This window comes from Pipistrellus kuhlii, unplaced genomic scaffold (genome assembly GCF_014108245.1).
Source record: "Pipistrellus kuhlii isolate mPipKuh1 unplaced genomic scaffold, mPipKuh1.p scaffold_m20_p_1, whole genome shotgun sequence".
Classification (NCBI taxonomy): domain Eukaryota; kingdom Metazoa; phylum Chordata; class Mammalia; order Chiroptera; family Vespertilionidae; genus Pipistrellus; species Pipistrellus kuhlii.
The window spans coordinates 186,487,900-186,632,078 of record NW_023425404.1 but is presented as its reverse complement, the minus strand read 5'-3'; the positions used below and the strand labels follow the sequence as shown (position 1 = coordinate 186,632,078).

Here is a 144,179-nt window from a genome sequence, read left to right as displayed (position 1 = left end):
CCTTCATACCTCTATCGCCAATTTTTATTTTTATCTTTTTACATCTTGGGGAGAGCCTCACTGATTATGCCAAATAGGAAAATGGGGGAGACTCTAAGAGAGCAATGCTGGGCAAGCTGTTTAAGTAACAGGAAAGTGAGAGAAATGTTCAACCCAGAGGGAACCATCTCCCATGTCCCAGTACCTCCCCGTCGGAATGATACGATCCTCGGGGAGGCACGCCATAAAAAGCATAATTTGAGTATCATCTCTCATCATTCAATATAGTTTTTCAACCCTTTCAAAATTACATTGGAAAATCTATATAATGTGTGCTTAGATTAATGAACTGTTTGAATCCGGATCGATAAGCACTCGAGCTCCTGTGCTGTGGACACCTGCTGGGAGCATCCCGAAGAACCCGCGTGGAGGGCAGAGCCAGCCGACGCGCTGTGACTACAGGGGTTCCACTTAATAAACAAGCAATCTAATACATGACCTCTGCAGATTAATTTCCTGAGAGCCAGTAAATAATCTGGATTCAAAATGTCCCTGATTATGCATATAATTACAGTATCACTTACCAATTAACACATTGATTTAAACCTTCTCGGGATTATGTATTGAAGAGCATAAAAGAGATTGTTCTGTCATCTTCCAAACACTCAAAAAACGTTCTAGTTAGACAAAGAATCGCAGCGAGAGGAACTTTCCACCCATCTGACTGTTGTTTATCGGAGGAAAAATGAGGAGGGTAAATACGGTAAAGGGTACTTTATAATATCACCGGCCACCATTATTTTCTCAATAACGGCACCACAATGACACCCATTAGCAAAGGTTTGTACGTGACATAATAACAAAGTCTTGGAGGAACTTCATCATGGCCTGAAATATTTCTGTAGAGCCGGAGATTTATAAAACTGCTTCTCTCTAGCTTGGATTATTATTTTTTTTAATTTACTGCAGCAGCAACCAGGGAATAATTTATCCACCATTAGACAGTTACATAAATAGACAAAGATATACGGTGGAGATTCTTCTCTACTTTAGACAAGTATAATAATTAATGTTTGTTTGCTGTTTCTTATTCCTACATAAAATTTCCCATTAAAAAGTGTTAATCTATCCCTTCATAAGGCCATACAGCGGTGGAGGGGGGAAGGGAGCAGGGAGGGGGGAGAGACACAGTTGAGATTGCTGCGTCGCATGCATGCATACATATGTAAAAGAAGTTAACAATAATAAATCAACACTGCAAATAAAATGAAGCCTGCTGTCCGAGGGCCAAAGCTGTCAAAATGAGGTTTGCTTATTAAGACCTCCGTAGCCAGCTGCTGGGTTAAATAAAATCTTTCCTATCATGTGGGTGCTTAAGGGGAGACAATCCGCAACTGGGATCAAACTGTCAGGGTGCCACGTTCCTGATTCCTTCCCCTTTCTTCCTCTCCAAATAACTGTGTGACCCTCCACAGAAAATGAGAGCTGACTGAAGCCAAACACGACCTAACGAGCTTGTACACGCAGCAAACCTCTCCGGCATTTTCTCGAACAGTAAAAATTGCCAGAGAAGGAATGCTTATGCCTCGGAAAAATAAAGATCTCACTGGTTGGCACTCCAGCACTACTGCTTTCCCGGTCAGATCGGTACCACAAACAATCATCAATGTGATTGAAAATGACAAGTCTTGGGAAACAGACTCAGCCCACGTTGGACCCCATTCTTATTCCTTCTAAGAGACAGGTGACGCCGCTGATGGATGCTCTCCCAATCACAAGGCGGAAGTGATTATTCCTGAGACGCAGCAGCTGGAATGTTCCTAACCGGCAAGAAAATAAACAAATCTGCCCGAGCTGGTTTGGCACAGTAGATAAAGCGTGGGCCTGCAGACCAAAGCTCCCGGGTTCCACTCTGGTCAAGGGAGCGCTCCTACCTTGGTTGCATGCTCCTCCCAGGCCTGGGCCCTGATCGGCGCACCTGTAGGAGGCAACCAATCAATGTGTCTCTCTCACATCGGTGTTTCTCTCTGTCTCTCCCTCTACCTTCCACTCTCCCTAAAAAAAACCAATGGAAAAATATCCTTGGGTGAGGATTAACAAAGAAAACAACAACAGCAAAAAAAGAAAGAAAGGAAGGAAGAGAGGAAGGGAGGGAGGGAGGGAGGGAGGGAGGGAGGGAAGGAGGGAGGGAGGGAGGAAGGAAGGAAGGAAGGAAGGAAGGAAGGAAGGAAGGAAGGAAGGAAGGAAGGAAGGAAGGAAGGAAGGAAGGAAGAAAATAAGCAAAGCCAACTCCTCCTCCAATGTACATCAATCCCTAATTTAAAAGGAAGAAAATATGGCCCGGGAGGGTAGGAAGTCCCAAGTGCCGTTTCCAAATAAAAGGAACATTTCAAATAAACTTCAAGTCCCTTGACGACATCCGGACAAAAACAGCAGTTTATGTACCAGCCTCTCCCCCAAGCCCCGGTAGAATTACCGAGAGTTTCAGCCACTATAATCCAACTCTAAAGCTCTGGGGGTGTCCGCACCACTCAATAGAAAGGAAAACTGAAAATAGTACAAAAATGACTCTTAGTAGCCATAATGTACACTTCTGTGGTCATTACCGGTCAGATAATAACCGGCAGCGACCTTAAACCCATACATTATGGTTTAAGTATGGGCCAGTGCTCATCGCAGATGTGGGGCTTAGAAATAAGCAATACAATCTCGCTATAAAGGCTCCAACTGCTCCAGGCCCCCTCACAGGCAGGATCTCTCCCTCGCCAGCGTTCTCACACCAGGAACCTTTTGGAATGACCTGGAAAATGCGTACTTCAGGGTAATCCTGTTGCACTGCAGAGACAAATACCCAGACCCATGTCATGGAAACCATGCACAGAAGGCAGGTCCCTGCACTGGTTTTATACCTTGAAGACTCCGGAAGAATCTTTTGACCTTTTGAAGGCCCAGCTCTCAGGAAAGCTGCAAGGATCTTAGTTAATACATTTGTCATGTCTGTGAAGGGGAATGATACCAATATTCCCCTTTCGCAGTCAAAACAGTGAGGTACAGGTGAGCCACATGACCTGTTGGGCAGAGGACACCGAAATGACACAGAATGAACTGTTTTGCTGGGCAGACCTGGGTTCTCGCAAGAAAATACATTTTCACAATGTTTAAATGCCTTCATCATAGATCTAATTGTATGTCTTTCCTGCCTCATGCAAATGAGGGGGAGTTTGCACATTTTTAATTTTTTTTTTAAATGTACAAGGAATGTTGCATCTGTTCTCTTCTTTGTAAACTCTCTGCTCAACTAATTTTTTTACATGAAATAATCCTTGTAAATGAGTCCCTGGCCAAGCTGGAAGACTGCATAGTCTGGGAGAAGCTAGAGCTAAAGCCTTGTTGCATGCTCTGCTCCAATACTTGAACAAAGAGTCCCACCACCTTATCAAGAATTACCAGCTTGCCCTAGCCAGCTTGGCTCAGTGGATAGAGCATCAGCCTGTGGACTGAAGGGTCCCAGGTTTGATTCCAGCCAAGGGCTCATGTCTGAGTTGCGGGCTCAGTCCCCAGTAGGGGGCATAGAGCCAATGATTCTCTCTCATCACTGATGTTTCTCTCTCTCTCCTTTTCCCTTCCTCTCTAAAATCAATAAATAAATATATTTTTTAAAGAATTACCGGCTTTCTGAAGATGTCCACTGGTTATTTCTTGGCAAAGCCATAGTGGATAGAATACAGAAAATTGGGCATTTCCTCAAAAACATGAAATAAACCCAGTTATAGCAAAAATATTGTTTTCAGTTGTTTGAAACACAAAAGCAGGGACATGTTGACACCAGCTTCCATCCTCTTCTTCTGCTCCAATGAGCCAGTTCATCCACACACGCATCTGCCCTGGCTCCTTGGGGTCACAGTTGAACCCAAGTTCTCAACCCTTGACCACAAGTTCGCAATCTAAGGCTGTGAATAGCTCACAAAATCAACATAGGGCTTTTTTTGTTCCTAATTTTCTTACTACTTACTAGCTTTCTCATTCTCTCCCTGCCTATCTGGAAAGCAATTCCACTTAACTGATTGTTGGCAGGGTCTTTCCTGAAGAAGCTAAAAGTCAACTTTGCTTCAAAGCTTTAGCCACCTAGTCTTTCAGGTACAGAGCTCAGGGTTTACAATGCCAGTGGCGATCTACCCAGCACCATCAGACTGCCTCACAGCTAAAGAGGCCATTGGCAGATGGGTGAATACCTGTCTAGGGCAGTGGCTCTCAATGGGTGTAATTTTGTCCCTGGGAATCACTGGTCAATGTCCTGAGACATCTTGGATTGTCATCTGTGGGAGTGGAGATGGGGTTATTGGCATCTAGTGGATAAAGATAAGGAACACACAGGGAAGTACCCCCCCCCCAAAAAAAAAGAAAGAAAGAAAAGTTTAAGCCCCAAATGTCAATAGTGGGGAGGTTAAGAAACTGGGCTGGATTCCTTGCTTTCTAGGACAGGTTCATGCATGCATCCCCAACACCTCCCTGGTATCTAGCTGATGCTGGTGGAGAACCAGCAAAGCAAACTATGACAAGAGCGTCAGGAGACAGCCCAGGCTTTTCCTTCCTGCTTTATGTCCCATTTTCTTCCATTTGTTGTTTCCAGCTCTCTCCCATTCACCACGCCCCATTCCCTCCCTCTTGTTTTACTCTCTGTTCTTTCTCTTTGCCTTCAAACTGCTTCTTTTGGAGAGCATTCCAGTTCCCAAAGCAGTTAAGTCTAAATGATCTTCAAAACAACCCTACAAGGGAAGTAGAATATCCATAACTCTACAGAGTGAAACTGAAGCTCACAAAACGTAATTTGTCAAAGGTCATCAAAGTCACTAAGTCAGTAAAGTGAAACCGGTGTGTGTCAAGCTCCAGGGCCAGGTGTTCTTCCAGTGAAAGACACCCTGGGACATTATTTGGTCATGCTGAAAGGAGAGAGGGAGAAACATCAAACATTCCCTGTTCTAAAACAAATTCCAGAATACTCATAAGTAGTTGAGGAATAAGGATCATGTACTAGGAAGTTCCCTTCAGGAAAACGCTTTCTCCCTCTTTTCTGTAGTGATTGTGAGCCAAATTCATTCAGGGGCTGAAAAATGGAATTGTATCTTTCATATCTATCTATCTATGCAAATGCCTTATTTTAAGAGCCTCAGGTCATGGAATAATCTTGGACTTTCTGGAACAGAGCATCCTTGACATTGGATGCAATACCATAAGCCATTGGCCTTAGTAAGTGACAGGAGACCCAACACAAGGGCGGAGACCAGTGTCATAGTGCTGCTAGCATCTGACAAAATGCACGTGGAATTTCATCGCAAATCCCCATCTATCTCACCTGCCACAGTGGCATTGTACACTCTGGTGATCAGTGCGTGGTCTCAAGGGCACTGGGCCGAGGTGGTAAATATATAAAAGTAAACAAAGACCTCAGAAGTGAGCTGTGTGTGCATACACAACCACATTTTTAATGCCATAAAACTAACATGCATCTTCCCGTTTGCATGCATGTTCTCCTACATTCCTAAGTTCTTTTGTGTACCAGATCCTGTGTTAGGTGCCAAAGATATAAACCTGAATTGGCCTCACAGTCATCCATTATATGGCCTACAAGGGGCCCAAGACATATCAACAGGTAAATCACCTTCCAAAGAAATCAATGCCCCACTGGAAGTTCGTGGTTGCCTCCCAGAGGAGGAAGATGAAGAGTTCTGCCCAGGGAGAGTATCTATCAAAGCTGAGACGTGAAAAACAAGGAGAAGTTTTCAGCAGAAGAGAAGGACAGCACAGAGAGCAACATAGCCAAAAGCATAAAAGAGACAAAGACCCAGATTTGCTCAGAGATAGAGAGACTTGGGGAGCATTTGCTTGTTCTGGGCCCAATGTAAAAACCAGCTGAGGAAGACTAAGGCATAGATGAGAAGGGACTTATATGCTAAGAAATTTAGATTACATTCTAGAAGCCAGCACTTTTTTTTTAGTTTTCTGGTGCTGCCCAGATAAGACATACGTTTTCCATCACAACTTGGTGCACACACATATGTATTTATAACTGAAAGAAACATTTACAAAACAACACTCACACTTTCTGCATGAAATTCATTCTATTTTCCATTTCATATTTTTGAATGTTTGATGCAAACCCCATACACATCAGTTGTATCCTATAGTTGTTAAGCCCTGCTACAGGCCACAAAGAATGCAAGAGAGTTTTTTAATTAGGAATTGACAAAAATCAGGTAAATTTAGGATGATCATTTTGGCAGCAAAGTAAGAGGTGGGTTGGAGTTTAAACTCTGGAATTAAAGAAGCCTGCTAGAAGCAACAGACCATAAAAAATAAGATAGCCCAGTTAGTATGGCTCAATGGTTGAGCGTCAACCTATGAACCAGGAGGTCATGGTTCCATTCCTGGTCAGGCTTGAATCCCAGTAGGGGATATGCAGAAGCAGCCAATCAATACTTCTATCTCATCATTGATGTCTCTCTCTCTCTCTCTCTCTCTCTCTCTCTCTCTCTCTCTCTCTCTTTCTCTCTGTCTCTCTCCTTCCTCTCTGAAATCAATAAAAATATATTTAAGGAGGAGAAAAACATGATATAAACCTGAACTGAGGCAATGACTCCAAAAATGGAAAGCAGGCCCAAGTTCTAGATCCTTCAAGCCACAGAATCAACTAACTTGGGTGACTTATTACAATGGACATGAGGATAAAGTTTTTAGAGAGAGACTGATGGGATGATGCCAATACTAACTGGGATAGAGAACACAGAAAGCACAACAGGTTTGAGTGATAGAAAGCTGTCTGTCTGGACTAGGAAAATGTGAGTTGACTATAGGACATTTCCAATGAAATGTCCAGTAAATGGATGGATGGGTGCTTCCAAGTTTCAGAAGGTATGTCTGATATGGAAATGTGGATGTAGCTATAATTGGTATAAATAAGATCATTAAGGCCTTGAGGGCAGATGAGATCTAATCTAGAGGGTCATATAAAAAAGCAGGGAGGAGCCGAAACCGGTTTGGCTCAGTGGATAGAGCATAGGCCTGCGGACTGAAAGGTCTCAGGTTCGATTCCAGTCAAGGGCATGTACTTTGGTTGCGGGCACATCCCCCAATAGGGAGTGTGCAAGAGGCAGCTGATTGATGATTCTCTCTCATTGATGTTTCTGACTATCCTTCTCTCTTCCTCTCTGTGAAAAATCAATAAAATATATTAAATTAAAAAAAAAAAAAAAAAGCAGGGAGGAGAACAAACATGTCACCCTGGGAACATCAAACTGAAAAATGAGGAAGAAGAACCAAAGGCATTGGAAAAGAGAGCATCATCATGGCCTCATCATTATCCAAAATGATACTACATATTCATTTCTACCTTTACGTATTGCTTGCCTCTGCCACTAGACTATGATGCACTTCTGTACCTCCAGAACCTAGAATAGTGCCCCTAGCACATAGTAGGACTCAATAAACATTTGTTGAGTGAGTGAATGAATACAGAAAAGAATGTGAGCCATGGAAAAAGAGTATTTCACATTATGGGAGTTGTCAACACAGGCAATTGCTTAAAAGAATCAAGAAGGAAGAAGACTGAAATAGGTCATTAGTTTTGAAAATTAGGTCGTTGGTAACATTAGCAAGAGTCATTTCAATAAGTGTTCAGATAAAAGCTAAATTGTTATGGTTTCTAAGAAAATGGGGTGAGGGCCCCAGTTGCAAGGGAATAGAAGGAAATGTCAGGAGAAGGTTAATTTGCAAGAGAAGAGATAGAAGCAATCTCAGGTCATGTATACATTTCCATGACTAAGAAATTGAAGATAAAAAAGGAAGAAAGCAATGGAATAAGATGGTGAAAAGGGTGGAAAGAGCTAGGAAGTCTATAAGTGAAAATGAGTATACAATTAAAAGGTTGTTTTGTCCTGTCAGGCTGCTATAATAAAATACCATACACTGGGTGGCTTATACTAGTAAACAATAGAAATTTATTTCTCACAGTTCTGAAGTTAGGAAAGTATAAGATCAAGGCACCAGCAGTTTCATTATCTGGTGAGGACCCACTTTCTGGTTCAGAAACATCTTCTAACTGTGTCCTCACTTAGTGGAAAGAGCAAGGAAATCTCTCTTGGGTCTCCCTTACAAGGGCACTAATCCCATTAACAAGGGCCCCACCCCCATGACCTAATTACCTCCCAAAGGCTCTACCTCCTAATGCCATCACAGTGAAGGTTAAAATTTCAACATATGAATTTGGGATTGGAGAAACTCAAACATTCAGACCATAGCAGAAGTTGACTTTCATAAGCTTTTTGTGTTATAGAAGAGGAGGGAAGAACATGTGGTTTACCGTGAGTAAATAAGCAGGGATATGAAATAAAAATGAGGAAATCCCCAAATAGACACACTTTTATTCTATGAAGGATGAGGCAAGATTACCTGCAGAATCTGCAGAAGTTGAGGAATCATTCATTTTGGATGGAAAAGGTGGCTAAGTAGGAGAGAGCAAAGAGATTTCAAGAAGCACCAAAGATCTAACCAAAACTAGAAACCATAATTCAAGGTGTGGTCCATCAGATGGTCATGGAACTTCTTTAGCAAACCTTGGAGCCCAGAGGAGAAGCAAAGGGGAAAAATGGACTCACCATGTCGCCACAGTGTTGTGACGAAAATTATCCTGGGAGAAAGCCTACCCACCTTCTTCTCTACGAATAAGAGCAGTTAGTCCCAGTTTTAGCCCCTCTATGTGGCCGGGTCCTGAGAAAGTCATCATATCTCCATGAGCTCCTTCTCAATAACTGTGTTGTTCTAGTCTCAGTAGCTTGTGGTGGTGCTCAAATAGGACAATGTCTTTGAATGACTTTTGCCAACTCCTACGTATTCCTTAGGTCACTGGCCTTGTTGCTCCCCTAAACCAGTCTTTTGCCATGTTTTTAGTACCGGTCAACAAGGATACACCTAACATCTACTAGACATCTGCCTGTCTCCTTCTCTCTGACTAATCTTCTTGCTCCACAGGAGTCACATTTTTTACCCAGAGCATAGAACAGTTTGCAGAGGAGACCCTTGCCTCCTTCAGCATCTATTTAAATTACTTCCCCATGAAAAGAACTTCTGCCAACCCCAATGCCTTAGAGATGGAACCAAGGTGAGAGAAATCTGCTTGTGTTAGCAAACTCCATAATTACATGGAGATATGTCCACCTGGGTAATAGCTAATAGGATATTTTTTTAAAACTTTTTATAAAAATATTTCCATTTCTTACCTTGCTAGATTGACTTTGTCTCAATATTAATTGCCTCCATAGTCTTAATCTAGAGCAGCATTTCTAACCAGTGTCCCTGTACGTTTTTCTCTCTTTCCGGGAAACTGCTATGGGATGACTTCATTTAAATATTTTAATACCATGAATAAATATTATTTTCCTTTGCTCTAGGGGGGGACAAGCAAGTCTCTGGAGGGTGACTGTCAACTCTCCGACAGTTTACTTCATGAAATAGGTCACCAGGTTTCAGTTTGGCCTACAAGTTTCATCAACTAAAGATATGCCCATCTCCTTTCACCTATGCTAATTACCATGATCTGCAAAAGGAACATACAAACCCTCCCCTGAAACACTCCTTTCTAGGGCATTGAGTTTATGAATGAGGTCTCTTGGCCTAAAGGATTCTTGGACAGCCTTTTACATAACAAGTCTCCTCCTGCTGCGGATGCGCGGATCCCAGACAATGGTGTCACCTGGAATGCTAAGTTGCAGCCATAAATTATTCTTTTTTGCATCATTAGAGCAGCTGCTCTGGCCTCGCATTCCATCTCTGTCCGTGCCAACGCAAAGGGTTAGCTGAGGCCCCCTCACTTGTTAAGTAAGCTCTGACTCCTCACCAGTCCTGAGCACATGCTCCGGTCCCTGGGTAGCCCAATTTTTACTGCTGAAACTCAAGAAGCTATTAAAGTCTCCTCAACCTGGCAGAGCCCCAGGACCAGATGGTGTTCTCCTGGTTCTTACAAAGCCTTTATTAACAAAATGACACCAAGCCTCGCTGGCCTCCATAATGGCTGCCTTTTCCCACCCACAGAAGACCCTAGACGGGGAAGACAACCTGTTGACTGCTATTCTCGTCATCGCTGTCAAAATATCCTGTGGCCTCCCAGATGCCCTGAATCTTCCCCTGACCTCTTGCTGGGCACCCATTAATATGGCCTCCTCTCCCCAAAAAAGGAAAGAAAGCAAAAGACAGCACTTAAGCTAATGAGAGGCATAAACAACAGACTACAGAGGGTGTTTGCTAGGATCTCTCCACCCCTCTTTGGGAATTTTGAACAGTTTGGCAATGAGTAAGCTCCAGGCAGGCCCTCTCAGGAAAGTCAGAGCTGTTCATTGCTAGGCTGGCATCTCAGGATTTGCATTTGGTCTGGAGTGGCTTTCCAACCTGAACCCATGCAGCTGGCCACACATGATTCTGAGCATCACGGCTGCATCAGAGGGGCCTGGGAGAGCATGGGCGTCAGGAATGGAGCGAGAATGTCTCACCTCAGGGTCACTAGTTCAGATGCAAAAGGCCATGGAAAGCCGTTATCTTCGGGTGGACTCTGGGACAGTTTCCAGACCCCATCAGCTGCCACAGATGGCACTTGTGTGACAAATCCTAACTGCACAGTGTCTCAAGAAAAAACTTGGAAACTCACGCTCTCTGAGGTCACTCTAGGCTTGGGAAAGCATGAGGCGGAGGGACGGAATTAGCGGCCCTTTCCACCTGTTCTGTGACCTCTGGCTTTGTGAAGCATGAAGCCATTCAGAAACGCAAATGCCCCCTCCATGAGTTTTTCAAATGGCTTTTCAAGTTCAACAGTTTGACTCACCCTCTCACCTAGTCTTTGTCCACTCGTGACAGGCCCTGGAAACACAAGAGCAGTTGAAACATTTAAAATTCCCCCCAACCTCAACTGTGTCAGGGGAAAGTAGGCAGAGCCCATAAGAGCTGTTTGGACATTTGGCTCAGAACTGTTAACAAATGATAAATCCCTTGGTGCAGTCACACAGCTAATAAGTTGGCAAAAGTGAGACTTGAACCCAAGGCCGTGAGTCCCAAGCACTGCACTCCTGGCCATTTTGCATAACCCTGCCCCCAGACCTCCATCAATGCTGGGCGGTTAATGAGTAACCCTGTGAACTATCCTAGTCCCCGATGTATACTGTTCTCATCTGTCGGTTTAAAACAGAGTGGGCAATCCAACGCCATGCACACCACAGCCCATGTTACTGATCAACCACGCTCTCACGGAGGCAAAATGAGGCCTTTGATTTCTCACACGCTCCTCATAAAGTCTTTCTTTTTTAATATATTTTATTGATTTTTTTACAGAGAATAAGGGAGAAGGATGGAGAGTTAGAAACATCAATGAGAGAGAAATATCGATTAGCTGCCTCCTGCACATCTGCCTCTGGGGACATGCCCACAACCAAGGTGCATGCCCTTGATCGGAATCAAACCCAGAACCCCCCAGTCCACAGGCTGACGCTCTATCTACTGAACTAAACAAGTCTTGATCCATATAAAGTTTCTAGCCGGGGCCAAGAAGAGGGTGTGGTTGATCAGGTACTTGCCTTGGGTGCAAAACTTAAGTCGGCACCAAAATCTCAATAATCAAGATAATATTTTATTGCAATAGGTTAAAAACTGGCAGGAAAAAAACAATGAGCTAAGACAGACGTCAACAGGCTTTCATTTCTCACAATTCTGGAGGCTGAGAAGTGCCAAGTTGAGGTGGTTGATTTGGTTCCTGGGAAGGGTGCTCTCCCTGGCTTTCAAAAGGCCATCTTAAGCTGTACCCTCACGTGGCAGAGAGGGAAGCAAGCTCTTTGGAGTCTCTTTTTATAAGGACACTGATTCCAGCCTGGGGACCCTACCTTGATGACCTCATCTACATGTAATGATCTCCCGAAGGCCCCATCTCCGAACACCACCACACCAAAGGCAGGGTGAGGGGGTTTTGAGAGCTTCAACATGTGAAGAGGGGAGTGGGGAGCATGATTCAGTCCTTAGCAGCATCCAAGGGGCTAGAAGGGCTCTGTGAGTAGCTAGACACGGAGGTCCAGGGAAAGAACTGCAGGAGAGGAGGCTGGCCACCCTGCAGCTTTAAAGACCATGATAAGAAGTTTGGGTTGGAATCTGTAAACAAGGGGAAGCCACGTGAGCTGAAAGGTGGTTGATCCAATGACCAAATGGCAAAGAACCAGTGAAGACCTGGTTAGAAGGGAGCAGCAGTACAGGGAGTGAGCAGATACAAGGAGGTTACTGTGTGGTCCAGGACTGGACCTGGAGGTAGCAGAGGAGATGGAGAGGAACAAGCTGACTCAAGCTGGAACTGATAACCCTTGGTGATGAGTTTGATGTGGAGGGACAGGGAAAGAGAAAACAAATGCTTGATTTTGGCTTAAGCAACAGGATAGCATTACTAAGGTAATGAGAGGCTGAGTAAGAAACAGATGTGAGTTGGGGTTGGAGTGAAGAGTATTATCCCATTCCCTGTGGGGGAGGGATTTTCCCACCTAAGGTGGGGATAGGATGCTGGAGGGAAAAAAAATCATACTTTCCCACTGATAATACCTGCTGGCTGAAAACAATCACCACAAATTTTAGTCTCCATCAATCCTCCCACTTGTGTCTTACTCACGGCAATAAAGTTTATTCCCAATAATACTGCTGCAATTTTTTATTCATCATCCTTGTGTCTTAGAATTACCATAGCAGTGAAATTTATATTCAATGGCATTATTACAATTTCCAACTACTCATGAAATTATTGTTTCTATTTGTGATGTGTTTTGGAGCTATAATGATAAAAATTTCCTCTCAAAAATACCACTGCAATGTTGATGTCCTCAAAACCTGCCATAAATGACAAATTACAGAATGCCTGTGAGCAGCTAAATGCACTTCCTGGACAACAGAGCTTCTTGTTTCTATGACGGAGAAATCAGGGCCCTTTAGTAAAAGAACTGAAATACTAAAGGCTGAAAGTCACAGGTTAGGACAACTCCGATTGTTGACCCTGTACCTATTAGTAAAACAAAGCATAAAATTGAGCACATGCCCCCTAAATGTGCTTTTTAATTTATAAAATATTATAACCTAATTATAAATTAGATTATAATTTATGACTACTTCTACAGCACCCATCCTATATAATAAAAGGCTAATATGCAAATTGTCCCCTCCACCAGGAATTTGACCAAGGGGTGGGGCCAGCTAGTCAACCTCTTTCATCCTCTCCCCCATCCAGCCCCACCTGATCGGTCCCAATCAATCGGAGCCAGCCTGCTAGACCCCACCTGTGCACAAATTCATGCACACAGGCCCTTAACAGATAAACCAAGAAAGAACTTGAAGAGGATGGAATACAAAAGAAAAAGACACAGAAATCCTAATATATTTTTCCCCCCTCTTCATTGCTCTTCTACATTCCCCACCTCATTAAAGCCCCATAGTTTGGAAAGAACTGGACTAAAACTTACACCCCTCCCTCATCTCATAGTCTATCTGTCCTTCTGATTCTTGGAGAGAACTGATTGGATCATGTGTTCCCAACCCCTGGGGCTAAATGCAGAACCCTAAGGGTCAGGAGGGTCGTTTCATCTATTTAAATTTGGGGGATTTTTGAGTGAGAAGTTCAAGTGAACAGAAGGCTTTGTAATGAACGCAAGCAAGTTTGGAAATTGCTACTCTAAAAAGCATCCCAAGACTCCAGAGGCTACCTGTATGCTCCCTTCACTCTCTGTGCTGCTGTTTCCTGTCATCTTCTTCCAGGTCCCAGCTAGAAGGCATTAAAGCAGCCTCAGTGACTATTTATGTGTTCAACTGCTATTGGGCAGACTTGGTTCCTGGTACTGCATGGCCACTATCAGGATGCTGCCACAAGAGTTACACACACACACACACACACACACACACACACACACACAGATTTTCAGGAGGAATAGGAAAAATTCCAAGACAGCATTAGACAGCATCTAAGCATCTGGCACAGGGAGTCACTCTGTCAAGACTCCTGTTATAACTGTTCTGATCTTTCCCATCAAAGATCCAAGACAGATTCCAATAAAATGGCCCATTTACACAAACAGCACCTGGACTTCTAGGTACAGATTTATCGTGAATTTACTGTATAGTCAAAGAGAAGTGACCCAACCCTCTGGGTCAAATCCCATATGAACTTTCTATCCCCAGAAGAAGTTCTTCCAAAATAGAAGCTGCCCCAGTCTCTCACGCTGACTTTCTGTCCTCCTTATCCAACCTGTTCTTTGAACAATACTCTTAATCTTTTTATCCTGGTTCAAATTCCTTGCCCAAACGGAGGTCTCCCTTCCTCTTGGGAGTTCCTATAGCAATGGTTGTCTGTGCAATTCATTTGACAGTTAATTGTGGGAGACCCTGTATTGTTGCTTATTTGAAGGTTATGATGGCAATTAACTCTTCATACATCCTTCCAGAATCCCAAGGTAGATCAGAAGTATCTGTAGGGCAGGAAGTCTCTTATCTCTTCACATAGGGAATAACATGGCAGTTGGGACATAGTAGGTGCCCCGGAGAGATTTGCTGAATTCAATTTTTTTCAAGCACATTGTCAGCTTCCTTTAATTTCTGTGAAAGGGCATAGCAATACCCATCCCATGAGGCTGGGCTGAGGAGGAAACCGGCTAGTTCATGCACAACACAGCCATAAACCATCAACCCCAGGGACACATATATCTGATAGTGTTGGTTAATTTTCTAAATGCTCACTTCATTGTCAACATTTGAAAATCGGGGGATTTCACACAATACACGCTAACAAACCTGCAACACTGGCTTCTGTTGAAAACCAGAGCTCGTCGCTCTACGTGCGTTCCTACCTGGTAACAACTGGCGGGAGCTGAGAAGCATAGATTTTTCTGATCACAGTGTCCTCCTCATTCCCTAGCAATCGCATGCAATGTTAAGTCAAGATCCAAGAGGACCTAAAAGTTCTTGTCCCTTAAAGAGTCATGATTTGTGTGCTAGAGAGACACTATGGAATGGTGGGGACTGTGACAAAATGACAAGGCTACCTCCCAGTCACCACCCACCCATCCCACTTCAGCCACGTGTCCCTGCCGAGTAGCTCCCACAGTCATGTGAGTGCCCTGCCTGTGGTAAGTGCTTAGGAAACCATAGTATCCTGACCCACTTCCCCTGTCCTTACATTCTTCTCCTACCTCATTTATTTTGTCTCAAAATAGCCTAATTGTTTCTGTGCCCTTGGATTTCCCTTTCAGATTTGTATTCCCCTGCCCTTTTCTGTGCGTGGGATCCTGCTGGTAGGACGTTTGAATCAGACCTTACCTCATTCTTGGAGACTAAGTGACCGCAGCCTGACTGCGGGAGAGCAAGTCAATGAGCAACTGGGGTGGAGAGAGGGGCACCACCACAACCTAAGTAACCGGGGGGGTGGGGGGGTGGGGGGGCTTCCTGCACCTGATGGGACTCAGGCGCAGGCCTGGGGGGGGGGCACAGAAAGCTGGAGGGTCAGCTGCCCTGGATGTGGGCCCTGCTGCCTCAGCCCAAGGCTGGCCTCACACCTGTCATGCCCACAGCCCTGGCCGTTTGCCAAAGAAAAGGAGGAAGGGGGGAAGGAGTGAGGCGAGGCGGGAGGAAGGGGAGAGAGGAGATGAGGACAGGGTTGGGAGGAACTCTGAGATCTCAGCTTGTGCATCGCTGAGATAGTGCTTAGCCCAAGAGAATGGGCGCTGCCTGGCTTTAGCAAAGCGACAAATGCAAATGTGGCTTGTCCTTAAAATTCAGTGGCACTGGGATGAAAAAGAAGTGCTACCTCGAGTTGTGACATTTAAGTGGTCATGCATTTTTCAACGTATCAGTTATACCAAGATGTTTATATTCCCTCCCTCCTCAGTCATGTTTCATTTAAATGGGGAAGGGGGGAGTCTTCGGAAACTTTAATTAAATACAATAGAATCGTGGAGATCCAAGTGAACCAAAACAGACTTTAGAGGTTAGAGAAACCAGAAACCCAAATGATATAAATAATGAGGGGGAAATAAAAGTGGAAGAGTAAACGAAATAAATATTCTTGTTATCTCTGCCTCTGGCTGTTTCCCCTCCAAGTGCATTTTTATCTTGTATTATAGTTCTGAAAAATCCAGAAAGAAAAATGTCTGTAGATGACAGCATGAAAAGTTTCGTGGGATGCCGAGTTCATCTAAAACCTTTAGCAGTAAAGGGAAAAGATTTCATTTTTTTAAAATGTGTGGCTGCATGGGTAGTTTAATTCATAATCTTACACGCATGCAAAATGAAGTTCAAAAGGTCTAATAGAAACCCCAGATAAATTCGAGTCCATCCATTCCGTTCCTGTGTCCGTACATTACCACTTTAATATATAAGACAATGACAGCGATGATAATGACCTTAACTTGGGGGATCCATTTGTTGACAGCAGGTGATAATTCGGCCTTCCTGATAGTAATCTGTTTTTTTGGCAAACGGGAGAGAGAGGGCTACTTGCCACCTACATTTATTTTTATGGGGAGGACATGTTTTATAAATCTGGATCCGGGGCAGGGCAGGTGTGGAATTAATTGCCCAAGTTGCAAAATATGTTAGAGATGGCGTGTTAAATCTATGGCACACGGCGGCCCTGACATGATTAAATGTTCGCTTCTATTAAGTAACCACAAGCCCGTATTTCCAATTACGGTGGTGAGCGGCTCTCTGCTGAGTGGATTAGCTCAGTACTTCATTCTGCCAGTAGCTTTATGATCAGAGATCTTTAATTTTCCCAAATTCAGCTCGTAGGGCCTCAAAGACGAGCTGCCCGACTTTCACATAATATACTTCCCTTTTTTAAACTTCCGCCTCCTACCCTTCCCTAGAAGCGCCATTTCCTGTCACTGTAATTATAATAATTTGGATGTAGTTCCTGGGATCACATTCCTAACTGAGCCCTAAATTGGTTAACCTCATGAAGTGATTAATATGCTTTTTTAACCTGCACAAATTATGTTTGTCTGGTTGGCCAAATAAGGTACCTGATTGCATACATCTCTACCTCTTTCCCTTCAGTTTTTTAATGTCACTATTTTAGTCCAGAAAACGTGCACTTTTTTAATAATGGGCTAGAAATTACAGAACTGTAAGAGCTGAAAAGGAAGACCTGGGGAAGGAGCTGGTCGGATAAAGGCTCCATGGAATGAGATCACATTGGTCTTAGACACCCCAAACTGGCTGGGGCCTGGGAAGCGAGTGAGCAGAAGCACTAGCCTCAGGCCTGGGAGGGCTGGACCAGGGGTGTGACATTAAACCCAACTCAATGAGGGTTTTTAAATGAGGCATGACCACAGCCAGATTGGTGTTTTAGAAACTTTGTTTTTAGGTGGATCCGTAAAGAATCTACTGCTCACCGAAACCGGTTTGGCTCAGTAGATAGAGCGTCGGCCTGCAGACTGAAGGGTCCCAGGTTCGATCCGGGTCAAGAGCATGTACCTTGGTTGAGGGCACATCCCCAAGAGGGGGTGTGCAGGAGGCAGTTGATAGATGTTTCTCTCTCATCAATGTTTCTAACTCTCTATCTCTTTCCCTTCATCTCTGTAAAAAAATCAATAAAATATATTTAATAAAAAGAAAGAATCTACTGCTCTCGTCCAGCAAAACAGGTTGATGCAAGTGTGAACAGTGCAAAAGGATGGGCTGGTTTTGAGAGCCATTTCTACCTCAAGTTGCCTACTGTCCAGGTTGTAAGATAAAACTCATGTGTGAAAACAGAGCAGCTCAAGGTCATTCACAATCCATTTACTAACTGTGTGGACCTTAGGGAAGATGGGAATTAGAAAGTCAGGATTGGCCTCCTAGAGAAGACCAACTTCAAGTCGGGAAGTGATTCAGGAGACAGTGGCCTGCCTGAGGATTTGGTGAGCTGCTGAGTGTGTTAGCTCAAGAGAAAGGAAGGAGACAGCTATTGGGCAGCCTCACACCAGCCAACAGAGCAGAGTTTCCCCCCAAAGCAGTCAGCTCAGCAAATCTAATATCCTCTCTAGAGAATGTGCAGAAGGAACACCCCGGGAAGGAATGACCCGCCCTACAGAAGACACCCATTAATGGAAAGACATTCACCCCAACCGTCTAGGACCCTGTGCAGTCAATGGCAGTCACCTGTGAACATTAAATCAGATCTCGAGACTGATCGCCTCCCTGTCCTGAAGGCTCATCTAATCCCCTTTCTCTGACTGGCCCTTTATTTAAATGTTTCCTAAATCATGTGTCAGGAGGCCTGTGTTGATATAAAATCAATATCTTCACAATTCCTTTTTGTCTATTCTGACGATGTAGCCAGATTGTCAGAACTAGCGCAGAGTGCTTTACAGAGGGGAGGGGGAGGGGGGCTGTTTAGAAAAGCAGCTGTAGGCTTTAGGATTACAAAATAATAACAAATTTGCATCCACAGGATTTGGTTCTTCCAGACCTCTCAAGAAATGTGTTGGCACCTGCTAAGCTTTGAATTGAACGCATTTCAGAAGTTAAGAACACATCTGTAACTGGTCTCAACCTGGGAGGGGGACACAAAACCCAACAGAAAACCCCAACATCAAGAACTTCTGGATTTCTGTTGAGCAGGAAGGACTTTCCCACCTTTGCCAAATAATATTCTGAGACTCTGGAGAACATTTTTGGTTAAAAGATAATCATTCAAGATCGTTGAAATGACTCACTCCATATTGTTATAGTCTGAATATTTGTGTGCCACCCCCCCCCCCCAAGCCTCATTCATACCTTGAGATTCTGAGCTCCAAGATTATGGTATTTGGAGGTGAGAGTTTGGGAGGTGACTAGTCGTGATGGTGAAGCTCTCAACAATGAGATTAATGCCCTTATAAGAAACCCCAGACAGTTCTGGCAACTTTTTTTTTCCACATGAGGACCCATGGGGTGGAAGGCCATCTATGAAGCAAAAAGTGGTTCTCACCAGACACCAGATCTGCCAGCACCTTGAGTTTGGACATCCAGCCTCCAGAACTATGAGACATAAATGGCTCTCATTTAAGTCACCATGTCTGTGGTATCTGGGTTAGAGCCACCTGAACGGAGACAGCGGTGAAGCCGTTTCTTTTCATCACACCTGCTGTCACCCACCAGCACCTTGTCCTGGAACCTGGCACACATCAAAGCCAGATGAAAAAGGGGACACACATTTCCCCACACCCTCGACAGCACATGCTGTCCTTCTGTTTTTGTGATGACAGCCATCCTGACAGGTGCGAGGTGACATCTAATTGTGGTTTTGATTTGCATTTCCCTGATGATTAGTCAAGTTGAGCATCATTTCATTTACTTGTGGACCATCTGTGTGTCTTCTTTGGAGAAATGTCTACTCGAGCCTTTAGCTCATTTTTTAAAATCCGGTTATTGGTTTTTTTCCTATTTAGGTATAGGAGTTCCTTATATATTTTAACTCCCTCGAGGGGAGGAAGGAGGGAAAAAATAAAAACACTTCTGACATGATAATCACACAGAAGATGCTAAGGAGCTCCTATGGCCAGAAGGAAGAGGTGAGGCTCTGTCAGCAGAGATAAGGGGAGGGTGTTAGGGTTGAATCACTGTGCCCCCTCCAAATCCACTGGCTGTTATCATGACAGCAAAATTCATTACATCATTCTCAATGTAATGGTTTTAGGAGGTGGGGCCTTTGGGGGGTAGCTAGGTCACAAGGGTGCAGCCCCATGGTGGATGGGACCAGAAGTCTCACTTTTTCGGGCACCTGAGAACACAGTAAGAAGTTGGCTGTGCGACCCAGAAGGGGGCTCTCACTGGAACCCGACTCTGCCTGCCTTCTGATCCCAGACTTCCAGCCTCCAGACCTGGGAGAAATAAATGTCTGTCCTTCATAAGCCACCCCATGCGTCACAGCTCAGCCTGACGATGGTGGATGGGAAACATAGAATTTCCTGGAGAATTATCCCATGTCTCCGTCTTATTTTACGAGTGAACATCTGACCACTGCATCTAGAGCATCCCTTGGAGAGCAGATGCCTCAGCCAGGGGCAGCATTTCTCACCTGACTGCTCACACCACCACACCCTTCTCCACCCCTGCTCCAACAGGCCCAGCCTGCACCAGCTGGGCCTTCTCCCCCTTCTCGGCATGACCCAAAACCCTCCTCCTCCTCCTGTGACCCAGGCTGTGGGAAAGCCCAGATGCTCTACTTCACAACCAGCTACATGGGGTCTGTCTGTCATGAATCTCACTGGTCTGCCCAGTACCTTGGGTGCACAGACAGGGGCCAGTCCAGGCCACCACCATGAACCAGGACCAGGCAGGTGAGTGCAGGAGCTGAGCCAAACAGACTGCCCTCTGAGAAACCGATCAAAATAAGGCAAAGAAGGCACATCAGTTGGGATAGGGACCAGGGATCAGCAGCCATTGGGGCTGGCATTTGGGCCCCAGGAGTCAGGGGAGTAAGAGGCTCCTAAGGTGGTGAGGGAAATGGCCGTTATTCTGACTCTGCTGCCTGGTCCTGTTTCACAGGACACATGGCTTCACTTTCTGACCCTGAATCTTATTATGTGTCTGAATCCCCAACATACATCCAATACCCACCACAGATGTGTGAGTGGGCCTGGCCGGCGTGGCTCGGTAGTTGAGTGAACCAGGAGGTTACAGTTCAATTCCCGGTCAGGGCACATGCCTGGGTTGTGGACTCAATCCCCAGGAGGCAGCCAATCAATGATTTTCTCTCATTGATGCTTCTATCTCTCTCTCCCTCTCCCTTCCTCTCTCTGAAGTCAATAAATAGTATATAATATTTTTTTAAATGTGTGTGTGTGTGTGTGTGTGTGTGTGAGAGAGAGAGAGAGAGAGAGAGAGAGAGAGAGAGAGAGAGAGAGAGAGAGAAGAGAAACCCTTAGCATGAAACAGCGCCAGTAGATTTCCCTTCCCACAGAACAATGGAGACAGTGACCAGGAGATTCTAAAGACATCAGCACCAAACCTTTCCAACTGGGTGATCATTCTTCACAGTAAGGACAGCACAGAGGCCCGCCCATTTAATCAGGTAACGCACTTATTGCTGAAAACAGCACACAGTTCATGAGAATATCCTTACACATCCACTCCTGGCACTCAACTCCCTGCCAGGAACCATGGGCACCTGTCTTGTGCATGCCACTTCACTTCTGTTGCCCTAAGTTTTCTCCAACCTCTCCTTTCCCCCAACAAACACCATTTTCTTATAGAATTGAATGTAACATTGCTCCACACTTTATGGCAGTCTCATGCATGAGACTGTAGCTGGCCTGGGCCTGGGGAGTCTGTCCACAGTTTGTCTGAGTTGCCCACTTCAAGTCAGTAATATGCAATCTTTTTTTTTCTTTTTTTTTTTTTTTTTTTTAGAGAGAGAGATAGAAACATCAGAGATGAGAGAGAATCACTGATCAGCTGCCTCCTGCATGCCCCACACTGGGGATCGAGCCACAACCCAGGCATATACCTTGACCAGGAATCCAACCATGACCTCTTGGTTCAATGTTCTCCCACTGAGCCAGTGCTGGCAGGGCTCATTGGCGTGCTTACCACTCAGAAGACCTTATGATGCTGACTGCCCGCACTCTTCTTTGTTTAGGCTAAAGACTCTCCATCTTTGGTCTCTGCCTCCACTGGCTCTCTCACAGGTTACACAAGAGCCTCCCAGGGGTCAGTCCTGCCCCTACCTCACCCCTGCCTTGCTGTCACCCACCCTCCTCAAGCAGCTGAGAGATCTTCAGAAAACATAAGCCAGGCCACATCCCTCCCCTGCTTCAAAACCTCCAACGGATACCCCTATCACTGAGAACAAATTCTAAATGCCTCACATTACATCTGCAGTCTCTTGGGATATGGACTCCACTGACCTCTATCCTTCCCTCTGGCCACATCCCCACACTCACCCAGCAGCAGCCACGTGGGCGGGGCTTCTCACCTCTGCCCAGCACCAAACACCAACTCTGCAGAGCTCCGAGGAGACCTCCACCAGAGACTTCCCCTGACCACCCTCCGCCCCTGTCGGGACCCCCCTCCATCCCACACACCCCAACCCCATCACACCCTTTTCTTTATCATCTTCATAGCATGTATCACTTTTAGAAATTATCTTGTCCCTGCATTTAATTTTTTTTTATTTTTATTGATTTCAGAGAAGGGAGAGAGAGATAGAAACAATGATGAGAGAATCATTGATCAGCTGCTTCCTGCACAACCCTCCCCTCCCCCACATCTAGCCCACAACCCGGACATGTGCCCTGACTGGGAATCAAACCATGACCTCCTGGCTCATGGGTCAATGCTTAACTCCACAGCCATGCAGGCTGAGCTAATTTTATTATTTTTATTCTGGCTCCATCTGCCAGATTATAAATCTCACCAGAGCCAAGGCCTTTTTCCTTGCTCTCTGCTGTTTATCCAGGTTCTTACAGCACCTGGAGCACAACAGAGCCTCCAAAAATACTTGTTGAAACAGTGACTGAGATGCAGTTACAATTTTTCAGGTGGTTATACTCGAAAGAATTTTTTGCCATTTATAAGTCCAAAGTGCTAATTTCCACCTTAACATTTCTTTTCCACTGATAATAGAAAGAATAGTCACCATTTGGGGTTGAAATACCTCTCTATGTTAAATACCTAAGCAATCTACATTTATTATAGATCAACCAAAAAAAAAACTGGATATTACCTTTCTCCCATAATTGGATTTTTTTTTTTTTGAAGAATCATGTTATTCTGGAGTTTTACTTTCTAATTTTCTTTGGTCTTACATGTTTTTATTCCCTACAAATAAAAGGGCAATTTTTCCCATTTTGTTTGTGAATCAGGAAAAAAGTATTAAAATCTGAAGCAGACAACAAACCTTCTAGAAATGACCTATATTAGGGCAGAAGTCTTCTCAATAAAAAAATAAATGTGCTTTTTTTCCAGAAAATATTTTATCGAAATTTACCTCATCACCGTGGTCTGTGGGGGGAAATCCAGAAGATGAAAGAGAAAATGGGGTCACATGGATATTATAGTTTCCCCCAAATTATCTTGTTAACCTGGCTAGCATCTGTTCACAAGACACATATGTCCCTCTTTCTCCTTTTATACTAACACTAGAGGCCTGGTGCACAAAATTCATGCACAGGGGAGGGTGTCCCTCAGCCTGGTCTGCACTCTCTCCAATCTGGGACCTCTCAGGGGATGTCATCCTAAACTGGCAGTCAGCCATCCTCTAACTGCTCTCCCCTGCCAGCCTGATCACCCCTAACTTCCTCTGCATTGGCGCTGCCACCATGGCTTTGTCCAGAAGGACATCTGATCTAATTAGCATATTACCCTTTTATTAGATAGGATAGAGGCCTGGTGCATGGGTTAGGGCCAGCTGTTCTGCCCTGAAGAGGGTCCCAGATCAGGGAGGAAGTCCCCTTGGGGGAGGGGAAGGAGGCTGGCCTGGGTGAGAAGCCTAGGGCAGTTTGCAGTCTGGCTACACCCCCAAGGGTTGGGGGTCGCCTAGGCGAAGAGCTGGGGTGGTTTGCAGGCTGACCACGCCCCCATGGGGTGGGGGTCTCTGCTGGCGGGGGGGGGCATGGCCAGCCTGAGTGAGGGGCTGAGGGCCATTTGCAGGCCATCCACGTTCCCATTGAGGTGGGGGTCCCCACTGGGGAGCAGGCAGCCTGGGAGAGGGGCCTGGGGTGGTTTGCAGGTCGGCCAACCTCTTGATGGGGTGGGGGTCCCTACTTGGGGTGGGGTGGCTTGGGTAAGGGATTGGGGTGGTTTGCAGGCCTACCAAGACCCCAGCTTTGTTCAGAAGGACGTCCAGAAGGTATCCAGAAGGTCTCCAGAAGGTCTCCCGGTCTAATTAGCATATTACTCTTTTATTAGTATAGATCATTATTATAACTTTTGTTGCTTCCCAAGTGACAAGCACCACCTTAAGCTTTTCACACGTATTATCTCATTTAACTCCTGGAATAACCTCAGAAGGTAGATTTTACAATGTCCATTTTACAGATCACAACACTGACACTTAATAACTTGCAGAGCTGGCTGTAAAGTAGCAGACCTCCACCATTAGACTGTACTTGAATTTTCTTCTAGAACTTGTAGGTGGATAGATTTCCATTTGGAGTGGTCAAAACTTTAGAGCAATGTAGAAGTCGTATACAAACCTGCCTGGGAAGACATAAATGTTTCAAAGATTCTCTGCTTCTGAGTAAAAATGGAGGAGTCTAAAGCCAGAATGGTCATCACTAGTAAACACTACGACAGTATTAATAATAATGTTAAATTCATCATTAAAAGTAACCTTTCTCTCTTCCCTTGACTTCATAAACACTGCATATTAAGTCTGGGCCAGATGCCTAGAGACATCTTTAAAACAGTATTTCACCATCTGAATATTCAGCTTTGAAGACCAAAAAAATAGCTTTCTTCAAATTCCTCACCCTAATAAGTGTTCTTAAGGCTTCAAGGAAATGTAGCTCCCTGCCTGTAATTGCCCCTCAAATGGCCACCCACAAGGCCTCTTCTGTTATGAAAGACTTCCTCAGAATCCAAACATTGTCTAAGAAAACAATTATTTCCTTTCACAACTCCTCTGAGACTGCTCAAAGTCAAGAAACTGCAGGGAATTTGATTAGAATCACAACTAGATCTAAGAGTACTAGTAAAGGGAAATTACTAAGCTGTCATAATCAGCACTTCAGCCTGGGTCTCTAATCAAATAATTCTTTGATCTTCACTTTTTGTTTAAACTGCTATACCCCTTCCCAGGACACACCAGAAACTTTGATTTCACTTTTGCATAAAAATGAATATTGTATCTATATTTGTGTTGTGTCTTACCAACTGGAATTAAGTTTGCCACAAAATAAGAATTTGAAAGCTTTCTTTAAACACTGAGAACATCTCCTGGCTGTTCCTTTTTAGACTACTAGTTATCTTTTCCAAATGCCGACTGACATACACATCAGGCAAGACCTTAATGATACTTTCAACAGGAGTCTCTTTTACATATAGTATATAGGTCAGTTGCTTATTTATTTTAATCCAATCCTTCTACATACATCCCACTCATTACATTCTATATTATGAACCACTTTATGGGACCAGGAGGGTTGGATTATGTGATAACTATATGTGTCAACTTGGCTGGGCCTTGGTGCCCAGATATTTGATCAAACATTCTTTTGAATGTTTCTGTAAAGGTGTTTTTTAGATGAGATTAACATTTAAATTGGTGGACTTTGAGTAAAGAAGATTGCCCTCCATAATGTGTGTGGGCCTCTGCCAATCCAGAAGTAGGCCTGAATAGAACAAAAGACTGACTTCCCCTGAGCAAGAATTCTGCCAGCAGATGGCCTTTTGACCTGAAGGGCAAGTCTTACTGGGATCTCCCGCATGCTGACCTACTCTGCAGATTTTGGACTTACCAGGCCTCTACAATTGCACGAACCAATTTTTTAAAACATCTCTCTCTTTCCCTGTGCACACACACATGCCCTCTTTCTTCTAGAAAATCCCAATACAGACTGTTTCTGAAAAGTCTAACATTCCTGTCATTTGCAATGTGGTGTCAGCTTCTTTCTTAAGTTAACAGACCATGTTCTGATTGCAGAGGTTGGTCTAAGGAGTTCTAGTCTCTCAACCTCCCGTCATTCTGCACTGGTTGTAACATGATCTGAATGGGTGATGGCTAGAATCATCTCACTTCCTTGTTCATGATCAGTCAAAAGGCCACAAAAACAATATCCTTTTCTAAATCACAAATCTTGACATCACTGTGTTTCTGGAAGATGATTTCCCAGAGTTAGTTTTACTTATTTTTTAACAAGCAGAAAGTCTTTCATTTAAATGAACCACTGTGCAGGTCTACTGTTCCATGTGCTGGAGACACAAAGACCAAGAGTGCTACCCTCAGGGAGCTTATAGTCTAGTAGGGAGACATAAAGAATTATGGCAAAATCAGGGAAGTGAAATGCAGCTTGGAGAATTGCCAGGGCCTGCTTGGCAGGTTGAACTGGGCTGAGGTAGGGAGGTGGGAATTGAGAAAAGAAAGAGAGACAGGAAAGCAGGATTGGGAGGACTACAGGTCACCAAGGAACTGTAGCAAGTTTATTCACTGCTCAATGCTTTTTATGCACAAAACACTGAATAGGAGGTCTGTCAAGAGGAATGTATTCTTTGTTCCTCTTAATCTCTAAAGGACAGAGCAGAAGGACAAATTTTTGGTATAGCAAATCTCAGTAAATAGTTAGACTTCTTGGTGAGCTGTGCAAGGTTGCTCTCATTCTACTGATAGTAGTCATCCAAACAAGTCTGGGAAAACTGGGTAGGGTGTCAGCCCTGCTAGCCCCCTCAGATGCAAGGACCTTGTCAGCTTACATTCTGTCACCAACAGAGAATATAGTCAATAATATTGAGATAATGAGGTATGGGGTCAGACGGGGGCTTGGGGCATTCTGTAGAGTGCATGGTATTCTGGGCACTTTGCTGTACATCTGAAACTGGTGTGGTATGTAAATTGTGGCTGGAAAAAATAATAATGGCTTAACAAGTTATATAAGGCCTAATCTCAGGGTTATATACTTAACACATAATATTGTATGTCAATTGTAGTTGAAAAATAAAATTATTTTAAAATTAAAAATAAAGCCCAAGTGACACATATGCAATACCTTAATCCAGTGGTTCTCAACCTTTCTAATGTCAAAACCCTTTAATACAATTCCTCATGTTATGGTGACCCCCAACCATAAAATTATTTTCGTTGCTACTTCATAACTGTAATTTTGCTACTGTTATGAATCATATCGTAAATATCTGTGTTTTCTGATGGTCTTAGGCAATGCTGCTAGCGGTTCTCAACCTGTGGGTCGAGACAGGGGAGGTCCAGGTTAGAACCTCAGGAACAACACATTTAAGGTCAGGTAGAGCCAGAAAGTCAATGAGAGAGAGGAGCAGACATGATGAAAGACAGGAAGATGTCACCAAAGACAAAGAAATATCTTGACTGGGTCAAGTCACAGAAATGTAAAAAAAAAAAAAAAGTGGGACTAATACGGGTCCCCAGCATCCGGGAATTCTGAAGTCATTGTCAGAAGACATTCACTACAGCACATCATCACCTGGGAAGGGGGCCAGTGGTAGGCAAGGGAGTTGAGGACAGTGGGCAGTGTCTGCAATTATGGATGTGGACAGTGAATGAGCTTGATGGCCCACACAAGGCTTACTGCATGGCACTGATTTGGAGACAATAAAATTAAAGTGGCATTTCTTGGCACGACTGGGATTTTCCAACAACAGGCAACCGCTTACATGCAGAAAAGCAAGCAAGGCTGGACTAACTCAAGACTGGAATTTTGTGGACAGATATAGAAGGCCAAGAGATTAAGGGCTTTGAGGCTTTGGCAAGAGATTGGTTAAAGTGACAAATCATGGACTCTGGGCTGACTAAACAAAGAGTAAGGGGAAGGGTACTGTTCATGAAGGAAGAAAAAGAGAGAGTAGCACAGAGACCAAAGATATTGGAAATGAATGAGTGACAGAACTGAAAGGCGATGAAGCTATAATCATACAGTTACACTGGAGTTTAATTTAAGAATACCATACGGAGGCCTAGAACAAAGGCTAGAAGGATATATATTAAAATACTATCTGTGATCATCTTTAGGTGCTTGCATTATATATATGGTTTTAATTTTCCTCTTTTTTTAGAATTTGTCTAAGAAAATTTTCCAAAATAAAAATGCATCACATCTGCAATAAGAACATGTAATGATATGCTTTTATCAGTTTCCTAGTCTATAATATTCAAAAAATAGTACCCTATTAAATCAAGTTTAAATGTATTTTTAAAAATTAAATAGTAAAATATAAAGGAAGTATTTCCTATACCTGAAAATGCAAAACAAAAGAGTTATTGGTCCACATTTCCAGGGGAAAACTTCATTTTTAGCAAATGTTCTTTGGGGCTGATGAACACTCCTGCCCCGTCTATGTTCTAACCACTTTGGAATTAAGGGCTGATATTTTTAAATTCCCAGAATGAATCAAAGGTTATATCCCTATTTAAATCATCAATAAAGATTTTTAGTTAGCACCTACTTCATTCCCTATACTGTACTTAATATTCTAGGTCAGCAATTTTCAACTTTATCATCTCATGGTACACATAAACTAATTACTAAAAGTCTGCAGAACACGAAAAATATTTTATTCATTCACATTAAATGGCTATTGTTATGTTGACTGTTGCCATTTTCTTTTTTTTTTTTTTTTACTTGACAATCTAAGGGAAAAGAGACCAGTGCCCTCTTTTGCATGTTTTAAAAATCCTTGCCGAGAACCAAGATGATGGTGTAGGCAAATGCCTGTATTCACCACCCCTCCTCTCACAACCACATCAAAATTATAGCTGCAATACAGAACAACCTTCTTCCAGAACCGCTGGTAAGCTGGCTGAATGGAAGTCCTACAAGTAGAGAAGTAAAGAAAAAAGTGCAATGAGACTGGTAGGAGTAAGGGGAGCATAACATGCTGGTTGGGCACCCACGTGGGCCGCTTTTTAAATTGGGAAGATCATCTTCGCAGAGACTGCCTGGAGGAGCAAGGGGTCTCATCCCCACACCAGAAGCCCAGCTCAGGGTCCCAGAGCTGGGAAAAGAAGTCTCTGTAACTACATGCTGTAAAAAACAGTGAGGATTGGGGCTCAGTGACATAGAGGCTGCTAAAGACCCAGCTATTCCTCTTAAAAAGCTGGCACATGAACTAAATTTACAAGGTCCTGCTTCCTCTGAGCTCCAGCACCAGGGCAAGTCTCTGGGGAATCCAGACACATACAAAGAAGAACTGGATTGTCTGCCATTGGGGCAGGACCTTGGGAGTGGCTTTCTCCCAGATGTAGGTGCTGGCAGAAATCATTATTCCTAAGCTGAGACCTCCCCAGTCACAGGGCTGACTGGCAGCCATTTCTGTTTTCTCTGCCCAGAACCCCACCTTATCCAATTTACAACCCCACCCAAGCTGTTGCATTTGAATGGTCTGTCCTTGCTCAAGCTAAAATCTCTTAAACAAGCTGCAGCTGAGCCTATCAAACAAGCAGCTGCTGAACCTCGTCTAAGCACTCCCAAACCAGAAATAAAGAGGAGAAATCTGCATATCTCTCTCTAGCTCTTTCTGGGTGGCCCCAGGCAGTGGCTGCATTTGCACCTTCCTGGAGACCCAAGAGCTAGTATACCCAGTGGTCAATGTCAGACCATACCAGATTACAACTCTTCACATCCATAAGCAACACACTCAAGGTGATGACTCAATGAGCACCAAAGCCCAACTGAAGCAAGTCTTGCTCCATGGGGGTGTTTCCTGAATAGCAGCTCTCCCACTGTAGTGGCAGCTGGTCCTCACACCAATTGGCCTGGAAGTCAATTCCTCCCAGTGAAACCAACAACAATCAAGTCTTAACTACAACAAGACTGTGCACTCAGCTCACAAAGGGGTGCACCTAGAATTTCCAGCTCAGGTGACTGTGAAGGCTGAGCCACTGGGCCCTATAAGACACCTTCTACAGAAGGCCACTCTACCAACTCAAGAAGACATAGCAGCTCTACCCAATACATAGAAACTAATACAGGGAAACAGCCAAAATGTGGAGACAAAGAAACATGTCACAAATGAAAGAAATGGAAGAAAGCAAACTACTGGATATAGAGTTCAAAACCACAGTTATAATGTTACTCAAAAATCTTCTAGAAACCTCCAAGTTACTTATACAATGATTTGAAGTATGACGAAGCAAAAAACACCCAACAAGAAGAGCAAAAAGAAGAAAGAATCCAAAAATATGAAGATAATGTAAGGAGCCTCTGGAACAACTCCAAGTGTACCAACATCTGTATTATGGGGGTGCCAAAAGAAGAAAGAGAGCAAGATATTGAAAACCCATTTTGAAAAAATAACAATAGAAAACTTCCCTTACCTGATGAAAGAAAGACTTACAAGTCTAAGAAGCACAGAGAACCCCAAACAAGAGGAACCCAAAGAGGACCACACCAAGACACATCATAATTAAAATGCCAAGGGCAAAAGACAAAGAGAGAATATTAAAAGCAACAAAAGAAAAGCAGTTCATTACCTACAAGGGAGTGCCCATACAGCTGTCAGCTGATTTCTCAATAGAAACTATGCAGGCCAGAAGGGAGTGGTAAAAAATATTGAAAGTCATGAATAGCAAGGACATACAACCAAAATTATTCTACCCAGCAAAGTTAGCATTTAGAATTGAAGGTCAGATAAAGAGCTTCACAGACAAGAAAAAAACTAATGGAGTTCATCATTACAAAACCAATATTATATGAAATGTTGAAGAGTATTTTTTAAGAAGAGAAAGAAGAAAAAGAAAAAGATCAAAAATATGAACCACAAAATGGCACAAACACATATCTATCAACAATTGAATCTAAAAATCAAAATAAATGAATAAGAAATCTAATGAACAGAATAAGCTGACTAATAAAATAAAATTAGAGGCATGGAAATGGAACAGACTGACCATTCTCAGAGGGAAAGTGGGGGGAGGGGCAGAAGAGATTAAACAAAGATTTTATATGCATAAAAGCATTACCTATGGATGCAGACAATAGGGTGGCTAAGGCCTGGGATGGGTAGGAAACTGGGTAGAGGAGGACTATGGAGGGGAGAGGGGCAGGAGGTGAAAAGGGACATCTGTAATAATCTCAACAATAAAGATTTAAAGAGAGAGAGAGAAAAAAAAAAACTTTAAAAAATTCTTGCAGCACACAGGTTGAAAAGCACTGCTTTAGGTGATGCAAATAATGTTTAAAAATATATTTATACACCAACTAAGATTTAAAAAAAAAACTGTAGCTGTTTACTCTAACTACAATCGAGGCATGAAAGAATTAATAAAAACAACTAGCATTCAAGCAGTGCTTATTATCTTCTTAAATACTCTGTATGCCCTAAGGTAAGATGAGTCACTTTCCCAAAATTCTTCAGAAAAGAGGAATATCCAAGTACTTTCAAAGACTCTCAGAAGACAGAATATTATCTAATGACTTTATTTAAACAAGTAAGCAATGCTTGAAGGAAAACGCATTTGCCTGAAACAACTTCGGTCGATGCTTGTTTGGGATGCTGGGAGAGGTCACTTGACTGGATGGGTCACAGAGAAGGCAGAGAGATTTAATATAGATTCAGTCATTGTTCCTGGAATGAGGCAACACAATGCAAATGTTTAATATCACGGTAAGCAAGCATTTTTAAAATAACTACCTAAGTGAGTATATTGTGAATTTATTTCACATTTACTTTAATTCTGGGGCCTGTATTCAATGTTACTATAACACACACACACACACACACACACACACAGAAAAAGTCTCTTTTCAGAACAGAAACTTTCAATTCACCATAACAATAATGACTAAGAAAGCACTTCACAGTTTACCAACAAACACTCCCCAAACATCGTACTTGATTCTTGATTATGCTAGAACAGGAAAAGAAAGAATATGGCCAAAATTTGAGGAAATGAGTCAGTATTTTAATACTTGTGAACAAAAAAGCAACTTTTTTTTTTTTTTTTTGCTAGCAAATTGTTCTTTCATACCAGTTTAATTGGGAGAAATACTTTTAAAATGATTCCTAATGCAACTGTTATAAGCAGGGTCAAAAAATCAATTAGCAATGGAATCCTACTTCCTAGGCTGCCTTCACTGTAATGATGATTCCATTTCCTTTTACAATGTTTTGTTTTTTGTGTGTTTTGTCTTTTTTTTTTTTTTTTTCTCATTTCACAAAGCAATGTACCCCTTTCCCTGGGATATCACACAAAGAGAGAAGTGAAAATGTCTTTAGCACTGCTGCATAGTTCTCAGAGAGGGTCCCCAACTTCAGATGCCATTTCACTCTCTAGCTTGGGTGACTAATTTTAGTCCAGAAAAAGTAAGCTACTGAAGTGCAATAAAATCCAAGATAAACTTTACGTTTGATTTACTAATTAAACAGTTCCCTTGATGTTGTCAACACACAGATTTAAATGAAACAAGGACCTTAACTTTCAGGTAAGTTTGAAAGCTTTCATGCTTGCTTGTGACAAGAGTGGAAAGCAACTCTGCTTTGGACACTGACTCCCAAGACCCAGCTCTACCAGCCCCTTCCCTTCACTGAGTAAGAGAGAGGGAGGGGGACTGCTGGTGAGAGAATCAGTACCACCAAGGGTAAAGTGGAGATTTACCTTAGAGGTCCCCACTTAGAAATTTCCAAAATTGAAACAATGAGTAGGGCAGACTTTGGCCCTCACTTGTTCTATTAGGTATACACATTCATTTTCCTTTCTTGGCACTTAACACAGTTTAAAGGAGATGATGGTAGGTAGATAGCTAATAGATAGATAGTTAGATAGACAGATGATAGATAGATAGATAGATAGATAGATAGATAGATAGATAGATATAAATACAAAATGATTTATGTTCAGCAGTCTCCTCCATATCTATGGTCTCTCTTTCTGTGGTTTGTTACCCACCAATGACCATAGTCTGAAAATAATAAATGGAAAACTCCAGAAATAAACAATTCAATAAGCTATTCTTTTTTTTAATATATTTTTTTATTGATTTTGTACAGAGAGGAAGGGAGAGAGATAGAGAGCCAGAAACATCGATGAGAGAGAGTCATCGATCAGCTGCTTCTTGCACACCCCCTACTGGGGATATGCCCGCAACCAAGGTACATGCCCTTGACCGGAATTGAACCCAGGACCCTTCAGTCCTCAAGCCGATGCTCTATCCATTGAGCCAAACCGGTCCCGGCTCAATAAGCTATTCTTAAGTTTTAAATGATGTGTCATTCTGAGTAGCGAAATGAAATCTGGCACCATTGAGCAGGGCCATGGATCATCCATCAGTTCAGGGTACCCATGCTACCAGTACTGTCCCCATCAGTCACTTAGTGGTGCCAACTGGGTTATCAGATCAGTGGTCACATATTTTGAGACAGAGAAAGATCACATAAGTGTTAAAACAGTGTATTGTTGTAATTGTTCTATTTTATTATTGTTACTGTTAATCTCTTACTGTTTCTCACTTATAAATTTAACCTTATCATAGGCATGTGCACCTAGGAGAAAACAGTACATATAGGGCATGGTACTGTCCATGGTGCTTAGAATGGGGACTTGGGAGGGATGCCCCACAGAGAAGGGGGGAATGAATATGTCATGTACACCGTGGGATTTATGTCTCTCCTACCAAACTAAAGCTCCATGAGGGCAAGAACAAGCACACTATATGTGCTCAGTAAATCTTGCTGAATGAAAAAAATCAACAACAAAAAAGGACAACTGTTCACAACTACTCCTTGGCAAATTCCTCCTGCGCCTCCCACCTGTTTGCATGCCCCCTGATTCCCTCCCCAGTTCTCACCTGCCAAATCCTCTCCTTTCTTCAAAGCCCAAATCAAATGTCACTGCCTTCTTTAAAACTTCTGTGATTCTTCCAGCCAAGGGTAACTCCCCTTCATCCAAATGACCACAGCAATACTATTTGCTCCTTTCTTGAAGCACACGTGGGTGGGTGTAAGTAGGTTTATACAATAGTTGTTTGTATAGAAATAATACAAAGAAATAACACAGCAATAAATAAATAATAATTCAAGAATAAACTGTTTCGCCCTGACTGGTTTGGCTCAATGGATAGAGCATCAGCCTGAGAACTCAACCAGGGTCCCAGGTTGGATTCCGGTCAAGGGCATGTACCTTGGTTGCAGGCACATCCCCAGTAGGGGGTGTGCAGGAGGCAACTGATTGATGTTTCTCTCTCATTGATGTTTCCAACTCTCTATCCCTCTCCCTTCCTCTCTGTAAAAAATTAATAAAATATTTTTTTAAAAAAAAACTGTTTCACCTACCTTTGCCCACACCCATATAAGAAAGCTAGCTAGCCATTCTCTCACCCCTGGCAAGGTTCTGCCCGAAACTCACACCCATATTAAAGACAGCATATTTTGCTCATCTTCTAGTCTCCTCTGTCATCTATCAGTTCATCCACCTGAAGGTAGCCTAGCATGATGGTTAAAACATGAGCTTGGCAACTGACATGACTCAGTGGTTGAGCGTCAGGTCATGGTTGGATTCCCGGTCAGGGCACGAGCCTGGATTGAGGGCTCAGTCCCCAGTAGGGGGCGTGCAGGAGGCAGCCCATCAATGATTCTCTCTCATCATTAATGTTTTCCTCTCTCTCTCCTTCTCCCTTCCTCTCTGAAATCAATAAAAAAATAAAATAAAATAACATAGGCTTACACAATGGAATATTATGCTGCAGTAAAAAAGAAGGATTTCTTACTATTTGCAATAGCATGGATGGAACTGGAGAGCATTATGCTAAGTTAAATAAGCCAGGCAGAGAAAGATAAATATCACATGATCTCACTCATTTGTGAAATAATAATGAACAATATAAACTGATGAACAAAAATAGATCCAGAGACAGAGAAACATCAATCAGAACGTCAAACCTCAGGGAAGGTAGGGGACAATGGAGGTAAGGGGGAGATTTCAACCAAAGGACTTATATGCATGCAAGGGAATGGGCATGAATGGAAGGTAGGGGTACTAGGGGAATAAGGACACAAATGTAATACCTTAATCAATAAAGAATTTTTTAATGAAAATAAATAAATAAATAAATAAATAAATAAACAAACAAACAGGCTTAGAAGCCAGACATGAGGGATATGAACCCTGGCTATACCAGTTACTTGCCCTGTGATCTTGGGCAAGTCCCTTCCCTTCTCTGCCCCAGCACCTCATTTGTAATACTAATCCTAGCACCACCTCCTGGGCTATGATGATAACTACATGAGTTAATCCCTATAAAGCACTTAAAACATCTTCTGGAATGTAACAGTAAGTGTTCAGTGCATAGATTCTGTTATCATTGATGCAACATTCGCATTTACTGAGAGACTGCCACCTGCCAGCCACTCTGCTAGGCTGCCTCCACATTTAAGGACCTACTGACTCGGCCCTTTATTCACGAATAACAAGGTCTTCCCAGGTCCACGGCCCCATCTAATCCTTACAACCATTCTAGAGATGGGCGTCACTCCTACTCTTCTGCTCTGAACCTCACACACATACTCGATGGTGAGAGTCTCCGCACTGCTCACCTCACAAGCTCCCCCTCCCCGACTTGTAGATTTTTTTCCTTCCCTTCCTGCAGCTCCCTCAACTTCACATGAAGCATCTTTCTTAGCATCTGTTCAGCGTGACTCCTGCCATTAGATACATTCTTGTGTGTTTATAATGCACCACTGATTTGTTTCAGACTAAATTGTGGGGTCTAAATATAGTGATGTTGAACATATTTCTTTGCATATTAACTTTAAAGAAATAGATTAATCTTTTAGAAGTAATCAAAAATGAATGACCCACTCAGCATGCAGCAGTTACCAAAAGAAAAAACTGTAAAAATTTTAAAACCTCAAATCCCCATTTTTCCTTCTTTATCGTTTCTGACTTTATTAATTGAAGTATATACTTCATAATTTTTTATTTTAAAAATGAAGTGGTCTAGTGAGTCTCATAAACCAATCATGGTCTTCCCTGGGGACACTTAAATGAAGACCTGATTCTTTTATTCTCCAAGTCAAATTCCATTTTCAAAAATGACATGGCAGCCTGGCTGGCATGGCTCAATGGTTCAGCATTGACCTATAAGCCAGGAGGTCATGGTTCGATTCCCAGTCAGGGCACATGCATGGGTTGCGGCCTCGATTCTCAGTGTGGGGCATGCAGGAGGCATCCAATCAATGATTCTCTCTCATCACTGATGTTTCTCACTCTCTCTCCCTCTCCCTTCCTTTCTGAAATCAATAATAGTAATAATAATAAACTTTCAATAACATGGCAGAATTGCCATCGTCATTCTAAGAGATGAAACAAAGAACAATGAATAAAGTGAGATAGTAAATGTTATGAAAATTGTTTCCTGAAATTTCAGCCATCTATCCAACCTGTCTGCTTTTCTGTCTACTGCAGACCAGGCATGATGGGGATCCAGAACCGAGGCAGGCATGGTTCCTCCCACAAGAGAGGCCCCCAGAAACAAGGACGATACGAGAGAGAAGCATTCTGGCGAGGAGAGTGCTGGAGTGGCAAAGTGAAATTAATTCTTGCTGAAGTAAAAATATAATGCGATTCTGCTAAATCATTCAAAATGCTTCCCCCTCCCACATGCACTCACACCCATTTTGATTTCTCGCTTCTCTTCTTCCTTTGGAACCTGACAACACTCTCAATCCCCATCCCTTGGGTGTTTATATTAAGCCACCAACTATCGTCTTATTCAATTCCATGCTTTCCTGTTACTCAGAAAGGGTTCCATAGGCAAAGAAATATACTTTCTGGTTACAACATTAAATAATGAGGCAGGCCACAATGTATAAAGTGCCGTCATTCCACGCCACATTTCATTTTGGAAGAGGGAGGGCCGAGGTCGCCTGGGAACAATTACCAAAATCATCAATGGGATTCAATAAACATTTTAAAAAAAAAGACTAATTATTTGTTACAATAACCAGTTACTATTGCCACTTTGTATTTGGAGGTTTGTAAACTACTTCCATTTGAAATGTAATTGATTCCATTTTTATCATTTGTTCAAGTTTATGTGGTTGTTCTCTTCCTAAGAGATGATAACATCTATTTTCGGCAAATTATACATTATAATTCCTCATTCAAGGCTGTAACAGAAAAACAAAACGCTAATTTATGCTGTAAACGAAACTACGGCATCATAATCATTCATTGTTAACATTAGAAACTGAACTGCTACTGGAAATAATAAAAAGTGGAGCAAAATGTGGTCGAGCTTTTGGGTGAGAGTTTTTCTTTTTCTTTGGGCCTTTTGGTGTGCGTGTGTGTGTGTGTGTGTGTGTGTGTGTGTTTTATTTTGTTTTGTTTTGTTTGTTTTGGGGGTTTGTGTTTTTGTTTTTGTTTTTGTTTTTGTTTTTGTTTGGGGGGGGGATTGCCTGTTTTGTGTCACTGCTACACAAGTCACACACTTCCTGGTACTCTTTCAGGCAAGAGATGACAAGGATGTTTGGTCTCCCCCCAGATGTAAGCCAGACATTCACTTTGCCCCTTAGCTGTTACCTAAAGTTCTCGGTTTCAAACTTACACGAAGATGTGCTCACAAAGCAATCAGAAGCGCACGCTAAAGAGGGGCAGCTAGCGGAACGGCACACCTGCGCGGCCACATGTCAGTAAGCCTCCACAACTACACGTCCCTGCACATCAGCCATCAACCACTCCCCACCCTGAGCCTCTCCCGTCCTTGAACCCCTGGGGCACACTTCCTTGTCAGGTGAGCCTTCCCCCACCTCCGGGTCAGACGAACAGAAATCCAGTAATTTGCATGAACCAGGTCAATCCTTAGGAACTCAAAAATAAGGGCAAGTGGGGCCTAGTACCCTGTTCCACGCGCTGCGCTTTCCTGAAATAACCACCTTCACGTGCAAAGATGGGAACATCACCTAATGGCATTTCTCCTCTCCTTTGTTTTTGGTGTGTGTGTGTGTGTGTGTGTGTGTGTGTGTGTGTGTGTGTTTTCCCAAGCATAGGATCCAAAAGGAGGAAATATCTCCATGTAATTGTGATATCAAACATGTGAATTCTTTGAAGGGACCCAAGAGTCACACTGCCTTCTAAAGTAAATCACTGCGCTGCTGCCCTTTTCGCTTGCGCCGGCTGCTGTCCGCTTTCACCTCTTCGCTGGCAAAGTGTGGCCATCGATTTCCTGTGGTCTCCCCGGGAGGAAGTTCTGCTTTCCTGGGTGATGACTACAGAGGGCAGGTGACCCCGTTCTCATTCCCACACGAAGCCTGCGCTTTTCCATTTCCGCGAGGGCCGCGAGGGCCCAGGCACGTGAGGCCGGCAGAAACGCATCGCCTTCTGCTTGGAGATGGTCTTGCTGTGACCACTGACATTTAATACGTCCCCTCCCCTGTATTTTGGAAGAGTACAATATGAGGGATGAACCACTAAAAGGTATTAGTTCATGACGGACATAAATATTAGGTGCAAGATTCGATACAGAGGACACCTGATAACATGGCCACGATAAGAAAGGTGAATTTCAGACTAAATCACAAGCATGAATATATACAGAGAAAACCCAAAATGATACGGGGTTGCTTATGAGAGAATTTATGTAAATATATATATATATATACACACACACACACACACACACACACGTATTTGTGATAGGATTTTACTGTATCTGAATGATTATTTATAAAATTATTCTATTAATGAGTCTTAAAATTGTGTTTCCTCTGTCGAGTGTTATTTTCCAGATGTGTACCTTTGAAATGAGCTCGCCACGAAATCATAACCCTTTGAGGCTGGGAGCTGCCGACCTGAAGACCCTGTCTGTCTCACACTGGATCAGCCATTCCAAACCAATAAGAATGGTAAATACAAACTTTTAGTCTATCTCCATGAGAAGGAAAAAAGAAAGGTCAAGTAGTTATGGTGGATTCACCAAAAAAGAAGACTTTGCCACCCTGAGTGGTTTGGCTCACTGGATAGAGCATCAGCCTGCAGACTTAAGGGTCCCGGGTTCGATTCCGGTCAAGGGCATGTTCCTTGGTTGCAGGCACATCCCCAGTAGGAGGTGTGCAGGAGGCAGCTGATCAGTGTTTCTCTCTCATCAGTGTTTCTAGCTCTCTATCCTCCTCCCTTCCTCTATGTAAAAAAATCAACAAAATATATTTTTTTAAAAGAAGACTTTGCCTCATTCTCTAGAGCATTCTATTTGATTATATAAAACACCAGAAGAAAAAAAAAAAAAAGAAATGCGTAAAGTTGGCCAACAGAGGAGATCGTCAACTATTTAACGAAGCTGGCAAATGAATGGCACCATGTCACACTTGCTAGAAATGTGCATGATGTCTCTAGGTTGTGCTGGAGAGTCAGCCGAGTACAGAAAGTAAGAGCAAGTCTGCACTCGGGGCTCTGAAAATAGACTGCCTGGAGGATATCCCAATGCCTCTACATAGCATTGAGGTATGTAACTCTACTTGCCTTACTTTCCTCATCTGTAAAATGGGAATAATAATAAAAGTACCTACTCTTTAGGTTGCCATGGAGATTAAGTGAGTCAAATACATGCAAAGTGTTTGGAACATTATTGATGGAAGGATAGCTATTGTCACCACTCTTTGACAATAGAACTTTGGTTCATAGAACTTTGTAAAGGAAAGTAAGAAACATTTTCTTTAGGATGCCTTAAGGAAGTTAGCCTTACTGGAAAACCTCCTAGTAAGCACAAGTTATTACAAGTCTCTTGTACTTTTTGGTCTCCCTACAAGAACCCAATATTTAGAAAAGTGAGGTCAGGTGAGCTGGGTTTATAGGCAGATTTCTAAAACGTATCTACGAAAGGCAAGTATGTAGAAATGTGCCTGACACCTATTCTGTAGATCATAATACATCTTCAGGAAAAACAAAAACATTTGCAATGTCTAGAAGCCCGTTTTTATTTTTTTGAACTTTGAGATATTGGCTTTCTAGCAACTTTGTAAAATGGAGGACATTTACAAGGCTTGGCTAGTCGCCAGGGATCCAAACATTATTACCACTTTGCGAATTCTGAACCACCCGGAAAAGATGGGGGAAATACTAAGTCCTTGATGGCCCTTGGACTACATGGGAAAGACCTGGTCCTCAGTGGGCTGCTTTCCACTTTGGCTACCCATGTGCATGAAAGCAGTGCCAAGCCAATAAATAAATAAATAAATAAATAAATAAATAAATAAATAAATAAATAAATAAAAAATGGCAGCCAGCACAAGCTTTCAGCAACTTACCCACATCCATTAATGATTCTGCATTGAAAAGTCTACCCTGCTTGAAAAGATAGAGGGAGCACAAAGAATTACAGGTACTGGGTAACAAAAGTCCAGGGCTGGATTCCACACAGACACTGCCTACTCGGAGGAGTTATGTGTCTCCTTATAAGGATGCCATTTTATATTGCCAGCCTGGAAAATCTGGGAGAATGGCAGAGGTTTGGGGAGAGAGAAAGAAAAGTTAAAAAAGAGCAGAGTCAAGTCTGTTGATAACGTCTTTTTCACAAACTGAAGTTCAGCTATCCAATAACAAAAAAAAAAAAAAAAAAAAAAAAAAAAAAAAAAAAAAAAAACCTGGTCAATCAGGTGAATCGTGTCAGATGCCTGGCCTCATGGACACCCAAGCAGTCGGCTAATTGGCTCCATTTTTCACTCTCAATGGATTGATTCAATATCATACAGACCTGGCCTGCTTCGATTTGGGCTTAACTAGTGACAACTAATAAGGTGACCTAGGTCCACACGGCAGGCCGTCATGACCAGGCCGCAGTCGGCTTCACGGAGGAGACAGAAAGCTTAAACAACTACGGGAGAGACGCGCAGGTTGCAAAGCACAACGTGAGAAGACAAAGCTGGGTTTGGAAGCTGGCACTACTGCCATCCCTAGGCGTGAAGCTGTAAATTAAAGAATGGTCTGTTGTCTGCTGCACGGAGCCAAATCAGAGGCATTTCACATACACACTGTAATTGGGGTTTTCGTTTTAATTGAAGAAATAAATTCCACCTAAGCAGATGCTTGCCCCCCCCCCCCCGCGCGCGCGCACACACACACACTCTCCCTATGGTATGTTTTACACATTGGCAAGTGGGTGCAAAATGTCTACAACACGGTCTCCTCAGCTATAAGATGGAATTTCCTGGTGTTTAAATGGTAACAGATGCAGTTTCAGCTCTGATACACACTGGGCTCTCTCCAAAAAAAAAAAAAAAAATCACCCCAATCCCCACCACCCCCAGCTTTAATAATAGGACGTCAGAGAGTAACGAAAGTCCTCCCGGCCAACGATGATTGTTTTTGTTTTTGTGTTCAGCAGTGAAAGAAAAAAAAAAATACCCTCGTGGTTCCCCAATGTCCAGGCCCCTGGGTAAAGAGCCCCCACCTTCATTGTGTTTTCCAACTGCTTGTTTATAGCCAGAGGTGTCATAATCAGGTTTCTCGTGAAAATGAAAGTAATCAAAAATGCCTTGTGATTCCAGGAAACGAGCTTCTTGGGGAGACATGCCTGCCTGCTATTGATGTTGTAAAAAGGCTCCTTTTACATGGTATTAGTTGTTGAGAGCACATCATATTGATCTAGAAATAAAAAGCTTGATTTTTTTTTTTTTTTTAGCACAGGCAACCTTTACTTTCGTAAGTACTTTATACATTAGGAAGAGAGTTTTGTTTTTAATTGAGGTAGAGTAAACAAATTATATTAGAAGAGCGTTGCTATTTTTAGGAAACGGAGCATTTGTAAGCTTTTTGGCAGCAACTCAGGTAAATAAAAAAAAAAGAAAAAGAAAATCATGAATAAGTCTTACTCGTTCAAATTTGGCCTGGGCCTCCTCTCCCCAGCAGCCCTGCCCAGAGTCAAGGTGCGATTGAAAGCATTGCCTTTGGATGTGTGTGTGTGTGTGTTGTGTGTGTGTGTGTGTGTGTGTGTGTTTCCTCCGTAGGAACAGAGTTGGGAGGAGTAGGTTTCTCAGTCGTTTGCCCACGTTCAAACGCTGAAAGGGCAAACTGGGAATCAATAAGAACCTCGGTCCTTATGCACGTATGTGCTTCATCCCTGGAAATGGTGGTGTGGCTGGCTGCATAGGAAACCGCACCGCCTGGCTACATTTACTCCCCGGCGGTTAAGGCTTTCTGTAGCACTTGAGGGCACCTTCCTCTACATGATGTCCACCGCTCATCTGTTCCTGTACTTTCCCTTAAAGTTCATACAGCGCCTCTGGAAGAAGAAATCAATATTTCAAATCATCTCCCTCTCCCCACTTTACCACTCCTCTGCGCTGAGGGGAGCCCACCACCCAGTCCCCCGCCTGCGAGGGGCGAGACAGCCTCCCCAGCGCACCGCCAGCCGCGGGATCAGAAATTCTTCCCGATTTTCTTAGCAGCACGAGGCTCCCTTCCTAGAAGAAAGATCTTGCCTTTGAGGAGGGGAGAAAGAATGCTTTTCCAAGCCAAGTTTAACTAACTTTCCCCGAAGAACCCGACAGTTTTCCTCTTGTTAAGAAGACGCCGTCCCCACCCCTTCCTCCGGTTCTCCCCTTCCTCCGCTCCAGGCTCGCTCCGCACCCCTCCCTCCGGCCCACCTCCTCCTCCGGTTTCCAAGGAGCCGGCACGTGACCGCCTGTCTTGCAAAAATCTGGCCGCAGCCTTTCGCTTTCAAACGCTCCAAACGACTTGTTTCCTATCTCATGAAAGCTGTTGCCAGTCCTCCCGTCGTCGCTTGGGAAGCCGGATCGCGGCGTGCTTCCTCACACCCGAGTCTCCCGCTCGCTCTCCTTCCGAGGAAAGCGAAGCGGCGCGGCCCCGAGGTGCAGGGCGGAGAGACACGGGGAAACTTATCCCAACGCATCCGATCCGACTCCAGGCGGGGCGGGCGGAAGGGGGCGGAAGGGGAGGGGTGGGGAGCAGCGGCCGAGAAACCCCGAGTCCCCGCCGGGCTCGTGCCCGGTGCGTGGGTCGAGCTTTTCCCTCCGGGGTCTTGGTCCTTAAAAGGCGAGCTGCGGTCTGTTTCTGACTCATTGACAATCACACACACACACACACACACACACACACACACACACACAGGTGCGCGGACGCCCGCTCCCGGAGAGCTGGAGTTTGCAAAACCAAAAGGGTTGTTGGCTCTCGGCAATCTGTAAAGCCCGCACCCCGCACTCGGAGGCGTGGAGAGCACACCCAGGCCCCTCCAGACGGGGCAGGATGGCCTGGAAAAGGCCCCCCCAGGGCCGGCATAGAACTCCCCGAGCCCCCCAACTCCAGCGCTGGCGCGACCACCCCGGCATTCCTGCAAGTTTTCTACTCACAACGGGGCCTCCCAATCCCCAGGTGCCTCGCCCGGAACCCCCTGGTCCCTTGCCTGGGCCGCCCTCTAGCTCCCCCCGGAGCGGCCGGCACCCTTCCCGGGAGCGGCCCAGACGCCCCCGCCCTCCCGCGGCGGCGGCCGGCGGTCTGGGTCTGGGTCTGCCCAGGGCTCGCCGCCGCCTCCCGTGCTGCGCGGCGGCCGGAGCCGGGCCACTGCTCCCCTGGCGCCCTGATGTACATCCGCTGGGACGGCCGCTCCGGCTGCTCCGGCTCTCCACCTGGCAACTCCTAGTTGGGCGATCTCAGGGTTTTTGGAAACGGGAGGTGCCGCGGGAGAGGTGGAGCACATTTTTTTAGTTGTTTTTGCCCTGAGGGTTTTGGATGATTTTGCTGGGAGCTCGCAGGAGCGCGTGGAGCCCGGGGCCGGGAGGGAGCGCGCCGAGCCGGCGGCGTGTGCGGCGGGCGGCCCTGCGATCTGCCGCCGCTGGCGAGCGGGCGGGCTGGAAAGAAGAGACGCCAAGGCGGCTCGGCGAGCCGGGCCGGACTGAGCCCTTTTTCCTGGACACCCCGCACCCCCGCCGGCCCGTCCTGCCGCCCACCCCCGCCCCCCGCACGGCGCGCGCTCCGCCGGCCCGGGAATCCCCGCGCCCCCGACCGCCCCCCGAGTGCCCGCGCCTGTCACCGCTGCCCCTTCACCTCGCCTCGGGCCCCAACTTTCCCAGCCTGGGCCGGGGCACGCGTACACACACACACACACACACACACACCTCCTCCCTCGACTCCAGCTCCACTTCCCCGTGCAGTTTGGGAATGACAGATGCCTGTAGACTTTCACCGAGCGTGCGGTGGGGGCAGCAGACGACAACAGTTATTTCATTGAAAGGCATTTTTTTCCTCCTCTCTCTCTTTCTCGCTCTGCCTCCCAGAATAGCTTTTGCACCCCTAGAACCTGAGCACACACGCCTGCCTTTCCAGGTTCCCAGTGGCCCGCGAACACCCATCTGCTTCCATGCCCCCCCTTTTCCGGAGTCTACCTCCCCCCCCCCCACTTCCTACCCCCCCTCCACCCGTCACACCGACATGCACACCTAGAGGCCGGCGGCGGGGGGGAGTGTGGAGGGCACGATGCAGCCAGACTGCATTGCACAGTCATCAAAGTTAAGTGTGTGTGGTGGTGGGGTGTCTGTGCGCGCCGAGGGAGGCGAGGGGTTCTGGGCACCGGAGCATCCCCTCTGCCCCCTTCCCCCCCCCCGCGGGGTCAGGGGACGCCTCCACTTGAGATTGCAGCCATTTTAGGGGAAGAGGTGGCTCCGGGCCCGGGGGGAGCGGAGGAGGAGAAAGAGCCCATCGCGGGGGGCTCGCGGCCCCGCAGCCCCTCGGCGCAACCGGAGGGCGGGAGGGCTGGCGGGCGCCGGGCGCGCAGGGGCGCGGCGCCCGCGGCGACTTGGGGAAGGTTGCGCTCGAGTTCCTCGGTTTTGCCCGGAGTTGTTCGGGGGGTAACGTGCCGGCTCCAGCTTCTTTTCTTGGGTTCCCGCTGGGCTGGGAGGTGGGGGCGGGGTAGGTGTCGGTGGCAGATTGGGCACCGGAGGGACGCGACAGACCCTGGAGACTGGAGAGCTGGTGCTGGGGGAAGGGGGGGGGGGGAGGGACACCTCCTCTCGCCGGTTGGCACTGACCCAGACAGTGCGACCCACTTGCCCCCCCAGCCCCCCCCCCTCCCGAGCCTCTGCCTCCCCGCCGAGTGCCAAGTGAGCGCGCGGCGGGGGGCACGGAGCGCGCCGCCTCCCGGCCCCGAGCCCCCCCTTACCTGGCTGGAAGGGGTTTCCCAGGAGGAGCCGTAGTTGGGAAAGAAGGAAGAGAAGAAGGTGTCTTCCGACAGCCCGCAGCCCGCCATGCTCTGGATGCAAATAAAATGAGGAGGAAATGGGGGGGGGGGGGGGTTGGGGGGGTTAGGGGAGGGCACTCAGAAAAAAAATTTTTTTTAATCAAATCAAACCAATAAGCGAAGAAGAAATCCTCTCGAAAAATAAAGAAAAGGAGGGGAAGGGAACGGCCAAAGGAACGGAAACTCTGGCGGCGCTGCCTCTCGGGCGGAGTGATGCTCGGGCTGCCGCCGCCGCCGCCGCCGCCGCCGCCGCCGCCGCCTCCTGCTCAAGACGGTACCTGGAGAGGCTCGTCCTGACTTGGGCAGCCGCCGCCGCCGCCGCCGCCTGTGCCGGCTGCGTGTGTGCGCGTGTGTGTGTGCGTGTGCGTGTGCGTGTGTGCGATGTGTGCGCGCAGAGCGAGAGACCGCAGGGGAGGCGGGAGGGCGGGAGAGCGCGCGAGCCGGGATGGAGGGCGCAGCGGCGGGCGGGTGCGCGCGCGGGGGTGCGTGCGGCGTGTGTGTGTGTGTGTGTGTGTGTGTGTGTGTGTGTGTGTGTGTGATGTGCGCGCGCGCGCTCGCGGGGCTGGGTGTGCGTCTGTTTGGGGAGCTCACCGGAGAGCCAGGCCCGTCACGTGGGCGCGCTGGCTCTGCCGGCGCCGGGGACAGCCTGTACTACAGCCCCGGCCACTAAATCAGCCCGCGCCGCCAGACCTTCGCAGCCCCCCCGGGCGCGGGCCGCCCTCCCCGCCGGGCCGTGCGCGCCCCGGGACGGCGGGGAGAGCGGGTGCGGCCGCGGGCAGGTGGGGGAGTGGGGAGTGGGGCGCCCGGAGCCCGGGCGGGGGGTTGGGGAGAGATGCCCGCGGAGACGCACAGGTTCCACGTTACGCCCCGAAACCTCCTGGTTGGCCCTGCTCCCACCCTCTTGGAAGATTCCACCCCCCCCCCGCCCCTCCTGAATTCCTAAAATTGCCTTCCCGTGCGGAGACCCCTCTTCCAGCCACGGAGAAATTATTTGCACACAGTTGCTATGTCTCGATTTTCTTTTCTTTTCTGGCGTCTCTGGTCCCCCGCGCTCGCACGGGCGCGCGCGCACAGACACACACACACACACACACACACACACACACACACACACACGCAGGCACAGGCACACCCGTGGCCGCCGCCTGCCATCCCAAATGCAAACCCACTTCCTTTGGCCAGTTGCTGTAGTTAGGCTAAGTCAAGGCTACATCGAACTAGGCTAGGTTGAGAGAACTGGAAAGTGGATTCAGGGGACAATACTGCCCCAGCAGGAAGAAAGGCTCCACTTTGGCATTCTGTTGATTTAACGGTTAAAAACGAAAACGGATTTTGTAGCTGCCGCACTAAAATTCAGGCCCTTCAACCTCAATTCTTTACTTCGAGCTCTTCTATTAAGTCTGTCATATGTTATGAGAATGTAAACACACACACACACACACACAACACGATGGTATATCAGGATCAAACCAACCTTTTTCTCAATCTTAATGATTGAGTGTAGCTGAAAGTTTGTTTCTGCACAAAGACATTCCTTAATGCTTCCCCCCCTCAACTCTTTGTACAGTATTTATAGTAAGCAAATTTCAAAATAAAAATGGGCATATCTGCTTAAGATGCTCTTATAAGTATTTGAGTTCTCACACAAAAAAAAAAAATACTTGAAACAACCTGTTACAGGCAATTTGTTTTGTTTTGTTTCTGAATCTTTTTCCAAATGTTGTCCATTTTTCTTCAAACCAGTTGTGTTTTCCTAAGAGTTCGCACTTCCTCTTGCCAATTCCCCACTTGAGGTCGAAATCCTCTATGAAATAAACATTCCCACAGCAACCCAGTGATGTCACAAACATCGGCTCATTATTTCAGAGAGGAACTAAAGCAAGAGAAAAAGATCTCTCTAGAAAGACAGACAGCTGCTGTTTTCTCGAGAGTAGGGTTGCTTCTACCAGAGACTCGGGAACTATATTAGATTTCTGGCTAAATACTGTTTTGTTTTTCTGAGATGGATTTATTTTTCAAACATGTGCCAGGTGATCTTAAAAAATAAAATAAGTCATCTTCCTCTTTTCTGGCTTTCCTGAAGAATGGTGCTTCAAGTCCATGGTCCTTGCCTGCACTGGCCACCATAGATTTTAATAAAGGAGAAAATGATTTTTTTTTTTCTAAAAAGTGATGTCGGAAAGAACATTGAGAGATGAAATTTAATGTACTAACTTCAGGCCCAAATAATGCTGACTGACCTGGCTTCAAAAATACAATCGTTTTTTAAGAAAAGTATTAGACTCACAGAAATTCTATTTTGTTATCAAAGTTAGTGCTGACCTCACCAATACTGAAGAGAGGGGCTTCTCCTCCACTGTCCCTTCTATTGTTTCTGGTGCCTCCAGGCTGGGAGCAAGAGGCATGCATTCTTCATGTTGTCGCCCATTTAATCCCACTGCAGTGCCACTCCGATAAATATTAATTATAAAGGGACTGGACAACATATAATTGGGCCCAACACTTGGGATTTCTTAGACTTTCTGGCTACATAAAATCCTTTAGATAATATCTATACAAAGCACCATAGGAATTTGTAAAATGCTTTTTAAAATATTTTTTTCTTACTAGAGGCTCGGTGCATGAAATTTGGGCATGAGGAGGGTATCCCTCAGCCTGCCCTGCACCTTCTCCAATCTGGGACCCCTCCGGGGATGTCCGACTGCCGGTTTAGGGCGTGGTCTCAGCTCAGGTCCCACTTCTACTCCCATAGAAGTTAATTCTATCTCTGGGGTCCCCTTTCCTGTTAGTTGAATGAATGGCTTCATTCCTCACAATAATCCTGGGAGAATCAGGACTCTTGACCCCCATATAATAGATTATGAGATATTCCTCCCATACTCCAGGGCTGCTGGCTCCTAACTGCTTGCCTGACTGCCTGCCTGCCTGATTGCCCCTAACTGCTTCTGCCTGCCAGCCTGATCGCCCCCTAACTGTTCCCCTGCTGGCCTCATCTCCCCCATCTGCCCTCCCCTGCCAGCCATCTTGTGGTAGCCATCTTGTGATTATGTGAGGGTGTCATGCAGGGGATCGAGGACCTCCTAGGCTTTTATTAGTATAGATATCAGGGAATAAGGGAAAGGGGGAGAGAGAGAGAAACATCAGTGATGAGAGAGAATCATTGATTGGCTGCCTCCTGCACACCCCCTACTGGGGATCAAGTTTGCAACCTGGGCATGTGCCCCTGACTGGATTCGAACCTGGGACCTTTCAGTCTGTAGGCTGACACTCTACCCACGGAGCCAAACCAGCTAAGATTGTAAATTGCTTTTATTCATTTTTTTTCTTAGCTGTGTAAATGAAGTGTCCCAACACATGTGGTCACCAAATCCATGTCACATGGAATCCATTGCATAGATTCAGTGCACAAGACAATGCTCTAACCACTGAGAACACTGGCCAGGGCCCCTTACCTTTTTTTAATCCTCACCCGAGGATATGTTTGTTGTTGTTTTTTAATCTTTATTGTTGAAAGTATTATATATGTCCCCCTTTTCCTGTGACCCCTTTCTAGGTAAAGTGCTTTTTATGTGCTGTATAGTGTTTTAGCTCAACTTGCCATCTATTCCTGCAGCCACCTGGTCTTTGGTTGAGCATCTACCTATGAACCAAGAAGTCATGGTTCAATTCCCGGTCAGGGCACATGCCCAGGTTGCAGGATCCATCTCCAGTGTGGTGGCATGCAGAAGGCAACCAATCAATGATTCTCTCTCATCATTGATGTTTCTATCTCTCTCTCCTTCTCCCTTCCTCTCTGAAATCAATAAGAATATATTTAAGAAAACAAACAAAAAAATAAACTGATTGCATTTTCACTAGCTCATCTGCTCTTTGAGAGGACCCTGTTAGGAAGCTGTGATCATTTTTGTTTTGTTTATAGGTGACGAAACTGAGGCTCAGGAAGAGACCCCCAATTCCCCCATCTTACTAACTACTTCTATCTAGCAGCTGGCAGAGCTGGGTCTTGAACCAAAGACTTCTGGTTCGGGATTTCTCTTTCTCCAAATGCGTGGATCCACCAAGCAGGCCCAGGGCCTGCGGAGACAATCCGGTGAGGGAGAGGCAGGAGCAGGTGGGCTCTCTTCTGAGCAACCACCAGGGGGGACATTTGTAGGAATGAAGTCTGGCCTCTAGCCGCAAACACTTGGCTCCCCTTAAATTTCCAGCTCTCCCTGCTTTAAACAGGAGAGGCCCAAGAGCGCCCCCTGAATAGACTTGTGATAACATGCCTTCCTCTTGGCCCAGCTTGCTCCCCTCCCGGGCAGCCCTTCAGTCCTGAAATAACTCTTCCTCCGTAGGTTTGTTCATCTGGCATTAGCACGGGTTTGTTTGCTGGTTCCCAACAACGGAAAAACAAGCCAACCTCTTCTGCCCCCACAGGGGCCCAGTACAGATGGAGGCAGCCAACCCCTTGGGGAACAGAAGGAGCTGCACGCTCATTGAGAAAAGATCACCAGGGCCACCTTGCCAACTCCTTGCTGTGCAATATGCAAAAGTCTCAAGACGAAAACCCAGACCAGAAAGTTCTCGATTTCTAAGTCCACTGTGGTTGGTTTTTCTCAGGGCAAATCAAACTTTCTCCTGCATGCATTCTTGTCAGATTGCCAAGTCACGATTTGCCACACTTGAAAATGTGTAATTTGTTGAATTGCTATCATTCCATTAATGAGAAAATCCATCTTTATTCATAAGCCCTTCCCCCACACACACACAAGAAATAAGTTTTGCATTAATTTCATATTGGTAATTGGTTGGTAGTCCAGATGATGCTGGGCGGTTTCCTTGTTTATAAATGAGGTGCATTAACACGCTCATACCACTAGGGTGTCATTTAGTGAATGGCTGCTCTGCTCTGCAGATGCGAGAGGCCAAATTGTTGTGGATGTGGATAAAAAATGATTGTTTTAGCTAAAACTGCAGATGGGAAGCAGATGTAATGTACAGAGGAAGTTTCATTTCACTCAGTCTCCTTTCCTTTATTAAAATAAAGTCTGCTAATTTGTCTTATTTTAAAAAGCCCTCTGAATACAAACTCATGTGTGCCCATCCCATGCAAAGTGAAAACCGTCTCATTCCTCCCTTCAAGAAGTTTACAGTCTCAACAAATATTGTTTGATCTACCTGTTTGTTTGTTTTTTTAGTTACCAATTTTTCTTGGTAATTGTTTAACATTTTACATCCTCTCACCAAAATTATAATTACCCCAGGGAAGGATTAACATTAAGAAGTAGTGAGACAAGAGATCCCAGAAATCAACCCAAGCCATTATGCTCAATTAATAGTTGACAAAGGAGGCAAGAGCATACAATGGAGTCAAGACAGTCTCTTCAATAAATGGTGCTGGGAAATTTGGTCAGATGCATGCAAAAAAAAAAAATGAAACTAGGCCACCAACTTACACCATACACAAACTCTAATTGGCTAAATGACTTAAATGTAAGATGGGAAACCATAAAAATCCCACAAGACTCCATAGGCAGCAAAATAACAGACATGTCATAGCAATATCTTTATAGACACAACTCCTAGGGCAATGGAGACTAAGGAGAAAGTAAACAAATGACACTACATCAAAATAAAAAGCTTCTGCACAGCAAAAGAAATCATCAACAGGCCCACTGCATGGGAGAACATATTTGCCAATGATATTTCAGATAAGGGTTTAATCTCCAATATTTACAGAGAACTCCTACAACTTAACAAAAGGAAGATAAATGATCCAATCAAAAAATGGGCAAAGGATCTAAATAGACACTTTTCAAAAGAGGATATACAGAGGCCAACAGACATATGAAAACATGTTCAAAGTCACTCATCATCTGAGAGATGCAAACCAAACAATAATGAGATACCACCTCACACCTGTCAGAATGGCTACCATCAACAAATGACAAGTGCTGGTGAGGATGTGGAGAAAAAGGAACCCTCATGCACTGCTGGTGGGAATGCAGACTGGTGCAGCCACTGTGGAAGACAGCACAGAGTTTCCTCAAAAAATGGAACTCCCATTTGACCCACTTCTAGGAATATTTCCCAAGAAATCAGAAACACAAATCAGAAAGGACAAATGCACCTCTATGCTCATAGCAGCACAATTTACAATAGGTAAGACTTGGAAACAGCCTAAGTGCCCATCAGTAGATGAGTGGATTAAAAAACTGTGGTACATCTACACAATGGAATCCTATGCCACTATAAAAAAAGAAGGAACTTTGATCATTTTGCAACAGCATGGATGGAACTGGAGAGCATTATGCTACATGAAATAAGCCAATCGGAGAAAGATAAATATCACATGATCTCACTCATATGTGATCAATATAATTTGATGAACAAAAATAGATTCAGAGACAAGCATTAGGGGAGGTGGGTGGTTAGAGAGCAACCAAAGGACTTATATGCATGCATATTAGCATAACCAATGGAAACAGGCACTGAGGCAGTGGATTTGCCTGGGGTGGGAATGGCTGGGGGGGGGGGGCAGTCAATTGGGGGAAAAGGAGACATATGTAAAACTTTAGACAATAAAAAAGAAATACAAAGAAGTAGTGAGATTCCCTGGAAAATATAGCTCAGTGGTTAGAGCGTTGGTCCTTGGATTGAAGGGTCGAGGGTTCAATTCCCAGTCAAGACATACCACGTACTTCAATTGCAGATTCATCACCATTCTGATTTGGGTGAAAGTGGAAGGCAATCAATGAATGTGTCTCTTACCTCAGTGTTTCTCTCCCCCACCTCTCATCTTCCCTCCCTTTCACTCTCAAAAAACAAAATCAGTGGGAAAATATCCTTACTCCTCAGTTGAAGATAAAAAATAAATAAATAGATAAATAAATAAATAAATAAATAAAATAAAAAAGTAGTGAGACAAGGAAAAGTTGGGGGGCAGAGGAAGGGTATAAAAAAACAAGAAAGAGCCCTAGCCAGTTTGGCTCAGTGGATAGAGAGTCACCCTGTGGACTAAGGGGTCCCCGGTTCGATTCCGGTCAGGGGCATGTATCTTGATTGCAGGCACATCCCCAGTGGGGGGCGTGCAGGAGTCAGCTGATGGATGTTTCTCTCTCATTGATGTTTCTGGCTCTCTGTCTCTCTCCCTTCCTCTATGTAAAAAAATCAATAAAATATATTTTAAAAAATAAAATTAAAATTAAAAAAAAAAAAAACAAGGAAGAGCCCGGCTGGCGTGGCTCAGAGGTTGAGCATCGACCTATGAACCAGGAGGTAATGGTTCGATTCCTGGTCAGGGCACATGCCCTGGTTGCGGGCTCGATCCCCAATGTGGGGCATGCAAGAGGCAACCAATCAAGGATTCTCTCTCATCATTGATGTTTCCATCTCTCTCTCTCTTTTCCTCTCAGAGATTAACAAATATATATATATATATATATATATATATATATATATATATATATATATATATATTTTTTTTTTTTTTTAAGAAACTAAGAAAATGAACCTCAAAATAACTATAGCAGTAATAATAATGAATAGAATGCTCAGAATAGGCCAGGAATGAAGTTAGGTGCAGGACAGTCTTTCTTACTTTGGACTTCCCTGGGATGAAGATGTTTGGAAGGCTAGACGTTCCTTCGGGAGGAGATCCTGGGAACACAGATAAGAAAGTAGGGGAAGTGAGATAAAGAAATGAAGGAAGCATCACCATGGCAACCGGAACTGACTACTACTTGAGAACCACTGGGAGGCAGTGGAGAACTCACACTTCCAAGTTACTCCATTCAAGGGCTGAGGAATCCAGGGTATTGATCCTCCACCTCAGCTGCAGTTCTGCTGCCCTAGTGTTATTCATTCCCCAGCACCTTCAACCTGTAGCACCAAGTGGGTCTGATGGCCAGAGCAAGTCCTCAGGCCAAACGGATGCAGAAGCTGATGTGAGAACCTGGGGCCACATACATAGTTAGTGGCGAAGGGATAGGGCATCAAGAGCACCTGCTACCCAAAATTAACTCACTTCATTTTACAAAAACCTCATGAAGTGGGAACTATTGCATTTCTACGTTTTCCTAAGAGAACACAGGCTAGGAGCATAAGAAGTGGCAGCTGTTGTTTTTACCCAGATAGCACCCGTTCCCTCTTCTGGTAACAGCCCCCTCCCGGCCTTTCCCTTTGGGAAACATTCCCTTCTCTGCCTCAGTGATCCGGCCTGACTCCCTCACTCCAGGCACGCACAGGTGACCCAAGGTGACCTGAGAAGAACTCTGCTTCAGCTTTTTGCTGGAGCCATGGGCCCAGGAGTGTGCTCTGCCAGTCAGGAAAACAGAGCTGGAAGGATAGAAGCCTGGAGCGTGTCGAGGTCCTGTTACTCCCACAACAATGATCCCAACTGCTTGAGAAGCCAGCACTGAAGAGAAGCATCACAGATTTACATCACAGATTCCTCGTTTACATCTTTTGAGAAGCTGGATCCAGCCCCACCTGAAGCTAGACACCTCCCTGGAAGCTCTAATTGAATAAACCGATGGACTCCTATCACAAGTAAGCTGGAGCTTAATTCTTAGAAGTTAAGCAACTGGGCCAAGACCACACAGCCAATGAGTGTGGAGGTAATATTCAAACCCAAGGAACCCTGCTTCCCTATAGAGTGCTCCGGCCCATGCTCTTCCCCATGGCACTCTACAGTGCAATTAGTGTCTACCACAGGCCAGGGCCCAGAGCCACATCACCCTCCTCACTGCCTGGCCCTCACTGGCAGCCTCTTTTCTTCCAGAAGCCGCTGCCAATTTGTTTAAGAGGATAATGGATCAGGATGCATCTCAGCCTTATTTGAATTGTTTGTTCCATCAAATCATTAAAAGTGTGCCATGCTTTATTGATGGTCACTTGAAGAAAGGCCAGAGCAAAAGTGACAACAAGTTTAAAAAGAAAATAGAGTTAAGGCCTTCAATTTTCTTTTCTTTTTAAAAAATATATATTTATTGATTTCAAGATGAAGGGAGAGAGAGAGAGAAACATCAATGATGAAATATGATTGATCGGCTGCCTCCTGCACACCCCACACTGGGGATCAAGCCCACAACCCCGCATGTGCCTGACTGGGAATCAAACCATGATCTCCTGGTTCAAGGGTTGATGTTCAACTACTGAGCCATGCCAGCCAGGAGACAACTCCTGTTTTAGAATTCAGTTGCAAATGACAAAAACAAAAACAAACAAACAAAAAAAAAAAAAACCTTTACTAGTAAAAGAAAAAAGTTTCATTGGCTTACCTAACGGAAAAGACCAAGAATAGTGTTGTCCCCAGGAAAGACTCAATCAACATCTACACCACCACTTCTTGGTTTTGCTTGTCTTGGGTTGCCTTCTCTCTCAACCCCACATGGAGCCTCCAGCAGCATCTGATTCACCTCTTCCTTTTTACCAGTGGTCCTAACAGACAGAATAGATAGATTCCTGTTTCTCTCAACAGTCCCAGCAAACACCCTGTGGTTTCTGATCACTGGCTCTGATTGGTCCATCTTTCCACTAACTATGGTAGCCAGTGGCATGCAATTCATGATTGACCAGACTTGAGTGACAGGTCCACCCCTGACTCTCTTGGTGGAGTCAACACCACCAAGTCACATAAATTGAGACTGGAGAAGATGTAGTTCCCCAGAGGAAAATTGGGGCACAACCTGGTGATCTCCTATTTCTAGAAGAACAATGATTGGCTATCAAGCAGGCCAAAATTGTTTCATCCGCATCCGCACAGTGGTTGACATCACAGAGAACACATTATTTCTTCCTTGCTTTTAATGGGCTCCTACTTTGTCCAGAGAAAATTAACACTACACATAGAGCAACAAAGAAAACAGATAGCAATAAAGAAAGGTAATTACACATTCTGATTTGCAGGCAATAGAATCCACTTCAATACTTTAAGTAGATACTCCTGGGACAGCCCAAGAACAGGGTTTGGATGCTACTAATAAGAACAGAGAAAGAAGCTGACACCCTGGAATAACAAGAAGGTTTGCCACCTGGTTGGCCAGAACTTAGCAGCCACCATACACTACTCATTGCTGCCTGTCAGTCTGGAGCAGGTGTGTGTTCTTGGAGGCACCATCCCATGTATGACCTTACTGGCAAAGGGGTATGGGAAATGTAGTTTTCAGCTTTCTGGTGTTTAAGTACCGCAGAGTTAATGAAGAAGTGCTGCAATAGACACTGATGAGGTGATTTACAATAGCTGCCATAGAGCAGATCAGGGGAGTTCAGTGGGAGAGAAGCAATAAAGGCTGAACTCAAGACCTGATCACGGGTCACACTGGCTTGTCTGACATGGCTCTGACATTTGCTAAAATGAAATGAGATAAAAAATAAAATTTAGAAGCTCTAGATGCCAGGAGATGAGGTGTCCTCAGAAGCCTGTACTCTTCAGACCACTCCTGGACCACACCTGTCAGTGCTGGGTGCCATTTGAAGACATGCATGAAACTAGCTCACTGTGTTTGTGGAAGGCAGTTAGGAAGACGTCTGGACCATGTTGTATGAACCACCTGGATATCTCTCCCCTTCAAAGCTTGTATCCAGTGTTTCTTCCCCTTAAACACTTTCACTTCTGTCCATTTCTCTCCATCACCGTGGTAGGCCAGGCCACTTTCCTCTCTTGCCGGGACCTTCCAGTAAAATCCTGACAGGTCCTTCTGTATTCACTCTTCCCTCTACCAGCCATTCCCCATGCTACCAAGAGTACAATCTTTTCAAAGCCCATGTATAATCATGGCTGCCCTTTCTTGGCTTCTGCTGCCTTTGGATCAAAGCAATGGTCCTTAAAATGACCCCTTCCAATTCCTCCAATCTAACCGCAGCCCTCACCCCAAGTCTGGCGGTTAGCATGGTTTTTTGAAACCTCCTGGTTCATAGGTCCACACTCAACCACTGAGCCACTCCTGTTGGGCAAGCTGCTCTTATCTACTTGGTTTTCTCACCTAGCACAGGACCTGCCTACTCAATAAAAGTTGGCCAAATAAACTAAACTAAGCTTTAAAAAAATAAAGAAAAAAAAGAAAGCAATCCCCCTGCACAGAAAGCAGTAATAAAATGTGTTCTACTACCACCTTGAGACCTCAATTAATGTGCTTTTTCTCCTCGTGAATCCTTGCTTCCAAACAAACAGAACCTGACAGCCCGAATTAAATCATTTATCTTTCCAGCTCTCTGCCTTGGCTCCATCACCAGCGAATGCACCCTGATATTTCATCAGAAGCTGGCAAAAACAAGCACGATGGCCCAGCTCCTCCACTTTATGTGTGCAACCCCTACACATACAAACCGTGGAGAAATGCTCGTCGCCAACCCTTCTTTTACCTAGGCGGGGTTAAATGCCCAATTACCATATCCGATCTTTCTGTTTCCTCACGTAAACCCTACAAGAGCCTGTATCTGGATAATGTGTGTGTGCGCGCGCGCGTGTGTGTGTGTGCGCGCGCGCATGCGCACGCCAGCCCGCGCGCCAACCACATTATTCACCTCCATCCATGAATTACACAGTGCAAACAGCCTTAGCAGGAAAAGAACACGGCCAGAAATGCAGAAAACTTCTGCTAAATGTTATGTTCCGGCTCCTTCTGACACACCGTAATGCCTTTTGATTTAGAGTGGCCAGCCGTGGGCCGGGGAGGAAATACAGGCTCATTTCCACCCTGCCCCGCATAATTAAATGCCTAGATGAAGTTTTCCCCGGTTCTGCTCTCAGAGCCAAACAACGCTTGTTTGCATTCCATCATCATCCATAAACACCCACGGCAGGCCAGGCCGGGAGAATGCACCTTCGCTGTTCTGCCGCTAAACCTTACATCAGCGCGCCCTGAGCCACACTGAAGCCCATCAGCAGGGCTTCTGGTTGTGAAGCCTGCGGTGTTTATTTTCCTTTGAATAACAAAAATATCCTATGTGCAGCTCACTGTTTGGAAAGGGATAACATGGGTCTAGACAGACACTCCATGGATCATCTCTGCATCAGGTCTGTGGAATCAAACATCTTCTCTTCTTCAAGCCTTCATCCCAGAGCCGCTAAGTAGTCACCAGAGAGAGCAGTTTGGAGGTAGCTTCCACCACTTCCCCCGCTGAGATGGGGACAGTGAGACCACAGGCAGGGGAAGGCCTCAGAGCCAGGCACAGGTGGCCTAAGAGTCTGGCACAGCATGGAGGTCAGACCAGGGTCTCTCAAGCTTGACCATGCACGGGACCCACCCAGGGATCGTGTCGGGATGGAGAGCTGGCTTGGTAGGGCTGAGATGAGGCCGGAGATTCTGCATTTTCTGGCAAGCTCCTCAAAGATGCTGATGCTTCTGGCTGGGGGCACATGATTGCAGTGATGGGGCTTTAGACCTCAAGCTCCGAGTCAGATAGGCCTGACTGGGGACCACCTCCTTGGTGGCTGGAGCCTTTTGGACAAAATTCTTGACCTCTCTGAGCCCTGGATTCTTTATCTGTGTAACAGGGATGATAGCACCTATCAGGCAGGTCTGCCAAGAGGGTTACATTGTGTAGTGCGTGTGAGGGGCTGGGAGCAATGCCTGGCACATTAGAAAGCATCTGGAAAGTGTTACTTAGTGTCCCTGGTGCAGAGACCTCCTGTACTGACGAACACCAATAGTGACAGCATCAAGACCAGAGCCCACTGCCTCTACTGCCTGGGAAGCATGCCTGGCACATTTTATTATTTCATTATTTTTAGTATTACATTATTGTCTTGATTTAATTTTTTTCATGACACAAAGTAATACCTGTTTTCTTAAAGAAAGAAAGGAGGAAGACATAAAGGAAGGTAAAGAGGGAGTGACAGAGGGAAGGAAGAAAGAGCAAAATAAAATAAGAAAAAAGCATCTGCCAGAGAAATCACATGACATTTTAGTCTGCATACCTCCAAGTCATATAGACACATCTATTTCAAATAATGGGATTATATTGTACATGCCATTTTACAATCTTTTATGTTCACTTGACACATCACAATAACCATAGAAACAACAGTAGTGTTATCCTATATAATAAAAGCCTAAAATGCAAATAGACCAAATGGTGGAACGACCAGCAGAACGACTAGTCACTATGACACACATTGACCACCAGGGGGCAGATGCTCAACACAGGAGCTGCCCCCCAACCCACAGGCCCCAGGCCAGCCAAGGCAGGTGCCAGTGGGGGGCCTCCAATTGCCCCACCAGTCGCCCCACAGCTCAGCCCGGATCGCCACCATGCCTAGGGACTCTACCTGTGCATGAATTTCATGCATGGGACCTCTAGTCAATAATAACAACAGATCCTCTTTAATAGGTTCGCACTATGTGCTAATACCCCTCTCACACACAGTCAGCATCTTAACTCATTAATTTTCACAACATTTTAGTGGACTCTTATCCTCATTTTAGAGACAACAAACCTGAGGCACAGACAGTGTCATTGACCAAAGGGCACACAGCTAGTAAATGGGGAAATCAGGTTAAAGACCAGGCAGCCTGGAAGCATAGCCTGGGCCTTTAATTTCTACATCCTGCATCCTTTGCAGGGTCACCCTGACAGGCTATTTTATGGCCTGATTTTTTCCCACCTTTACCACATCGGAATATCTCTTCCTGCCATCTCCATGTTCGCACATCATTTTTTATGCCTGCATAGTATTCTGTTGTCTACTTATGAACTCTATTTTACAGATGAGTAAAGTGAGGCTGGGAAGCTCAATAGATTGGCAGACATTAAAGGGAACAACCATGACCTGCCTGGGACTCGGGGTTCTGTTCACCCAACAGAGACACTGAGCATCTACTGTGCGCAGGGAATTTGCTGGTCTCAGAGAAGAATGGAACACCAATACCATTCTTAACTATTGTAGAAGCTGCTGCCCAGTGCGTTGAGCCATGCAAAAAAGCAAGTAAGCAAATACATGAACAAGATGATGTGAGGATTTGATGTGTGAGAAAAACAATCCCACCGTGCTGCGAGAGACTCTCAGGGCGACAGCTGCACACTGCCCCTGCGATTACTGCGTCCCGTGTGAAGTCGGGGTGGAGAGTGCAGCCAGCACATCGAGCATGGCATCCATTGGAGCAAGTGTCCCCTCGTCCCCTCTCCCTGCCCCGGCCTCTCCTGCCCCGGCCTCCTGCTCTGTAACCTGAGAGACATAGTAGCAATGATCTCCCAGGAGGAGGATGGCCATGGACTGAACTAAAGCTGCTGAGGTGCTTGAGGAAACGCCCAGCAGGTGGGGAGACACAGGTAGGGAGGGGCCAAAGGTGGAGCCCCTGACTCTATCACTTCCATGGGGCAGGACCGCCCAGCGTCCAGTGCAGACCCTAGCAGAGCAGACCTGCCACAGCACCTGCAGGGCCCAGCGAGGTGTAACCATCCTCATTGTCCTTTTACAAACCAGCTGTGGAGTCGCTTGTCTCAGATCACCCAGCTGACCAAGGGGCTGAGCTGTGTCTGGCCCGAGTCTTTCCTAACTGTCCATGGGATCTGAGTCTTTCCTTCCTGCCCGCAGGGTAGAAACCAGTGAGAGTGGTGGCAGAGGGGCCACAGAGCTTAGGAGGCGACCTTCCAAGGGGCTCTCCCAGCCCTCGCGCAGCCATCTGGTGGGGGGAAACCAAGTGGCCGAGAGGGGCTGAGGGCAGCCCGGGTGGTGGGGGGAAACAGGGCCTTGGTGGGCACAGACCTCCCATGCCAGGCAGAGGGAGCTCCCTCCCCTGGGCTCCTGGGCACAGAAGGAGAGCAGGACAGGGACTTCCTCTCTCCCGCCCCGGTGTTGTTGCCTTGTTCCTTCACTTCCCCGGGGACTTGTGTGTGGCCTGGGCCCGGTGATCTCCAGAAGGACTGGTCCAGCCAGACCGGCTCCATCCCCTTCCCTGCACCCTCTCAGACCAGACCAACCTGCCATTTTTGCCCTCTTGAATGTAAGAGCCTTGCAGACACAAAGATCCTTTTAGCTTTTAACATATTTAATAATTTATTATTTATCCAATATTTGGGTAAATGTATTCCTCAGATCGTGCCTCTGCATCTCCCCACTTCCAATTTGCACCTGCCTGACACAGCGGCTTCTATTCCGGTCCACGCTGCCCCCAAGGCAGGGCTTCCTCCTCTAGCACTGCCTGATGGTCCCCGGGAGCCTGCAGGCTTCCTCCCCTGTGCCGTCCTCCTGCTCACAGGCACACAGATCCTATGTGTCACTAACACAGTGTTGGTTTTCCCTGCATTGGTTCTTTTTTCACACATGTTTGCCCTTCAGCCTGCTATTCACCAGTTTCTTCCTACTCTGAAAAACTTGCTCTTTTAAACGTCCTCATTCAGTTTTTTCCTCAGGGGATTTTACCATTTATTAAGAAGTCAAAACCAATTTTGGAGCAATCATAGATACCAAATAGTTTCATGAATCTTTTGTGCCCTCCACAGCTCCTGGCACAGGGGTGGGCACATAGCGGGGACCCAGTAAATGCTTGTTGCCACTAAGGTGGCCGACAAGGGATGTTTAAAAAGGCGGGGGGGGGGGGGGGGGGGGTTGAGGGGAGTGGCGAGGTACGAAATCAGAGTGTGTTGGTCTAATTGCTGATTTTGCCCTGCATTTGCTGTGTGATCTTAAGCAAGTTATTCAAATGCTCTGGGCTTGTTTTCTCTGCTCCAACGCGGGACTGAGAGACAGTCTGCCATCTTCCAAGGCTCTTCGTAAGGATTAAAGAAGTCACACCCTTGCAATGGTTTCTGGCAGACCGTGCTCTTGGTGAACAATAACTTTCGTTATCACTGACTGCCTACTATTTGCAAGGCCGATAGGGATTAGAGATAAACTTGAATCATAGGTAGAATCAGGCACATCACACCTCTCTTCTCTCCCATTTAGGAGCCACATCTGATATAGCGAATATTCTGGTTGTCTACAGAGCATTCAGCTGGGTGGAAACAGCCCATCCATGAGTCCCTGAGTCACCCTATCTGTCACATTGTGTGACCTTAAGGCCAGCATCTGTATAATGAGGATGGTACTTCGTCTCTTGCTGGTGAGAGAACCCACAATCTCTGCTCTCAAATGTATCATCTTCATTCAAATAATTCATTGATTCATTTGTCTAAAATGAATCACCCACAGACCAATGGGGAACAGTCGCTAAGGAGCCAACAATATAGGAGCCATCCAGTCCTCTATCAGGATGGGTGGACTAGGGTGGCAGAGACAGCAATGCCCACTAGGGGGCGAGCGCGTTCATTCATTGTCCCCAGTGGTGGATCCGACCCAGGATTGGGAAGGGAAGCTGGCATATCCCCGCACCTACTCCAGCCCCACCTGTATGTGTATTACCATTGCCACAGCTCGGGAAGTTGTATAAACCACATATCATACCTGGGAGATTGAAGCTAACCTGCCCAGGATCACAGAGCTAAGAGGAGAAACTGCAATGGAACCCCATTTTCTTACTCTACCAGGCTGCCCCCCAGGACTCCAGGAGAGGGCAGCACTCAACTTTGCCTGGAGGAAGAGAAGGTGTGCAGAAACCTGAAACGTACACACTCACACAATGGTGTGCCCCGTGCTCCTCCCCCATCACCACAAAAGGAGCATCAGGTTAGGCCTACATTTCCCCAAGTGTGTCCCAAAGAACATAAGTGCTTGGGGAGGAGGGAGTGCTCTCTGAAAAGGATCTAGGGTCGGACAGTCCATAAAAAGTGACCTTCGCTATTTTCTCTGAAACACAACATACACAGTCACTTGTTAAAGGTCCCGAGAAGTTCTGCAGCAAAGAAACCGGTCTGCTGGGTTTTGCTGAAGCCCGTAGGCATTTCCTTTTTGACATCAGGGTTTTTACAGACGTAGGACATCCTTTAATGTTCACACTGAGACATGCTGGTCCTGTCGAATGAGGAGCAAAATGAGAGGGACGAGATAAGACTTTAAACACTTGCATAGTGAATAGATACAGATGCCTCAAGGACAGAGAAAAATGTGTCTGTGCAAGATACGTATGGAAAGTCCAAGTTATAAAACAAAAGCTGAACCGGAACCGGAGAGAAACCTATAGTCTCTACATCATGCGGAACCATTTCAGCATTCGCCAGGACTCCCAGAGAGAATCCAGAAGACAAAATAAATAAACTCGCCATCGAGTTGCTTCACACCAGGGGGCCCAGAGCCAAAGAATTAGCACAGGAGGCGAGTTTATTCATGAAGCGGCTCTGTTCACTAACAGAACCAGAGGTTTTGCTAAGGCTGTGCATTGGAATGGCTTTGAAGAGTGCAGTCCATGTAGCACTATTTATAACAGCCAAGATGTGGAAACAGCCTGGGTGTCCACTGACAGATGAATGGATAAAGGAAATGTCACACACACATTCACACACATTCACACACACACACACACACACACACACACGAATACCACTCGTGCCATTTTTAATGCCATAAAAAAGAAATCTTGGCACCTGAGACACCATGGATGGATCTGGAAGGCATTATATTAAGTGAAATATGTCAAATAGAAAAAGGCAAATACTGTATGACCTCACTTATATATAGAATCTTAAAAAAAAAAAAAAAAAAAAAAACTCACAGAAAAGAGATCAGATTTGTGACCAGTGTGGAGGGCAGAGGAATTGAATGAAGGTGGTCAAAAGGTACAAACTTCCAATCATAAGGTAAATAAGTGCTGGGGATGTTATGCATGGCATGATGACTTAGTTAGCACTGCTCTATTTGAAAGCTGCTGAGTGTAAAACCCTAAAGCAGTGGTTCTCAACCTTTCTAATGCCGTGATCCTTTAATACAGTTCCTCATGTTGTGGTGACCCCAACCATAAAATTATTTTCGTTGCTACTTCATAACTGTGATTTTGCTACTGTTAATGAATCGTAATGTAAATACCTGTATTTTCCAATGGTCTTAGGTTACCCTGATAGCGGTTCTCAACCTGTGGGTTGCTGCTGTAGAGCCCAAGACCATCAGAAAACACGGATATTTACATTACAATTCATAACAGCAGCAAAATTACAGTTAGGAAGTAGCAAGGAAAATAATTTTATAGTTGGGGGGTCACCACAACATGAGGATCTGTATTAAGAGGTCCCGGCATTAGAAAGGCTGAGAGCCACTGCAAAAGTTCGCATCACAAGGAGAAAAAGCTTTTCATAAATATATGAGGTGGCGATGTTAACTTATTGTGATAATCACTTACCGCTAAATACAGGTCACTGTGCTGTCCACCTTAAACTTATACGGTGCTGTGTCTCAATCATATCTCAATAAACCTGGGGGGGTGGCGGGAATGGAAACCAGTACTTAATGGATTATTAGTAAAATAAAATCAAGAACTATAAATAGCTTGATAGATAAAAGTTACCAACACACACACACACACACACAGAGAAGGGAAAAAAGGGAAGAAAAAGCAGAGTCCCCAGGGACAGCTGGTCGCACGGCTGGCTCTGCAGCCTGCGCTCCCCAGTTCAGGGAGAGGCCACTGGAGACAGGCAGGGCCCAGCTGCTGCTCCAGCTGCAGCAGCTGCGGGGCTGAGCTGAGTAGAACCTTGGTCAGCACACAGCCCAGCGCCTGTGCTGACCTCATGCCCCAGGACCACATGGAATAGGAGGACTTGCCATTCTTGGCTGGGTAAGGCCAGGTGCCAATCCACCGGTGCCCCTCCTTTCAACAGGTGTGGTCTAACTTCCCTCCCCTGGAAACAGGCTGGCTTGGCCAAGAAGCTGTGGCGGCACTTAAGCTCAGCGGCTCCTGGGGCAAGGTCCTGGGAAACACTGCAGCTTCTGGCACAGCCCTTTGGACCCAGCCATTCAATGAAGACCAAGCTGCCCAATGAAGGGCCACGTAAAGCTCCAGCTGAGCTCCGGCCTTCGGCCAGCAGCCCCTAGTTAACCAGGTGAGGGCCCCATGTGGGCAGTGGATCTGCCCACCCCCTCAAGCGATTTCAGCCAGGGAGCTACTAACTAGCCCTCACCACGCCTTCTTCAATCACCTGACCCCACATTCACGGAATATAGCGATGGTTGTATAACCCAGTGTTTTTCAACCTTTTTTGGGCAAAGGCACACTTGTTTCATGAAAAAAATCACGAGGCACACCACCATTAGAAAATGTTAAAAAATTTAACTCTGTGCCTATATTGACTATATATAAAGTAATTCTCTTGAATAGGAATCAAATAAACACAAAGAAAGTATTTTATAATTACTTTATTATGAAATATTAAGTAAACAAAATAGTGAAAAATTATAAAATTCTTGTCTTGTCTGCACCTACGGCACACCAGGCAACATCTCGCGGCACACTAGTGTGCCGCGGAACAGCGGTTGAAAAACGCTGGTATAACCCACTCAATTTGAGGTTGTTTGTTAAATATTAGTAGATGGCTGGAACACAATTTCTTGGAGCTTCTACTATCTGGTAGGCACCGGAAAGGTCAAGGTATAGTGGGGATGATTTATATTTTCCCCTTTAAACTCAGAATAAGAATAATTAACCCTTAAGTTGGGCAACTCATCTTCAGCAAGCAGGTACCCCTATCCAATTTTCAAATTTAAGCTGAAGTTGTCACCGTACATTAAAGTAGCATTTTGTGCCTCTAGAATAATTTTCTCATCTGCTTATTAGCTAGCTATGTGACCTGGGACACTGAATATCTCTCAGGCTTACTTTCTCTATTGAGCAGTAGAAATAATACCCAAGGTTCTCCCCAGTGCTACTTAGAATTGAATGAGTTCATTTGTGCAATTAGTGCCAGGAACAGAGAAGGGACTCACTAAGTAGCAATTTTCCCCCTTTTTATATGAATGCTCATGTTAGGTTAGTGAAAATAGGGCATGACTCAAACATATCCTTGAAGGATCCCGGGGCTATCTTTTTCCCGTTAAAGTTCAAAAGTATTCCTTTTAAATACTTTATTCAAATTGTACCCTTACCATAAGCCTTGTTGATTGGCTCAGGCCCTGTGTCAAATAGCACAAGACCACGTAAGACCTGCATGTGTGTGTGTGTGCATCAGTCAGGGTGGGCTAAGTTATACATCCCCCAAATTCAGTGGCTCCCACACCACGTTTATTTCTTGTTCATCTCCATCTGTGGTCACCACACTCTGGAAAGTTGCCATCGCAGAGGGGGAGAGAGAAGGGATATTGATATTGACTTACCCCTTCTCCTCAAATGTAACCATCTCATTTCTGCTCTGTCCCATTGGCCTAAGCAAGTCACATGGCCATACCTAACTTCAAGGGATATATGAAAACCTACCACCTGCCTGGTATAGTTGGAGAATCGCATTAATGACAACCACAGGGATCTTAGTTTATGGAGCATTTGTCACAATGATTATCCAATGTAATTCTCACATATCCAAGATAGCAATCAATTAATTAAACGTGATAATTACAAGGTGTCATCAAACACACAGAAAAACAGAAAACCCAATATAAACAGTTTGAATAACTGCCCACCACTCTGAGGGAAAACACCTTGAGTCTATGAAATAGGTGTGAACCTGCTGTTTGCTTAAGATTTGCCTGCCTCTTAGTGTTTCTTGTGAATGGAATTCTCATTTTGCTGTTTGTTTGCAAAATGGCCTCTGAGTGATGGCCTATTACAGTATCACCTTAAATACCGTGCTCTTTCAATATTGGAGGAAAAACTGGCCTTCTCCCCTACCCCCCTTAAAATAGCCCAGCTAACACATCACAGCTAACACATCACTTCTTGCGGAGATTTCATTTGGACTACTATTAATAGTATATCATGTTTTTCGCCATAAGGACTGACTTTAGATTCTGACCTCCCTGGGGGCGGAGGGAAGATGAGGCGCTACTTTTATCCCTTGTCCAGTAGATGAGGGGATAAACTAAAGCTCAACAGTCAAGTAGTAAGGACACGGAGCAAAAAGGTGGTTCCACATCCTCATCTCCTCAAGCCAGGTCCCTGTGAGGGATAGCTTAGATTCATCTGAAGACTGTGGCTCCGCCACGCTGGCTCCCAGCTCAGTGTCTCAGCCACCTTGTCTGTGTCCACAGGGAACATGAGAGTGTGAGAGGCATGAGGCTAAGAGCCAGCTGCACTGTTCTAAGTTAACCTGGGCAAGGAAGTGTGTAGGTTTCAAAGTCTGACAGCTAGGTGTCAGGTATCCAGGGAAAAGAAAAGAGAGAGGGTTTATCAAGCCCATTTAATTATGCCCACAGAGCTCACGTGAGATTTGTGAAAAGAGGGAGAATTGGATGGCCCATGCATGTCAATGTCAGGGAAAGCTCACTAAACTTCACTCCTCTGCTCACATCAATAAATATTTATCTTTTTTTTTTAATATACTTTATTGATTTTTTACAGAGAGGAAGGGAGACAGAGAACTAGAAACATGGACCAGTTGCCTCTTGCACACCCCCTATCGGGGATGTGCCAGCAACCATGCCCTTGACCGGAATCGAACCCGGGACCTTTCGGTCCACAGACCGATGCTCTACTACTGAGCCAAACCGGGTTCGGCAAATATTTATCTTTTCTACATCTGTACAAATAATTCATTAGGCGGTACTGTGATGTGGCCGCTATATTTTCTCTCGATTTAAAGATTAAGGGGGAGTGGTCAACTTCTAGATCCGGATGACCTGAAAACTTCCCGTAACAGCTGGAAATGAAGGGGGAATATATGTAACATATAATAAACATAAATATATGTAATATCTGTAAGGTTTGAGGTGCAGGAAACTGACCACCAAGACATTTTAAAGTAAAGTTTATTCTCCAGTAATAAGTGGGACTCATTACAAAGGTAGAGAAATCAGAATTGAAGGAGTGGGGAGACGGGAAGAGGACCCAGCTGGGCTGCCTCCATGGATGTCGATGGAGAGAAGCAACACGTGGCTGGTCCGGGGGGTCTTTTTAAGGGGAGGAACAGGAAAGGTTGGACCTAGGGTGGAACAGGAAGGGGTGGGCTCCAGGGCACTTTGGCATGCGCTGATTGATGGTTCAATGTCTTGGTGATGTCTCTGTGACAGATGCCAGTAATGTCATAACTCTGCCCACCAGTTGGGGGGAGGGAGAATCACACAGTATCTTTCAAAATGCATAGCTTAGTAAGTCAGGAAACATAGAGAAAACCTCCAGGATGAGGATGGAAGGACTAAAAGTTCAAATATGGACGTGTGACTGGGTGTGCTTTTGATATTTGCCAACATGGCAAGACGGGCAGGAGGAAAGGGAGGAAAAGGTAGAGTAGAACTGCAATCTTACCTAATAAAAAAAAGAGCCATGCAAATTAACCATCACTCCACTATGCCCACAGCCAGAGTATGCAAATTAACCCAACAAAGATGGAGATTAATTTGCATAGGCAGGCAGAGCAGTGTAAAGCCTAATATGAGGGGAAGAGGGATGGCAGAGGGAGCTACTGGAGTGGTGCTCCAGACAGAATCAAAGACTTGCTGGCTCCAGGCGGCCAGAGCAGGGACTTGCCTGCTCTCAGGTGGCCAGGGGCAGGAACTTGCCATCTCCTGGGCAGCTGGGGTGGTAAGCAGGGATTTGTTGGCTCCCAGTTGACCGGGAGTGAAGCCAGGGGCCTATTCTTGCACGAATATCGTGCAGCAGGTCTCTAGTTTCTACATAAATCCTGAGCCTTCAAAAGAGCACATCCTGAGTGGCACAGATATGATAGTGAAGTTCAGCTTTGCAGTGGGGCAAGGTATGTTAAAGGGAAGAACATTACTCTAGATATAGTTGGCTTTGGGGCCCCACTCTCCCCAACGCCACCCCCACCTTCAAGAGTTCAAAGCCAGCTCCTCTCTCACTTACTAGTCCTAGACCTGACTTAGATTACATAACCTCACTGCACCTCACTTTCCGTGGCTGGGCTGTTGTGAAGAACTGATAAGTTTAGTGCCTATGTGCTGAAATAGCACAGTGCCTGGCACATAAAAGTCGTGTTCAAAAAATGGTAGGGCAAATCAAAACACGTTTTTCTCCCACAATTCAACAGTTTTCCTCAAGAAATGGTAATGCATTATCTGAAAATGTAATGAGAAATATACTTCATCTTTAGTTGTAAAGGACTAAGATTTCACATCTATATCAGATGCTAATCAAATGACCAGGAAAAAAAAAGGCTGAAATTAACAAAGGTTACAAGTTCCTCTAGCCCCGGCTCAGTGGTTAAGCATTGACCTATGAACCAGGAGGTCACAGTTCGATTCCTGGTCAGGGCACATGCCGGGGTTGGGAGCTCGATCCCCACTATGAGGTGTACAGGAGGCAAGCAATCAATGATTTCCTCTCATCACTGATGTTTCTCTCTCTCTCTCTCTCTCCCTTCCTCTCTGAAATATATATATATATATATATATATATATATATATATATATATATATACATTTTTTACATATATATATATATGTAAAAACAATACAAAAAACTTCCTCCACAGTTAAATCACTACGTTAATACACACAAATATTTTGGTTAACTATTATCCAAATTCTTTTAATGCCCCTGGCATAATTGAAACAGTTTTTTGTTTACTAGGGGAAAGCAGAAATCAATTGGAATTATACATAAAAGCTACAATATATATATAACTGCGGGAAGGAGGAAAGTCAGCCCTTAGAATGAAAAAATAGCCAACTGAATGGCCTTGAAGAGAACCCAGCTATCTCAGGGCCTTGGTTTTCTTCGAAAAGGAGGGTGTGAAATTGGTGTCTTCAGGGGTCCCTTCCAGCACTGATTTTATGACAGCTGCTGCCATTGCAACAAAAACTATCCATTCATGTGGCCCACCCATCCCACAAAAGCAGCACACAGAGTATCATTTTAAGAGCCAGAGTCAAATTCTTGTTTTGCATTTTAAAGTGCTACATGACTGCTAAGGTTAAAACTCTTCTCTGTGGAAAATCAGAAAGGTTGAATCATCAGGATAAAACCCATCCCCACTGCAAACCAGAGTGGATTTTCAATCCAGTAGAAAATGTGAATTGACAAAGCAAGCAAAAATTAGCTCAAATAGCTGCAGTCCTCCTCTCGGAGTGGTGCAGCTTGGTGGGTTAAGTGTTTGCTGTTTATGCCACAGGAAGCAATGAGGCTGGAAGCATGAATGTGATATGCCTGGAAACTGGGATCTTCATTTGGCAGGGAGGGAGTCTTCTCCAATGAAAAATAACACAACTAAAGATTACAAATTCTTTTTTTAAAATATATTTTATTGATTTTTTACAGAGAGGAAGAGAGAGGATAGAGTTAGAAACATCGATGGGAGAGAAACATCGATCAGCTGCCTCCTGCACACTCCCCACATGCCCCTGACTGGAATCGAACCCAGGACCTTTCAGTCTGCAGGCTGACGCTCTATCCACTGAGCCAAACCGGTTTTGGCAAGATTACAAATTTTTAATCAGAATTGTTTTCGTAGGATTTTAATATTGGGGGGCAAGGGGATAGGGCGATGCATGGAGGTAAATCACCCACTGTCAATCATGTATTTGCAAATTTTGATTCTTAACAGCCACTGGATTCATACACTCTTAGAGCTGTTTCTCCATGTACACATACAGTGAGCGACATTGTCCAAATAACTTTTGAGTAAAGTGGAACTTAGGAAGAAAAAATCACTTGAGAAATCAAATCTCATAGAATGGAAATACTTTAACCACAGCATTCACACGTCCCACATGCTTATCTAAACAGAGGCAATGCAATTAGACCGCCTTCACTCAAAACGGTGTCAGAAGGCAACTACCCTATTTACTGGCCACTGATAAGTTATGACAACACTATTTCACAGCCTGTCACTGCACTTCTTTTAACCCCCGGGTGCTAGGATTCAGGATTTCTGCAACACTAGGACTTATCTCAAATGCTTTAGTGCCAAACGTTTAAAAAAAAAAAAGAAAAGAAAAGAAAGGGGGGGCGGGGGGGGAGAAACTAGGGTTGCAATGCCATATTCAGAAAGGAGATAATGACTTGGAAATAAAAAGTGGGAAAGTGATGAACTGCCATTTATCAGTTTTGCTAAGTTTTCTATTTTTTAATAGAGAGGAAAACTTTAAACTTCAAACATCAATCTAGCAGGCCTAGAAATTCTTTGGGAAACCCCCAAAACACAGACAACTTTTAGGTTACGTCTAGTAGGTGTTTGTATTGTTCCAATATAATAATAAAACGTATGATTTTGTGATCTAGAGTGCTTATAGTTACTAACCAGATAAACTTGGCAAAAGATACCTCATATTCCTTCTCACAATGAAAATTTGAAAATTAATTTTGAAAAAAAAAAAGATTCGGTAGATATCATACCTACATAAATACTATCGGTATTATTGTTCAATATAAAATATAGTAAGCGAATGTCCTTACTTTAGTCATTGAACTATTTGTCTGTCTTCCTTTATAGGACTGGAAAAAGAAGCTACACAAGAAAAATAATTGTTTCTGCCCAACAGTTCAAAAAGTCTGAGGTCCCTGCTACCTAACTGCACTGCCCCCACCCACCACCCCCACTTTACTCCCCTCCCCCCGCAGACAAATATTTTGGTCACTTACTTGTAATCAGACACCGACTTCAGCAGATCACAGCACAGAATCTGTAACAGCCACACAACTCACAGAAACATGTGGATTACCCACAAAAAGCTTGGGATTCCTTCAAGACATTCTTTCTGGAAACTTTCCTGCAAGCATCCCTGACATATAATCAGGGAAGGAAAAGATTCAGGTTTCCTAAATCTTGTCATATTCATAGCAGCATCGTTGTTTACAGAGGGGAATATCTTTCCAGGTGACTTTAAGTATCCTAGAGTCCGGGATTAAGCAAGGCAACCTGTCTGGACGGAGGTCACAATAAATATTTCAGAGTCCAAGACTGGGCTTAGTCAGGGCCCAAGAAATACCTCTCACTTACAGGTATCCATCCACTGGACCAGGTATTACTTATATGGATTATTTCGTTTAGTGAAATCAATCCTTTGGCTAGGTTTTAAAAACAACCCCCCTTTATAAACAATGAGGCAGGTTAGCTAAGTCACAAATCCAGGATCTCACTGCTGGATAAGGGCAGAGTTGGCAGTTTATTACATCATATTCCTACTTTCCTCCTTGGGCAAACTGGTTTCTGGCCAACTGGGTAAAAGGACCGGCCCAAGAAGTTCCATCATCTCAGTGAGGAAGGAGGAAACAGCACTATTAAAAAGAAAATACAAGAACCACAGCAGCTATAGTTTTTAAATACCTGCAGAAAAGGTGCACACCAGGCCTCAGGGTAGGTACGAGGGACATGTGACATATGGCCTGGCTCCAGCCCTTCCTAAGCTCAGCCACAGGGTCCACGGAGAATACCGCAAAGGCGCCAAGACCTGGGGGAAGGCATTTCACGTGCATCAGCAAGAAGATGCGTGCTTCGTTTTGGTTTGGAAGTATTTTGCATCCTAACACTGAACAAGTGACTTTGGGATTCTGTTCACTTCTGACTAGGATGTCACTGATCCATTTTAAAACATAATCAAGAAACGGTTGCGCTGAAAATCCACGTGGTAATAAAGAAACAAGTCACAAGTAACACAAGATCGCCTTCTCGCTTACGGACCTGGCATGCAGTGCAGTTCCCACCCCACCCCCCACCCCCATTTTCTTGTGAACTTTAAGCCAGAATGGAGAACCAGACTCACCTCATTCACACAGGTGCCTAATATAAGGTGACCAGACCTCCCGTTTTTTGTTGTTGTTTTTTTTTTTTTTTTTTTTTTTTTTTTTTTTTATTTAGTAGAGGCCCAGTGCATGAAATTCATGCATTGGAGGGGAGGATCCCTCAGCCTGGCCTGCCCCTTCTCACAGTCCAGGAGCCCTCAGGGGCAGGAGTTGACCTGTTGATCAGGGGAAGGCGGCGCCCCATCACACCTGTTGCTGCCACTGCCGGCAGCACAAGCCTAGGCTGGTCCTGGTTACCTGAGCCTTGGGTGGCTGGGCAGCCACTGAGGCTTGCCTGCGCCTTGGGCCAGCCCTGGGTGGCTGGGGGGCTTAGAGGACTGGAGGACTTCGAAGGCAGGCGCAGAGTGGCCAGCTGCCCCAGCAGACCTAAGTCCTATCTTTGACAGTTAGCATATTCCCTTATTGGCTGTGGGTGCTGCCATCTTTGTGATAGCATGAGGGCAAATTAGCATATTCCCTCTTTATTAGATACTAGAGGCCTGGTGCCCTCAGCCCAGCCAAAATCCTTGGGGGATGTCCGACTGCGTTTCCCAGGTATCGGGCCGAAACTGGCAGTTGGACATTCCTCACAATCCAGTACCACTGGCTCCTACACCTGCCAGATCACCCCCGTTTCTCTACCTCCCCATCCCACCCCGGCGCCAGCCTGGTCGCCCCCAACTGCCCCCCTGCTGGCCTAGTCACCCCGCAGACTGTTCAGTCTTTGGTTGTCCCTCAACAACCCACTCTGCTGGCCTGGTCACCCCACACAGCCTGCTGTTAGGTTGTTATTGTGAAAGCATCATGACCAATTCATGTAGTATTCTTTTACTAGTATAGATGATTTACCACAAGGTCAGGAATTGTTCCTTTTTTTAAAAATTTTTTTACTGTTTCACTTCATTACTGTTGTGTATGTGTGCCATGTGACGTAGGTGCTTATGTAGATGGGTTCCGACTCATGGTGAAAACGTCATGCCATAGCAACAGAGCTCTGAGGTAACCCGAGGACCTACTGTACACATTTGTCTGTAGAGCTAAAAAGTGACTTTATACTGGGTGTACTTAAGCCCAACTTTAAAAACTGCCCATGGCTTGAAATGCTGTTAATCATCAAAGATGCTTAAGAAATTAATGTTTTAAAGTCCGGTTAAACCTCCTTCACCTAACTTCTCCAATTATTTAATGCAGAAGTTATAAACAGCTGCCCAGAACCCAGCTTTAAGAGTCTGAGAACCAAAAAATTAAGAAACTGTAATTTCTAACATTTTATATATAAATTTGTATTTCCAGCTTTGTTTGAAATACTATCAGGAATTCTGCCATGACAACTGGCTAGAACCAGGGATGTAAGCTAATCTGAGTCCAATGACTCACTCTTAACTATTTAACTTGCTTATTTATAAATCACTTTCTTGAATATTTGCCTAATCTTAACCTACCTTTCCCTTTATGATTACTATAGGTCTTTAATCTTTTCACTAACACATTAACTATACCTTTCTTTACAACTCAGGTCTTTGCACATTTTTTAAAGCTACAACTGGCCCATTATTCAAGCTATCCTGTTTTTATAGTCTCACACAATGCCTTCCAGAGATAGTGCTTAATGAAATGAACAATGACTGGTATCACTGAGCAGTTTTTACCGAAATTCTATAAAGGAACACTACAAGCAAAACAAAACTGGAATCAGGGGGCTAGGTTTGAAAACATTAAATGTAAAACCAACATACATAAATGTGGTTTTCTCATGTTTATGATTTGAGTTCTCAATCAGATTCCATTTATTAGTCTATTATTAATTATAAACGAAGACTATAAAAATAGCATCTTTTCAAACAGTAAAATGTGCCCGTATAGTAATTAAAGAAAACAACTTTGCTAAATATAAGTAACTCTCAGGTTTGGGCTAAGTGAATGATATAGGTGGTAGAGATTTTTGCTGGTTAAGTTCAAATATCCTAAAAATGAGGAATTACGAAGTTCAAATTAAATAATGCAAGTAAACAAAATAAGTTCCCATAATCTGAGCAGTATGTACCGAAATTCACTGCAATAAGAAATGCTCAATAAACACGTTTGTCTTGGCGATGGAAAGATAACTTGAGCACTCGTGCAATGGTTATCTCCAAGGTCACTTACCCATAGGTATGGTAGCAGGCCGCTACTAAAAATTCTGAACACTATCTCCTCCCATACTTTCTCTATTAGAAGAAACTATAAAATTTAAATAGATGTTTAATGGAGTATATATCAAATGTTAACTTTATTTTAAAACTCAATAGATAAAAACTGAATTTGAAAACAATGCATGTTTCTCATTATAATATTAGATATTCCTATCCTAAGCAATTTAAAAAATGCCTTTGATATTTTAAATGTTATTGGATGAACTATGGATACATTTAAATGTGTGAAGTCTCCAAAGATTTCCATGGTCCAAGGGTCTTTTCTCAGCCCTGAGCCATATACAAAGCTATCATGTAATAATTAGAAGCCTTAAATTTATAGTAAGATTAATATAAGCTGAAAGCGTGCTGGAAAGGTTAATATAAATCATATTATGTTATCAAATTTCGTTATAATGTTAGCCATAAGTTGCATTAACAGAAATGATGGCATGTCTGGTCCCCCCGGAATTTTAAGTTCCACTGCACGCTGCCCATTTTAGACCAGAGTGCTGAATGCCTGGCAGAGGTTGTTTAGGATATCCAGAAACCATGTCAAAGAAGGGGAGGCTGAGGGGAAAACAGCCTAAGAATAAAGGAAGGTGACAGTTAAATGGTATTCTGAAACAGTCTTTACTAACAGCTCTGGAAGGAAGAATTAGAAACAGATTTTAACTCAACATTTCTAACAGAACTAACAAAGTAATGGACTTCTTTAAAGTATCTGAGCAGAGGGATGGCCATTAAAAGTTATTCAGAAGAGAATCTCAAGTATTTATAGGTATTGCTTCAGAAAATCTTCAAAAACAATTTCTACACATTATAGAAAAAGTTTTTAATTTTCTTGTTGTGACCTAGGTGAACATGGGAAATTATAACCAGTTTAGTAATCAGTTGCCACATCTATAAAACAAAGGTTGGAGAACACGAGCTTTAAAGCCATAGCTTTGCCAATAACATCAATGACTTAAGAAATTTGCTAAAAATGTTAACAAAATATTAAATTGCCAGTTTTATATGATGTGGCCAGCCTTACAAAACTGGAAACAATGAGTAGGCAACATAAAAATTTGACAAGAGCTGCCTTTTTGTGAAAAAGATGGACCAAGTACTTTCTTAACCTAACTAAAACTCTAGCAGATAACGTCGCCAATACTTAATGTAGGATAAAATGTTAACCAATTTAAAAGTAATCTAAAATATTGTATCAGCATGTAAATTGTTCCACAGGAACAAAAATCAGATACTTACAGAAGCACATTAAGTCCTTTAAGCCACCAGGCATCATTTAATAACTACCTACACGCCGAAGTATGCCAGTAGCCTGAAATACCCTTTAATTTGCCCAATTAACTCTCTCAAATCACATACTAGATTTATGCTTCAAAGTATATTTAAACTCCAACTATACACACAATTTATAAATTTCCTTTAACATTTAAATATTTTTAAAGGGGGAGAGGTTGAAGAAGGGTGTCCAGGAATTAATGAGTACAGTATTTAGTCTTTAAGCGAAAGGAAGTAATTACAGACCCTTTGATGGGTCACACCAAACACATTTTATTTATGATTTAGAAAGAATTTGTAACTTGTCTACTGCCTGTTACAGGAATGGAAAGTCAAATGCACATTTTACATACTATACTAATTACTTTTGTACATCACATAAAACACCTAATACTGAAACCAAGACCAAGATCTACATATAGTATCATTCCCTACTATCTATTAATACAATTAACATTTTTTTCCATAGTATAGTGCTTAGACTGTTTCTCTAACAGAAAGATTTGCTAAAAATGTGGTTAACAAAAATAATAAATTATCAAACCTATGAAATGCACTTTAAGATGAAGAGAAAGCTCTCCTTTTTGGATCCAATTTTGAATAAAAACCACATACTTTATCCCATCAGATCAGATCCTAATCAATTAATAAAGTGCAAAGCTGTGTGTTTAAGACTATTGCTTTAAAGACTACTTTATCTAAAGAGTAGTCTTTGTGGAAAGATGCTAAATATGTAATCAGAGTGTACTTACATTTTTAAAACAAGCCCACACTTGGGAAGAAAAGAAGCCAGACTTAGAGACTAGAACAAAGGTATCAAAGTACTTTGGCCAAAATTAGTATAAATAGACTTTATTGAAGTCAGTGCCTCTGTACTGAGACAGAAGATTGTGTCTACATAAGCACAAGTTGTAACATTTCACAACTTCTAAAAAGGAATGTCAACAATTACAACGATCATGCATACCATGGTCGATAATCACATTTTAGAAGCATTTTCAACCATTTCTAAAGAAATGCTTATAACATTGTTATATATAGAACTACTTTCAATAAACTGCAAAACATTGATCGACTTTTCCAGTATGAGCTACAGTGTCAACATAAAAGGGAGGCATAAATGTTTAATTTATGAAATCAGAATGGAATATTTACTGTAAAGAAAAATTAAAAAGCTTTCAAATAAAGGCCATTATTGAACCAACGTGAAGAGCACAACTTGAACTTTTCAGTTCATTCATCTTTTAAAGCTGTCCTCTGAATAACTTCAGTTCTAAGCATTGAATTCAGTACTGTGAATATTCCTTGGATTGAAGTTTGGCAATGATGCGGTCCAACTGTCTCTTTGCTTCACACTGTGGGAAATTGCTCATGTCATAATATTGAGGGGCAATTTTCACCAACCTGTCCAGAAGAGGGGGGAAAAATTACCAAATTAACATTTAATTAGTTCTGGAGTGCTAATAAGATAGGCATTGTGCATGAATAAACTGATAAAATTATAAATTGCCTAAATCCTTATGAACACTTCTTTTAGCAATGTATAATTCTAGTAAGCTTTAAGTTTTCTAATGTTGGACTTTCCATAAACTTAAAAATAAAATCAAGATAAATAAAAAAACAACAACAAAAAACACACGCTTTACTTATATTAAAGCTATTAACATAAAGGCATTCATTTATTCATTCTAGAACACTATTTTAACGAATCTCTCTTAGGTTATAGTAATACAGGTCCTATAAAGGAAACATCTTAGTATTCAAATGATTGGATCTTTTCATTTTCAAAGTTTTAATAACTATAAATATAAGTAGATACCCCAAAGAATACAGTTGACTGAAATCTTTTTAATGTTTAGCCATATAATTTTTTCTCAACAAAGCATGTAAGATAAAATGGTAATGTCCTATACAATTTAAGTGTCAAAAGTCATAAATCACTGTATGAAAGAAGATTCACAATATATAGAAAAGTGACATCAACTAAATAAATGCTTTCAGTCCCACCATTCTTGGCTGATGTTTGCCATCATAAATTATTGAATGGATTCCCAGAGGGGGAGGGGAAAAAAGCCCCAAAACACCCACACACAAAGGGTGGGGGATATATGTGTGTGTGTGTGTGTGTGTGTGTGTGTGTGTGTGTGCGCGAGCTAATTTTGCTTAAAATAACAGTTTGATTACATTTGGAAAAAAACAGTATGCTAAGATACAAAGACAGGCATAATTTTTATGCTTGCTTATTTAGCTCTCAAAGCACAAACATATAAATAATAAATAGTTGAGAGCCAATTACAATGGGACAGATAAAATACAAAGACTGACAGACTCCTGGAACCGGGGAATTTGAATTAATCACAATAGCAGAAGTGCTCCAAAAACACTCTTGATGCTAGTCAACTGTAGCTTTTTATATTTGGTTCTAAATCCTGCCTGTATGTGTACCAATAATTCCCCTGTCAGTTTAGCAAAGCAAAGATTTTAAGAGATCAACCATATGAGGTCAATGCTACTAACTACACACTGAAATATATAGAATATGAAGTTCCTTTAAGAAGGAAAGGAAAGCCCAGCTGGCTTGGTTCAATGATTTGAGCATAGGCCTATGAACCAGAGGTCATGGTTTGATTTCAGGTCAGGGCAAATGCCCAGGTTGTGAGCTTGATTCTCAATGCGAGGCATACTGGAGACAGCCAATTGATGATTCTCTCTCATCATTAATATTCCTAACTCTCCCAGTCCTCTTCTTTCTGAAATATATATATATTTAAATAAATTAATTAAAAAAAAAAATAAGAGAGAGAGAGAAAGGAAGAATGTCTCTCCTATAATAAAGCCAGATTCCATTTGAAGCAAAATGCTAATGAGCAAAAGATGTTGCTTACCATTCTGGCTTGATATCTGTACACGTCCGAATATAATTCTTTGTTGTAAGAACAAACTCATTATAAAGCACCCATTCAGGCTTGTGGTCCAGAACAGTAGAGGGATGCAACTGAACCACCTGGTTATCTTTCACAGTTAAGTAATGCCCTGTTCGTTCTAAATGTGCCACCTGAAACCAAAACACAGTAAATTATTACAAAACACAGTAATTAATACAATGCTTTCCGATGTGCTGGTTATAAAACTAAAGTGGTGTATAGGCCTCACCTTTTGCTTTTTATTCCACAGCTAGCCTTATCTATCACTGCCTGATAAACAGGGATGAGCAAAGTACTGCAGGTCAAATGCAAATCACTGCCTGTATGTTTAAACCAAGAATGGTTTAAACATCTTTAAATAATTGGGATAGGGGAGTAAAAAAAGTCTACCAACATTTGGTAATCCGGAAAGATCATTAAGTTTAAATATCAGTCAGTGTCCATAGTAATGCTTCGTTGGACCAAAGGCATGCCCATTTGTCCATAGTTGCTTTTGCACTAGAAGAGCAAGCACAGCTGAGTATAATAGTTTCAACAGGGATCCAATGGGCCAGAGAACCTGACACATTTTCTATCCAGTCTTTTTCCCTGCGGTAGACTATTTGAGTGGGTTCTTTAGCACCACGGGACAACTATGGAGATTAGCAATTACTAGAATATTCACATTTAAAACTCTATATAATAAAACCCTAATATGCAAATTGACCAAATGGCAGAATGACGAGCTGCTATGATGCACACTGACCACCTGGGGGGCAGACGCTCAACCCAGGAGCTCTCTCCTGATGGTCAGTGTGCTCCTACAGGGGGAGCGTCCCTCAGCCAGAAGTGGGCTCACGGTGGCCTCTTTGGCATCCTCTGAGAAGGTTCAGCCAGGCTGAGGAACCCCCCGCCCCCATCCAAGTGAATGAATGTAGTGCACTGGGCCTCTAGTAGAAAAATAAAGAGTAAAAATGGAGAAGCAAAAAGTACCTCAAAGACATAAGACTGGAGAAAAAAGTAGAGCTGAGCCACCAAGGCCAGGAGAGAGATGCCAGTGGTCCTGGGTCACTATGGACAGTTGCAAACAAGCTGCTTCTACTGCCTTAAGACCAGCTTTGTGATGAGCTATGCCATGGGCATGGCGGCTGGGGCACCTTTTCATGTATCAAAATTGAAATGCTGGGTTGGGTGTCAATGGGTAGGACTGGGAAAACCATGATGCAGAGTAGTGGCACCTTTGGCACATTCATGGTTATGGAGATGGGCACCCAATGCTAATCAATGAAATGGGTGCCAACATCCACCCCATCCCATCAGTCCCAGGCAATATACTATAATAAAACAACTTTGAGTAATCAGAAAAACAAAGGGTGAAAAAGAGAAGATGCATGTGGCATTTGCCTGTATTTCTTCTGTCTATAATCAAACACATCGATTGATGATTTGCATCTAATATTAAACAAATGCTAAAGCAGATAACTATGCCCCTTCTAATTCTAGAACTCTAATAAGAGTGTGTATAAATGAAAATAAAGATAAGTGATGCATACTTTTTCTAACAAATTAATGTTTGAATATGGCTTTGTCCATCTTCTTTAAATTATTAAAAGCAAATTTAAGAACATGTAAAAAAGATACCAGCATATATATATATATATATATATATATATATATATATATATATAATTAGTACATATTATACAGCTAAAAGTCTGGAGAATTTTAAAACTAAACTCTCCTACTCAACTACCTTTGATAAGCATAAGATCTGAAATAAGACTAGAAGCCCAGTACACAAACTTGTGCATGGGTAGAGTCCCTAGATTTGGCTGGGAGACCAGGGCCAATCTGTGGGGCAACTGGCAGGGCCCTTGGGGGTTCCCCTGGCACCCATCTTGGCTGGCCTGGGGCCTGCAGGCAGCTCCTGTGTTAAGCAGCTGTGTCCTGGTGGCCAGTGCGCATCATAGCGACCAGTTGTTCCACCGGTCGATTTGCATATTAGGTTTTTATTATATAGGATGCTGATATAAACATTCTTACAATTACTTTGAATTCAAATACAGCATCTTTATTACAAAAGTAACACCCAAATGTCTGTTATAAATACCAATGATCTATACTATTTGAGTATTTGAACTTCGGAGTGATCAGTTTCTACATAAAGAAGAAAGTGAACTATACTTCTGGACCAACCCAGACAGCTACATCCTTTCAGTTCTGTTACAATGATATGTCTCCAATGGTGATCTAGATTCAAGGAAATTTTAATACATTATCAAAGTCAAGGGTTAAAATTTATATTGAATAAATAGCTAATACCACCTGAAAATAGCCAACCTATCCATTTGGTATAAAAAACACTCCATTAATAAAGAATTCTAAAAATGATTTCTATTTAACTGAATTGGTAATTTGCTATTTAGAGAATGTGTTATTCATTAGACAAATAAAATATCTTAGCTTAGTTCATTTGAGACTCTAGGCATAACATTTAAAATCAATATTCATAGGCTTTCTTAAACTGACTTATGTTTAAGTCGATTCAAAGGGCTGTTATAGGAAACAAGCAATATTATGTAAATATTTATGTAGTATTCCTGTATTTTCCACATACCTGCATAAAATAACCAGTAACCAAAGCTTTTCTTATATTAATGTAATAATCCCTGCTTGTAAAGTCAGTACTTCGACGAGGCAAATTAAATCTGTCCATAATTCGAGATAGCTGCTGGCGAACATTGTCTGCTGACATCAGGGACCTGTAGTTAATGAAGTTGTCATAACACCACTGAACCGATTCATGATCTACAAAGTTAAAGAGAAAGGGGGTGGAAAAGAAGGGACATGAATCATCCAAACAGGTGTAACACCTAATTAAACAGGAAAGTTGTTTTAAAGAGTAAGCTAAGTAGCCCAAAAAGGAGATTTACCAAATCATCTTTGTAAATGAATCACAATGTTATCACTTTACTAAAAACCCTTAGTGAGGGTCAAAACCAGAAATAAACAGCTTTAGGCGATTGGATGACAAAACAATGTCTTTAATAAACCTTTTCTAAAGAATTGAGTTATTGTTTCCAATTCATGTTCTAAGAGGGAATAAGTAGAAGGAATTTGGTAAAATGCCATGTCTTTATTTCTTTTCTTTTTTTTTTTTTAAATATAAATATATTTTTACTGAATTTTAGCGAGGAAGGGAAGGGGTGAGAATTATCAATTGGTTGTACTTCTTAAGCCTTCACTACTATGTGCCTCTTAGTGTTGGACAGAGTTTAAAATGCAAGTGATAAAGTTTACAAGGATGTCAGAAACCCCCACTCACATGTTTAATAAGCAAGGCTTTTATTTAAGCACATCTAAGTAATTTCCCTATAGGTATTTATTATCAAAGGAATTTCCCCATTGATGAATCCTTGATAAGCTTCCCACTAACCTAGTGTTGCTCATCTAAGAGTTAAACTGTAGCATAATGAAAATACACAGTAACATCTTTGTATACCAAAGACAATCACAAGGAGGACCTTTGAAAATAAACCTACGAGGGTCATTGCAAAATCGAGGGAATGGAGACCTAAAAATTGGAATCATGTTGTTCCTTCTCCAGCTACTGTGATATCCATTAATCTTTGACACTCTTTTCTCCTTGGTTTTAGGATTCTACCAATTAAAACCTTCATTTTCTTAATAACTTTTCAGAGGAACAACAGATATATTAATAAATGTTTACATACTATAAAATGCAGCCACATCCATAAACAGAATATGTGGGTAGGTGGGGTAGTAGAATGGATCTTTAAATTGAAGTGTTTTAAAATGTCCATTAATTAACTCATCTAGGATGAGAAATGAAAAGTACCAATCTGAACTTACTGACATTTAAAACAAAGCACTGAATATGTCCAGATTAAACAGAGAGAAAGTCCGCCTTAGAGGTGTTTTTCTTATGTTGATGCTTTATAACAAGCTCAAAGGCAATGACAATGTAAAAATTAAAACAATAAAAATGGGGAACTTTTGAAAAGTGTTCACTATGCTTTGGAGTATAGCTTTTCTGAGATTCTAAAGTTTTAGAATACACAAAGAGTAACAAATTTTAACTTGTTAAGATATACAGAACTATCAGACATTATCTATACTTGTGAGAAATAATTTGATAAATGGAAGAGATAAAATAAAAGAAACATTAAAATAATAGTAGTTATATATTTCTTGCCAATACAGTAAACTACACTTAAGATATAAAGCACATAATTTCAGATTAAAATCACATAGAAATTAAGGAGTTGCAAAATAACTCAAATCTAGTTATTTTTCAAGTGTTATATAAACCAATAATTTTAGGTTTATTAAGTAATCATTCATTGCATCTAATAAAATAGATCCTCTTGACTAATCAGAAATGTATGTTTTTCAAATATACTATTGTTTCAATTAATACAATATAGCATTGTTTAGAAATAATTAGTGAAAACATTCAAATTCAATATCTATGAAATGTCCAAATATACCTAGAAGTTTGATATTTGCACTTGTGAGTGCATACTGCAATTCTAACTCATGACACTTCCTCTAACTGCTGGTCCTATTTAGGAGTAGGAAAAAGCTTTTGTAGGTATCTACTAGTCAATATTTTCACAGGAATCTCCCAAGTATAAATACAGCATGAAGAACTAGCATTATTTAGTAATGTTGTCAGTTTTAAATCTTAAATACCTAATTTCACTTAGTGCAGTTAATGACAAAATAGAATCTCTTCATTTTAAAAGAATTAAAATATCCTGTAAGAATAATAGGCTAAAGAAACCATCTGCTCCTTTAGAAATCTTAATTTCCATTTAAAACAGTATCTTAATACTATGAAAGGATTTTAAAAACCACAATGGAAGTGTGTCTGCACCTTCTCAAAGCCCTCCTTTTACAGCAGGTGTCAGTCTGTGAGTAGGTGATGTGTCTGATGGTCACACACTGTATCAACCAGTATGACTCAGCTTGGCACACAACAGGAAGAGAGATTTCTTGAACTGACCTATCCTATAAGGGATAGTCTTTAAAATTATGCATTCTAATACTTCAGGCACAAGATAAAATAAATGCTCTGAAGTAAACTATGTACCGACCATCTCTAGGATTCTCATTTGCCTCCCTACCTGCCCCTAATTTGTCAGACCCGGGCAGAGAAGGGTTCCACACTTTTTCTCACCTGACACCATCAATTTTATCGAGCTCATACCAGGGTTCACAGGTAAAACACAGATGTGCAGAACCTTGGCTGCTATGCTCTTTGTTCCACATATTGGCCCTCCAGCACTTTTTGGACCCTGAGATGAGTAAATTCACCATCACTCCTACAGAGAGGTGCCAAAGTTAACAGACTACTTTAGAAGTATAAATAGAATTCTCATGAGATAATAGAAATGAGTTACAAATAAAACAAGAGGTGCAAAATGTGAACACCAATGTTATAAATTAAAAATCTAACATTAGCAGAAACCACAAACTCAGCATGACTGAGAACCCCATATTTTTGGTAATGGTGATAATGATGTAAGATTGTCTTTGCCTGTCATCCAACAGGTTAGCCTACATACATGTAGAAATCAAACACTTTCAGATCACCACTATGTTCATATTTTTTTTTAGGTTTTCCTCTCATCTAATTTTAAAAATGGTGCATAACAACAGCATCTAGCAATAACTTCATTATTACTACATTTCCTCAATTTCAAGTAACTATAACATGCTTCTCATGTCATTAAATATTGCCTGAAAACATGACTTAAAGCTAGATTATCATGTGGCTATAACATAAACCACTAAATCATCTTTCTACTGGTGGGCATTTAGGTAGTTTCCATTTTTAAAATATCTTAAATAATTCTGTGATTAAAATACTTTAATCATATCAGGATACTAAAAGATAATTTCTGGGTCAAAGAGTGAATTTCTTAAATTTCTTAATAACACAAGATCTACTGCTTTTCACAAAGATGACAATTTATATACCAACTTCTGTTGTAAGACTGTTCCACTAAACCCACTTGTACACAGCTACTTTTTAAAAAATGCCTTTGCGAATTATACAAGAAAATGGTACATAATAATAATGCATCTTGAAAAGTTGAACTTCGCTTTCTGTAACTACCATCCCACCCCGAAAAAGATAATTTCTATCTTAAAATGCTAGTCAGGAGTTTTTCTAAAAGGTACCTCTGACTTTCCAATGTAAAGTTGTCTCAAATATATGAAAGTGAGATGAAGACATATATGATACACATGATATTTGGACAAAAAGTAACTTTAACCTGTTTTTCACTTACTTTGTTTAAAAGCGTGGTATACATTAAGCAGTGTCAGATGATCTCCATCTATGTGGGCAAATCTCATCTTGGCCTCATCCGCAGCTTTCTTGGCCTCCGTGGGGCGAACAAAACACTGTGGGACTAAACAAGGTTGGTATGGGCCCAACACAAACGCCCATATCGATGAGTCACGCATTCACAGATAGAGGAACAAGGCCTAGCTAGGTCAGTTCACAGAGCATAGGGCAGGGCAGGATGGCCTCCAACTGCATCTTGGACTGTACTACCTTGATTTGGTACATCAACACCTACCCACATCTGTAAGACAAGAGGGTTGCAAAGCTACAGAGTACCTGATTATTTTAACTAGATCTAAAAGTAGGCATCAAAACAGCTATTCTGAAGGCCATCAAGATACTAGAAAGCTCAACTTATTTAAAAAAAAACACAAAAAACCAGTGCTGATAGCTCTACCAATAACCAGAATTATGGTGTCAATAGCCTTTTAGCTAGATGTAATTTTTCAAAAAGCCATCCAATGAATCTACTGAATGGCTATGAAAATTATGAAGCTACACTTGCTGGGCTAAAAATAACTTTCAAACCAATCTACTGCCACATTGCTACTTTAATTTTTTCCCTAGTACTGTGGCTATTACCAACTGGTGGGTATCACTATTAGCACCGGTGAGCAGAAGCATATGTAACATCAAAAATATCATGAAATCTTGGGTTTGATGATAGCAGTAGTGGTGGAAGGTTAAACCGCCTCTGAATTTAGAAAATTCATAAAGGCTTGGATGGATATTCAGCCTAGTTTTTCAGCATTTTAATAAAAAGATTAGTAATAAAGTCCCAAGCTTAAAAAAAAAAAGCTATATAAATAAAAATCTAAATATAAAAGCAAAATCCAGTGTTTAAAAAATTGACAATTAGTCTGAAACAGTCATTATTTCAAGGGTCATCAAAATGTGAAACTAGTGTTTAGAGCCTCAATATTAATTCACATGAAACTTGAAGTTGTTACAAAGCGTGCACTACATTTTTTGAAATACAACTTTCCTTAATTCACTTTAGCAATTCCATAGTCATAAAAGCAATATGAAAATAAAATTACTTAACAGCTTGGGACTTTGTCAACACATTTTTAAAGCTTTTAAAACCTTGTCAATTCAAATAATTATCAGTTCAGATAGAAGTTAACGGGAATAACCGACAATAAAATCATATACAGTATTATCAAATTACTTGTTTCCATACAGTTTCCCCTTTAAAAAGATGCCAAAGAAGCCAAAGACAAAGACACATGATCACAGTAAATATTGTCTTGCTGAATGAAACTGAAGCAAGGTAATTCATTAAAGTACATAAACCTCGCATAGTTGTGAGTTAACATGGACTAGCTACCAGTTAGTGGGGATAAGCAGCACTCTATGACCGGATTTGCATTATAAACTTCAGAAACTACTTAAATGGAAACAAAGTATGCCAAGCTCAGCAATCTTTTTGTTCTATGACATCTTCCTGGCCTTTCAACATTTCCCACCCCCAAATGCCATCCTTAATAACTGCTGCACATAATTGTTCACTCCCTTAATGTGCTGAAGATGACGACCAGTATGCCCTGTTTTGTAGAATTCCTATTACAAATAAGACGTGTAGTTGGAAGATTTCAACTGCATTACAATGACCACCTTTTAAAGGAACTAATATTAACTCAAACAATGGTAACTGTATGCCTGATAAGAGAACTAGGAAAAATAAAACCTAGATAGGTAACAATAAGTATAGAGTAAATACACAAATAATCTGTTAACTCTTGTCCTGTTCTTGACCTAAAAACTAAAATCTTGGGATAAGCACAGTGGGAGAATCTACCAAACAACATATAATAAGAAAGGCAGACAACAACCTACCACCACCTCCGCAAGTGAGACTACAATTTAATTAAAATGATTCAATACACTGCCCTGCCCATCTGCTCTGAGTCTGATCAGTCATAACTCTGCAAAAAACATTTTAGCTAGTTCTTAAAACAAATTCCACACCATTAAAATATACCATAGATCTAAAGTAGGCCAAAATTTTTATATTTAGAAGAAGTTTCAATTTATTCTTTAATTCCATAAGATTTTAAACTATTTGAGGCATTAAGTTGTAATTAAGACCAATAAACCACTCCATGTCTGGAAGTCAGTTCTACCCAGTACTAAAACTAGTAGAATAAAAACTTAGGTTTAACCAAAACAATCAGTGTTCCTTTGTATGTAAACAATATTTCTTATTTTTGGGAAATGTAACTTCCTAGTTATTACTCAATTGTGGATTAAACTTTACTGCTACAAAAACAGCACTATTTATTCTGCTTAATGATCCAATTTTTAAAATTAACACGTTTATCTCATGTATATTTCTTTTATCAAGTGTCTGTCTTCCATGGTAAAAGAATTACCAGGTTAAATATTAAGGCTAAAATTATACATTCCTGTTTCTAGTTATCTGATACTAAGCTTGAAATTCATCTTTAAATGCCACATAAATACGTATGTACACAAGTGGAAAAATTTTACTTTAAATGATAGTTTGGGCTTGTCTCAGGCTGACTTAATAGTGCGAAGTACAGAACAAAGTTCTTCTTGTATTGTCAGTAATAAAGCGCAAAACTGACCGACTTACCAAAGAACTCAGTTACAATTGTGCTCAGACTGTTTTTTCTTATTTCAATTTTTATTTGCACTAAAGGGAGCCAATGTTTTCACTATATTTTGTGCACAATGACTTACTTTACTTTTGTAAATACTGTATGTAATTATAAAGCTATTTACAAGATATTTAGGAAACAAAATGAGTTCCTTAAGACCATCTATAAAGTGCACTATACTACTAAATATTAAAAACCAAAACCAAAAGTGAAGTCCACCCAAACTTTGAAGAGCTGGGTTTAAAGTTCCTTTCCCTCTATTACCTGACAACATAGCAGTAATAGATAGGACCTCATTAGAACAGTTGTAGTCACAACTTGCAATAACCATTTTAGCGAGCTGTGGATCTAGAGGAAACTCTGCCATCATGGATCCCAATTCAGTCAGATCTCCATCATCATTTAAAGCAGCCAGATAATTCAAAAGTTCTAGGGCTCTCATCAGAGTTTCAGGAGCTAGGGGATAAAGATAATATATTAATTAAGCTGTCTTTAGCAAGCAAAAGTGTGACCAAGTAAAAGGCATTATAAGCAGTCTTATTTTTCATTCTATAGTTGATCACACTAAAAACTCAAATTATCATCAAATTCAATTACTGAAATCTAGCAAACAATGAATCACATAGAATTACAAAACTTTCCTGTATAGTAGCTAAAATAGTGATCTTCATAAATAACTGTTCATTTAACATGTGTTCATCAAATTATTTTTTTATAAAAAATAAATTAGAAAATTTCTCACATTTTAATGCCTACTCAATAACTCCCAGAATAATTTAATTATTCTAAAGGGGAAAAAAATTGATTCATATAATTGTCACTTTTTTTAGTTTTAATGCTAATGCATAGGACTTATTTTTATGCTTATTGGAAGAAAAGGTAAAATATTTTTAATATATGTACTAAATAGAATACACAGAAAGAGCCAATTTTGGTCATAAGACTTGATGAAATATACTGAGAATTCATACCTGGTGGATCCATAAAATCAAAATGCACCAAATCATCGATACCAAGTTTCTTCAACTGTAACACAACTGATCCTAAATTAGAACGCAAAATCTCAGGATAGGTATTATCCTAGCAAAAAACAAAAATGTTTGATCTGTTAAATATTACTTAATCATCTTGCTCCAGAAAACAAAACATATCTGTTCTCTTCCTCCTTAGCTCTCTACTCCCCACACCACTGACTCAGATGACAAAAATACCTGTGGAACAGACTTTGAGAGTACTCACTGTCTGTAAACTACCGTGTTTCCCCGAAAATAAGACATCCTCCAAAAATAAGACCTAGCGCATGGAAAGATAAGACATCCCCTGAAAAAAAGACATAGCACAACTTTGGGAGAAAAAATTAATATAAGACACTGTCTTATTTTCGGGGAAACAGGGTATCTTCATAGTACTCTAAGTATTACTGCTGCTGTCCACCTCAATTTCAAACTGTAATAAGAGTTGCACTGCTAGATTACACCATAATCTGACTCAGGAAAAAAAACAAAACAAAACACTAAGGCGTGTATGGTGCCAAAAGGGAAGATGAAATAAATGAAGCAATTTTCTCTGGTGACAAGTTCAGCTTAACCTTCCAAACACACAGGAATGATACGGTAAATCTCTTACCTGCATTTCTGTTTTATAAGCTTTCTCTGTGTAAAGCCTGAAGCATTTCCCAGGTCTGGTACGTCCGGCACGACCAGCCCTTTGTTGGGCTGAAGCTTTACTAATAGCTGTCACCAAAAGGGATTCAACTCTGATTCGAGGATTGTACACCTATTCAAACATAAACAATCAGAATGATTCTTTAATTAAACTCAAAACTGTTATCTCCAGAAGTAACCAAAGCCCACAGCTAATCCCAAAATAAACATAGTAGTGATGACCACCACAAATCATGCTCCCACAGAAACAGAATCTGTCTTCCTTTACCTTAACTTTTTTCCAGCCATTTCTGATTCCATCATTCTCAAAGACTCAAGCTAACATGGAAAAGCTCTTGTCTAACACAAAGATCACTTTTACTCCTTCTAATTTAAAAATCTCATTTCTACCAGTTTTACCTTGCCCTTACATAGTGAATAGTGCTGAAGATTTTTGCCTTTAGAAAAATCTGTCAATTCCAACACCTGATGTTCAAAGTGGGCATCAAGAAAAATATTTTAAACTTGGTTGAAGTCAGCCAGGACCGGTTTGGCTCAGTGAATAGGGCGTCGGCCTACGGACTGAAAGGTCCCGGGTTCGATTCCGGTCAAAGGCATGTACCTTGGTTGCGGGCACATCCTGAGTCAGGGCTGTGCAAGAGGCAGCTGATCGATGATTCTCTCTCATCGATGTTTCTAACTCTCTGTCCCTCTCAATTCCTCTCTGTGTAAAATCAATAAAATATACTTAAAATAAATAAATAAATAAACTTGGTCCAAGTCAGTTATATCTTTTCAGCTTAAAGGGAAAGTTTTCTATAAAAAATATGAATACTATATACAAGGAATTTTCTCAACCATACTCATAAAATGTAATCAAATGTGTTTAAATAATAAAACATACAGTATTTATTGAGTAGTCACTTCATTTTACAAAAGTATTTGGTATTTAGTAGTATTATGTGTGTGTCATCTCATAGAAATTTTAATTTAGTGATAAATAACTGACCTGCAAGGATGATAATCCTGTACTATCAGTACCCCCATATTTCTTAAATAAACATATAAACCAAAACACTGACCATTAAATAGAAACAAAGCAAATAAAACCCTTTAAAAATTCTGAAAGTAAACAAATGGACTTAATTTTTGAGAGCCAGGTAGAATATAAAGGGTTCTTAACACAGTCTTCTAAAAATGATTAAAAAAAAAAAAATCTAAAAAGTAAATTTCACTCAGTAAATGAATAGTAGTAACTACTGTTAAGGATATACTAATTTATAAAATATGTGACTATTGTACTAAAACATGTACCTTTTGTTTCGCAAATCCAGGATCAATCACAAACACCACACCATCTATTGTCAAAGATGTCTCTGCAATGTTAGTTGACACAACTACCTGTTTAGATATAACCAGTATATAAATTTTATTACAAGTAAAATTCAGACAATAATATTAACCATTAACTTTCACTAAGATCAAATTTCAATCCAGTAAATAAACTTGAAATAAGGTTTGATGTTCAATGGCCAATGTTATAAAGACTTATATTTAACCATTCAAAATTTCAATTACCTCATCAGAGCACATCCCCCCCCCCCCAACAAAAGCTAATATATTTTGAATATTCAAACAGAAACATACCATAAAGAGAAAATCACTAATAAAACAATATTAATTTACCAAGTAGACCATCTCCCTAATAGAACACTCCTTGGTTAATAACCTACTCTACACCTGTACATCTTACAATATTTACAAAGGAAATTTTTCTATCACCAAACCTCAACTCAACATTTTAAGCAAAATGGCACATGTAGGGAAAATCTCAAATTGTAAAAAAGATGAACAAACAGATCATGAGAATCACAAATAGATGCTTGGGTAAATATACAGTATCAAAAATAACATGTAATATATCACTGCATTCAAATCAATTATTAAGAACCAGGTGAACTTTTAATTTAATCAAAACATCTACATACAAATATATTGCATTTTTGTGTTTTGTTATATTTTAGATGTATTTGGGAAACTGGTTAGAAATTTGAGAAGATAAACCTGATAGTCTGCTCTTACAGCTTTTACAGTTTGTAAAGGAAGATTAGACATGGGTATTGCTTCACCAGTGAGTTTCAGCTATCTTATCCCTCCTTCTTTCAGACAGCTTCCCTATTCAGCATAAAAAATATATGACTTGATGAGTACATCTTCCTGTATGAGCTACCCTTCTATAAAAAATTTCCACTTTCCCTTAAACATGGGCTTCAAGTGTTCTTCAAAATAAGAATAATGTATTAATTGCCAAGGAAGTTCTCCCTCTCTCTGTATCACCCAGGAAGGGTATGGCAGTGCTCTTAACCTCAAATATGAATATGACTCATGCCAAGAGATAAAATATTTTCCAGCATAAAATCTTGTAGCTTTAGCTGAATGAAGCAGTATCAATAGATGACGAGGTGACATTGTGAACCTTAGCTTTGATTCTGGACTAAAAGCTAAGGTATTATTGTACAACCAGCTGCTGAAGAATCTCTCTTTTCAGTGAAAAATATTCCTCAATATTCTTAGGATTTACCAGAACACAAAAAGCAAGTTGGGACTAGCTTTAAATAACTAATTCTACTCCATGGGTTTAAATTGTAGATTCTACAAAATGTATCATGCAATGAACTGGCACCTAAGTTAACAGAGCAAAGAAGGGCACAACCGTAAAATAAGATTAATCAGTGTGGACCCATACTTCTCAAAGTAACTCAAAACAGAATGAAGAGAACGACATGAAAAGACAACAGTAAATCTTGCTGTATGACAATTTTGTGCAATAATAAATAAAAACACCACTGTAAAATTAAAACTAATGCAAAAATGCACATAAAAGAAAAATCCCCTGCCTGGTGGATGCGTTAACTCCTCTTGCCTACAGAAATGTTTAAGAGATAGCTAGCTTACATACTTCTGTTAATATAAAATCAAGCTAAAAACTTCACCAAGAATTAGTACTTTTTAGTCAACAAATCAACTTGAAAACTGTTATACTAAAAGTATCCCCCAAAGTCCAGGATGCACACAAAGTAACAAAAAGAAAAATATCTTAGCATGTTCTAGAGACACTATGAAATTAGAAGGTTCAACAGAATGAAACCAGGATCAGACTATTTTTTAGTCGCTCATTACCTTGTTGATCTATGAAAAACTCAAAAAAAAAACAAAAAAAAAAACTGGTTTACTCCAATCAACTTTTTAAAAATTACTTTTATTGATTTCGGAGAGGAAAAGAGAGGGAGAGACAGAAACATCAATGAGAAAGAATTATTGATAGGCTGCCTCCTGCACATCCTACATTGGGGATTGAGCCCACAACCTAGGCATCTGCCCTGTCTAGAAATCGAACTGCAACCTCCTCGTTCTTAGGTTGATGCTCATCCACTGAGCCTCACCAGCTGAGTCCCATATCAATGTTTTGTTAATTCATATTCCACTAGGCTGGTGTTGCATATCCATTAAGTTCCTTAAGTTAAAAAGCGTTTTTGGTTCATTTAACTTTTAGAGCCATGTTAAAGAATTAGCCATGATACAGTTAACTATCTTCATTATTTTGTAATTTGTTAAGTCATTGAAAATATTAGCATAAAAATTGAAAAAAAAATGTAGCAAAGAGTTGTGGATCTGTTAGTTCTGAACACAGAAATAAGAAAAGCAATACATATCATATTTGACAAGTACATCATAAATGAGTAATATTTCAAGTTAGACTTATTTCTACAAATATAAAGCTCAAGAAATTTGTAGATAATACCATGAGGACCTAGTCTGTTCTTTTTTTCTTTTTTTTTTTTTAACTAGTCTATTCTTGATGTTAGTAACTATACAAACCAAGCTTAATCCTCGACAATCATCTGTCAAGGTGATGAAAGTAATGATACCTACTTTAAAAAGTGAAATTTTAAAACCAGAGATTACCTTACTGAAATCTACATAGAGCTATCTTATAACTTAATCAATGACAGGGCTCTTAAGAAGGCAGCCAACACCTTCCTTCTAGTGGTTTTCAATCCTTTTCAAACAACACAATCTTATGTTCAATGAATCTATTAGAGTCATCATGTGTTAAAATACAAAAGCATGGCTGCACTGTTCCAAACTAGAAAACTCAGATCCCTTTCTCATCCCCAACAAAATACCCAGAAACAGGGTTGGAAACCCTTGCTCCCTTACAGTGCCAGGTACATATCTACACCAGTAAGACCCCACAGTTCTGGCACTCAAGAAACCCATATATTTATACAGTGTAGTTTGTGCTACTGTTACTAGAGATCTGCGCAAGCAACAGTTCATACCTGTGGACATGATATTTGGTTAGACCTTAAAGAAAATTCTAAGCAGAAGCCAAAGCACTGAAGAAAAAGTGCTTAGTTTCAACCATATGACTTAATAGAAAGATATCACTTGGCCATATTCCTCTTTTCTTAACTCCTCCTAGCTAAACTCCATTTGCTAAGGTGAAAAGCAGTTACTGCTCTTTCTCTCAGGTCAAAGAGATATAAAAAAAAAATTCCACCTAACTATATTTTTCTATTTACTTTTGAACTATAGACTATTTTGTAATATATAAACCAGTATACAACCATTCATAACTTAGTTCTTTATAATTCAATATAGTTTGGTCTCTTTAAAAAAATTCTCATAATATACAGAAAATGTTTATACAGAGCATGTCTATGCTACCTTTCTTCCAATTGCTCCATTCTGTTTTTTTGGAGGCGGAGGTTCAAAAATGCGTTGCTGCTGCTGAGGTGGGAGTGTAGAGTACAATGGAATGATTTTAATGTCACCAACTTCAGGGCCCAAATCATCAACCTCACGTTTTATTCTCTTGCAGGCTTCATCAATTTCCTACAAAATAAAGTTTGAGTCTGAAAACAAAACAAATACATCCTAAAACAACTCAAGTATCTATCACAATCCCATTTCTTTGTGGCATATTTTCAATTTAGTAATCAAACTAATTTAGCAAATTTCATTGGGATTTCTAAAATAATTTAAAACCTTTGATTTCTGTAGCCAAACAGACAGACAACTGCCTTATTGGTACTCCACACCCTTTTCCTGCAAGTTGGATGCCCTAATTAATTCTCAACAAATTGTACTAAAATTGAACTTCTCACTCAGGAATATTTAACTGCAGTCATAACCTTTTCAATTTTCCCAACCTAAAAGAAATTGATGTGCTAGATTTTTAAAGAAGCCAATTAGTCTGTAATATCCTGTTATCACTAATGCAATTATATGGAAGACTTGTTTCATTGTTCCTAATGAGAACATACACCCTTTACAGTATCAACATACTTCAGAAGTAGGCTAACCTAAAAATCTTTAGAGCACTTTCAAACATGTCCCCACCACAGAAAACTATTTCAATACATTTGCATTAAAATCCAGGTTTAAAGAGAGGACACACAATGAATACTGAGTGTGAGAGTCACAGAAAGATAAGGTAGGTAAGATGCTCTAAAAGTTGGCAAAGGAAGTTAAAAATCAGAAGGAAGATATGTTTTAAATTTCACTGAAGCATTAATTCAGTTAAACTTAGAAGTATGTTGAACAAATGATTTGGCAACCTGTTCACTGAAGGACCTAATCATAAGCTATCTTTATCAAAAAAATTATTTTATTCAAAAAGCAGTGTTTTTACAAAAGAAAAAAGTTGTCAGGTAAACTTCTTCCATATTTTCATTATTTCAATCTAGAATTTTCCTTAAAATGATTTTAAGTGCAACTTTTGGTTTTAAAGCATGCAAAATTATTGAATACTTAAACTTTTTTTTTAACATTTCAAGCATACTAGTTTTCTTAAACAACAGGTATAGACACAGAAAACCATCAAGGATTCAATGTTAAGAGTTCCCTTTGAGACCTAAAGTTTCTAAAATAAAATCAAAGAATGTTATTCTCTGAAAGATAAGTAATGTAACAAATAAAACAATTTTTTTTAAAAAGTACTGTTTTCAAATGCCATATAGAGATTAGAATGCCCCCTGCTGGTATGCAAATACAAAATTAGGTATCTTCCAAATCAAAAAGTTTGAATATAAATGCAAAACTACATTCTCTACAATAAAAAAGGGAAAATGGCTGCAGATATCCGGAATAGTCAGAACTTCATTAATTTAACCATATATTTGGACAGAAAATAGTCAGAAATCACCAACACCAGGTTTCATATACAATATTAGAAAGCTAAGTGTGCCAAATTGTAAATTTGCAGATTCTAGAATTTTAACAAGAAGATAATTCCAGCTTTACTTGAAGGGACTAGATTATCCAACCAGCTAAGCATATGTAGAGCTAAAATGAAATCACTACTTCATGGGATATAAAGACATCTCTAAACACCACTGATGTTTTTAAATAAACACGCTTCTAAAGTGCAACATTTTCTCCTAAAAAGTTTACACAACTTTGATAAACCTGACATACTGTTCAGAAGACCACAAAACTCAGTCATCAACATAAAGCAACCAACCATCTGCTCCGTCATGAGTGATACTGAAATTTCAGACATAAATATAATTTGAGAAGACTTTCACTTTTAAAAGGATCATATATAAGTTAATTTGGACACTACTGATATAAAAAAAATATGAACTCACTAGATGGGTAAGACGTTTTACTCAGCAAAATTAAAAAGAATGTTGCTTAAAGAACAAAGGGTTTTAACATCTTCAAGTACGCATTTACAAACAATTGGTTATTTCAATTACACCCTTATCTAATTCAGTAGTGTAGCTCCCCCAAAACTTCCTAAGTTCAGATGAATTCCCAGAATCTATCATTTAACTAAGAAAAAATAACAAAAGGTCAAGAACAGGAGGAATAATTAGCCTACCTATAATAATAAGATAATATGCTAATTAGACCGGGTCGACCAGCCAGACCAGCCATCTTTCAGACGTCTGACCTTCTGGACAAAGCTATGGTGGTGGGGCAGAGGCAGCTAGAGGAGGGCAGTTGGGGGCATTAGGCAGGCAGGCAAGTGGCTAGGAGCCAGTGGTCCTGAATTGCAGAGATGTCAGACTGCCCGCAGTTGAACATCCCCCGGCCTCCCATGCACGAATTTCGTTCACTGGGCCTGTAGTTTTATATAAAAGACTACTATGCAAATTGTCCCCTCAGGAGTTTGACTGCACACTATGACCTGCACTGACCACCATGGGGCAGTGTAGAACATGGCGAGTGACCAGCTGCGATGGCAGGGGCACTGAGGATGCCAGGGAAGGAGGAGGCAGGGAGGCCAAGAACTGACCAGCTCTGATCACCAGCTAGTCCTAGGGACTCTACCCATGCACAAATTTCTGTACCGAGCCTCTAATTTTACATATCTTTAAATCAGGGCTACTATACACAATCAATGAGACACAGTACATTAGGCTCTTTGCTAATTTCTCCCCAAAGGTCTTCAAGACTAGTCACCTAAAGGGCACATATAAACCTAGTTCATCATTACCATGACACTCCATTCGAAAACAAATTATACTCCCCCTCTAGAATACTGAAAACCACGGAGCTTGCTCCTTTCCCTCCCCAAGCTATAGGAAATTTGCCAAAATATCAACTACACAAAATATCTTCTATAATAATAAAAGCATAATATTCTACTTAGACAGGACAGCCAAACAACCTTTTGGACATCACCACCGTGGGCGGCTGCCATGGTGAGTGGGGGCTGAGGAAGAGGCAAGTGGGGCAATAAGGCAGGCAAGTAAGCAGTTAGAGGTGATGAGACAAGCAAGCAGAGTGGTTAGGGGCAGTGAGGCAGGTGGGCAGGAGCCAGTGGTCCCAGATTGCTAGAGGGCTGCCTGACTACCAGTTTTGGGATATCCTAAACCAGCAGTCGAAAATCCCCTGGTGGGGAAGTTCCCAGATTGCGAGAGGGTGCAGGCTGGGCTGAGGGACCCCTCCCCCCATGAATTTCATGCACTAGGCCTCTAGTCAACTCATATAAAAGTCTTTCAGGTCCTCACCACGAGGACATCTGTTATTTCTGATAGAATTCTAATATGCTTGGTTACCTGAACAAAATAATTATTTTTAGTAGTCATTTAAGAAAATATGCTATGCATTTTGGAAGAAGAAACTAAAAACACAAAAGGACAAAATGAATATCTCAACAAAATACAGTTTATATGCCATGAAAAAAGGATGTGGTACTCTTGCTTACAGAATATACAAAATTTCTTTCATTCAAAATGCATAGAAAGGAAGACTAATATTAACAGAGTTTTATCTATAAAAACTAAATTTGCAACACATCTTATTTCCATCCCCCGCAAAAAAACAAGAATAATTCATTCTTTACTAAGAATGATTTTTAATCCCTCCTGGAACATTTGACAAAGTCTGTAGACATTTTTGGTTATGACAACCAGGGGAGGGAGTGTTACTGCATTTAGGAATAGAAGCCAGATATTCTAATAAATACCCTACAACGCACACGACACCCCACAACACAGGATTAATTGATCTTCAACATAGTGTTGAGCTTGAAAAAATTTACTCTTCAGAAAAGAAACTACACTAATGGGGCACAAATTATAAATCATACAGACAATACTAAAGAAATGGACAAAAAAATTTACTCAAATATTATATACCAAGGATCCCTGTAGAAATAAATACAAATTAATAGTTCATATTCTAGTGGAGACAGGCAGTAACACAGCAGACCTCTGAGATAACTAGGGCAATTTCCCTCAACATTATTTAGGTGGTGGCAATAACGTACCAAAGCCACTAAAACATTTCTCTGGAGAAGAGAACTTTAAACCTAAGAAAAGATAAAAATGGCCTGAGGAGCATGTGGAAGATGTGATTCCTATACTCCACTCTCAAATTTCACCTGTTTCAGCAAGTCTGGAACAGGGTCAAGAACCTCCTTTGCTTTAGCAAACACTATGCTCCTAGGCAGGCAATCCACTGACCACACCTGAGCAAAAATGTTCTAGAACAGGGGTCAGAACTTTCACTACAAAGGGCCAAAACAATTTAGGCTTTGTATCCATATACCACCCATGCAACATACTCCTTGTTTTAATTTACAACTCTTTAAAAACGTAAAAGCAAATCTTAATTAGTAGTTACAGAACAGGAGAGGGGGGCAGCACATGTAGATATTTAAATTTAAAAATTAACGAAAATTCTAAATGCTGCAATTTAGTCCTTCCTCTCACTAGCTACATTTCAGATATTCAAAAGCCATGTCATTGGTGGCTACCATATTAACAGCAGAGATAAGAATATCTCCAGCACTAAGAAAGTTCTAATGGGACAGCACTGCTCACTCTTGAACCCTGCTACTTATCCCTTGAGAACTGTAGCATTACCTGCACATTTGTTAAGAATACAGAATCTCAGGCCCCACCTGACCTTTGAATGAGAATCTGCAAATTTTCTAAGTTATCTACATGTTTGCTAGTTTGAGAAGCACATTCTAGAAATTTATAAAGCCCATTACAACAAATGACAAGCTCTAAGAAAAAAATTTCTTAAAAGGCTTTATAAAAACCATTTTATACATAGTATTTCCTGACCTATGTAAGCATTAAAGAATTTCACAGCACACCTATAAACATTTTATTGAAAAGTTTGAAAAAATGGGTTTGCTGTACCTGAGAATTCATACATTTTTTAAAAAGATTTAAAAAAATGTTCCCCTGAACAGAAATCGAACCGGCAACCTTGTGCACTGGACGCAGCCTAACCAATTGAGCCATACCCACCAGGGCTAAAATTTATATATTAAAATGAGATAAATTCTTAAAAATTTCAGTGATTCCTTCTAATCATCAGTGAGCATGTGGAAAAAGACAAAATCATTCTTGGACTGTGGATGGACACCTAAGTTAGCCGAGCTCACTCAGAAGCTTAAATAACTATCATAGCCTGATTTCACATCAGCTGTGATTAAAATTCATACCTCAGCAAAAGTGCAAATTACCACACACTACTGACAATCTAAATCTTTCCAAAACCAAGACAAAATTGTTAAATCTTGAAATTCTAAAAGCACTTAACATTCTTAGGATAACTAAAACACAAACACTAATGGTATAAGTATTCTTAGGAGTGCATGGATAAAAAGTTTTATATTACTTGATATATAAATACAATCATGTTGAAGAAATAATTTTAATGTTGAAATTTAAAAATGGTTAATATTTGCCAATTTCTTAAAAGTTGTGGCATATAGAAGTAATATGCCAATGGCTAAATATAAAGCAAATAATGACAATACCTCTTGACCAGTTAAGAAAAGTAGAAGATCTCCTTCCTCTTCTTCACACATATGAATTTGGATCACTGTTCGAATTGCTGCTTCAAGGTAATCTCTCTCTGGTTCAGGAGTATAAAAGATCTCAACAGGATGTGTACGTCCAGGAATAGTTAAGAGAGGACAGTTATCAAAATAAATCTGGAATTTTCCTGCATCTAGAGTAGCACTCATAACTATAACCTGGCAAAAAAGAAAACACATACACAAAAACAAAACAGTAAGTTATCTGAAGTTGACAAGGATTCTAATGTGATCTTAAAAAAAAAAAAAAAAAAAAACAAGCAATGTTTACCATTCTTTATAATGTGTATCAGTCATAAAAAAATCTACAAGTCTTGATACCAATAAATTGTGATTAAAAAAATCAAATATAGTAAAATTGAGCTACAGTAAGTTATTTACATTTAATAAAACAAGACATGAACTTGATTATCAAATAAATTACTACCATATTACCTTCATGAAGCAATACCTTAAAAACAAAAATTCATAAAATTATATATGTAAAAGGGATTTGTAAAAGACAACCTATATAATAAAAAGCTAATATGCAATAAGACAAAATGGTGAAATGATTGGTCGCTCTGATGTGCACTGACCAGCAGGGGTCAGATGCTCAAAACTGCTCAGCCAGAAGCTGGGCTCATGGCTGGGGAGCACAGCAGCGGTGGTGGGAGCCTCTTCCACCTCCATGGCAGTACTTTGGGGATGTTTGCCTGACCTTCATGGGGAGCGGGCCTATGCCAGCAGGCGGACTCCCCTGAAGAGTTTTGGACTGTGAGAGGACACAGGTCAGGCTAAGGCCCCTGCCGCATCAGCGCATGAATTTCATGCACCCGGCCTCTAGAAATTAATATGTGGTATGATTACTGCTCCGTTTACTAAAACAGAAAACAAGAACCTTGCATATGGGAAAAAATAAAAAGAATCAGTGGCAGATATAAACTTTATACTTTCTTCTAAATAACTTTTAATAAGCATGATTTCCTTAATAGATTTCTAAAATAAACATAGGTTTCCTTCTTTAAAAGTCACAACTACAAAAGGTTGTTTAGGTGCAGGTGCATAACTGTGTAATTACCATCCTTCTATGTAAGTTATACAATATATAACTCATTAAATATTTACTTAAATAGAACCCTCCCCAAGAACATTTTATACTTCAGAATTAATTTTTACTTCATTTCTATTTGCCTTTCTCTCAAAAGCTTCAATAACTAATAAAGCTTAATCAATAATGGTAATATTCAGAGTTCTTCAAATACTTTCTTTAAAAGCATAATTTAGTTTTTATAAGAAAAACATACTCAGCCATTAAAAAATTAAGTCAGAACATTTAGTCAGTTTTAAGCCCTTATCAACATAGTAAAACTGGTCAGAGTACAACTAGTATAACAGAATGAAAGAACACACACACTAGGATAAGCAAATGAATTTCTAAGTTGGTTGGGTATAGCTATTCCCACTCACCAGCACTGCATTGGGACATGGATAAAGATTTGATCCTTAGAAATCTCTGTATTTAATAAAGGGTAGGGTGAGCAGAAGGGTTACACTACTACCCTGCTATTAGATTGTTAAAAAAAACTTAAAAACTAAAACAAAACAAAACACACAAAAAAAACCTGAGTGGGCTAGAAATTAAAAAGGTTTGGCTAAAAAATACATCACTAAAAAAAAAAGTATAGTTCAAATCTAAAATGAAGACAAAGCAAAATAGATTATAAAAACAGCACTATCAACAACATATACTTTATGAATAAAATGAGTAAAGAAATTACTTCACCTTCAAATCTGATCTCTGTCTTACAACTTCCTTCAGAACACCCATGAGAATATCTGTAGCCAATGTCCTCTCATGCGCCTCATCAAGAATTATTACACCATAACGCTCCAGGAGGGGATCATTCATAGCTTCACGAAGTAACATCCCATCAGTCATATACCTGTATTCAAAAAAATGTGGTTGGTCAAGTTTCACTTAGGGAATTTTAAAACTAAAATTTGTGAAATAAAAAGAAAACAAACAAGTCTGATTATAAAATATAATGGTCACATGATTTCACACAAATGCCAAAGCAAAATCAAAGCATAAGTTACTACATGCAAACATGCATTTCTTTAAAACCTTTAAAGTTCTCCACTTGCACTACAACAGGCTCCTGGTTCAAAATGACTAAGAGAGCACAGCACATGAGTCTACCATCTCTCTCCTGCCTTACCCAATTCAATAAAGCTATCATAAAGAAGCACAAAAATACACTCATGGAATGAAAAGCAACATTAGTAATAAAGAAATGCTAACAAATACACAGTATATAGAAGAGCTATGTACAACAGGTAGATTAATGAACCAAAGAGAGGGAAACCAGGCTTAAGGGGATGACTCAAGAGAAATCAGCTGGTATAGAATCCAGGAACCAGTTGAAGGATGGGTTGCAGAATGGTTGTATGGGTCAGCCATCTCCTGTCCATTCCATTCTATTACTGTCACTAATACAAAGCAACTACCTTACTACCTTTAGCTTGGCATAAATTCTGCCTGCAAATGCCTATGTCACAGCTTGTTCCTTTAAATATAAATCTAAGATTTTATTTACAGATTTAAAAGTGGTATAAAATCTGAAGTAATCTTTATGACTTCACTATTTTGGCTCTATTTTTCATAAATTAGTCCAACCTAATCTTTCATGGACCAACTTGACATTCTTAGCCTACGCCATCTGTTGGAGCATTAAATTCAACAAACTGACAATGTACAAGAGAAATGAGTGCTCTTTATTTCAACTGAACACATTTCTGGAATAGACACAGCATTATCTGTAAGATTATTTTATATTATGACCATGCAAGAAAAAGTGTCAATTATAGTACTATGACTCAATGTCTTAATGATAGTATAGTATGAATCAGCTACATTACACTCTCTAGTTGTCTTTGATCTATTTGAGGACATTAGTAATCTCTCTGTCTTAGATGTTAGTTAAGTAACCCTTTTGCACATTATCTCAGGAACAAAAAAAACATAATAGCTTAATCTTCTTGTAAGTAACTTCCTTAGATTCAACAAAGCTCTTGTTACTTTTCATGGCAAAAAAAGAATTGGTCACTCTACCAACAACAAATATTTGCTTAAATATGAAGTGTACAGCCTGTACATAGTTTCCAAGCCTATTTATTTCAATATGGAATCCTAGTGGGATATTTTTGAAGGCATTTTAATTAGCAAATAACAAATAGTTCAAAATATGTACATTACTTAACTGAAGTGAAAATACATAGATCAAATTCAAGAATTCACAGGCAGTGTCAACCAAAGCAATAACAGTTTATAAGACCCTCATCTTATATAATAAAAGAGTAATATGCAAATTGACCATACCTCTGCTACACCCACAAGGCAGCCCACCAGCCAATCAGGAGTATGCAAATTAACCCAACCAAGATGGCTGCGGCAACGGAGCGAGCTTGGGTTTCCCAGGTTATGGAAGCAAAGCTTTCTGCATACCCTGGCTGGCCTAGGCCTCCACTCAAGGCAACAAAGTTTCAATTACAGAAGATAAATCCCAACAAAAATGGCAGCATCCATGGAGCTGGAGAGAGCAGGTGGATAGAGTTGCCCCTGGTGATGGAGGAAGCCAAGTTTTCCGCACACCCTGGCCAGCCTAGGCCTCCACAAAAGGCTACAAAGTTTCAATTACAGAAGATAAATAAATCCCAGATACCAGGGCCTCCATTTGGGTCCTTGGGGGTGTGTGGCCAATCTGTAAACCACCACAGGCCCCTCGATCAGGCCACCCCAGCCCCAAGGGAACCCTCATTATGATCCGGGACACCCTTCAGGGCAAACCAGCTGCACCAGACCTCCATCCTATCTAATAAAAGAGTAATATGCAAATTGGTCATCACACCAACACACAGGAATGCTACCCCTGTATGGACACAAGATGGCTGCCACAAGATGGCCAGCAGGAGAGGGTAGGTGGGAGGGACCAGGCTTGCAAGGGAGGGTAGTTTTGGGTCATTAAGACTACAGGCAAGGGCAGTTTGGGGGAACCCAGGCCTGCAGGGGAGAGCGGGTGGGGAGGACCCAAGAAAGCAATGGAGAGAAGTTGGGGGGGACCAGGCCTGCAGGGGAGGGCAGTTAGGGGCAAACAGGCTGGCAGGGGAGCAGTTAGGCATCAATCAGGCTGGCAGGGGCTGGCAGGCAGAAATGGTTAAGGGCAATCAGGAAGGCAGGCAGGCAAGCAATTGGGAGCCAGCAGTCTGGATTGTGAGAGGGATCCCAGATTGGAGAGGGCACAGGCTGGGCTGAAGGACACACACCTCTGTACACGAATTTCATGCACCAGGCCTCTAGTAGATTATAAAATGAATACAAATTTCACATATTAAAAATTTAAGAAAAAGTGACAACTGATAAAGTATCAAACTTTAACTTAAAACTCATTAAAAAAATAAGAAACTCTCTACTTTGATCCTTTACCTTCTCACATTCATCAAACTTCAGACAACCACAAAACAGAGGCATTCAAAAGCAGAGCTGACCCAAATATTCATTTAGATTTTTCTGACTGAAGGAAAATGTTACAAGTGGTAGATTATAAATATTGTATATTAGATTAATGACACCATTATTTTCCTTGTTTTATTAACAACTATGCATAAGTCCAAACCCTCTTACTTCTAGGTTCCAGAGACAGACTCCTGGATATTCCTCATTATTTAATTGATCATCACCAAGGGAGATCCAATTCACAGAGATGCCACTTATGTACCTCATCACCAGTTAATATGAGAAGACTGCCATTTTTATAATAGTTTCAGGAAAAAGTGACATTGTTATAGTTAGATCTCTTTAAGATATAAATTGGTTGCCTTTACAACGAATAAAACAAATTATTAGCAGTTAACTTTTCCAAGGTCTCAAACCCAATTCAAGAGCTTACCAAGACTAGGTATCAGTTTACCAATTCCCATCTTGGGCCCCTCCTACAATAACACTTTCCAGAAAGTCCCAGATAGATATGTGTATGTTTATACATACACATCTTATATAATAAAAGGCTACTATGCAAACTGACTAAATGGCAGAATAACTGGTCGCTATGACACACACTGACCAAAAGGGAGCAGATGCTCAAGGCAGGAGCTACCCCCTGGTGGTCAGTGTGCTCCCCCTCCAGGAGCCAGGCTCATGGCTGCAAGTACAGCAGTGGTGGCGGGAGCCTCTCCCACCTCCATGGCAGCACTAAGGGTGTCCGACTGATAGCTTAGGCCCTGGGAGGAGGCTGGGCTGAGGGATCCCCCAAGTGCTTGCAATTTGTGCACCAATCACATGTGTCAAACACAAGGCCCTCGGGCCAAATCCGTCCCGCCAGGCCTTGCAATGTGGCCCGCACCGCGCTGTCATAACTGCACTCCGCTGCGTTTCCATCACAATGACAGTTTATGACTGTTCAGTAAATAAAAGAGTAATAATCGGCCCGCGATTTAGGCTGGATTTTAGATTTTGACCCCTTCTCTGATTGAGTTCGACACCCCTACACACACACACACACACACACACACACACACACACACACACGAGGCCTGGTGTATGAAATTCATGCTGGGGTATCCCTCAGCCTGGCCTGTCCTCTTTGCAGTCTCGGAGCCATGGGTGGATGTCTGACTGATGGCTCAGTGGGGCTAAGCTGTCAGTCAGACATCCTTAGCATTGCCACGGAGGCAGAGAGACTCCCACCACTGCTGCTGTACTTGCCAGGTGTTAAGTCTAGCTTTTGACTGAGCGGCATACCCACAGTGAGGACACACTGACCATCAGGGGGCAGTTTCTGCATTGAGTGTCTACCCCCTGGTGGTCAGCATGCATAAGAGTGACCAGCCATTCCACCATTTGGTCATTTGCATATTAGCCTCTTCTTATGTAGGATAAACTGTAGAAGAGGCCTCTTAGAAACATAAGAAATGCAAAAAAATTCAAAGTCATCTCATTCTCGAATTGCCCCCACTTAAACCTTCCAGCTTGGCACCACTCTGGCTGTTTTGCAACTATACCTGCTCAGGGCGGGGCTCCAATCTGCTGAAGCGGGGTTGGGATGGGGCTGGGACAGGGCAGAGCCAGGCAGGATAGGAGGGTGGGTTTAGTCGTGCCCCAGTGAGGTTCAGCATGTTTCAGCTGCAGAGATGGCGGTGTTGCTGTTGGGGAGGGGGGGGGGGGGGGTCCTGACCCTGGGGGGTTACTCAGGTCTGTCTCCACCTGGGTCTGGAGTTGTAGGGAGGAGAGGCATGCCCGGCCCCAGCGGAGGGGGCCCCGACAGTGGGTGGGCTGCAGGCCCAGTCGGTTTGGCTCAGTGGATAGACTTATCTCCCCAACCAAGGCAAAGTGCCAGTGACACTAGTAACAGTTCTTTATATATTTAACTAGAGGGGCAGGAGGGTCCCTAGGCCCAATCTACACCCTCTCGCAATCCAGGATCCCACTTGCAATCCGGGATCACTGGCTCCTAACCACTCTCCTGCCTGCCTGATCACCCCAACCTTTCTACCTGCCTGCCTGATCACCCCTAACCACTCTGCCTGATACCCCTAATTGCATGCATGCATGCCTGCCTGCCTGATCATCCCTAAATGCTTGCCTACCTGCTTGATCACTACTAACCGCCTCTGCCTCAGCCCCCGCCACTACGGCTTCGTCTGGAAGGATATCTAGAATGATATCTGGAAGGTCACTCAGCTATCTGTTCTAATTAACATATTATGCTTTTATTATTATATATGTTCTTTCATTGGTAAAGGATAAACACATTTACATAAATTCAATTTCAATATGACATATTCCTAGGAAAACATTACAGTATGAGGCAACACTAGTCTTACTATAAAAATGAGAACTTACAATGAGAACAAACTAGTAGATGTAAACAGTCATATGGAAAGGCAACATAAATTACTTTTAATAAATTGAAATCGCAATGTTTTAAATCATTTCTAATACAACAAAAAATGGACAAAAAGTAGACAAAATATCAACAAAGCACATAGCTTTATTTCTGCAATTAAAATACATTCAATCCCTAGCTTGTTTGGCTCAGTGGATAGAGCATCAGACTTTCCACACTAAATATCAATGGAAAAATATCCTTTGCTGAGGATTAACACAATAAATAAATTTTAAGATGTTTTTAAAAAATACATTCAAGTATGTATTTCAGAGTTAGGAGAAAAAAAAAATTCCCTCAAAATGCACTATCAAGCCCTGGTTGGCTTGCTCAGTAGTTAGAGCATTGGTCTATAAACCTATTCCGGATCAAAGGCAAGTACCTGGGTTACAGGTTAGATCCTCTGCTGAGGCATGTGTATAGGAGACAACCAATCAATATGTCTCTCTCAGACTCATGTTTCCCTCTCCCTCCCTCCCTTCTAATATTAATCAATGGGGGGAAAATTCTTTGGTGAGGATCAAAAACCAACCAAACAATCCACCCTACTATCCATTCCTCAAATTTTCACAGGTTTTGAAAAAAATGCCTAACTATCTTCACAACAGCATTTACAGAAAGCTAGGTTGTTTCACATTTTAAAAACATTGGCACTCTAAACAAAAGGCCTTCTATAACTAATATCTTGCACAGCTTAAGTATAAGCACAAAGGTGAAATAAAAGCCTAATATGCAAATCAACCCATGGGTGGAACCATTGGTTGCTATGATGTGAACTGACCACCAGGGGTCAGACGCTCAATGCAGGAGCTGCCCCCATCCCCCAGGCCAGCCAAGGCAGGTGCCAGTGCCCTCCCCTCCATAGCCCCACAGATTGGCCCTGATTACCAGCCAGGCCTAGGGACCCTTCCCATGCACAACTTTTGTGCATCAGGCCTCTAGTATAATAATATATGCAGACCTCTAGGAAACCAAGTTAGCTTTTTATAAATTAACACAAGCCAATAGATTTCTAATTCTAGAGTGAATTTCTAATTCTACAGTGTTTTCCCCTGCCCCAATCCCTTTCTAAATATCCAGTAAAACTATCTTTAACTTTAGTGTGACACTTAAATTAAAACAAAGTCTACCACTAGTTAACAGATGTTCAATAAATTAGTTTAAAATTAATGTTTATTTAATTAATGTTCTCCAAAATACCAGGCCTATTTCCACATCATACCTCCAGCCTTAAAAAAATATTTGGATTCATTCATTTCATAGTGACAAGTAATATCAAGGTTTAATTCAAGTCAAATCCCCCAAATTGTAATCCAGTTGTTGTGTAAAAAGGACTTCACTAAGATGGTTTAATATATCCCTTTCTAATTAACTGGGAGAACTAAGTTAACTGGTAATAAGACCTAATTTCTCACAACGGAAATCTACCATCAGCAGCAACAGCAGAGTAGCAATGTTGACTTAGCACTTGCTGAGTGACAGGAATTACTTTAAGGGCTATACACAAATTAACATATTTGATCTCAGAACAACCCTATGAAATAGTAATTTTTAGCTCCATCTTCCGAAAAAGCTCTAAGCATAGGGTAGTTCATTAATGTAGCCAAGATCACAGCTAATAAGTGGCAGAGCTGGCACACAACCAGGCCCTGATTCTGAAACCTGTCTTCTAGGATCTATTTTCTTTTGATTCTCTCCTTAAGCCACCTTGAATCTCTATATAGGCCATATGCAGTTGGTGCATCAAACTGTTGTTTCCAGGGGCCCCAAAGAATCTGCTGTAGTAATACCTGATAATCCTCCCCAATTTCAACCTTAAAGGTCCTGTACCAGTCAGCTCCTTATTGCAGCAGTGTTGCCCTGGGCTCTTATTTTGACACATATTAATATTAGACCTAGAACCTAAAATTTATGTATAGTGTCCCAATCACTGAAGAAACTATCTTTAGAGATGACTTAAAAATAAACTCTCAAACTCATTTAAATAGTACTTATTATTGTCAAACATGAATGAAAAAAGATACGGTAATGGTTAAATTCTAAGCCCATTAGGCAGAAACTTCAGAAGTTAGTCCTCTTTACTATCCTCCTTTGGTAAAAAAATTAAAGGCTCTACATAAATATTTAAAACCTATATATGAAAATATCTAATGGAAGGTATTGATGGTTATCTGATGTATTTGCTTTTCTTACCTAATTATGTAGCCAATTTTCATTCACTTAGCTAAAGCTCTGTTCTTAACATCTATGTTCTCAAAATGAGTTGATCGATGACAATTCAAAATATATCTAGGGATTCATAAACACTATTTTTAATGGAGCATTACCATTAGTGAAAACTACCACTAGACCAGTACTATTAAACAGGATTTAACATCACTTAAAGACATTACTAGGTCCCAATAACATTAACCTGTCTATAGAGTAAATATTTTTTTAAGTTTAGTTTACCCTCTGGAAACCATTCTATTAAAAAAAAATCACCATGTCAAAAATACCTTCATTTGGAGCTATCAAATCTACTACCTGTTAATCCCTAGTAATGGAACCAGATTCTTTCACAAGCATACATCTTTTGAAAGCCTACCACTTCCTTCTTTCCTTCTCTCTCTCTCTCACTCACCAATACTGCATATAACTTTCCCATCTCCTATTTTCCAAATTCTGTTTTCCCTGCTCCACTATGGCTTCCCAAGAAAAGTCCAATGCATAGTAAAGCAAATGTCAGAATATTTCTCCTAAAAAATGAGTAAAAGCTGCCCTTTATTATCTATAAGTCCTGGACATTATCACATTTTAAAGTAAAATAAAACCACTAGCCTGTGATTATCACTAGACTAAAAGGTTTATTCAATGAAGGTTTAAGTCATAGATAAGCTGACTTAAGTAAATAAAGTTCAACTGCTATTAAAATGATACTGAATTCAATAATATCAAGTTCTAATAAAATGAAATATGTACCAAAGAAACTAGCTGGGTATTTTGATTCAGAAAAATTTTAAGTTGTGATATCAGTTACTATATTTTAAAACCTTATCTTTGAGAGACATACACAGAAGTATTTACAGATTGAACAGTAAGATCCCTAGGATTTGCTTCAAATTATGAGATAGGGGAAAATTGGGATATGCATGAAACAGGACTGGCCATGATTAAAGATTCATGATAAATACACTGAAGTTCATTATTCTATTATACTTCTGCATACATTAAAAATTTATATGATATATATCGTTCCCTCCCATAACACTGTAGATAGTCCTGCCTTCAAACTCTGCCCATATAATGTGTTCCAAATTGTCTTTTATAAACAACCTCTAGGGGAAGGTTGCGTAGTGACAAATCATTTTTAGAAAATGATTAAGTGCCAAATATATACAGAATAAACAGCAATAAAAGGTAAAGATTTTTCAAAAGAATTACTATCAGGCAACATATATCACAACTTATGCAGAACACAAGTAAGAAGAAAACAAAATATTAAGAAAGCTAAATAATATGTTAGAAAGCTCAATATGGAAGTCAATCATGTGCCATGCAATAATAAAGAGGAATGAGGACTTTGAGGAGACTCCAAGAGTGTATTACAGAACAAAAGATTCCTCCCTTTAGTTTATAACATGTGTGGTAATCCAATATAATAAAGAGCTAATATGCAATGGTCATCATGCCCTCACATCGTCTATACATCACGACTCAAGACACTCAACACTGAGGAGAGAGGAATGGGAACCAGCTAGCCTGGGTCCTGGGTGCCTGCAGCCGGACAGGAGGAGGGAAGCATGAGTCCCGGGTGCCTGCGACCGGCTGGAGGAGGGAGTCTGGGTCCTGGGTGTGGGGTAAGGCAGAGGCAGTTAGAGGCGATCAGGCCAGCAGGAAAGCAGTTAAGGGTGATCAGGCAGGCAGGCAGGCAGGCAGAGGTGGTTAGGGGCCATCAGCCAGGCAGTAAGAGGGGTTAGGGACGACCAGGCAGGTAGGTGACTGGTTAGGAGCCAGTGGTCCAAGATTGTGAGAGGCAGTAAGACATCCCCCGAGTCCTGGATTGGAGAGGATGCAGGCTGGGCTGAGGGCTCCCCCCTCCCCCCACATGAATTTCATACACTAGGCTTCTAGTAGCTATATAATTAACATTAGAAACCCTCTTCCCTAAATAAATAGTATTCCATCCCACATCATTCTTTCTAAAAGTAACTGCCCTTTCTTTACTAAGGTATGTCTATTTTTCTATTACATTTAAATGATATAAAATTTCACCTAAAACTTGGCACCAACTAAAATTTGACTTTTGGACGTCAGAGTCTACCGAACATGTATTACTACCAACAAACAGAATCTATAATAAAATGCTATCTAATAAGTCTAAGGTCTACTCTGGACTACTCTAAATTTGGGTGACTTGCGACTCCACCAGAAAACTCAGAGAAAGTATCCATTTTTAAAGATAGTACTTACTTAAGAATGGTTTTTGCACTACTGCAGTCTTCAAATCGAATGGAGTAACCAACTTCCTGGCCCAACATCACATCCATTTCATCAGCAACTCTCTGAGCCACACTCATTGCAGCCACTCTCCTGGGTTGGGTACAGGCAACTCCTCTCTTGGGTCCTGGTAATGATCGCATGTACTCCACACACCACTGTGGAATCTATCAAATAATTTTACATTTAAATTAATTCTACTCTGCCTGCATATATCAAGTATATTTAACATTAAGTACTTTACCACATTCGAATAATTGAACACAAAATTCAATTAGGCACACCACCAATTATTTTTTATGACTCAAACTTATAACAGAATGAGCACTCTAAGCCAAGGAAGGGTCATTGATTAACACTAACATAACTGTACTCCTGAGTAGGCTAGATCCACTAAGCTTTCTGGAATATGCAGAGCAAGGATGGGGAACATGCAGCTCATAGTGGCACTAGGCCCTCAAAATTATTTGGTCTGGCTCTGCCAAGGTATTACTGGTGAGTTAATTACATGTTTGATCAAATACAGCAGGTTAATTTTTAAGTTGAAAATTCTGTATGGCCTGAGGATGATGTTATAAATATCCAAATGGCCCTTGGCAGAAAAAAAAAGATTCCCCACCCCTACTATACAGTGTCAACAGTTCTACCACTGACCATTTCTCTGGGGGAAAATCCAACTAAGAAAAAAATTCTCCTTTATAACAAAGGTTAGTTTCACAAAAAAAAACAGTCAAAAAAACTTTAATTCCTACACAATTTGAGTTACAAAAATGCAGGAAACTAGGTATTATATCCACTTATAATTTATATAGCTATTATCTTTTAATTCAATTCAAATTTGTTTCATAAGCCAGCAGAATCTAGGAGAGGTATACAAACTGGCAACACCTTAGGTACAATACTAAAAGCCAATTCAGTCACTGTTGTATAGATTTAACAGGACTAGAGAAGCAGCAGCAGCATTTCCCTGAAGGAGGGCAACCAAGGAGAAAGGAAGAAAAAACAGCAAGCACAAGTTGGTTGACTGCCATGATGACAGGGCATTTCCTCCCTATTTCATCATTAGTAAAAGCTACTAGGTCTATAATTTCATGGTTCTTCTCTCATTATCTGGAAAAAAACACATGGGAAAACTCTAGGTACTTTTCTACATTAAATGGGAATCCACAGAAACAAGGACATGATGGATCTCCATCAAAGCTTTCAAAAACCCATCAGATTCTAATGCTTTAAAAAAAAAAAACACATGTGGGAGGATTTTTTAAAATATAGAATTTATACAATAATATCTAAAGAATACTGACTGCTGTACTATTACTATGTTTTAGTTAGGTTACTGCTATAACTTTGGGATGTATTGTTATTGACAATCTGAAAGAGAAAAGTGTGGTTACACTACTTCTCTAGGAACACACAATAATTTCTTTTTTTTAAAAATCTATTTTTATTTTAGAGGGGAAGGGAAAAAAACATCAATGAGGAGGAGAATCATTGATCACCTGCCTCCTGCACTCCCCACTGGGGAGTGGCCCCACAAGTCCTCAGGCTTGAGCCAAACCAACCAGGGCAATGCATATCTTTAAAGGATTATAAATGAATAAAAATACTCAACTACAAGAGAAGTGGCTCTCTGAGTCTGTAAATCTACAGGCCAAAAAGTTTAAGTGGTTTCCTTGCAATGATAGATGATAGATAGATAGATAGATAGATAGATATAGATATATATAGATATAAGATTGCAGGAACATCTGCCCCCTGGTGGTCACTGTGCGTTATAGCTACCAGTCAGGTGGTCACTTGAGTCTTCAGCAAGCCTCTCACAAACACAAAAAGTACTTCATAAAGCCAAAAAAAAATTAAATAAATAAATAAACTTTAAAATTTCACTGGTCAATTAAAGCTATTTAAAATTATTTCAAAATTCTCAAGGCAAGAATGCTCATAGGTTTTTAAAATTCACCCCAGTGAAATGGAACACTTATTCCCACTTTAAAAATAAAATATAAACAGTTCTGGCTACTTCAGCCATTTTAAACCTCTGATCTCAGAAACTCTTTATAAAATAACTGTTTTAAAAAAAATTTGGGGTAAAATAAGGATGCCAAACAACTAATAAATTTATGTATTAGGAAATTAAAATGGACGTTAAAATATTAATTCCTAATAAAAATTCATACATTTTCTATGAAAGTAACTACATCTTCCAAAGCAAAAAATGTCTAGCAAGAATACATGGTTCACATTTTTGCTTATCTCTAATGTCTAGGTTAACAGAAGACAACTGGATTTTTTTATCTGCTTCTATTTTGAATGTTCTGCAATACTTTTGTTTTGTAAGTGTACAAATAAAATCCCAAGAACTTTCTAAGTTCCAAGGACTTTCATAGATTCCCAGACAATATTTGAAGAGTCGCTAAATTAATCCATCTATTCATATTTCTAAAAATAGCATTGAGAAAGGAAATAGATCCTGAAATATGCAGGCTACTGGCTATTCATACCAGGGATCAGATGTTCTAAAACTATTTCTTTCTTTCAGCTCCTTCCTTCCTCCATTTGTGACCACCTTCCTAAAAACAGATCCTCAACCCTCTAGTCTTCTTGTTTTATATAGTATCATCTTGAGTGGTCTTATTCTTCTGATTTCTAATAGTACCTATAATACATCAAATGTTAATCCTAACTATAACCTAGTGGTCATTTCCACCTGAAGAATATTTTATTACTATTCCAAATTCAAAAAGTTTAAAACCAAAACTATTTCACCTTCCTCCAAATATTTATTAATTTCTCCCAGGCCCCTTACTTAATAAAAAGTTACACCTTAATTCCTAGCTATCATTAATTCTCCACTCTACTACCCCATACAGAGAAAATTTTGTTTAACCTTCTATGTAGTCTGCCACCAACATTCTTACCAGACAGGACATTTTGTAAAAATCCTTGTCTTTACCCTCTAATTATAAACCTCTGATGGATGTGTAATACTTTCAATAATAAAGATTTTAAAAAAAGAAAAGCTGATGGTGCCACAATCTACTTTAAGATATATTAAGGCCCAGCCTACTGCTCCAATCTCACCAACCCCACCTCACTCTAAACATCCTACACTCTGTCCAGCGCATACAATGCTTTCCATTCTCTAAACCTGTGCCATTGCTCATACTGTCCCTTAGCTGAACTAGTTTTAGTTTCTTATACATGGGAACCACATGTGCATACTGAATTGCAATGTAAAATGTCTTTATTGAATCTCAATCAAGTTAGTCATTATTTGATTCTGTTTGGAGAATTTCATTTTTCTGCTAGGTACAGTAAGATAAACAAAAAATGCCTGACTACTTTTAATGGTTCTGAGTTTACTAAGAGTATACCAAAAAGCATTTGGGTGAAATTCACTATTTAATTGTTCAGTTTCCTCTCAAATCCCCTGCAATCCTAAGTATCCAAATATTTTAAATCTCCAAACAAACAAAAAAAATAATCAAAGTAATCATAAGCCTGTTTTGAGTTGACTGGACCTTTCTCTACACTAACTGCTACTCAACTCATCTTAAAAAACCCCCACAAAAGTCATCTTTGAAATAAAATTTAACCATTAAAGACCACAGAATAGCAATATGAAATAAATACAACTAAGGCTGCGAGACAAAGGGAAAAAATTGAGTATTGAGCCCATCTAAATCTACTATGTAACCCAGGAAAATCCACTAAATTTCTCTAATATTCTCATAAATCTAAACCTTATTTTGCTCATCCATAAAATGGTGATTAACAACTTCCTTGCAGAAACATTGAAAATTTTAAATAATACATACCAAGTACACAGTGCCTGGCTTTAACTAATTAAATGGATGCTAATACTATGCAAATGACATAAGCTAGTTGTATTGATTAAAAATACTATTATATTAATAAGCTTCAGAATTATATCTTTTCATGTATTTAATTTTTTAAATTTGTCAGGTGATAAAATTAAACCAAGTTTCAGTTCCTAATATCAACACTAAGTTTTCCTTTATTTAAAAAGAAAAATCACTATGGTTTAGACTTTCCTACATTAATTGCTATTGTGGCCTTCAAAATACTTCCATGAAATATTCAAATTGATATATTTGTGGCATGTGTAATTTAAAATAAGGATAACCTGTACATGCAGTATGCTTAAATATAAGCATGTATCATAGGTAAGTAACATGGAAAATACGCCAGTAGGAAACACAACATATTAATAATTGCAAGTAATCATTAAGTTCATTTCAACACTTCCCTGAATTTTCCAAATTTCCTACAATGGCCAAGAATTACAAGTTGAAATTTTTAACTGATGGATCAAGTTAGAACATATGAATATATGGTTAATCTCAGTCTTAGCAAGAAAATGTGAATTAAAATCACACTAATTTTTCACCTATCAGATTTGTCAAGCTTCTAGCTCAGTAGAACACACTAATGGTTTCCCATATACGCTATCATGCATGTTCATGGAAAGATAAACTGATATGTTACCTATAGAAAGCTATTTGGCTTTATGTATCACAATTACACAAATAATCCTCTGACCCAGCAATTCCAATTTCTGGGAATTTATCCTATAGGTAATATTTGCTCATACAAACCAGCCATTAGAGCAGCCTAGATGTCAATAACATGGACCCAGCAAAAATGGCTCACTCATGTGTGAAAATGCCCTGGATGTATTACTAATGCGATACTAAGAAGTGTTTAGCTCTATGTGGGTGAGTATGTGTGTAGGGGGTTATATAGGTGGACGGAGGTCAGGAATAATAAAGAGACTTAAACTTTAGCTCTTCCATTTTAAAAATAAATAATCACATGATTCAAAACAATTACTAAACAAAACACAGATCAATGCAAAGAAACAAGCAAGAATGACAAAAGTGGAAACCATTTCATAGGTTCAGATTTCTTCACTCAAGCACTAGAAAATAAACCTTAACCTGAATTTTGTACTACCCCAGAGTCAAAGTGGGAGGGAGATCACCACTCTGCCATCCTTAATGTAACAAAACCAGGAAAAAAAAAAACACCAAAAAAAAAACCACAAAACCCACAGAACTGCTATTTTCCCTCACAGACTCCGAAAAATAGGTACTCCCTACTGGATTCACACTCTGAAAGTCACTAAAAAGTATGAAACACCAAAGCAGCCATTTTTCAAGATACCCTTCCAGGCAGCAGACAATGAGAATGACCAGGAGGATAAAATAAATATCAATAAACTTAAACATTAATAAGACTTACAGCATGGTATACAGTAACTCACCTGTGTTGTTTTACCAGACCCAGTTTCACCAACCAGTACAAAGGACTGATGTCTAACCAGAATATCTGTAAACCTATCCTTGTATTCCCAAACAGGGAGCTGAAGCCGTTTCTTTAAAATATCATAGTATCGAGGAGTATGGGGCAAATTGGTAAACGGATTGATGCACTGTGGAATTGAAGTGTGTCCTGCATGTCCTGTGTGTACTGAATGAGCAGAATGTGTTGAATGTGTTGAATGCGCTGAGTGGGTTGAGTGAGCTGAAGAATGGGAAGCTTTTAGAGGTGGTAATCCAGCACTGATAAGCATAGCATTAGTGGAAGCTCGCAATTCCTTCTCTTTTTCTTTCTCCCTCTCCCGCTCTCTATCTCCTCTATCACGTTCTCTGTCCCGATCTTTAGACCGATCTTCACGATCCCGGTCACGATCCCGATCCTTCCTAAAAAAAAAAAAAAGAAAGAAAATTAGAATCCACATTCTGAATTTTATGCAAAATTTATGTTCACAGCAGTGTTATATTCACAAAGTAAATGTCCAACAAACAAATCAAACACTGATATAAAACTCAATGAATTACTAAGTACCAAAATAAAAGAAAACTTGTAACCAAGGACTCTCCATGCTTCGTGCATAAACACACTCCCCCTTTTTTGATGACACCTCAAATTCGGTTAAGGGACAGTCTCTTCACAATCTTTAACCATCAGATAACACAAGAACTCAAACTTCTGCTAGTAAAATAAAATCCCTTTCTAGGTAGAAGTTGAATACTGAGCGCAGGGTGGGAAAAAGATAAAAGCCAATAAGGCAAAAAAAAAGAGAAAAAAAGATAAAAAGGATGACATAAAAAACTCCCAGAGTCCTCGTCAAGTATGTAAAAAGGTATTTTTTGCACTTAACATTGTGTTCAAACGTTAGCAAGAATACAAAGACAATTCCACTTCACATTACAGTAATATGAATTATACTTCTCAGCATTTTCCCAAATTTGTTCAATAAGCATATATTGCTGTATAAGAAAAACTAAAATTAAAACTTTTTATTCTTGTTTCATTTACTCTTGCAAGATATCCTTAAAGCAATAATAAAACATTGGAAGGACTTTGTAAACCTCTGTACACTACATTATTTAAAATTGTACTGATGTGCACTATATGAAACTAGGCCAATTTTAAAGTCAAATTTCGTATCTACTTCCAGTTACTACAGATGATCCCTAACACAGTAATTTAAAAATAATGTACGCTTATTCATTCTACAAATCCAGTTTACTTCAGACCAAGTCCTATGGCAGACAAGCTTGCCACAAGGTTCACAGACTTGAAATAGACAACATGGAGCTATGACACAAGCCACTAGATATGTCACTGCTCTTTATTCATAACACTCAAAACATACAAATTTCCTATACCCTAATAGTCAGAAGCAAAGTGGAAGAGCATTAATTCTCTGTAATATGACATCAACTGGGCAACAGTAACCCCCAATTGGTAGAATACAGCTAAAATGCTCAACCCAAGAGAAGGAAGGATGGTTCCCAATTACGGAAATAAACTAACCTATTTGATTTTGTCCTGCCCAAATATACTGTATTTTTCGGACCATAAGATGCTCCGGACCATAAGACGCACCAGTTTTTAGAGAAGGGAAATGAAGAAAAAAAGATTCTGAAACAAATAGTGTCCTAAAATATTTTATGTGCATTAAAACCCAACATCATAGTCATAAACACATGTAATCAACCCTGTAAACAGCAGCATTTAGAACCATTTTAGAGCCGGGCAAGCACACAGAGACCACACAGAGCCGGGCAAGTAAAAAAACTTTTTTTTTTTAAAGTATATGTGTAGGCTATATTTGGACCATAAGACACAGGGACTTTCCCCCCCACTTCTGGGGGGAAAAAAGTGCATCTTATGGTCCGAAAAATATGGTATATAAATTAGAGGCCTAGTGCATGAATTCATGCACAGGTTGGGTCCGGCCAGGCTGGCCCAAATCGGAGCAGATCAGGGCTGGGCAGCAGGAGTTTGGCCAGACAGCCCTGCCCCTGATTGGAGGCCAAGCAGAGGAGGAGCTGTGGGCCGATAGGGTGGTGGGGCCCCATTAGGGATGAGGTTGGCCAGCTGGCCCCATCACCCCTCGAGCTGGTTCACTGACCACAGTGGGTGTCAGCTAGGAATCATTACAGCATTCCCATTGCTGGCTTTTTATATATATACTAGGGGCCAGGCGCACGAAAATTCATGCATGGGAGGTGGGTCCCTCAGCCCAACCAGCACCCTCTCCAATCTTGGAGCCCTCAGGGGAGCCCTGTACAATCCAAGGGTTTCTGTCTTTGCAATCATATGAGCAAATTGTCTGAGACCTCAACCCAGTTTGGTTTGGTGCTCACAGAATAATAGAGACCTTTTTTTTCTTTGCTCCATTGGTGGAGATTTCCTAGAAGTTGCAGGATATCTTCCCTTTAAATTTTTCCTCGATATTGTGACTTTACTTATGTCTCTCATCTTTACTTTCCCTCCACCCCCTCCAGGCTCATTTTGTTCTAGTGTCTAGAAATCCCAAAATGAGTCTGCCATAAGAACTACAATTCCCTTAGCTCTGGGCTTCCACTTCTGGTCCAGGGGCTGCCACCAGAACTAAGATTCCCAGAATTCCTGGTGCTCTCCGCGTCCTTGGTTTCCATTTCTGGTCCAAGGGCTGCACAAACCAAGAGAACTTCGAACTCCAGCTGCCCTCAGGGTGGGCTGACAGGACCGGGCACTACAGTGGTGTTCCCAGGACCCTGACCACAGGCTTGAAGTAGTTGGGCATTCCCAGGGATGCCCACTGCATCGCCCCAGCTATGCAGAGGGCGGATAGACATCCCACCCTGTCCCTGGCTGCTTGGCACCTGCAAATGTGCACACTGCCCACAGGTCTGCCATCTGTCTGGTTAATTTGCATACTCACTCCTGATTGGCTATAGGCATCACGGAGGTATGATCAATCTACAAATTTGTCTATTATTAGTATAGAAGAATTTATTCCACGGGAATTCAGTTATATTCACATACATATATCCCAATGCACACCATAGGACATATAAGCTGAAATCCACTTTGTGCATTTGGCACAAAGAGGATTTCAATGAAAAAAAGGGACAACTTAATAAACATACAAGAAAAAGTATCAATTCAAATCTTGAGCTTCCTAGCCTATCTTTGAAACATTCCATTAGTTATCCCTTCGTTGCTTCTCTCATTTTGCCTCTGGTCTAAGGTGCTCATTAATTAAATAAGCATTTATATTGTCCCCAAAATGTGAATGAGGAACAGTTTATAATAGAAATAAGCCCAGCAAAATAAGCAGCACTGTAGCCACAAATGGTTCAAAGACTGGGGGGGCGGGGGGGGGGGGGGGGGGTGCGCGGCAGTGTAGCTATAAGATTGATGTGAGAGAAACACATTGATTGGATGCCTCCCACACAAGCTGACTAGGGCCCAGGCAGGAGGAACCTGCAACCAAATCACATGCCCTTGACGGGAATTAGAACCTGGGACCATTTGGTCCACTGGCTGATGCTCTATCCACTAAGCCAACATAGCTAGACCAAATTAGGCTTTTATTTATTTATTTATTTATTTATTTATTTATTTTTTACATATTTTAATGTTTTTTTTTGCCCCCCTCCCTCCCTCTCCCATATCCCCTCCCTCCCCATAGTTTTATGTCCATTGGTTGTACTTATATGCATGTATACAAGTCCTTCGGTTGATCTATTATCTCCCCCAGATCCTCCTCCCCTCCCTGCTGTAATTTGACAATCTGGTTGTTGCTTTACTGTCTCTATATCTATCTTTTGGTTCATCAGTTTATAATGCTCTTTATTATCCACAAATGAGTGAGGTCATGTGGTGTTTCTCTTTCATTGATTGGCTTATTTCACTCAGCATGATGTTCTCCAATTCCATCCAGGTTGCTGCAAATGATGAGAATTCCTTCTTCTTTATGGCAGCATAGTATTCCATTGTGTAGATGTACCATAGTTTTTGGATCCAATGATCTGCTGACGGGCACCTAGGCTGTTTCCAAATTCTGGCTATTATAAAGGAGCTTAACTGTTACGAAGATACACTAGTTGAGGTATAATGCTTTAAAACTATCAAAGCAGTGCTTTATAATCACTTAGCCACAATACTGGCAAGGGGGAAATATGACAGTTGTTGAACAGGTGGTTCTGTACTCTCTCAGCATAATCCTAGCTCAGCAATTAAGCTAACTAGATGACCAGTTATTTATTTTTTTCTCTTTAAAAAGTGGTTACTCATATGTCCTGTGGGGTATTTCAAGAACTAAATGAAATACTGCTTATCACTCGATATATTTTTTTAAATTTACAATACCATGTTAAAATTCCACATGGAATAACAGGTATTAGAATAATCTTCCTTCCAGAAACTTCTCATAAGGATGTAAGTGTGCAAACATGTACACATAGGATGTTCATCACACTTTTCATTTACAAAATGATAGATTAGGAAATTACCAAAGCATCAAACAGGAAATTGGTTCACAAGTAGAATACAATGCAGCCAATGAAAAGGTTAATGTAGTCCTATTCTAGTTTGACATATTTCCAGATAAATAAAACATATTTTAACAACATCCATTATATTAAATATTATAATTCATATTGATGAAAAAATATTCAATCTTTTTAAAAAGCTTATCAGAGGATTAAATCAGATGAAAATTTCATATTCTTTGCCTTTTTGTTTATATCTTCATATATGGAGCAAGTTACAGTATTTTTCGGACCATAAGACGCACTTTTAGTCCCTGCGTCTTATGGTCCAAATATAGCCTACACATATACTTTTAAAAAAAAAAGTTTTTTTACTTGCCCGGCTCTGTGTGGTCTCTGTGTGCTTGCCCAGCTCTAAAATGGTTCTAAATGCTGCTGTTTACTTTACAAGGTTGATTACATGTGTTTATGACTGTGATGTTGGGTTTTAATGCACATAAAATATTTTAGGACACTATTTGTTTCAGAATCTTTTTTTCTCCATTTCCCTTCTCTAAAAACTGGTGCGTCTTATGGTCAGGAGCGTCTTATGGTCCGAAAAATACGGTAATCTCACCTACATCAGAGGATTGTAGTGATTGTTGCTTATACATACAAAACATCTAAACCACACGTGTCAAACACAAGGCCCTCGGGCCAAATCTGTCCCGCCAGGCCTTGCAATGTGGCCCGCACCGCGCTGTCATCACTGCACTCCGCTGCGTTTCCATCACAATGACAGTTTATGACTGTTCAGTAAACCATTCGGCCCGCGATTTAGGCTGGATTTTAGATTTTGGCCCCTTCTCTGATTGAGTTCGACACCCCTAATCTAAACTAACATCAAAGTGAAAAATGTCCCTATTTTTCAAAAATTTCTCCCATACTTCAACAGTAAATTGTCTTTTTTGTTAAGCGTATAAACTTGTGGAACAATGTGGGGGGGGGATGAGGTCAGTTTCTATCATAAACCTTTAACTTATCCACCTGACCACAAAATTAAAATATACCAGGAATAAATAAAGCTACTCGGGAATAAATCTATAGACTGGAGAAAAAGTAGTTTTATAGTTATTCGTATGGAAAATAATACAAGAATAAACTATTTTGCATGTTCAAAGCTGTAAACCTACTTTAGCCCCATCCTGTATATAGTTTGGGAGCTTGAATCTGAGTGAAGTCTCCCATTGATCAATCACCTTCCCTTCTCAGTACTGGGGAAATGGTACAGCTGTGTTTGGCAGTGAAGTTCACAATACTGACAAGCCTCTCAGATAAAACCACCTGCTAATACTAAAGCTTAAAAAAAAAAAAATCTGCAAGACTGCATGACAGTCAACAAAAGTGGTTTTTGGGGTGTGTGTGTGTTATTCCTCACTTGAGGACATTTTTTTTGATGATTTCTAGAGAGGGGAAAGGAATGGGAGAAACATCCCTGTGACAGACACATTGGTTGGTTGCCTCCCACATGTACCCCACCAGGGCCAGGGATCAGCCTGCAAGATCAAAATTAAATCCAGGACCCTTCAGTCCAAGGGCTGACACTCCATCCCTGCTAGGGCAAAAGTGACTTTTAAATTATAAAACATACATGGGGAAAAAAACGAGCACTAGTAAACGTGGTAAGCTCACTGCTAAAGAAAATTCCTTTTTATGAGATGATATTCATGTGACACAGAAATAACTATACAAATGTCCCTCTACAATACCTCAGAACTTGGGCCTTATTACAGGCAGAAGTCATATAATAACCAAGAGAATCAATCATAAGGTCACCACCACCTTTGGCCTAGAAAGCTACCTCTCCTGCAAGAGAAAAGGAGCAACCCATGTGCACTGGGACCACTAATGCCAAAAAGAAAAGCATTTTAGTGGTGCACAGACAGACAGACATCAATTGCATCTGAGCCAGATGACAATTTTGCTTCACAGGAACAAAAAAACGAAGTGTTCCCCACTTTACTGATCCATCATAAATGTCCCTAAAATAGGCTTTAATGACTCTTAACTAGTCATAGTATGTGTGCTGTAATAAAGAGGCTAAGAATGAAAATTAAAAATCAAGGATCTAAATCCAGCTGTATGAACTGTGTAAGTCTGCATAAGCCACCTTAACAACTCTGGGTCTCCCTTTCTCATCCCCGAAGGGGACTTGATTGCACTCTCTTTTAAAGTCACTTCCAATTCTAAACAGCCTATGACAAGCAACTCTATAAAGTTTTGTGTGTATTTTTTGGGGGGAGGGAAAGACTAAAGTTTAGCATTGTAAACTAAAAAAATTTACACGGTTACAATGCTACATACTTCCGCTTCAACACAAGGGAGGGTGTCAAAAAAAGCACTGTCCTGGCTTTGGGTGAAAAATTTACACAAGTTATGCAGATGACCTGAAACAGCGATTCTGAAACAACTACACACAAGAAAACCATAAAACTGTGCAAAGTATTTGGACACCCAGCCTTTTGTGGCTTTGCTGGAATTATCCAAATAAATACCTTGACTTCAGGAATAAAAAGCTCACACTGAACAAGAAATGATTTTGATGCAATTGTTAAATTCGCCTGTACCTTTCATGAAACGCTAAGGGAAAGGAATCTGAAACACCACGAGTCTCAATAGTATTTGCACTTTCAAACTCTCCACAGGCGATAACCTGCCAGAAATACTAAAAAACACCTTTTTTTTTTTTTAAAGGGTCTTCTTGTTTCAAAAGCTATTTACGAATGGAGGCGGGACGGGTAGAAATAACTTTTTTAAAAAAATAAAAAGGAACTTCTTGGCAAACAAACAAACAAACAAAAAAAACTACGATGCCTCCTAACCCCTATCCCAGGAGTGCCCAGTAGCCACTGTTTGGGTCAAAGCAGGAAATTCAGGAGATGGCGGGAGCGTGGGCAGAAAGCGGAAGTTTGCCCGGTGTCTACTTTGTACTGTTTGAATGGACGGAGCCACGCGCTCTCCCGCCAAAGTATGAAATAGGCCCCAAGTCACCAGCCTCTCAGCCCCATCAGGCACACACACTCCACGTTCCCGTCTCTCCCTGCCGGCCCTCAACTCTCCCCTCCTCTCCTCTCCCTTCCCCCGTTGGCGTGCCTCACTCAACTCCCGCCACCCCCATCCCAGCCACCGAGAATCCACGCGCGGCTCTCACTTCCCGCCCTCCTCCTCCTTCCTCCGGGTCGGGCCCCCGCGGGCCCCCGCCGGCCCCCGCCGGCCCCCACGGCCCGGTCCCCGGCCGCCCCGGCGGAGAAGTGCGGGATACTCCCGCCGCCCCATCTCCCCTCCCCGGACACCCGAGGCCTCACCGGGGATCCCAGGCCACGAGGTCCGCACTTTCCTCCCGCCCGCCCCGCTCCCAGGGACTCCTGCTCAGCTCAATCCGGGGAGAGGCGCCCTCGTGGCCACCACAGGCCTCTCCACCCTCCCGACTGGGCCGGGCGGTGGCCGCGCCACAACACATCCCCCCCGCACCCTGGCCCGGCCCAGTGCCCGGGGTGGCGCCGTTCTCCCCGACCCGCCCTACGAAACCCAGCCCGAAGGAAAACAAAGGGCCGGGCTCCGGGCCCCCACTCGGCCAAACCCGGCCCTGGCCCGGGCCCGCTCCCCGACCGGGAAGCCCAACAAAGCCCGAGCCGCTGCCTCGCGCCCCCGGCCTGACTTACCCATCGGTCCCCGCACGCTTCTTGCCGGAGGGGTAATCCTCCCCCAGGTCTAACCGGTGCCGCTTGGACATCCTCGAGCGTGCGACCACGAAGGGAGTAAGAAAGAGAAGCGGGCGGCCTTCTCGGCGCAGTCGACGGCAGCTACTTAACTCTGGAGGGCCCCTACCCCTCCCGCTACAACAGCCTACACCGTGCGGCCCGAACCAGGAGGTAAAATGGCGGCGGCGACGAGGGCTGGGCCTGCGTACGCGCTTCCGCAGCGTGCCGTGCGTGCGTGCGTACGTGAGCGCGCACGCACCGGAGGCGGGAATTCCAGGCCCGCCCCACTCTTCTTCCAGGCTTTTATGGCATCGGAGCGGCTGCTAAGCAGATTACCTCCAAAGGCCTTCACGCCCCTCTGATTAGGAGATTGAGAGAGGAGAAGCGATTAGTCCCAGTTAGAAAATCCTATCTGTCGGTGGTACCCTGGCATTAGGAGAGTCTGACACTCGAGAGAGTTTGAGAAACCAATCAAGATCGTACAGCTGGTAAGGGGCAGAGCCAAGACTGGAACCCAACTATTTTATAACTCCAGTTCTAGAACTGGAAGCCACCGACCAGATACTCTCAATTGCAGTGAAGAAATGAGTTGAGAAAAAATGTCAAAGCTAGCTATAACCCATTTCTTACCCCCGCCCTTTTTTTTTTTTTTTTTTAACCAATCTGAAAAACATATGCTCAACCTATTAGTATTTTAAAATTCATGTGGAATAGAGAAAATTGGTAGGAAGGACATAGTTAGTTTCCCTGCCCCTCCCCGTATGCTTTTTAAATTTTTATTTAATTTTAATTTTTTTATTTTTTTAATATATATTTTATTGATTTTTTACAGAGAGGAAGAGAGAGAGGGATAGAGAGTTAGAAACATCCATAAGAGGGAAACATTGATCAGCTGCCTCCTGCACCCCCTCCCCCCCCCACTGGGGATGTGCCCGCAACCAAGGCACATGCCTTTGACTGGGATCGAACCCAGGACCTTTCAGTCCTCAGGCCGTGGCTCTATCCACTGAGCCAAACCAGTTTCAGCCCCGTGTGCTTTTTTTTAATACATTGCCATGGTGTTTTAACCCTACCCCTATCCTCATTCTTTCAGTAACCCTGCAGGATACGTGTTATTTTATAGATGTGGACTCTAAGGCAGAGGAAGGTTCAGAAGTCTCACAGCCATTAGAGCTGTCCCTAAAGTCATAGCAAGTTTTGGGGGGTGAGATGACTCTTATGACTTTTGTGGATCTCTCCCCAAGACCCTATCTGCTTGCTCAATTGCATTCATTCCCAGAAAAAAATGCACAAGAAAAATATCTATTGACAAAACCAAGCTGGATGATCTATGTAGTATGGAAAATGAATGTTTGAATGCCTGGAAAGACTGTAATCAGGAACTTATCCAATCCTCAGAACTGCCATTGCTAAGGTTAAATACAACCTTATTATTGTAACTGTGGTGGGAAGACAGAGAAATCTGATAGCCATTCCCAGGATTCAAATATAACAGTAGCATAAGGCCAAGTGGAAACTTTCAAAGAAGATTAAATTCTCCACATAGGCAGGCATGAAATGTCAAGGTTAGCACCCTGGTTGGGAAATAGTGGGTCTCTGACACATGGGATGGGACATTTAGTTTGCTAGGCCTGAAAAATTTTAATCCCTAGATTCCTTTCCACCTGGTGAACCTGCCAAAAACCTTCACTCCTCCTTGTTGAAAGCTAATTCTCCTTCCATGTGAGATCATCAGAGGACTCCTCTCTGTGGGACAAAATGCACCTTTCTCAGGCTACACCAGGCAATAATTAGGTTTAAGTCACAACATAGGATATTCCAGGGGCTTCCTGGGGCTGATAATATTGGAAAGCAACCACAAAAAAAAGCTATAGAACCTAACCAAGAAGTACCAGAAGGTGCCAGGAAAGTATGCATGGGAATGAATTCTGAAGGTTCTGGGTAAAGAAGAGAGGGGGAAGTAGGACATAAATAAGAGAGAATTTATCAATTTGGCAGTAGTAGCACAGGATACATGATTTAACATATACAAGGAACCCAGGCGATGGTGAAAACACACTTAAAATGTCATCTTGAAGAATGGCAAAAGCAATGGCCAGGTACACCAAGTTAGGTAGAAATGCCATAACTGCTTTGGTTAACAATGTAAGAGGAGATTAAATATCTCAAAGAAATGAATGTGCTAGAGTGAAAATATCTATACAAAGGTGGAAAACCCAGCATATGAATATGTTCTACAGGAAGTTCAGAGAATATACCACTTAACAAAGCAATAAGGAATTTTCTAGTGAGGGAGGTATCAACATCACTCAGAAATTTAGTAGTGGCTCTCCCTGTAATTCAGGAGATGACATTTCAGAACTGGGCTCCTTGAGATCAGCAGAGATGACAGGAACTTGTAACATAGAGGTCACATGGCAACATTTAAACATCAGAAGCCAGGTGGATGCTTTAAGGTGGGAATATAGTCAAAGGGCCCTGTCCCACAGAGGAAATAGAGATGGTAACTAGAACATAGCCTCTGGGGCAAATTGGATGAGCAACCATCAAAGCAAGTTCTCTATCAGAACAACCAAAATAAGTTAGGAACGGATAATCAAAAGGTTGAGAGCAGTTGCTTCAATGAAAACTGGCATTTTCTGCACTTGAACCTGACAAAAATCTGCACACTGAATAAAACAAAGTAGAAAAAAATGTGTTCATGGCAAGAATTTTGACCTGCAAGCTGGAAAACTCAAGACTACTGGAATAATGAGTTCTGAGTTGCTCAAAGACTAGTAAAGGGTTCTTTTTTGGGACAAATGCAGAAGTTACTTGTTTGGTTTTTTTTAGTTGATTGGTTGCCTAGTGGTCTCTTTTCTTATTTGGATCAGGGTAGCTGAGTCAGAGGAACAAGAAAATCCAAAGATGGCATGAACAGACTTGATATTGGAAATGGCTGGAGTCTTCTGCTGATTTCTGAGGAGGCTGTAAATTCCTTAGGTAAGGTTGAGTTTCATTTCCCTTTAAAACAGACTCCATTTTGTCCCCAATGTAAGTGACTCCATTTTAGTATTGGTTCTACAACAAGTTTTTGGATCTGGAATACATTGATTAAAGGAGAAGCCATGTTCCTAGGAACAAGGAGTCTTTCCCTCCCCGCTCCTTACCAGACACCAATAGAATTCTTGTATGATAATAGTGGATTACAGCAGAAAGAGCTATAAGATGCAGACTCTAAGGACAGATTTCTAGGAAAATTCACCATCAATGGGGGGAGATTAAATAAGGATATTGAAAACTTTAGCACCTACAGTTTAGCAAATGTTAAACATAGCCCAACTTCTATCCAGATTAAAACCTCATTAACACAAAGCCAACTGTTGACTTCAATTTTCTATTACCCAATGCATCCTGCAGGCTTTCAAAAAAAAATTGCAAGGCAATTTAAAAGACAAGAGAAAACAAAGTCTGAAGGACAAAGCAAGTAATAGAATCAGACTCTGATATGACATATTTTTGGAACTAAGGCCAGATTTCTAATTCCAATCCAAATTCCAATCAATTTGGAATTGGAATCCAATAGAGAATTTGAAATAACTATGATTAATATGCTAAGGGCTCTAATGGAAAATGGGTAATATAAGTAGAAAGAGAGAAACTTTAAAAAAGAGTCAAAAACAAATGTTAGAATTTTAAAACACTGTAACAGAAATGAAGAATGTCTTGCAAAATATTAAAAGAAGTTTTTTAGGAAAATGGAAATGATACAAGTCAGAAACACACATCTAAAAGTTGAAAGGAAAACACTGGAGAAGGAATAAATAAAGGTAAAATATATTTTTTTATTTTTCTTATTCTTAATTGATCTAACACAGTGGTTGGCAAACTGCAGCTCCCAAGCCAAGGTTTGCTGCTCTATTGACTAATGAGTTTGCCGACCACTGATCTAACAGATAACAGTTTATTGCTAAAGTAATAATAGAATAATGTATTAGGTGATTATAGCAAATGGATAAGGGAAATAAATAACAGCAGAGTCTTAAGGGATAAATGAAAGAGAGAGGATTTGGAATATTCTAAGTTACCTGTACATTGCATGAAGCTCTATAGTGTTATTTTATTTGGACTTAAGTAAGTTAAAATGTAAGGCAATGTAAAAATTTCTTGTTTTGTTAATCTGCAACCAAGGATATTTTTTGGTTGATTTTTTGAGAGAATATGGTAGGGAAGGGGAGAAACAGAGAAAGAGAGAGATATACATAAATGTGAGAGAGGCCCATGGATTGGTTGCTTCCTGCACATGCCCGGACCACAGCCAGAGAACAAACCTACAACCGAGGTACAAGCCCTTGACTGGAATTGAACCTGTGACTCTCTATCCAATAAGCAAAACTGATTAGGGTTGTAAACTTTTTAAGTATAATTGATATGGTAAGAGAAGAGATAGGATAGAATCACATAAAATGCTCAATTAAAACCAGGGAAGGCAGAAAAGAAAAAAAAAAACTCATTTAAAAAATTGGTAAAGAATTGGCCAGTATGCACATAAAAAGATAGTCCATATCACAAATCATTAGATAACTACAAATCAAAACCACAGTGAAAAACCATTTTACACCCATCAGGATGACTATTATAAAAAAATAAAAAGCCTATAAGTGCTGGCAAGGATGCAGAAGAATTGGAACTAAGTGTCTTGCTATTGGGAATATAAAGTGAAAAGCCACAATGAAAAGAAGTATGATGAGTCCTCAAAAAATTAAATATAGACTTACTATATGATTCGGCAATTCCACTTCTGAGTATATACCCAAAAGAATTGAAATGGACATTTGTATACATACCATGTTTATAACAGCATTATTCACAATAGCCAAAATGTGGAAACAACCTAAATGTCTATTGACAGATGAATAAAGAAAATGTGACATATGCATAAAATGGAATATTATTAAACTCTAATAAGGAATTAAAATCTGACACGTGTACAACATAGATGAACTGTAAAGACATTATGCTGAGTGAAATGAGATGCTGAGAGTCCTAGAGATGAATGGTGGTGGTGCTTGCACAATATGAATGTACTTAATGCCACTGAACTGAACTGCATACTTCAAATGGCTAAAATGGCATATTTAATGTTATATATATTTGGCACATAAAAAAAAAAAAAAAAGGTAAAAATGGTTGCCTCTCTTAAGACCTAAAAGATTGGTGGTAGTCCCCATCATGCCTCCATTTACTTTACCAGTCTGGCCTCTTCATAATCTGACAGATTCTGGAGAATGGCAATAGGCTATCATAAACCTAACCAAATAGTGTCCCCAGTTGCAGTTGATATGTCAGGTGTGTTACTTTTGCTAGAGCAGATTAGCATGAACTCAAGAGCATGAACATGGCCAATGACCTGACAAATCAACTCTTTTTCTATCCCTATCAAAAAGAGAATTTGAAACAATTTACATTCCTTTGGATTGTGCAACAGTATACATTTAGATCCTTTCCCCAGAAGTATGTTAACTCAGGTGTCCTTTCACCACATAGTCTGAAAAGATATAGATCAGCTGGACATTCCACAGACTATCACACTGGTTCAGTAAATTGATAACATCATGCTAGATGGACCAAATGAACAAGAAGTCACTAGAAGGTTGGAGTCAGTGATCTTGGGTATGCCATAACAGCCCCTCCAAAATAAAATAAGGGAGTAATTACTGCATCTTGTGGCTTCCATCATGAGCAAGACAGCACAATGCCTATAACATAGGCCTCATCAGATTCTGGAAGCAATATATTTCCAGGAGTACTGCTCTAGCTCAGTACCACCTGACAACAAAGGATGCCATTTGAGTGGGGGGAGGGTGAACATAGCACAAAAAGACTCTAACAGGTCCAGGATGCCTGGCAAGCAGCTGACTTCTTGCACACAGACCAGCGGACCATATACTTTTAGGAGTATCAGTAGTATCAATAGAAAAAGATGACATGTGGATTTTATGTAAGCTCCAATAGGAGAGTCACAGTATAGATCCATGGGATTCAAAGCCATACAAACTGCAACAGAGAATTAACCACCTTTCAAAAGACAGTTCTTAGAGTACTAGTACATCTTGATAAAGACAAATGCCTCACCAAGGAACGTCAAGTGACTATGACACCAGAACTTCTCTATGAACTATGTTCTATGACACTCTCCAAGCCATAATGTGGGGATAGGCTCAGATGGAAGAGGTGCTAGGATTAAATGTCAATAAGATCAGAGGCACAAGCAAGCTGTAAGAGGAGGTGGCATGCAGGTAGCTCATATCACCCACCATTGTCACACAGCACCTCTCCCTCAGCTCTAGTGGTGGGCTCCAGCCAGTCTGTACCAGCTCATGAGAACTCATTGCTAAACCTTCAGGACATTGACATCACTTTGGTAGTGTGAAACTGACCATAGTGGAAGCAGCTACACCATGAAAATTAGCTAATGCTACAAATTAGATTTTTTTTTCTCCTTTTCAGAAAACTGGTTGTTAAATATTTACCAGTACATCACTGCTCAGCTCACATCTCTTACTGCATGGGGGGATCCTTGATCATGAGTTGATGTCAGAAATAAAAAGCCTGAGCTTGATTCACAATGGCTCAACATGGTTTGTTGGTGTAAGCTAAAAATGGATGACAGCTGCACTCCTGCCCTACTCAGTATGGTCTTGAAGGATGTGGTAAGGGGAACTCCTCCCACCTGGTCAGCCACTTTGTCTAGAAAGAGACGTGTCCTGAACTTATAACAAATAGGGCCTCATGGGCAGAAGATCTCCAGGCCACCTTCTTAGGGATCTGGAAGCAGAAAACTTGGGAGATTGGGGGACAATGAAAACAAGAGTAAAACCATGTGGATGAATATATGGAAGTTGGCATAGAATGTGAGGGCCTTTATTTCACATATTAATGACCACCAGACATTATAGAAGAGGCACTAGAACACCACATATTATTCAGCTGAAACAAGCCTGCTTCTGCCATCAGCCACTCCTGTGCCTGCCACACCAGGACTACTCTGTGAGCTATGTTCTATTACACTCTCCAAGACATAATATAGGGGTATATTCAGATGGAAGAGGTGCACCTAGGAGTGAACGTCAATAAGACAAGGGGCACAGCAAACTGTAAGAGCAGGTAGCATGGAGGTAGTTCATATCATCCACCACTGTTCCCTTGGTAGCCTGATAGAAGTAATTCATCCTGGTCACAATGAGGAGGTAAGGTTGTGGTTATACTACAAAAATAATAATATGTTTTCCACATAGGTGACCCAGCTGAGCATCTCTTAGTACTCTCTTGTGCAATTTTGATAGTAAATAGACACATGTAACAGCTATAGCCTGAGAATAGCATAGTGACCAGGGACTCAGACCCTTAAAAGTTGAGGGTCTGGGTCATCCTACAAGGTAAGTGACCAGGAGCACCGGGCATGCTTGCTGAGTGTGAGGGTAAAATATCCGATAGGTGGCTAGTAGAGGAGGGAGATGATGAGTGTTAAAGTACTGAGAACTACTGCAGTGGTGGTGTCTGTGGATGACCCCAGTGACACACTTCCTTCCCAGGGTGGCCTATGTCTGATGACTAAGCATTATATGTGTATAAGTTCTGATCCCTTTCACAATCTGGGCAAATTGAAAAGGCAATCCTAGCTTTAGAGTTTCTATTGGGATTGACCTAGGCTTCTAGGGGACTCTCACAGCTAGTCTTTTCTTTCTGCCCAATTCTATTTCTCCCCTTCTCTTCTACTGGCATTGATCCCCAGAGCACTTAATATCAGTATCAGGGTCTGCTTCCTCGGAAACTCAATTTAAGATATTATGGTTGGATTCTTTATTTTCAATATAAACAGCCTCCAAAAAATTATCAATAAATTGTCAGAAAGTTTGAATGTTTAATATATACATGCATTCACTCAACAAATATTTTTTTAGCACCATCTGTACATCAAGAACTATTCTAAATGCTAAGGCTACAATGGTGAACAAAATAGAAAGGTTCCTGACCTTGTAGAAATAATTTTCTGGTGGAGGCTAACAAATAATAAGTATGAAACAAATAAGATAATTTCAAATATTGGTGAGTGCCAGGAAGAAAATAGAACAGGATAGGATGATAGAGAGTGACTAGAAGTGCTGAAAGTATGAGAGGCTACACTGATAAGCCGGTTAGATGTCTTTTGAGCCAAGATAAGAAGAACTCAGCCTTTTAAGAACTGGGGAAGAATATTTTAGGCAGAGAAAAGAGCATGTATGAGGAAGGAAATGAGTATGAGTATAAAAAAAAATAAAGAAAGAAAAGAAGGAAGACCAGAGTAGATGGAGATAGTGAACAACAGGTAGTGGGCTAAGTTGAGGTCATTGACAGGAGCCGGATTGTGTAGGGCCCATGGACCATCTAAGTAGTTTGGATTTATACTAATCTTGTTGTTGTTGTTGTTAATCCTCACCTGATTATTTTCTATTAATTTTTAGGGAGAGTAGAAAAGAGAGGGAATGACAGAAAGAAACATCAATATAAGAGAAACACATTGATTGTTGTCTCTTGCACAAGCTCTGACCAGGGCCTGGGTTGGGGAGGACCCTGCAACCAAGGTACATGCCCTTCACTGGAATTGAACCAGGGACTCTTTGTTCTGCAGGCCAATGCTCTCTCTACTGAGCCAAATAGGCTAGGGTTGGATTTATACTAATCTTGATGAAAATCCATTGGAAAATTTTAAACAAGTGAGCAATATTATGTTGTACTTGTTAAAAACATGTTTGTTAATTTCAGATAGGAATGGAGGGGGAGAAATAAAAACATCAATGATGAGAGAGAGTCATTGATTGACTGCCTCCTTCATCCCCCACTCTGATGATCAAGCCTGCAATCTAAGCATGTGTCCTGACTAGGAATCTAACTGAGATCGCCTGGTTCACAGGTCAATGCTCAACCACTGAGCTATGCTGGGTGGGCAATCATTTCAATTGCTGTTGGAGACTCAACTATGGGGGCAAAAGGCAAAAGTGGGAGCAGGGAGACTGGTATAGAAGTTATTGATGTAGCCCAAGTGAGAAATGATGGTGACTAAACCTAGGATAGTGTAATAATGCAGATAAGATGTAATTGGCTTTGGGATATATTTTAGAGACAAAGCCAACAGGACATGCTAATTGATTGTCCAGCAGAAGTTCAGGATAGCAGAGAAAAAGGAGAAGAATATAGGATGTTTGATCAACTGGGTGGATGTTTATTAAGATGGGAGGACTGTGATGGGTGGCTTGGAGGGAATGAATCACGAGTTCTATTTTGGTCATGGTAAGCTTGAGATGCTTATTAGACATACAAATGGAGATATCAAGTAGGCAGCTGAACAAGTGTCTAGAGCTTAGGCTTGGGATGTAAATTTGGGATTCATCAGCAAAAAAAAAAAAAAAAAAAAAAAAAAAAATGTTATTTAAAAACATGGCCGATATAGAGACAGTAAAGCAAAAAGCAGACTGTCAAATTACAGCGGGGAGGTTAGGGAGATCTGGAGGAGATAAGAGATCAACTGAAGGACTTATATACATGCATATAAGTACAACCAATGGACACAAAACTCTGGGGAGGGAGGGCATGTCTGGGAGGGGGGTCAAGAGTATATGTACAAAGATAATAATTTAATTTAAAAAATGAAAAAAAAACCTAAAAAAAAACCTAAAAAAAAAAAAAAACATGGCCGAAACCGGTTTGGCTCAGTGGTAGAGCATCGGTCTGCGGACTGAAAGGTCCCAGGTTCGATTCCGGTCAAGGGCATGTACCTTGGTTGCGGGCACATCCCCGGTAGGGGGTGTGCAAGAGGCAGCTGGTTGATGTTTCTCTGTCGTCGACATTTCTAACACTCTATCTCTCTCCATTCTTCTCTGTAAGAAATCAATAAAGTATATTTTTTAAAAAATCTTTAAATAAATAAATAGATAGATAGATAGATAAAATAAAATAAAATAAAATAAAATAAAATAAAATAAAAACATGAAGCCCAACTGGCAGAGCTCAGCAGTTGAAAAGTGATCTATAACCAGGAGGTCAGGGTTTGATTCCAGGTTAGGGCATATGCCCAGGTTGCGGGCTCGATCCCCATTGGGAAGAGTGCAGGAGGCAGCCAATCAATGAGTCTCATCATTGATGTTTCTATCTCTCTCTCCCTCTCCCTTCCTCTCTCTGAAATAAATAAAAAGATATTTAAAAAATAAAAATAATAAAAATTAAATATGGAACTAGGTGAGATCGCTTCATCCACATTGAGAAGGAGAGTGAGAAGCAGGCTCTGGTGTCCTCCTTTTATAATACTTGTCATTAATGGCAACTAAGAAGAATCAACTACCAAAACCAGCAAAGATGACAAAGGAGTCAACCGTTAAAAACCAGGTATCTTAAGTCAAGAATAATTGGCATATTAAGAAGGAAATGTTAAACGTTTCTAAGAAGCCCAGTGTCATAGGCAGGATTATGGCTCCATGATCTTTGGCCCCTAATATTTTTCATTTGCATATACTTTGTCATTGGTTGGGAAAAGTTGATTTTATAAAATAACTTCTCAGCTGCTAGTGCTATTAATGACTTGAAAGGGAGCACATATGATAAGATTGGAATGTGCATTTGAAGACCCAATGGAATTAGAAACAGCCTAAGTGCCCATCAGCAGATGAGTGGATAAAAAAACAGTGGAACATCTACACAATGGAATACTATGCTGTGGTATTATAAAAAAGATTTCTTATAGTTTGCAACACCATGGATGGAACTGGAGAGCATTATGAAGCAAAATAAGCCATTTGGAGAAAGATAAATGTCACATGATCTCATTTGTGGAACATAATGAAAAACATAAACTGATAAATAAAAGCAAATCCAGAGACAGAGAAGCATTGATCAGATGATCAAACCTCAGATGGTAGATAGGGGAGGGTGGAGGTAAGGAGGAGGATCAACCAAAGGACTTGTATGCATGCATATAAGTCTAACAAATAGACACAGATGGTTGGGGGTGAGGGCATGAGTGAGGGAGTGGTGGGGGGTAATGGAGGGATAAGGACACATATATAATACCTTAATTAATAAAGAAAAAATTAAACTACACATACACACACACACACACACACACACAAGACCCAGTGGAAGGACATCTGGCCAAATCAAGGCTGAGAAGCTGGCTGGGGTGGGGAGTGAGGGAAGAAGGAGCACTCCACTGGATAAAATCACTGAAATGGTAAAGATTAAGGAGACAGAATGATTTTTGAGGCAGCTTGCTATATGAGAAAACAAGATGGAGAGAGTATTTGTGGTTTTCTACCATAACAAAGAGGAGATATACATCACATAGACAATGTGTGTGAGAGGCAGGGTGGGGCGAGGATGAGCTCCCAACTCTGCCCTGCAGGGCGGAGTTATCCCTAGCCCTCACCCAACCAATCAAGGTTAGCCGAGGCAGTGACATCACCACCGACCGTAGTAAAACCCCTGGACTGGGCGAAATTTGCTCTCTTCCACCATGCTGCCGGCATGAGTGGGACAGAGCCCATGCTAGCATGGAAAAGGCTCTTTTGTTTATTGCATCGGACTCGGCTCCCTGGTGGTCCTTGGGGATCACGAAGTCTGGGCGTAACGTATGTGTATGTGCATAAATCTATAACAACTTAAATTTAAAAATGCAATGTTTATTAACTATAAAGCAGTTCTCTTCCTGTGTAGGAAGTAGTGCACAGCTGAGACAGATGCTGGACTTTTCTATCTACCTCACTTTTAGGTTTGAGTTTAAAACCATATATATATTTTACACAATTTAGATATCAAACTTACATTTTTAAAGAGTGCTCCCTAAACACTAAAAGTAAAAGAAAGCAAATGAACTTAACCCACCTGGAATCAGGCTGGTGGCCCAGCTACACAGAGAGAACCAATTTACAGTGACTTTTAAAGCACAGTAATTTGATAGCCTATCCCTAGTGGGATATGCCCTAAGGGCACAAAAAGAATTTCGGAAAAGATCTGAAGCTCAGAAATCTCATGTGTTAAAGACAGTGTAGAGTTATTATTTCTGAGACTGTGCTCTACCAGAGGCTTAAAGTAAACAGCAGTTCTGTTGGGATTGCCAACAATCAACATTTTTTCAGTGTGACAGAAAGCAGAACAATGAGCTAAGTAAAAACACTGTGGTCTTTAATTTGAATTGCAATCATTAGTATAAACTCATGACATATGTCATCTTACCAACAAATTCCATTTTGTATTTTGTCCACTGAAAAAATCCAGAAACAGTGGCTAAACCAGTAGTATCGAGTGCCCAGATGGTTGTCCTAAATCCCATTTCTCCTAGAAGGCAGCAGGCCCCAAGGATTTCAGCCATGACAGGGCTGAGGGCAGGGAACACACTGCCTGCCATGAGCATCTGAGCTTCCTGCTCTCTGGTGTGACCTCAGAGATCCCCAGGGCTGTGTCCAATGGCCTCACAAGCCAACCTGAAGAGGCTCTCTCAGGCCATGAAACAGAAAAATAATTACACATCCAATCTGTTTATGCCCACAAGTTCTTAACAGAATAAAAACTTAGTGGTCACCTTTAGAGGTTTCACGGAAAGCAGCTCACCTGAAATAGACATTTAATTATATTCAGAAATTGTTAATTTTTAAAAAATATATTTCTATTGATTTCAGAGAGAATAGGGGAGGGAGAGAGAGAATCATTGATCAGCTGCCTCCTGCATGCCCCACACTGGGGATCAGGCCTGCAAGCCAGGCATGTGTCCTGATTGGGAATCAAACTGTGATCTGCTTCATAGGTCGACGTTCAACCACTGAACCACACCAGCTGAGCTAGAAATCATTAATTTTTTAAGATGTGATCATGGTATTTCTTTTTTAAAGAAATAGATACAGCCCTGGTGGATTTGGCTCAGTAGATAGAGCTTCAGCCCACAGACTGAAGGGTCCCGGGTTAGATTCCATGGAATCTACTAAGACAGTGGTCGGCAAACTCATTAGTCAACAGAGCCAAATATCAACAGTACAACGATTAAAATTTCTTTTGAAAGCTGAAAACCAACTTATGCGCATGGGCCATGAAGTTTCACACCCCCACACATGGTATTTTGTGGAAGAGACACACTCAAGGGGTCAAAGAGCCGCATGTGGCTTGAGAGCTGTGGTTTGCCAACTACTGTATTAAGAACATGTACCTCAGTTGCAGGCTCTATCCTCAGCCCTGGTCAGGGTGCATGAGAAAGGCAACCAATTGATGTGTCTTTCTCACATGGATGTTTTCCCCTCTCTGTCTCCCACCCCTTCTTTCACTCTCTCTAAAAATTCAATGTAGAGAGAGAAACCAAGATGACGGCGTAGGTGAGCAACTGGTCTGCTGCTCCCACAACAATTTAAAAATTAAAACTAATACAAAGGATATCTATCATCCAAAACCATGGGAAGGTTGGCTGAAAGAGAAAGGAGTGCAAGCCCTGAAAAGCTGAGGAGCCTAGGTACAGAGGCATGCAGATCGGGCTGGTGGCGAATCGGGCTGGTGGTGGACAACTGGGCGTGCAGCTTTTCTTTTCAACCTGAAAGGAAACAAGCTCCAAATCACTTTGAAATCCAGTTTCTGGGGTCATGTGGGGGACCCAGACACCTATGGGGAGAAACTGGTCTGTGGGCCATCGGTCTGAAGTGAGGGCGACTCTTGCGTTGGATGGCAGGGAAGCGGGGACTTGGAAACATGGAAAAGCAGGGGACTGGGATGGCTGAAGGCAGCCATTACCATTAGCCACGCCCCAGCCTAGTGACGTCCTGAGACCCCGCCCCACCCTGAGGCCCTGCCCTGAGGCCCAGCTGCACATTCTACAGACCCGCCCAGGCACTACACAGCTGCTTTTGCATAAATGGCTGGTATTGTGGTAGCTTAACAAAATAAACTGCAGCTCCAGCAACAAAGCTCCAGCCACAAAGCCGCCAACTCCCAAGCAAATGAACTATACCCCATTGGTGATCCAGAAGCCAGTGTTCCTAGAGGTCAGTTTCAACCCCTCACACCCATAAGTGACACATTAGGAAGACGGACTCAGTGAGCACCAAAGCCCCACTGAAACAAGGCGTGTCTTCAGCACAGCAGTTCTTCCTTTATAGACAGAGCGGGTCCTCACAGACAAATGGCCTGGAGATCAATTCCTCCCAGTGTACCAACAGCAATCAAGGCTTAATTACACCAAGACTTTGCCCGCAAAGGGATATATCAAAAGCAACCACCTCAGGTGATTGGGGAAGCTGAACTACTGGACCCTATAAGTCACCTACCACACAAAGCCACTCCATCAGCCAAAATGAGGAGACACAGAAACATGTCACGAATGGGAAAGATGGAGGAAAGTAAACTACTGGACGACACAGAGTTCAGAATTACATTTACAAGATTACTCAAGAATCTTCTAAAAACCTTTGAAAAACTTGATGAGACCTCCAAGAAGCTTGGTGAGACCTTCAAGGACCTTAAAGAGAATACCAAAAAAAAAAAAAAAAAAAAAAAAAAAAAAAAAAAAAAAAAAAAAAAAAAAAAAAAAAAAAAAAAAAAAGGAAAAGGGCCAGTCAGAAATGGAGCATACAATCTCTGAAATAAAGAATATACAGAAACTCAACTATAAATCAATGTACCCCAAGAATCAAACCAAAAATCTGGAATATAAGGAAGAAAAAATCATCCAACCAGAGAGGCAGAAAGAAAGAAGAATCCAAAAGTGTGAGGATAGTGTAAAGAGCCTCTGGGATGGCTTAAATCGTACCAATATCTGGATTTTTGGGGTGCTAGAGGAGAGTGAGCAGGATATTGAAGGCTTAATGGAAGAAATAATGATAAAAATTCAATGTAAAAATATCTTTGGGTGAAGATTAACCAAAAAAAATAAAATAAACCAAAAAATTATATATATAGTTAGACAATGCATTAAAAAAATAAATAAATACAGAAATTCTTACATATTAAAACCACACAATTCTTTCCTAAATAAATATAAGTTCATTTATTCTTCCAGCAGTTTTCTTCTTGAGGGGTGGAAGGAATTGGATAAAATTATTTTAAAATCTATATGGAAATATAAATGTCTAACAGCAAAGAAAACTATGAAGAAGATAAATAATGAGAGTTTTGCCTTCAACTGAAAGGCACTGCAATAAAAATCACTGTAATACAACCGACATAGTATTGGCATAAGAGTAGACAAATCAGTGGAACAGAAGAGCAGATCCAAAAATAGACCTCAGTATACATCATAATTTAATATGTGACAAAGGTAGTATTTCAATTCTGTGGGAAAGAATGGTTTACTTAATAAATAGTGCTGGCATAACTGGTTATTCATCTAGAACAAAATGAACTTGCATCCCAATTTCACAACAAATCCAAAAATAAATGCCAAGTGGATTAAAAACTTAAACGTAAACAATAAATCTTAGAAGAACATTTAGGTGACTGCATGCAAATCTAGGGGTCAGAGAATACCTCTTTTACTAATACCAGAAACCTGGAAAGTATAAAGGATAGTAAACGTATTTAATTTAAAACTTTTATACAGCAAAAGATACTCTAAACAAAGTCAGGAGTCAAAATATGCATTTAGAAAAAGATATGCAATGCAGATAATAAATAAAGGGTTAATATTTTTTACATACAACACATTCTTACCAAGTGATAAGAAAAATATAAATCTTTCCTATTTTTACAAAGGGCAAAAGGAATGGGTGATAACAAGGACATATGTCATACTTTCAGCAATAAGTAATTATTATTATTTTTAAAAGGGCAAAAGGTATAAACAGGCAATTCACAGAACAGAAAATCCAAATGGCTAATAAACATATTAAAAGGTACCCAAACTCACTAGCAGTCAGAGAACTGCAAATTAAAGTAATAATGAGACATTATACAAGTCAGACTGGCCAAATTAAAGAGTGATATCATCTATTGCAATCTCATGCACTGCTTGTGAAAATGTGAGCTGCTATTGCCCTTTGAGAAAAAAAAAATAGTCTAGCAGCATCTATTGAAATAAAGAATCCCTGTACCCTTTGACCCAATGATTGCACTCCTGGGAATGTAGCCAGTGGAAATAAAAGAACCAGTACAAAAGGCTAAATGGAAACTTGTTTATTGCAGAATTATAGCAATAAAATCTAAAAACAAAGTGACTGTGCACCCATAAGGAGATGGTTGAACAAATCGTGTGTTTGCATCATCACGTACTATGCAGCTACTAAGAAGAAGGAATTAGAACCACTGCCCATGAATTAGAAGGGTTTCTACAAGAGGTTCAGTAAGAAAGGCAAGATGTCAAGAATTGTGTATACTATGGTTCCCAGTGATAAACTAGTAAATGCATATGAGTGTATGTTCGTGCATACGTAAATGCATAATTTGTATGCAAACTGTTTGTTTATACTTACATGAGCTTGGGGGGAAAACATAACTTGTTTTGCATGGGTTTGTTAAACGGGCTATGGCAGGTTGGGGGATAAGATTTGAATAGATGCTGGAAGATGGGTAGGAGAAAAAAAATCTGATCTCATTCTTTTAAATTATATCATAATGATAGCTAAATGAAATCCTAGAATAATGATAGTCTATTAATAAATAGTCTATTTGTATATATTAAATGTATTAGAATTATATATTCCATATTACATACACACATTAATTTGTGCCAGTATATACATTATATATGTACACATATTTATAGTATATATGTATAATGTATGTATAGGTACATATATAATCTATATTTGGGAAAGAGCTAGAGTTGAATCTACATCTACATATTTGCAGGGATGTTCATGATAAGTTATTACATTTTTAAAAGCTGGTAATGTGTATGGTATGATTCTGTTTTGTCAAAACAAAGCACAAACAAAAAGCCTCAATTTCTGTAGGCTGCATAATGCTTGTAATACCAGTACTGAATGAGCCATGGAAAAGATATGGAGGAATAAATGCCAGGTTGTTAAAATTTGTTACTTCAAAGGGAATTTTGATGGGGATAAAATGATGATTAACTTTTTCTTTACATATCATTGTACTGTTTCACTTGTTACAATAAGGCTGCATTGCTTTCTGATTTGAGAAATATCAAGCAGAAAAAATATATTTTGGGTCTTCCATCTAGAGAACACAATATTTTTCATTATATGTTGAGGTATTTTTCTTTCCTCTTAAATAAAGTTTCCTTATATTTCTAGCCTTTTAAGAATTTTGTTGTTATAGTTGTTTTCTTAACCAGGAATGAGCATTAAAAGTTTATCAAAATCCTTTTTGGTATCTACTGAGATGATCAACTTGTCTCTCTCTCTCTCTCTCTCTCTCTCTCTCTCTCTCTCTCTCTCTCTCTCTCTCTCTCTCCCTCACCCAAGGATATTTTTCCATTGATTTTTAGGGAGAAATATTGATGTGAGAGAAACACATCAATTGCTTGTCTCCTGCATGCACCCTGACCAGGGCCAGGGCCAGATCCAGGAACGATCCTGCAACCCTGGTATGTGCCCTTGATCAGAATCGAATCTAGGACCCTTCAGTCCACAGGCTGATGCTTTATCCACTGAGCAAAACTGACTATGGCACATACCTTGTTTTACTCTTTGGTACCTATATTGTCCCAGGTAGTGACCATATCGAGTCTTGTAGCTTTTAACATCATACATGTGCCAATAACCACCAAATATATATTCCAGCGCAGACTTCTCTCCCAAATGCCACATCCTGGATAACTGCATATTGACATCTCTGCTTGACTGTCTAATTGACATCTCAAACTCAACATATCCAAAATGGAACTCATGACTACCACCTCCCTCTCCTAAATTTTACTCTACCTGCCGCTGTCCTCCTTCCTGTCTCCCTACCTGTCCCTATCTCAGTGGGGACAACCACCTAATCCATCTAGCAGGTTGTTCAGGTCAGAAAATGTGAGTCACCTGTGCCTTTTCTCTTTCTCTCATGCTGCACACCAGATGCATCAGGAGATCCTGTTTGTTCTACCCTCAAAATCTAGTCAGAATTGACTGCTTTTATTATTTCCATGCATCCATCCTCCCTCACCTGCATTACTGGCCATCCGGTGTCTGTTCTTGCCCTCTACAGTCTATTCTCAACATGACACCCAGAGTCAAACCCTTTACAATGTATATTAGATCAAATCACTCCTTTGCTCAAAAATCTGCAGCCCTCTCTCTCTCCTACACAGATCCCCTGAAAGAGCCCCCATTTTGTTTAGTTAAAACCCAAGGTTCATGCAAGGGCTACACAATCCAGCTCCCTCTGACCTATGGATCTCATCTCCTTCTACTCTCCTTTTAGCTTACTCCTCTGCAGCCATTCTGGCATCCTTGAAGTTACTAGAATATGATAGACACACCACTCCCATTCTGGGGTCTTCACACTTAACTGCTTCCTCTGTTTTGAATGTCTTTCTTCCAGATGTCTGCTTGGTAACTCTACCCTCTTCTTCTCAACAGGGTTTGCCCTGACCACGTCATTCAATAAACAGTCCATCTTACCCCACATGACATATCTCCCTTTCCCCCATTTATTCATAGCAGTCATCCTTTCCTGATATACTGAAATGCTAAGTGAGTATCCTTCCTTGTCTGTCTCATCCCACTAGAACATAAGTTGCAAGAGGGCAAGAATCTTGTTTTGTTCACTGATCTGACTATCCAAATGTCTAGAAGAGTGGCTGACACATAACAGCTGATAGATCCTCCCTTCCCCCAACTGATGGATGGAGTATGACGTAAACTGCACCGGTGGCCTAGACATTCCTGAGCACCTAACCAGGCATCTTATATGGACTATACATTGAACCACCAATCAACACCTGCCAAATACCCTAAGTCCCTGATTCCAAAGTACCTAAGTGCCTAATCACGTGCCTTATATGAAACCACCAATGAGCGCATGCCGAGTACCCTAAGCCCCATCCCTTTCCATTGCTTCCCTCAAAAGGCGTGTTCCCCTCTGCATGTCTTGCTACTCTCCCTTGTGGGGGAGGGGGGGGGCAGCCCGGCAGGGGTCCTTCTCCTCTAATAAAGCCTGTAGTCCTGGTTTTTGGCCCTCTGTCTGATTTTTCAATAGGTGCTTAGCAAATATTTGTTGAATAAAAGCATGGAGCACCCTTCAACACAGTCTTCCCAGGGCTACAATTTCTCTCTTGCACGTGTTTTGAGCTGTGATGTCCCCCCCCCCCCCTCAAACCATTTCTCTTTCAGAAATAATTGCAAATTTCTGGTTTATTAATGAAGGTTTTTATCGTCTCCCCCACACTATTATAGATTTTTTTTTTTTAAGTTCTCCTTTGGTTGATTTCACAGGACTTGGTGAGGAAGGAAAGGCAGATGAGTGTACTCACTTTCCCCATTCTTGACCTTAGAGAATTGAGGTTTATTAGTGTGCGTCAATGTCTCTGAGTCTGAGTGAATCTAATGAACTTGAGTTACTGGACTTTGGGCCCTGGTGACCTCATCAATATAACGTAACCTTGTGAGGCCTGGCTGGGCCACCAGCTGGCCTTCCTCTAATATCTCCAGCTCCAACTGGTTAAATGGACCACTGCTCTCATACTAAGATATTATAAAGCATTTTTTAATTCACAGAGGAAATGAATTGCATAAATGCTAGATAATAAAAATGAGGCTCTAATGTCTGACACCACATTTCCTTTCTACTAATCCACCCAAACTTAAAATTAGAGATATCCACCCACATCCTTAGGGAACTCGTTGAAAATCTTATGCAGCTAAAAAAACTTCTAATCTCCTTTTACCATGTATCTTCTACTCAATTAAAGACTTTTCAAAATGTAAAATATACATTTTTTATGCCTATTTTCAAAGTCACTAAAGACCAGACTTTGCCCTATGAAAAGAAATTTGGCTAATTTGGGAATTTGGGAGTGTGCTAAACTATTTTTTATCTAACTTTCTTTCCAGCATAGCATTCCTAAGCCACAGAAAAACATACTTATTCCCTCCTTTAAAATGTTTATATTCTCACTGCCTTTGGATTTTCACTTTTATGACAATTTGTGACTATTTTGGATTTGCAGGGAAAAGTGTCTACTGTGAACCCTTTTGTCCAAGGCCAAACATGCATTAATACAGATCACAAAATCACCAAACCGTGACCAAAATTATTACTTTTAAGAATGTGACTTGCCCTTTGTCTACTCATGTCAGCCAATACTGAGAAGAGACCTTGAGCTTATCAGCTGGGTCAGAACCCCACCTATCAACACCCTGTCTGTCAACTGGATAGACCAGTTTTTCCAGATCTTTATGT

At 41.4% G+C, this 144,179-nt stretch overlaps 2 protein-coding genes, 1 long non-coding RNA gene and 1 pseudogene across 3 annotated transcripts; 1 reads left to right on the top strand and 3 right to left on the bottom strand.

The window, feature by feature from the left end:
- Positions 1–44,055: 44,055 nt before the first annotated feature.
- Positions 44,056–45,359, bottom strand: LOC118708258 (vegetative cell wall protein gp1-like). Its single transcript, XM_036419450.2, has 2 exons — positions 44,784–45,359; positions 44,056–44,599 (listed from the first exon to the last, which is right to left on the bottom strand). The coding sequence occupies exons 1-2, from the start codon at positions 44,868–44,870 to the stop codon at positions 44,135–44,137; spliced, it is 552 nt and encodes a 183-aa protein (XP_036275343.1). The 5' UTR covers positions 44,871–45,359; the 3' UTR covers positions 44,056–44,134.
- Positions 45,360–59,815: 14,456 nt separating this feature from the next.
- On the bottom strand, positions 59,816–71,425 carry LOC123651437. Its single transcript, XR_006740160.1, has 2 exons — positions 70,403–71,425; positions 59,816–61,740 (listed from the first exon to the last, which is right to left on the bottom strand). It is a non-coding gene; the product is annotated as an uncharacterized LOC123651437 (long non-coding RNA).
- Positions 71,426–75,836: 4,411 nt separating this feature from the next.
- Positions 75,837–124,039, bottom strand: DHX15 (DEAH-box helicase 15). The gene is made up of 14 exons (XM_036419409.2): positions 123,807–124,039; positions 115,596–116,034; positions 110,282–110,475; positions 100,672–100,831; positions 98,847–99,065; positions 93,281–93,448; positions 89,864–89,950; positions 88,533–88,682; positions 87,878–87,986; positions 87,171–87,362; positions 84,224–84,346; positions 80,521–80,711; positions 77,886–78,055; positions 75,837–76,404 (listed from the first exon to the last, which is right to left on the bottom strand). The coding sequence occupies exons 1-14, from the start codon at positions 123,875–123,877 to the stop codon at positions 76,287–76,289; spliced, it is 2,391 nt and encodes a 796-aa protein (XP_036275302.1). The 5' UTR covers positions 123,878–124,039; the 3' UTR covers positions 75,837–76,286.
- On the top strand, positions 78,955–79,274 carry LOC118708254 (annotated as a pseudogene).
- Positions 124,040–144,179: the final 20,140 nt, after the last annotated feature.

What these genes read in the sequence shown, in the direction of transcription:
- LOC118708258 (XM_036419450.2), bottom strand. Translation starts at nt 44,870, where the DNA reads ATGGCGGGCTGCGGGCTGTCGGAAGACACCTTCTTCTCTTCCTTCTTT. An exon ending in GGGAAACCCCTTCCAGCCAG is followed by an intron (nt 44,600 to 44,783) that starts GTAAGGGGGGGC and finishes CCCTTCCCCCAG; the next exon opens with CACCAGCTCTCCAGTCTCCA.
- DHX15 (XM_036419409.2), bottom strand. Translation starts at nt 123,877, where the DNA reads ATGTCCAAGCGGCACCGGTTAGACCTGGGGGAGGATTACCCCTCCGGC. An exon ending in GGTCTGGTAAAACAACACAG is followed by an intron (nt 110,476 to 115,595) that starts GTGAGTTACTGT and finishes ATTATTTGATAG; the next exon opens with ATTCCACAGTGGTGTGTGGA. An exon ending in TTTTCTTAACTGGTCAAGAG is followed by an intron (nt 93,449 to 98,846) that starts GTATTGTCATTA and finishes TTTATTTTGTAG; the next exon opens with GAAATTGATGAAGCCTGCAA.